Genomic DNA, 140644 nt, shown 5'->3' with positions numbered 1-140644 from the left:
TTACTTTCTGATCCCGATCAAGATCACGGGCCACAGACAAGGCGGCCCCTGAGTCCCAGGTTGCCACCTTACCTGTGTTCCAGGTTTCAAATCATGATCATGGGCAACAGGCAAGGGGGCTCCTGGGACCCAGGGTTCTGCCTGGCCTCAGCTCATCTTTCTGATCAGGATCATGATCCTGAGCCACAGGCAAGATGGCTGATGGTTCCTGGGGTGCCGCCTTGCCTGTGGTCCTGCTTTCAGATCAAGATCATGATCACAATCACTGCTGCAGGCAAGGCAGTTGCTAGGTCCTGGGGTGCCGCTTTGACTGTGGCCTGAGTTTCAAATCATGATCATGGTCCACAGACAAGGCGTCTCCAAGGTCCCGGGGTGCTACCTTGCCTATGGTCCAGCTTCTGATCTCAATCACAGGACGCAGGCAAGGCGGCTACTGGGACACAGGGTGCTGCCTTGCCTGCGGCCTTAATTTCCAATTACTATCACTATCATAATAAGGATCACGCTGCAGGCAAGGCACCTAGTGGGTCCCGGGTTGCCGCCTTGCCTGTGGTCCGGCATTCAAATCACGATCATGGGCCACAGGCAAGGCGGCACCTGGGACACGGGGTCCCACCTTGCCTGTGGTCCGCCTTAACTATCTCAATCAAAGGATGCAGACAAGGCGGCTCCTGTGACCCAGGGTGTTGCCTTGCCTGCGGCCTTACTTTCTGATCATGATCAAAATCCCGGGCCTAGACAAGGCGGCCCATTTGTCCTGGGGTGCCACCTTGCCTGTGGTCCGGCTTTCAAATCACAATCATGGGCCACAGGCAAGGCTACTCCTGGGACCCAGGGTGCTACCTGGCCTTTCGCTCACCTTTCCAATCATGATCATGATCCCGGGCCACAGGCAAGATGGCTGATGGGTCCTTGGGTGCCGTCTTTCCTGTGGTCTGGCTTTCAAATCACGATCATGGGCCACAGGCAAGGCGGCTCCTAGAAACCGGGGTGCCACCTTGCCTATGGTCTGTCTTTCTGATCTCAATCACGGGACGCAGGTGTGGCGGCTCCTGGAACCTAGGGTGCTGCCTTGCCTGCGGCCTTAATTTCCGAATACTATCACGATCAAGATCAAGATCACGGCTTCAGGCAATGCAGCTCCTGGGTCCAGGGGTGCCGCCTTGTCTGTGGTCCGGCTTTCAAATCACGATCATGGGCCACAGGCAAGGCGGCTCCTGGGACCCGAAGTGCTGCCTGGCCTTGCACTCAACTTTCTGATCATGATCATGATCCTGGGCCACAGGCAAGATGGCTGATGATTCCTGGGGTGCCGCCTTGCCTGTGGTCCTGCTTTCAGACCTCAATCACGGACCGCAGGCACAGCGGATATTGGGTCGTTGGATGCTACCATGCCTGAAGCGCGACTTCTAAATCACAATCATGGGCCACAGGCAGGGCCGCTCCTGGGTCCCGTTGTGCCACCGTGCCTGAGGACAGCCCTCTGAACATGATCATGATCACAGGCCCACTTGGGTCCCAGGGTGCCGCCTTGCCTGTGGTCCTGCTTGTAAATCTCGATCAGGATCACGATCACGGCTGCAAGCAAGGCAGCTCCTGGGTCCAGGGGTGCTGCCTTGTCTGTGGTCCGGCTTTCAAATCACGATCATGGGCCACAGGCAAGGCGGCTCCTGGGAACCAGGGTGCTGCCTGGCCTTGGGCTCAGCTTTCTGATCGTGATCATGATCCTGGGCCATAGGCAAGATGGCTGATGATTCCTGCGGTGCCGCCTTGCCTGTGGTCCTGCTTTCAGATCACAATCAGGGGCTGCAGGCAAGGCGGCTCCTGGGTCCTGGGGTGCCACCTTGCCTGTGGTCCACCTTTCAGATCTCAATCACGGGCCGCAGGCAAGAGTGGCTCCTGGGACTTGAGGTGCTGCCTTGACTGCGACCCGGCTTTCAAATCACTATCACGGGCTGCAGGCAACGCAGCTCCTGGGTTCCGGGGTTTTGCCTTGCCTGTGTTCCGGTATTACAATGTCAATCACGGGCCGCATGCACAGCTGTTCCTGGGAGCCGAGATGCCACCGTGACTGCGACCCGCCTTTCAAATCACTATCACAGGCTGCAGGCAAGGCAGCTCCTGGGTTCCGGGGTTTGGCCTGGCCTGTGGTCCGGTATTACAATGTCAATCACGGGCTGCAGGCACAGCGGCTCCAGGATCCTGGGGTGCCCCCTCGCCCGAACCCCGGCTTCTAAATCACAATCATGGGCCACAGGCAAGGCGGCTCCTGGGACCCGGGGTGCTGCCTGGCCTTGGGCCCAGCTTTCTGATCATGATCATGATCCTGGGCCACAGGGAAATGGCTGATGATCCCTGGGGTGCCGCCTTGCCTGTGGTCCTGCTTTCAGATCACAATCATGATCAAGGTAACGATCATGATCACAGCTGCAGGCAAGGCGACTCCTGTGTCCTGGGGTGCCGCCTTGCCAGAAGCCCGGCTTCTAAATCACAATCTTGGGCCATAGGCAAGGTGGCTCCTTGGACCCGGGGTGCTGCCTGGCCTTGGGCTCAGCATTCTTATCGTGATCATGATCCTGGGCTATAGTCAAATGGCTGATGATCCCTGGGGTGCCGCCTTACCTGTGGTCCGGCTTTTAAATCATGATCATGGGCCAAAGGCAAGGAGGCTCCTGGGACCCAGCCTGCTGCTTGGCCTTGGCCTCAGCTCTGATCATGATCATGATCCTGGGCCACGGGCAAGATGGCTGATTGTTCTTGGGGTGCCGCCTTGCCTGTGGTCCTTCTTTCAGATCTCAATCACGGGCCGAAGGCACGGCGGATCCAGGGTCCTTGGATGCCACCATGCCTGAAGCGGGGATTCTAAATCACAATCATGGGCCACAGGCAAGGCCGCTCCTGGATCCCGTTGTGCCGCCGTGCTGGAGACAGCCCTCTGAACATGATCATGATCACGGGTCCACTTGGGTCCCGGGGTGCTGCCTTGTATGTGGTCCGGCTTTCAAATCACGATCATGGGCCACAGGCAAGGCGGTTCCTGGCACCCGGGGTGCTGGCTGGCCTTGGGCTCAGCTTTCTGATCGTGATCACGATCCTGGGCCACAGGCAAATGGCTGATGATTCCTGGGGTGCCGCCTTGCCTGTGGACCTGCTTTCAGATCACAATCATGATCATGTCACGATCATGATCACAGCTGCAGGCAAGGCCACTTCTGGGTCCTGGGGTGCCACCTTGTCTGTGGTCCAGCTTTCAGATCTCAATCAGGAGCTGCAGGCACAGCGGCTCCTGGGTCCCGTTGTGCCTCCATGCCTGAGGACAGCCCTCTGAACATGATCATGATCACGGATCCACTTGGGTCCCGGGGTGCCGCCTTAACTGTGGTCCTGCTTTTAAATCTCGATCAGGATCACGATCACGGCTGCAGGCAAGGCAGCTCCTGGGTCCCGGGGTGCCGCCTTGTCTATGGTCCGACTTTCAAGTCAAGATCATGGGCCACAAGCAAGGCGGCTCCTGAGACCGGGGGTGCTGCCTGGCCTTGGGCTAAGCTTCCTGATCGTGATCATAATCCTGGGCCACAGGCAAGATGGCTGAGGATTCCTGGGTTGCCGCCTGCCTGTGGTCCTTCTTTCAGACATCAATCACGGGCCAAAGGCACACCGGATCCTGGGTCCGTGGATGCCTCCATGCCTGAAGCGTGGCTTCTAAATCACAATCATGGGCCACAGGCAAGGCCGCTCCTGGGTCCCGTTGTGCTGCCGTGCCTGAGTACAGCCCTCTGAACATGATCATGATCACGGGTCACCTTGGGTCCCGGGTGCGAATTGCATGTGGTCCTGCTTTTAAATCTTGATCAGGATCACGATCACAGCTGCAGGCAAGGCAGCTCCTGGGTCCAGGGGTGACGCCTTGTCTGTGGTCCGGCTTTGAAATCACGATCATGGGCCACAGGCAAGGCAGCTCCCGGGACACGGGGTGCTGCATGGCCTTGGGCTCATCTTCCTAATCATGATCATGATCCTCGGCTACAGGCAAGATGGCTGATGATTCCTGGGGTGCCGCCTTGCCTGTGGTCCTGCTTTCAGACCTCAATCACAGGCGGCAGGCACACAGGATCCTGGGTCCGTGGATGCCACCATGCCTGAAGCGTGGCTTCTAAATCACAATCATGGGCCACAGGCAAGGCCGCTCCTGGGTCCCGTTGTGCCGCCGTGCCTGAGGACAGCCCTCTGAACATGATCATGATCATGGGTCCACTTGGGTCCCGGGGTGCAGCCTTGCCTGTGGTCCTGCTTTTAAATGTCGATCAGGATCACGATCACGGCTGCAGGCAAGGCAGCTCCAGGGTCCAGGGGTGCCGCCTTGTCTGTGGTCCGGCTTTGAAATCACGATCATGGGCCACAGGCAAGGCGACTCCTAGAAACCGGGGTGCCACCTTCCCTGTGGTCTGTCCTTCTGATCTCAATCACGGGACGCAGGTGTGGCGACCCCTGGGACCTAGGGTGCTGCCTTGCCTGCGGCCTTAATTTCCGAATACTATCACGATCAGGATCAAGATCACGGCTGCAGGCAAGGCAGATCCTGGGTCCAGTGGTGCCGCCTTGTCTGTGGTCCGGCTTTGAAATCACGATCATGGGCCACAGGCAAGGCGGTTCCGGGGACCTGGGGTGCTGCCTGGCCTTGGGCTAAGCTTCCTGATCGTGATCATGATCCTGGGCCGCAGGCAAGATGGCTGATGATTCCTGGGGTGCCGCCTTGCCTGTGGTCCTCCTTTCAGACCTCAATCACAGGCGGCAGGCACACAGGATCCTGGGTCCGTGGATGTCACCATGCCTGAAGCGCGTCTTCTAAATCACAATCATGGGCCACAGGCAAGGCCGCTCCTGGGTCCCGTGGGCCGCTGTGCCTGAGGACAGCCCTCTGAACATGATCATGATCACGGGTCCACTTGGGTCCCGGGGTGCCGCCTTGCCTGTGGTCCTGCTTTTAAATCTCGATCAGGATCACGATCACCGCTGCAGGCAAGGCAGCTCCAGGGTCCAGGGGTGCCGCCTTGTCTGTGGTCCGGCTTTGAAATCACGATCATGGGCCACAGGCAAGACGGCTCCTAGAAACCGGGGTGCCACCTTCCCTGTGGTCTGTCCTTCTTGTCTCAATCACGGGACGCAGGTGTGGCGACCCCTGGGACCTAGGGTGCTGCCTTGCCTGCGGCCTTAATTTTCGAATACTATCACGATCAGGATCAAGATCACGGCTGCAGGCAAGGCAGCTCCTGGTTCCAGTGGTGCCGCCTTGTCTGTGGTCCGGCTTTGAAATCACGATCATGGGCCACCAGCAAGGCCGCTCCTGGGTCCCGTTGTGCTGCCGTGCCTGAGGACAGCCCTCTGAACATGATCATGATCATGGGTCCACTTGGGTCCCAGGGTGCAGCCTTGCCTGTGGTCCTGCTTTTAAATCTCGATCAGGATCACGATCACGGCTGCAGGCAAGGCAGCTCCATGGTCCAGGGGTGCCGCCTTGTCTGTGGTCCGGCTTTGAAATCACGATCATGGGCCACAGGCAAGGCGGCTCCTAGAAACCGGGGTGCCACCTTCCCTGTGGTCTGTCCTTCTGATCTCAATCACGGGACGCAGGTGTGGCGGCTCCTGGGACCTAGGGTGCTGCCTTGCCTGCGGCCTTAATTTCCGAATACTATCACGATCAGGATCAAGATCAATGCTGCAGGCAAGGCAGCTCCTGGGTCCAGGGGTGCCGCCGTGTCTGTGGTCCGACTTTCAAGTCAAGATCATGGGCCACAAGCAAGGCGGCTCCTGGGACCGGGGGTGCTGCCTGGCCTTGGGCTAAGCTTCCTGATCGTGATCATGATCCTCGGCTACAGGCAAGATGGCTGATGATTCCTGTCGTGCCGCCTTGCCTGTGGTTCTCCTTTCAGACCTCAATCACAGGCATCAGGCACACCGGACCCTGGGTCCTTGGATGCCACCATGCCTGAAGCGCAGCTTCCAAATCACACTCATGGGCCACAGGCAAGGCCGCTCCTGGGTCCCCTTGTGCCGCCGTGCCTGAGGACAGCCCTCTGAACATGATCATGATCACGGGTCCACTTGGGTCCCGGGTTGCAGCCTTGCCTGTGGTCCTGCTTTTAAATCTCGATCAGGATCACGATCACGGCTGCAGGCAAGGCAGCTCCAGGGTCCAGGGGTTCCGCCTTGTCTGTGGTCCAGCTTTGAAATCAGGATCATGGGCCTCAGGGAAGGCTGCTCCTAGAAACCGGGGTGCCACCTTCCCTGTGGTCTGTCCTTCTGATCTCAATCACGGGACGCAGGTGTGGCGGCTCCTGGGACCTAGGGTGCTGCCTTGCCTGCGGCCTTAATTTTCGAATACTATCACGATCAGGATCAAGATCACGGCTGCAGGCAAGGCAGCTCCTGGGTCCAGTGGTGCCGCCTTGTCTGTGGTCCGGCTTTGAAATCACGATCATGGGCCACAGGCAAGGCGGTTCCGGGGACCTGGGGTGCTGCCTGGCCTTGGGCTAAGCTTCCTGATCGTGATCATGATCCTGGGCCGCAGGCAAGATGGCTGATGATTCCTGGGGTGCCGCCTTGCCTGTGGTCCTCCTTTCAGACCTCAATCACAGGCGGCAGGCACACAGGATCCTGGGTCCGTGGATGCCACCATGCCTGAAGCGCGTCTTCTAAATCACAATCATGGGCCACAGGAAAGGCCGCTCCTGTGTCCCGTTGTGCCGCCGTGCCTGAGGACAGCCCTCTGAACATGATCATGATCACGGGTCCACTTGGGTCCCGGGGTGAAGCCTTGCCTGTGGTCCTGCTTTTAAATCTCGATCAGGATCATGATCACGGCTGCAGGCAAGGCAGCCCCAGGGTCCAGGGGTGCCGCCTTGTCTGTGGTCCAGCTTTGAAATCAGGATCATGGGCCTCAGGGAAGGCTGCTCCTAGAAACCGGAGTGCCACCTTCCCTGTGGTCTGTCCTTCTGATCTCAATCACGGGACGCAGGTGTGGCGACCCCTGGGACCTAGGGTGCTGCCTTGCCTGCGGCCTTAATTTCCGAATACTATCACGATCAGGATCAAGATCACGGCTGCAGGCAAGGCAGCTCCTGGGTCCAGTGGTGCCGCCTTGTCTGTGGTCCGGCTTTGAAATCACGATCATGGGCCACAGGCAAGGCTGTTCCGGAGACCTCGGGTGCTGCCTGGCCTTGGGCTAAGCTTCCTGATCATGATCATGATCCTGGGCCACAGGCAAGATGGCTGATGATTCCGGGTATGCCGCCTTGCCTGTGGTCCTGCTTTCAGACCTCAATCACAGGCATCAGGCACACCGGACCCTGGGTCCTTGGATGCCACCATGCCTGAAGCGCAGCTTCCAAATCACACTCATGGGCCACAGGCAAGGCCGCTCCTGGGTCCCCTTGTGCCGCCGTGCCTGAGGACAGCCCTCTGAACATGATCATGATCACGGGTCCACTTGGGTCCCGGGTTGCAGCCTTGCCTGTGGTCCTGCTTTTAAATCTCGATCAGGATCACGATCACGGCTGCAGGCAAGGCAGCTCCAGGGTCCAGGGGTGCCGCCTTGTCTGTGGTCCAGCTTTGAAATCAGGATCATGGGCCTCAGGGAAGGCTGCTCCTAGAAACCGGGGTGCCACCTTCCCTGTGGTCTGTCCTTCTGATCTCAATCACGGGACGCAGGTGTGGCGGCTCCTGGGTCCTAGGGTGCTGCCTTGCCTGCGGCCTTAATTTTCGAATACTATCACGATCAGGATCAAGATCACAGCTGCAGGCAAGGCAGCTCCTGGGTCCAGTGGTGCCGCCTTGTCTGTGGTCCGGCTTTGAAATCACGATCATGGGCCACAGGCAAGGCGGTTCCAGGGACCTGGGGTGCTGCCTGGCCTTGGGCTAAGCTTCCTGATCGTGATCATGATCCTGGGCCGCAAGCAAGATGGCTGGTGATTCCTGGGGTGCCGCCTTGCCTGTGGTCCTCCTTTCAGACCTCAATCACAGGCGGCAGGCACACGGGATCCTGGGTCCGTGGATGCCACCATGCCTGAAGTGCAGCTTCTAAATCACAATCATGGGCCACAGGCAAGGCCAATCCTGGGTCCAGTGGTGCCGCCGTGTCTGTGGTCTGACTTTCAAGTCAAGATCATGGGCCACAAGCAAGGCGGCTCCTTGGACGGGGGGTGCTGCCTGGCCTTGGGCTAAGCTTCCTGATCGTGATCATGATCCTCGGCTACAGGCAAGATGGCTGATGATTCCTGTGGTGCTGCCTTGCCTGTGGTCCTGCTTTCAGACCTCAATCACAGGCGTCAGGCACACCGGATCCTGGGTCCTTGGATGCCACCATGCCAGAAGCGCAGCTTCTAAATCACACTCATGGGCCACAGGCAAGGCCGCTCCTGGGTCCCCTTGTGCCGCCGTGCCTGAGGACAGCCCTCTGAACATGATCATGATCACGGGTCCACTTGGGTCCCGGGTTGCAGCCTTGCCTGTGGTCCTGCTTTAAAAACTCGATCAGGATCACGATCACGGCTGCAAGCAAGGCAGCTCCAGGGTCCAGGGGTGCCGCCTTGTCTGTGGTCCGGCTTTGAAATCAGGATCATGGGCCTCAGGGAAGGCGGCTCCTAGAAACCAGGTTGCCACCTTCCGTGTGGTCTGTCCTTCTGATCTCAATCACGGGACGCAGGTGTGGCGACCCCTGGGACCTAGGGTGCTGCCTTGCCTGCGGCCTTAATTTCCGAATACTATCACGATCAGGATCAAGATCACGGCTGCAGGCAAGGCAGCTCCTGGGTCCAGTGGTGCCGCCTTGTCTGTGGTCCGGCTTTGAAATCACGATCATGGGCCACAGGCAAGGCGGTTCCGGGGACCTGGGGTGCTGCCAGGCCTTGGGCTAAGCTTCCTGATCGTGATCATGATCCTCGGCTACAGGCAAGATGGCTGATGATTCCTGTGGTGCCGCCTTGCCTGTGGTCCTGCTTTCAGACCTCAATCACAGGCGTCAGGCACACCGGATCCTGGGTCCTTGGATGCCACCATGCCTGAAGCGCAGCTTCTAAATCACACTCATGGGCCACAGGCAAGGCCGCTCCTGGGTCCCCTTGTGCCGCCGTGCCTGAGGACAGCCCTCTGAACATGATCATGATCACGGGTCCACTTGGGTCCCGGGTTGCAGCCTTGCCTGTGGTCCTGCTTTAAAAACTCGATCAGGATCACGATCACGGCTGCAAGCAAGGCAGCTCCAGGGTCCAGGGGTGCCGCCTTGTCTGTGGTCCGGCTTTGAAATCAGGATCATGGGCCTCAGGGAAGGCGGCTCCTAGAAACCAGGTTGCCACCTTCCGTGTGGTCTGTCCTTCTGATCTCAATCACGGGACGCAGGTGTGGAGACCCCTGGGACCTAGGGTGCTGCCTTGCCTGCGGCCTTAATTTCCGAATACTATCACGATCAGGATCAAGATCACGGCTGCAGGCAAGGCAGCTCCTGGTTCCAGTGGTGCCACCTTGTCTGTGGTCCGGCTTTGAAATCACGATCATGGGCCACCGGCAAGGCCGCTCCTGGGTCCCGTTGTGCTGCCGTGCCTGAGGACAGCCCTCTGAACATGATCATGATCATGGGTCCACTTGGGTCCCAGGGTGCAGCCTTGCCTGTGGTCCTGCTTTTAAATCTCGATCAGGATCACGATCACGGCTGCAGGCAAGGCAGCTCCAGGGTCCAGGGGTGCCGCCTTGTCTGTGGTCCGGCTTTGAAATCACGATCATGGGCCACAGGCAAGGCGGCTCCTAGAAACCAGGGTGCCACCTTCCCTGTGGTCTGTCCTTCTGATCTCAATCACGGGACGCAGGTGTGGCGGCTCCTGGGACCTAGGGTGCTGCCTTGCCTGCGGCCTTAATTTCCGAATACTATCACGATCAGGATCAAAATCAATGCTGCAGGCAAGGCAGCTCCTGGGTCCAGGGGTGCCGCCGTGTCTGTGGCCCGACTTTCAAGTCAAGATCATGGGCCACAAGCAAGGCGGCTCCTGGGACCGGGGGTGCTGCCTGGCCTTGGGCTAAGCTTCCTGATCATGATCATGATCCTCGGCTACAGGCAAGATGGCTGATGATTCCTGTCGTGCCGCCTTGCCTGTGGTCCTGCTTTCAGACCTCAATCACAGGCGTCAGGCACACCGGATCCTGAGTCCTTGGATGCCACCATGCCTGAAGCGCAGCTTCTAAATCACACTCATGGGCCACAGGCAAGGCCGCTCCTGGGTCCCCTTGTGCCGCCGTGCCTGAGGACAGCCCTCTGAACATGATCATGATCACGGCCCACTTGGGTCCAGGGTTGCAGCCTTGCCTGTGGTCCTGCTTTTAAATCTCGATCAGGATCATGATCACGGCTGCAGGGAAGGCAGCCCCAGGGTCCAGGGGTGCCGCCTTGTCTGTGGTCCAGCTTTGAAATCAGGATCATGGGCCTCAGGGAAGGCTGCTCCTAGAAACCGGAGTGCCACCTTCCCTGTGGTCTGTCCTTCTGATCTCAATCACGGGTCGCAGGTGTGGCGACCCCTGGGACCTAGGGTGCTGCCTTGCCTGCGGCCTTAATTTCCGAATACTATCACGATCAGGATCAAGATCACGGCTGCAGGCAAGGCAGCTCCTGGTTCCAGTGGTGCCGCCTTGTCTGTGGTCCGGCTTTGAAATCACCATCATGGGCCACCGGCAAGGCCGCTCCTGGGTTCCGTTGTGCTGCCGTGCCTGAGGACAGCCCTCTGAACATGATCATGATCATGGGTCCACTTGGGTCCCGGGGTGCAGCCTTGCCTGTGGTCCTGCTTTTAAATCTCGATCAGGATCACGATCACGGCTGCAGGCAAGGCAGCTCCAGGGTCCAGGGGTGCCGCCTTGTCTGTGGTCCGGCTTTGAAATCACGATCATGGGCCACAGGCAAGGCGGCTCCTAGAAACCGGGGTGCCACCTTCCCTGTGGTCTGTCCTTCTGATCTCAATCACGGGACGCAGGTGTGGCGACTCCTGGGACCTAGGGTGCTGCCTTGCCTGCGGCCTTAATTTCCGAATACTATCATGATCAGGATCAAGATCACGGCTGCAGGCAAGGCAGCTCCTGGGTCCAGGGGTGCCGCCGTGTCTGTGGTCCGACTTTCAAGTCAAGATCATGGGCCACAAGCAAGGCGGCTCCTGGGACCGGGGGTGCTGCCTGGCCTTGGGCTAAGCTTCCTGATCGTGATCATGATCCTCGGCTACAGGCAAGATGGCTGATGATTCCTGTCGTGCCGCCTTGCCTGTGGTCCTGCTTTCAGACCTCAATCACAGGCGTCAGGCACACTGGATCCTGAGTCCTTGGATGCCACCATGCCTGAAGCGCAGCTTCTAAATCACACTCATGGGCCACAGGCAAGGCCGCTCCTGGGTCCCCTTGTGCCGCCGTGCCTGAGGACAGCCCTCTGAACATGATCATGATCACGGGTCCACTTGGGTCCAGGGTTGCAGCCTTGCCTGTGGTCCTGCTTTTAAAACTCGATCAGGATCACGATCACGGCTGCAGGCAAGGCAGCTCCAGGGTCCAGGGGTGCCGCCTTGTCTGTGGTCCGGCTTTGAAATCAGGATCATGGGCCTCAGGGAAGGCGGCTCCTAGAAACCAGGTTGCCACCTTCCATGTGGTCTGTCCTTCTGATCTCAATCACGGGACGCAGGTGTGGCGACCCCTGGGACCTAGGGTGCTGCCTTGCCTGCGGCCTTAATTTCCGAATACTATCACGATCAGGATCAAGATCACGGCTGCAGGCAAGGCAGCTCCTGGGTCCAGTGGTGCCGCCTTGTCTGTGGTCCGGCTTTGAAATCACGATCATGGGCCACAGGCAAGGCGGTTCCGGGGACCTGGGGTGCTGCCTGGCCTTGGGCTAAGCTTCCTGATCGTGATCATGATCCTGGGCCACAGGCAAGATGGCTGATGATTCCTGGGGTGCCGCCTTGCCTGTGGTTCTCCTTTCAGACCTCAATCACAGGCGGCAGGCACACAGGATCCTGGGTCCGTGGATGCCACCATGCCTGAAGTGCGTCTTCTAAATCACAATCATGGGCCACAGGCAAGGCCGCTCCTGTGTCCCGTTGTGCCGCCGTGCCTGAGGACAGCCCTCTGAACATGATCATGATCACGGGTCCACTTGGGTCCCGGGGTGAAGCCTTCCTGTGGTCCTGCTTTTAAATCTCGATCAGGATCATGATCACGGCTGCAGGGAGGGCAGCCCCAGGGTCCAGGGGTGCCGCCTTGTCTGTGGTCCAGCTTTGAAATCAGGATCATGGGCCTCAGGGAAGGCTGCTCCTAGAAACCGGAGTGCCACCTTCCCTGTGGTCTGTCCTTCTGATCTCAATCACGGGTCGCAGGTGTGGCGACCCCTGGGACCTAGGGTGCTGCCTTGCCTGCGGCCTTAATTTCCGAATACTATCACGATCAGGATCAAGATCACGGCTGCAGGCAAGGCAGCTCCTGGTTCCAGTGGTGCCGCCTTGTCTGTGGTCCGGCTTTGAAATCACCATCATGGGCCACCGGCAAGGCCGCTCCTGGGTCCCGTTGTGCTGCCGTGCCTGAGGACAGCCCTCTGAACATGATCATGATCATGGGTCCACTTGGGTCCCGGGGTGCAGCCTTGCCTGTGGTCCTGCTTTTAAATCTCGATCAGGATCACGATCACGGCTGCAGGCAAGGCAGCTCCAGGGTCCAGGGGTGCCGCCTTGTCTGTGGTCCAGCTTTGAAATCAGGATCATGGGCCTCAGGGAAGGCTGCTCCTAGAAACCGGGGTGCCACCTTCCCTGTGGTCTGTCATTCTGATCTCAATCACGGGACGCAGGTGTGGCGACTCCTGGGACCTAGGGTGCTGCCTTGCCTGCGGCCTTAATTTCCGAATACTATCACGATCAGGATCAAGATCACGGCTGCAGGCAAGGCAGCTCCTGGGTCCAGGGGTGCCGCCGTGTCTGTGGTCCGACTTTCAAGTCAAGATCATGGGCCACAAGCAAGGCGGCTCCTGGGACCGGGGGTGCTGCCTGGCCTTGGGCTAAGCTTCCTGATCGTGATCATGATCCTCGGCTACAGGCAAGATGGCTGATAATTCCTGTCGTGCCGCCTTGCCTGTGGTCCTGCTTTCAGACCTCAATCACAGGCGTCAGGCACACCGGATCCTGGGTCCTTGGATGCCACCATGCCTGAAGCGCAGCTTCTAAATCACACTCATGGGCCACAGGCAAGGCCGCTCCAGGGTCCCCTTGTGCCGCCGTGCCTGAGGACAGCCCTCTGAACATGATCATGATCACGGGTCCTCTTGGGTCCCGGGTTGCAGCCTTGCCTGTGGTCCTGCTTTTAAAACTCGATCAGGATCACGATCACGGCTGCAGGCAAGGCAGCTCCAGGGTCCAGGGGTGCCGCCTTGTCTGTGGTCCGGCTTTGAAATCAGGATCATGGGCCTCAGGGAAGGCGGCTCCTAGAAACCAGGTTGCCACCTTCCGTGTGGTCTGTCCTTCTGATCTCAATCACGGGACGCAGGTGTGGCGACCCCTGGGACCTAGGGTGCTGCCTTGCCTGCGGCCTTAATTTCCGAATACTATCACGATCAGGATCAAGATCACGGCTGCAGGCAAGGCAGCTCCTGGGTCCAGTGGTGCCGCCTTGTCTGTGGTCCGGCTTTGAAATCATGATCATGGGCCACAGGCAAGGCGGTTCCGGGGACCTGGGGTGCTGCCTGGCCTTGGGCTAAGCTTCCTGATCGTGATCATGATCCTGGGCCACAGGCAAGATGGCTGATGATTCCTGGGGTGCCGCCTTGCCTGTGGTCCTCCTTTCAGACCTCAATCACAGGCGGCAGGCACACAGGATCCTGGGTCCGTGGATGCCACCATGCCTGAAGCGCGTCTTCTAAATCACAATCATGGGCCACAGGCAAGGCCGCTCCTGGGTCGCCTTGTGCCGCCGTGCCTGAGGACAGCCCTCTGAACATGATCATGATCACGGGTCCACTTGGGTCCCGGGGTGAAGCCTTGCCTGTGGTCCTGCTTTTAAATCTCGATCAGGATCATGATCACGGCTGCAGGCAAGGCAGCCCCAGGGTCCAGGGGTGCCGCCTTGTCTGTGGTCCAGCTTTGAAATCAGGATCATGGGCCTCAGGGAAGGCTGCTCCTAGAAACCGGAGTGCCACCTTCCCTGTGGTCTGTCCTTCTGATCTCAATCACGGGACGCAGGTGTGGCGACCCCTGGGACCTAGGGTGCTGCCTTGCCTGCGGCCTTAATTTCCGAATACTATCACGATCAGGATCAAGATCACGGCTGCAGGCAAGGCAGCTCCTGGGTCCAGTGGTGCCGCCTTGTCTGTGGTCCGGCTTTGAAATCACGATCATGGGCCACAGGCAAGGCTGTTCCGGAGACCTCGGGTGCTGCCTGGCCTTGGGCTAAGCTTCCTGATCGTGATCATGATCCTCGGCTACAGGCAAGATGGCTGATGATTCCTGTCGTGCCGCCTTGCCTGTGGTCCTGCTTTCAGACCTCAATCACAGGCGTCAGGCACACCGGATCCTGGGTCCTTGGATGCCACCATGCCTGAAGCGCAGCTTCTAAATCACACTCATGGGCCACAGGCAAGGCCGCTCCTGGGTCCCCTTGTGCCGCCGTGCCTGAGGACAGCCTTCTGAACATGATCATGATCACGGGTCCTCTTGGGTCCCGGGTTGCAGCCTTGCCTGTGGTCCTGCTTTTAAAACTCGATCAGGATCACGATCACGGCTGCAGGCAAGGCAGCTCCAGGGTCCAGGGGTGCCGCCTTGTCTGTGGTCCGGCTTTGAAATCAGGATCATGGGCCTCAGGGAAGGCGGCTCCTAGAAACCAGGTTGCCACCTTCCGTGTGGTCTGTCCTTCTGATCTCAATCACGGGACGCAGGTGTGGCGACCCCTGGGACCTAGGGTGCTGCCTTGCCTGCGGCCTTAATTTCCGAATACTATCACGATCAGGATCAAGATCACGGCTGCAGGCAAGGCAGCTCCTGGGTCCAGTGGTGCCGCCTTGTCTGTGGTCCGGCTTTGAAATCACGATCATGGGCCACAGGCAAGGCGGTTCCGGGGACCTGGGGTGCTGCCTGGCCTTGGGCTAAGCTTCCTGATCGTGATCATGATCCTGGGCCACAGGCAAGATGGCTGATGATTCCTGGGGTGCCGCCTTGCCTGTGGTTCTCCTTTCAGACCTCAATCACAGGCGGCAGGCACACAGGATCCTGGGTCCGTGGATGCCACCATGCCTGAAGCGCGTCTTCTAAATCACAATCATGGGCCACAGGCAAGGCCGCTCCTGGGTCCCCTTGTGCCGCCGTGCCTGAGGACAGCCCTCTGAACATGATCATGATCACGGGTCCACTTGGGTCCTGGGGTGAAGCCTTGCCTGTGGTCCTGCTTTTAAATCTCGATCAGGATCATGATCACGGCTGCAGGCAAGGCAGCCCCAGGGTCCAGGGGTGCCGCCTTGTCTGTGGTCCAGCTTTGAAATCAGGATCATGGGCCTCAGGGAAGGCTGCTCCTAGAAACCGGAGTGCCACCTTCCCTGTGGTCTGTCCTTCTGATCTCAATCACGGGACGCAGGTGTGGCGACCCCTGGGACCTAGGGTGCTGCCTTGCCTGCGGCCTTAATTTCCGAATACTATCACGATCAGGATCAAGATCACGGCTGCAGGCAAGGCAGCTCCTGGGTCCAGTGGTGCCGCCTTGTCTGTGGTCCTGCTTTGAAATCACGATCATGGGCCACAGGCAAGGCTGTTCCGGAGACCTCGGGTGCTGCCTGGCCTTGGGCTAAGCTTCCTGATCATGATCATGATCCTGGGCCACAGGCAAGATGGCTGATGATTCCGGGGTTGCCGCCTTGCCTGTGGTCCTGCTTTCAGACCTCAATCACAGGCATCAGGCACACCGGACCCTGGGTCCTTGGATGCCACCATGCCTGAAGCGCAGCTTCCAAATCACACTCATGGGCCACAGGCAAGGCCGCTCCTGGGTCCCCTTGTGCCGCCGTGCCTGAGGACAGCCCTCTGAACATGATCATGATCACGGGTCCACTTGGGTCCCGGGTTGCAGCCTTGCCTGTGGTCCTGCTTTTAAATCTCGATCAGGATCACGATCACGGCTGCAGGCAAGGCAGCTCCAGGGTCCAGGGGTGCCGCCTTGTCTGTGGTCCAGCTTTGAAATCAGGATCATGGGCCTCAGGGAAGGCTGCTCCTAGAAACCGGGGTGCCACCTTCCCTGTGGTCTGTCCTTCTGATCTCAATCACGGGACGCAGGTGTGGCGGCTCCTGGGACCTAGGGTGCTGCCTTGCCTGCGGCCTTAATTTTCGAATACTATCACGATCAGGATCAAGATCACAGCTGGAGGCAAGGCAGCTCCTGGGTCCAGTGGTGCCGCCTTGTCTGTGGTCCGGCTTTGAAATCACGATCATGGGCCACAGGCAAGGCGGTTCCAGGGACCTGGGGTGCTGCCTGGCCTTGGGCTAAACTTCCTGATCGTGATCATGATCCTGGGCCGCAAGCAAGATGGCTGGTGATTCCTGGGGTGCCGCCTTGCCTGTGGTCCTCCTTTCAGACCTCAATCACAGGCGTCAGGCACACCGGATCCTGAGTCCTTGGATGCCACCATGCCTGAAGCGCAGCTTCTAAATCACACTCATGGGCCACAGGCAAGGCCGCTCCTGGGTCCCCTTGTGCCGCCGTGCCTGAGGACAGCCCTCTGAACATGATCATGATCACGGGTCCACTTGGGTCCAGGGTTGCAGCCTTGCCTGTGGTCCTGCTTTTAAAACTCGATCAGGATCACGATCACGGCTGCAGGCAAGGCAGCTCCAGGGTCCAGGGGTGCCGCCTTGTCTGTGGTCCGGCTTTGAAATCAGGATCATGGGGCTCAGGGAAGGCGGCTCCTAGAAACCAGGTTGCCACCTTCCATGTGTTCTGTCCTTCTGATCTCAATCACGGGACGCAGGTGTGGCGACCCCTGGGACCTAGGGTGCTGCCTTGCCTGCGGCCTTAATTTCCGAATACTATCACGATCAGGATCAAGATCACGGCTGCAGGCAAGGCAGCTCCTGGGTCCAGTGGTGCTGCCTTGTCTGTGGTCCGGCTTTGAAATCACGATCATGGGCCACAGGCAAGGCGGTTCCGGGGACCTGGGGTGCTGCCTGGCCTTGGGCTAAGCTTCCTGATCGTGATCATGATCCTGGGCCACAGGCAAGATGGCTGATGATTCCTGGGGTGCCGCCTTGCCTGTGGTTCTCCTTTCAGACCTCAATCACAGGCGGCAGGCACACAGGATCCTGGGTCCGTGGATGCCACCATGCCTGAAGTGCGTCTTCTAAATCACAATCATGGGCCACAGGCAAGGCCGCTCCTGTGTCCCGTTGTGCCGCCGTGCCTGAGGACAGCCCTCTGAACATGATCATGATCACGGGTCCACTTGGGTCCCGGGGTGAAGCCTTCCTGTGGTCCTGCTTTTAAATCTCGATCAGGATCATGATCACGGCTGCAGGGAAGGCAGCCCCAGGGTCCAGGGGTGCCGCCTTGTCTGTGGTCCAGCTTTGAAATCAGGATCATGGGCCTCAGGGAAGGCTGCTCCTAGAAACCGGAGTGCCACCTTCCCTGTGGTCTGTCCTTCTGATCTCAATCACGGGTCGCAGGTGTGGCGACCCCTGGGACCTAGGGTGCTGCCTTGCCTGGGGCCTTAATTTCCGAATACTATCACGATCAGGATCAAGATCACGGCTGCAGGCAAGGCAGCTCCTGGTTCCAGTGGTGCCGCCTTGTCTGTGGTCCGGCTTTGAAATCACCATCATGGGCCACCGGCAAGGCCGCTCCTGGGTCCCGTTGTGCTGCCGTGCCTGAGGACAGCCCTCTGAACATGATCATGATCATGGGTCCACTTGGGTCCCGGGGTGCAGCCTTGCCTGTGGTCCTGCTTTTAAATCTCGATCAGGATCACGATCACGGCTGCAGGCAAGGCAGCTCCAGGGTCCAGGGGTGCCGCCTTGTCTGTGGTCCGGCTTTGAAATCACGATCATGGGCCACAGGCAAGGCGGCTCCTAGAAACCGGGGTGCCACCTTCCCTGTGGTCTGTCCTTCTGATCTCAATCACGGGACGCAGGTGTGGCGACTCCTGGGACCTAGGGTGCTGCCTTGCCTGCGGCCTTAATTTCCGAATACTATCATGATCAGGATCAAGATCACGGCTGCAGGCAAGGCAGCTCCTGGGTCCAGGGGTGCCGCCGTGTCTGTGGTCCGACTTTCAAGTCAAGATCATGGGCCACAAGCAAGGCGGCTCCTGGGACCGGGGGTGCTGCCTGGCCTTGGGCTAAGCTTCCTGATCGTGATCATGATCCTCGGCTACAGGCAAGATGGCTGATGATTCCTGTCGTGCCGCCTTGCCTGTGGTCCTGCTTTCAGACCTCAATCACAGGCGTCAGGCACACCGGATCCTGAGTCCTTGGATGCCACCATGCCTGAAGCGCAGCTTCTAAATCACACTCATGGGCCACAGGCAAGGCCGCTCCTGGGTCCCCTTGTGCCGCCGTGCCTGAGGACAGCCCTCTGAACATGATCATGATCACGGGTCCACTTGGGTCCAGGGTTGCAGCCTTGCCTGTGGTCCTGCTTTTAAAACTCGATCAGGATCACGATCACGGCTGCAGGCAAGGCAGCTCCAGGGTCCAGGGGTGCCGCCTTGTCTGTGGTCCGGCTTTGAAATCAGGATCATGGGCCTCAGGGAAGGCGGCTCCTAGAAACCAGGTTGCCACCTTCCATGTGGTCTGTCCTTCTGATCTCAATCACGGGACGCAGGTGTGGCGACCCCTGGGACCTAGGGTGCTGCCTTGCCTGCGGCCTTAATTTCCGAATACTATCACGATCAGGATCAAGATCACGGCTGCAGGCAAGGCAGCTCCTGGGTCCAGTGGTGCCGCCTTGTCTGTGGTCCGGCTTTGAAATCACGATCATGGGCCACAGGCAAGGCGGTTCCGGGGACCTGGGGTGCTGCCTGGCCTTGGGCTAAGCTTCCTGATCGTGATCATGATCCTGGGCCACAGGCAAGATGGCTGATGATTCCTGGGGTGCCGCCTTGCCTGTGGTTCTCCTTTCAGACCTCAATCACAGGCGGCAGGCACACAGGATCCTGGGTCCGTGGATGCCACCATGCCTGAAGTGCGTATTCTAAATCACAATCATGGGCCACAGGCAAGGCCGCTCCTGTGTCCCGTTGTGCCGCCGTGCCTGAGGACAGCCCTCTGAACATGATCATGATCACGGGTCCACTTGGGTCCCGGGGTGAAGCCTTGCCTGTGGTCCTGCTTTTAAATCTCGATCAGGATCACGATCACGGCTGCAGGCAAGGCAGCTCCAGGGTCCAGGGGTGCCGCCTTGTCTGTGGTCCAGCTTTGAAATCAGGATCATGGGCCTCAGGGAAGGCTGCTCCTAGAAACCAGAGTGCCACCTTCCCTGTGGTCTGTCCTTCTGATCTCAATCACGGGTCGCAGGTGTGGCGACCCCTGGGACCTAGGGTGCTGCCTTGCCTGCGGCCTTAATTTCCGAATACTATCACGATCAGGATCAAGATCACGGCTGCAGGCAAGGCAGCTCCTGGTTCCAGTGGTGCCGCCTTGTCTGTGGTCCGGCTTTGAAATCACCATCATGGGCCACCGGCAAGGCCGCTCCTGTGTCCCGTTGTGCCGCCGTGCGTGAGGACAGCCCTCTGAACATGATCATGATCACGGGTCCACTTGGGTCCCGGGTTGCAGCCTTGCCTGTGGTCCTGCTTTTAAATCTCGATCAGGATCACGATCACGGCTGCAGGCAAGGCAGCTCCAGGGTCCAGGGGTGCCGCCTTGTCTGTGGTCCAGCTTTGAAATCAGGATCATGGGCCTCAGGGAAGGCTGCTCCTAGAAACCGGGGTGCCACCTTCCCTGTGGTCTGTCCTTCTGATCTCAATCACGGGACGCAGGTGTGGCGGCTCCTGGGACCTATGGTGCTGCCTTGCCTGCGGCCTTAATTTTCGAATACTATCACGATCAGGATCAAGATCACGGCTGCAGGCAAGGCAGCTCCTGGGTCCAGTGGTGCTGCCTTGTCTGTGGTCCGGCTTTGAAAACACGATCATGGGCCACAGGCAAGGCGGTTCCGGGGACCTGGGGTGCTGCCTGGCCTTGGGCTAAGCTTCCTGATCATGATCATGATCCTGGGCCACAGGCAAGATGGCTGATGATTCCTGGGGTGCCGCCTTGCCTGTGGTCCTGCTTTCAGACCTCAATCACAGGCATCAGGCACACCGGACCCTGGGTCCTTGGATGCCACCATGCCTGAAGCGCAGCTTCTAAATCACACTCATGGGCCACAGGCAAGGCCGCTCCTGGGTCCCCTTGTGCCGCCGGGCCTGAGGACAGCCCTCTGAACATGATCATGATCACGGGTCCACTTGGGTCCCGGGTTGCAGCCTTGCCTGTGGTCCTGCTTTTAAATCTCGATCAGGATCACGATCACGGCTGCAGGCAAGGCAGCTCCAGGATCCAGGGGTGCCGCCTTGTCTGTGGTCCAGCTTTGAAATCAGGATCATGGGCCTCAGGGAAGGCTGCTCCTAGAAACCGCGGTGCCACCTTCCGTGTGGTCTGTCCTTCTGATCTCAATCACGGGACGCAGGTGTGGCGCCTCCTGGGACCTAGGGTGCTGCCTTGCCTTTGGCCTTAATTTTCGAATACTATCACGATCAGGATCAAGATCACGGCTGCAGGCAAGGCAGCTCCTGGGTCCAGTGGTGCCGCCTTGTCTGTGGTCCGGCTTTGAAATCACGATCATGGGCCACAGGCAAGGCGGTTCCAGGGACCTGGGGTGCTGCCTGGCCTTGGGCTAAGCTTCCTGATCGTGATCATGATCCTGGGCCGCAGGCAAGATGGCTGGTGATTCCTGGGGTGCCGCCTTGCCTGTGGTCCTCCTTTCAGACCTCAATCACAGGCGGCAGGCACACGGGATCCTGGGTCCGTGGATGCCACCATGCCTGAAGTGCAGCTTCTAAATCACAATCATGGGCCACAGGCAAGGCCAATCCTGGGTCCAGTCGTGCCGCCGTGTCTGTGGTCTGACTTTCAAGTCAAGATCATGGGCCACAAGCAAGGCGGCTCCTTGGACGGGGGTGCTGCCTGGCCTTGGGCTAAGCTTCCTGATCGTGATCATGATACTCGGCTACAGGCAAGATGGCTGATGATTCCTGTGGTGCTGCCTTGCCTGTGGTCCTGCTTTCAGACCTCAATCACAGGCGTCAGGCACACCGGATCCTGGGTCCTTGGATGCCACCATGCCTGAAGCGCAGCTTCTAAATCACACTCATGGGCCACAGGCAAGGCCGCTCCTGGGTCCCCTTGTGCCGCCGTGCCTGAGGACAGCCCTCTGAACATGATCATGATCACGGGTCCACTTGGGTCCCGGGTTGCAGCCTTGCCTGTGGTCCTGCTTTAAAAACTCGATCAGGATCACGATCACGGCTGCAAGCAAGGCAGCTCCAGGGTCCAGGGGTGCCGCCTTGTCTGTGGTCCGGCTTTGAAATCAGGATCATGGGCCTCAGGGAAGGCGGCTCCTAGAAACCAGGTTGCCACCTTCCGTGTGGTCTGTCCTTCTGATCTCAATCACGGGACGCAGGTGTGGCGACCCCTGGGACCTAGGGTGCTGCCTTGCCTGCGGCCTTAATTTCCGAATACTATCACGATCAGGATCAAGATCACGGCTGCAGGCAAGGCAGCTCCTGGGTCCAGTGGTGCCGCCTTGTCTGTGGTCCGGCTTTGAAATCACGATCATGGGCCACAGGCAAGGCGGTTCCGGGGACCTGGGGTGCTGCCAGGCCTTGGGCTAAGCTTCCTGATCGTGATCATGATCCTGGGCCACAGGCAAGATGGCTGATGATTCCTGGGGTGCCGCCTTGCCTGTGGTCCTCCTTTCAGACCTCAATCACAGGCGGCAGGCACACAGGATCCTGGGTCCGTGGATGCCACCATGCCTGAAGCACGTCTTCTAAATCACAATCATGGGCCACAGGCAAGGCCGCTCCTGTGTCCCGTTGTGCCGCCGTGCCTGAGGACAGCCCTCTGAACATGATCATGATCACGGGTCCACTTGGGTCCCGGGGTGAAGCCTTGCCTGTGGTCCTGCTTTTAAATCTCGATCAGGATCATGATCACGGCTGCAGGCAAGGCAGCCTCAGGGTCCAGGGGTGCCGCCTTGTCTGTGGTCCAGCTTTGAAATCAGGATCATGGGCCTCAGGGAAGGCTGCTCCTAGAAACCGGAGTGCCACCTTCCCTGTGGTCTGTCCTTCTGATCTCAATCACGGGACGCAGGTGTGGCGACCCCTGGGACCTAGTGTGCTGCCTTGCCTGCGGCCTTAATTTCCGAATACTATCACGATCAGGATCAAGATCACAGCTGCAGGCAAGGCAGCTCCTGGGTCCAGTGGTGCCGCCTTGTCTGTGGTCCGGCTTTGAAATCACGATCATGGGCCACAGGCAAGGCGGTTCCGGAGACCTCGGGTGCTGCCTGGCCTTGGGCTAAGCTTCCTGATCATGATCATGATCCTGGGCCACAGGCAAGATGGCTGATGATTCCTGGGGTGCCGCCTTGCCTGTGGTCCTGCTTTCAGACCTCAATCTCAGGCTTCAGGCACACCGGACCCTGGGTCCTTGGATGCCACCATGCCTGAAGCGCAGCTTCTAAATCACACTCATGGGCCACAGGCAAGGCTGCTCCTGGGTCCCCTTGTGCCGCCGGGCCTGAGGACAGCCCTCTGAACATGATCATGATCACGGGTCCACTTGGGTCCCGGGTTGCAGCCTTGCCTGTGGTCCTGCTTTTAAATCTCGATCAGGATCACGATCACGGCTGCAGGCAAGGCAGCTCCAGGGTCCAGGGGTGCCGCCTTGTCTGTGGTCCAGCTTTGAAATCAGGATCATGGGCCTCAGGGAAGGCTGCTCCTAGAAACCGGGGTGCCACCTTCCCTGTGGTCTGTCCTTCTGATCTCAATCACGGGACGCAGGTGTGGCGGCTCCTGGGACCTAGGGTGCTGCCTTGCCTGCGGCCTTAATTTTCAAATACTATCACGATTAGGATCAAGATCACGGCTGCAGGCAAGGCAGCTCCTGGGTCCAGTGGTGCCGCCTTGTCTGTGGTCCGGCTTTGAAATCACGATCATGGGCCACAGGCAAGGCGGTTCCGGGGACCTGGAGTGCTGCCTGGCCTTGGGCTAAGCTTCCTGATCGTGATCATGATCCTGGGCCGCAGGCAAGATGGCTGATGATTCCTGGGGTGCCGCCTTGCCTGTGGTCCTCCTTTCAGACCTCAATCACAGGCGGCAGGCACACAGGATCCTGGGTCCGTGGATGCCACCATGCCTGAAGCGCAGCTTCTAAATCACAATCATGGGCCACAGGCAAGGCCGCTCCTGGGTCCCGTGGGCCGCTGCCTGAGGACAGCCCTCTGAACATGATCATGATCATGGGTCCACTTGGGTCCCGGGGTGCAGCCTTGCCTGTGGTCCTGCTTTTAAATCTCGATTAGGATCACGATCACGGCTGCAGGCAAGGCAGCTCCAGGGTCCAGGGGTGCCGCCTTGTCTGTGGTCCGGCTTTGAAATCACGATCATGGGCCACAGGCAAGGCGGCTCCTAGAAACCGGGGTGCCACCTTCCCTGTGGTCTGTCCTTCTGATCTCAATCACGGGACGCAGGTGTGGCGACTCCTGGGACCTAGGGTGCTGCCTTGCCTGCGGCCTTAATTTCCGAATACTATCACGATCAGGATCAAGATCACGGCTGCAGGCAAGGCAGCTCCTTGGTCCAGGGGTGCCGCCCTGTCTGTGGTCCGACTTTCAAGTCAAGATCATGGGCCACAAGCAAGGCGGCTCCTGGGACCAGGGGTGCTGCCTGGCCTTGGGCTAAGCTTCCTGATCGTGATCATGATCCTGGGCCACAGGCAAGATGGCTGATGATTCCGGGGTTGCCGCCTTGCCTGTGGTCCTGCTTTCAGACCTCAATCACAGGCATCAGGCACACCGGACCCTGGGTCCTTGGATGTCACCATGCCTGAAGCGCAGCTTCCAAATCACACTCATGGGCCACAGGCAAGGCCGCTCCTGGGTCCCCTTGTGCCGCCGTGCCTGAGGACAGCCCTCTGAACATGATCATGATCACGGGTCCACTTGGGTCCCGGGTTGCAGCCTTGCCTGTGGTCCTGCTTTTAAATCTCGATCAGGATCACGATCACGGCTGCAGGCAAGGCAGCTCCAGGGTCCAGGGGTGCCGCCTTGTCTGTGGTCCAGCTTTGAAATCAGGATCATGGGCCTCAGGGAAGGCTGCTCCTAGAAACCGGGGTGCCACCTTCCCTGTGGTCTGTCCTTCTGATCTCAATCACGGGACGCAGGTGTGGCGGCTCCTGGGACCTATGGTGCTGCCTTGCCTGCGGCCTTAATTTTCGAATACTATCACGATCAGGATCAAGATCACGGCTGCAGGCAAGGCAGCTCCTGGGTCCAGTGGTGCCGCCTTGTCTGTGGTCCGGCTTTGAACTCACGATCATGTGCCACAGGCAAGGCGGTTCCGGGGACCTGGGGTGCTGCCTGGCCTTGGGCTAAGCTTCCTGATCGTGATCATGATCCTGGGCCACAGGCAAGATGGCTGATGATTCCTGGGGTGCCGCCTTGCCTGTGGTCCTCCTTTCAGACCTCAATCACAGGCGGCAGGCACACAGGATCCTGGGTCCGTGGATGCCACCATGCCTGAAGCGCGTCTTCTAAATCACAATCATGGGCCACAGGCAAGGCCGCTCCTGGGTCCCCTTGTGCCGCCGTGCCTGAGGACAGCCCTCTGAACATGATCATGATCACGGGTCCACTTGGGTCCCGGGGTGAAGCCTTGCCTGTGGTCCTGCTTTTAAATCTCGATCAGGATCACGATCACGGCTGCAGGCAAGGCAGCTCCAGGGTCCAGGGGTGCCGCCTTGTCTGTGGTCCAGCTTTGAAATCAGGATCATGGGCCTCAGGGAAGGCTGCTCCTAGAAACCGGGGTGCCACCTTCCCTGTGGTCTGTCCTTCTGATCTCAATCACGGGACGCAGGTGTGGCGACTCCTGGGACCTAGGGTGCTGCCTTGCCTGCGGCCTTAATTTCCGAATACTATCACGATCAGGATCAAGATCACGGCTGCAGGCAAGGCAGCTCCTGGGTCCAGGGGTGCCGCCGTGTCTGTGGTCCGACTTTCAAGTCAAGATCATGGGCCACAAGCAAGGCGGCTCCTGGGACCGGGGGTGCTGCCTGGCCTTGGGCTAAGCTTCCTGATCGTGATCATGATCCTGGGCCACAGGCAAGATGGCTGATGATTCCTGGGGTGCCGCCTTGCCTGTGGTTCTCCTTTCAGACCTCAATCACAGGCGGCAGGCACACAGGATCCTGGGTCCGTGGATGCCACCATGCCTGAAGTGCGTCTTCTAAATCACAATCATGGGCCACAGGCAAGGCCGCTCCTGTGTCCCGTTGTGCCGCCGTGCCTGAGGACAGCCCTCTGAACATGATCATGATCACGGGTCCACTTGGGTCCCGGGGTGAAGCCTTCCTGTGGTCCTGCTTTTAAATCTCGATCAGGATCATGATCACGGCTGCAGGGAGGGCAGCCCCAGGGTCCAGGGGTGCCGCCTTGTCTGTGGTCCAGCTTTGGAATCAGGATCATGGGCCTCAGGGAAGGCTGCTCCTAGAAACCGGAGTGCCACCTTCCCTGTGGTCTGTCCTTCTGATCTCAATCACGGGTCGCAGGTGTGGCGACCCCTGGGACCTAGGGTGCTGCCTTGCCTGCGGCCTTAATTTCCGAATACTATCACGATCAGGATCAAGATCACGGCTGCAGGCAAGGCAGCTCCTGGTTCCAGTGGTGCCGCCTTGTCTGTGGTCCGGCTTTGAAATCACCATCATGGGCCACCGGCAAGGCCGCTCCTGTGTCCCGTTGTGCCGCCGTGCGTGAGGACAGCCCTCTGAACATGATCATGATCACGGGTCCACTTGGGTCCCGGGTTGCAGCCTTGCCTGTGGTCCTGCTTTTAAATCTCGATCAGGATCACGATCACGGCTGCAGGCAAGGCAGCTCCAGGGTCCAGGGGTGCCGCCTTGTCTGTGGTCCAGCTTTGAAATCAGGATCATGGGCCTCAGGGAAGGCTGCTCCTAGAAACCGGGGTGCCACCTTCCCTGTGGTCTGTCCTTCTGATCTCAATCACGGGACGCAGGTGTGGCGGCTCCTGGGACCTATGGTGCTGCCTTGCCTGCGGCCTTAATTTTCGAATACTATCACGATCAGGATCAAGATCACGGCTGCAGGCAAGGCAGCTCCTGGGTCCAGTGGTGCTGCCTTGTCTGTGGTCCGGCTTTGAAAACACGATCATGGGCCACAGGCAAGGCGGTTCCGGGGACCTGGGGTGCTGCCTGGCCTTGGGCTAAGCTTCCTGATCATGATCATGATCCTGGGCCACAGGCAAGATGGCTGATGATTCCTGGGGTGCTCCTTGCCTGTGGTCCTGCTTTCAGACCTCAATCACAGGCATCAGGCACACCGGACCCTGGGTCCTTGGATGCCACCATGCCTGAAGCGCAGCTTCTAAATCACACTCATGGGCCACAGGCAAGGCCGCTCCTGGGTCCCCTTGTGCCGCCGGGCCTGAGGACAGCCCTCTGAACATGATCATGATCACGGGTCCACTTGGGTCCCGGGTTGCAGCCTTGCCTGTGGTCCTGCTTTTAAATCTCGATCAGGATCACGATCACGGCTGCAGGCAAGGCAGCTCCAGGATCCAGGGGTGCCGCCTTGTCTGTGGTCCAGCTTTGAAATCAGGATCATGGGCCTCAGGGAAGGCTGCTCCTAGAAACCGCGGTGCCACCTTCCGTGTGGTCTGTCCTTCTGATCTCAATCACGGGACGCAGGTGTGGCGCCTCCTGGGACCTAGGGTGCTGCCTTGCCTTTGGCCTTAATTTTCGAATACTATCACGATCAGGATCAACATCACGGCTGCAGGCAAGGCAGCTCCTGGGTCCAGTGGTGCTGCCTTGTCTGTGGTCCGGCTTTGAAATCACGATCATGGGCCACAGGCAAGGCGGTTCCAGGGACCTGGGGTGCTGCCTGGCCTTGGGCTAAGCTTCCTGATCGTGATCATGATCCTGGGCCGCAGGCAAGATGGCTGGTGATTCCTGGGGTGCCGCCTTGCCTGTGGTCCTCCTTTCAGACCTCAATCACAGGCGGCAGGCACACGGGATCCTGGGTCCGTGGATGCCACCATGCCTGAAGTGCAGCTTCTAAATCACAATCATGGGCCACAGGCAAGGCCAATCCTGGGTCCAGTCGTGCCGCCGTGTCTGTGGTCTGACTTTCAAGTCAAGATCATGGGCCACAAGCAAGGCGGCTCCTTGGACGGGGGTGCTGCCTGGCCTTGGGCTAAGCTTCCTGATCGTGATCATGATACTCGGCTACAGGCAAGATGGCTGATGATTCCTGTGGTGCTGCCTTGCCTGTGGTCCTGCTTTCAGACCTCAATCACAGGCGTCAGGCACACCGGATCCTGGGTCCTTGGATGCCACCATGCCTGAAGCGCAGCTTCTAAATCACACTCATGGGCCACAGGCAAGGCCGCTCCTGGGTCCCCTTGTGCCGCCGTGCCTGAGGACAGCCCTCTGAACATGATCATGATCACGGGTCCACTTGGGTCCCGGGTTGCAGCCTTGCCTGTGGTCCTGCTTTAAAAACTCGATCAGGATCACGATCACGGCTGCAAGCAAGGCAGCTCCAGGGTCCAGGGGTGCCGCCTTGTCTGTGGTCCGGCTTTGAAATCAGGATCATGGGCCTCAGGGAAGGCGGCTCCTAGAAACCAGGTTGCCACCTTCCGTGTGGTCTGTCCTTCTGATCTCAATCACGGGACGCAGGTGTGGCGACCCCTGGGACCTAGGGTGCTGCCTTGCCTGCGGCCTTAATTTCCGAATACTATCACGATCAGGATCAAGATCACGGCTGCAGGCAAGGCAGCTCCTGGGTCCAGTGGTGCCGCCTTGTCTGTGGTCCGGCTTTGAAATCACGATCATGGGCCACAGGCAAGGCGGTTCCGGGGACCTGGGGTGCTGCCAGGCCTTGGGCTAAGCTTCCTGATCGTGATCATGATCCTGGGCCACAGGCAAGATGGCTGATGATTCCTGGGGTGCCGCCTTGCCTGTGGTCCTCCTTTCAGACCTCAATCACAGGCGGCAGGCACACAGGATCCTGGGTCCGTGGATGCCACCATGCCTGAAGCACGTCTTCTAAATCACAATCATGGGCCACAGGCAAGGCCGCTCCTGTGTCCCGTTGTGCCGCCGTGCCTGAGGACAGCCCTCTGAACATGATCATGATCACGGGTCCACTTGGGTCCCAGGGTGAAGCCTTGCCTGTGGTCCTGCTTTTAAATCTCGATCAGGATCATGATCACGGCTGCAGGCAAGGCAGCCTCAGGGTCCAGGGGTGCCGCCTTGTCTGTGGTCCAGCTTTGAAATCAGGATCATGGGCCTCAGGGAAGGCTGCTCCTAGAAACCGGAGTGCCACCTTCCCTGTGGTCTGTCCTTCTGATCTCAATCACGGGACGCAGGTGTGGCGACCCCTGGGACCTAGTGTGCTGCCTTGCCTGCGGCCTTAATTTCCGAATACTATCACGATCAGGATCAAGATCACAGCTGCAGGCAAGGCAGCTCCTGGGTCCAGTGGTGCCGCCTTGTCTGTGGTCCGGCTTTGAAATCACGATCATGGGCCACAGGCAAGGCGGTTCCGGAGACCTCGGGTGCTGCCTGGCCTTGGGCTAAGCTTCCTGATCATGATCATGATCCTGGGCCACAGGCAAGATGGCTGATGATTCCTGGGGTGCCGCCTTGCCTGTGGTCCTGCTTTCAGACCTCAATCTCAGGCTTCAGGCACACCGGACCCTGGGTCCTTGGATGCCACCATGCCTGAAGCGCAGCTTCTAAATCACACTCATGGGCCACAGGCAAGGCTGCTCCTGGGTCCCCTTGTGCCGCCGGGCCTGAGGACAGCCCTCTGAACATGATCATGATCACGGGTCCACTTGGGTCCCGGGTTGCAGCCTTGCCTGTGGTCCTGCTTTTAAATCTCGATCAGGATCACGATCACGGCTGCAGGCAAGGCAGCTCCAGGGTCCAGGGGTGCCGCCTTGTCTGTGGTCCAGCTTTGAAATCAGGATCATGGGCCTCAGGGAAGGCTGCTCCTAGAAACCGGGGTGCCACCTTCCCTGTGGTCTGTCCTTCTGATCTCAATCACGGGACGCAGGTGTGGCGGCTCCTGGGACCTAGGGTGCTGCCTTGCCTGCGGCCTTAATTTTCGAATACTATCACGATTAGGATCAAGATCACGGCTGCAGGCAAGGCAGCTCCTGGGTCCAGTGGTGCCGCCTTGTCTGTGGTCCGGCTTTGAAATCACGATCATGGGCCACAGGCAAGGCGGTTCCGGGGACCTGGAGTGCTGCCTGGCCTTGGGCTAAGCTTCCTGATCGTGATCATGATCCTGGGCCGCAGGCAAGATGGCTGATGATTCCTGGGGTGCCGCCTTGCCTGTGGTCCTCCTTTCAGACCTCAATCACAGGCGGCAGGCACACAGGATCCTGGGTCCGTGGATGCCACCATGCCTGAAGCGCAGCTTCTAAATCACAATCATGGGCCACAGGCAAGGCCGCTCCTGGGTCCCGTGGGCCGCTGCCTGAGGACAGCCCTCTGAACATGATCATGATCATGGGTCCACTTGGGTCCCGGGGTGCAGCCTTGCCTGTGGTCCTGCTTTTAAATCTCGATTAGGATCACGATCACGGCTGCAGGCAAGGCAGCTCCAGGGTCCAGGGGTGCCGCCTTGTCTGTGGTCCGGCTTTGAAATCACGATCATGGGCCACAGGCAAGGCGGCTCCTAGAAACCGGGGTGCCACCTTCCCTGTGGTCTGTCCTTCTGATCTCAATCACGGGACGCAGGTGTGGCGACTCCTGGGACCTAGGGTGCTGCCTTGCCTGCGGCCTTAATTTCCGAATACTATCACGATCAGGATCAAGATCACGGCTGCAGGCAAGGCAGCTCCTTGGTCCAGGGGTGCCGCCCTGTCTGTGGTCCGACTTTCAAGTCAAGATCATGGGCCACAAGCAAGGCGGCTCCTGGGACCAGGGGTGCTGCCTGGCCTTGGGCTAAGCTTCCTGATCGTGATCATGATCCTGGGCCACAGGCAAGATGGCTGATGATTCCTGGGGTGCCGCCTTGCCTGTGGTCCTCCTTTCAGACCTCAATCACAGGCGGCAGGCACACAGGATCCTGGGTCCGTGGATGCCACCATGCCTGAAGCGCGTCTTCTAAATCACAATCATGGGCCACAGGCAAGGCCGCTCCTGTGTCCCGTTGTGCCGCCGTGCCTGAGGACAGCCCTCTGAACATGATCATGATCACGGGTCCACTTGGGTCCCGGGTTGCAGCCTTGCCTGTGGTCCTGCTTTTAAATCTCGATCAGGATCACGATCACGGCTGCAGGCAAGGCAGCTCCAGGGTCCAGGGGTGCCGCCTTGTCTGTGGTCCAGCTTTGAAATCAGGATCATGGGCCTCAGGGAAGGCTGCTCCTAGAAACCGGGGTGCCACCTTCCCTGTGGTCTGTCCTTCTGATCTCAATCACGGGACGCAGGTGTGGCGGCTCCTGGGACCTATGGTGCTGCCTTGCCTGCGGCCTTAATTTTCGAATACTATCACGATCAGGATCAAGATCACGGCTGCAGGCAAGGCAGCTCCTGGGTCCAGTGGTGCCGCCTTGTCTGTGGTCCGGCTTTGAAATCACGATCATGGGCCACAGGCAAGGCGGTTCCGGGGACCTGGGGTGCTGCCTGGCCTTGGGCTAAGCTTCCTGATCGTGATCATGATCCTGGGCCGCAGGCAAGATGGCTGATGATTCCTGGGGTGCCGCCTTGCCTGTGGTCCTCCTTTCAGACCTCAATCACAGGCGGCAGGCACACAGGATCCTGGGTCCGTGGATGCCACCATGCCTGAAGCGCAGCTTCTAAATCACAATCATGGGCCACAGGCAAGGCCGCTCCTGGGTCCCGTGGGCCGCTGCCTGAGGACAGCCCTCTGAACATGATCATGATCATGGGTCCACTTGGGTCCCGGGGTGCAGCCTTGCCTGTGGTCCTGCTTTTAAATCTCGATCAGGATCACGATCACGGCTGCAGGCAAGGCAGCTCCAGGGTCCAGGGGTGCCGCCTTGTCTGTGGTCCGGCTTTGAAATCACGATCATGGGCCACAGGCAAGGCGGCTCCTAGAAACCGGGGTGCCACCTTCCCTGTGGTCTGTCCTTCTGATCTCAATCACGGGACGCAGGTGTGGCGACTCCTGGGACCTAGGGTGCTGCCTTGCCTGCGGCCTTAATTTCCGAATACTATCACGATCAGGATCAAGATCACGGCTGCAGGCAAGGCAGCTCCTTGGTCCAGGGGTGCCGCCCTGTCTGTGGTCCGACTTTCAAGTCAAGATCATGGGCCACAAGCAAGGCGGCTCCTGGGACCAGGGGTGCTGCCTGGCCTTGGGCTAAGCTTCCTGATCGTGATCATGATCCTGGGCCACAGGCAAGATGGCTGATGATTCCGGGGTTGCCGCCTTGCCTGTGGTCCTGCTTTCAGACCTCAATCACAGGCATCAGGCACACCGGACCCTGGGTCCTTGGATGTCACCATGCCTGAAGCGCAGCTTCCAAATCACACTCATGGGCCACAGGCAAGGCCGCTCCTGGGTCCCCTTGTGCCGCCGTGCCTGAGGACAGCCCTCTGAACATGATCATGATCACGGGTCCACTTGGGTCCCGGGTTGCAGCCTTGCCTGTGGTCCTGCTTTTAAATCTCGATCAGGATCACGATCACGGCTGCAGGCAAGGCAGCTCCAGGGTCCAGGGGTGCCGCCTTGTCTGTGGTCCAGCTTTGAAATCAGGATCATGGGCCTCAGGGAAGGCTGCTCCTAGAAACCGGGGTGCCACCTTCCCTGTGGTCTGTCCTTCTGATCTCAATCACGGGACGCAGGTGTGGCGGCTCCTGGGACCTAGGGTGCTGCCTTGCCTGCGGCCTTAATTTTCGAATACTATCAAGATCAGGATCAAGATCACGGCTGCAGGCAAGGCAGCTCCTGGGTCCAGTGGTGCCGCCTTGTCTGTGGTCCGGCTTTGAAATCACGATCATGGGCCACAGGCAAGGCGGTTCCCGGGACCTGGGGTGCTGCCTGGCCTTGGGCTAAGCTTCCTGATCGTGATCATGATCCTGGGCCACAGGCAAGATGGCTGATGATTCCTGGGGTGCCGCCTTGCCTGTGGTCCTCCTTTCAGACCTCAATCACAGGCGGCAGGCACACAGGATCCTGGGTCCGTGGATGCCACCATGCCTGAAGCGCGTCTTCTAAATCACAATCATGGGCCACAGGCAAGGCCGCTCCTGTGTCCCGTTGTGCCGCCGTGCCTGAGGACAGCCCTCTGAACATGATCATGATCACGGGTCCACTTGGGTCCCGGGTTGCAGCCTTGCCTGTGGTCCTGCTTTTAAATCTCGATCAGGATCACGATCACGGCTGCAGGCAAGGCAGCTCCAGGGTCCAGGGGTGCCGCCTTGTCTGTGGTCCAGCTTTGAAATCAGGATCATGGGCCTCAGGGAAGGCTGCTCCTAGAAACCGGGGTGCCACCTTCCCTGTGGTCTGTCCTTCTGATCTCAATCACGGGACGCAGGTGTGGCGGCTCCTGGGACCTATGGTGCTGCCTTGCCTGCGGCCTTAATTTTCGAATACTATCACGATCAGGATCAAGATCACGGCTGCAGGCAAGGCAGCTCCTGGGTCCAGTGGTGCCGCCTTGTCTGTGGTCCGGCTTTGAAATCACGATCATGGGCCACAGGCAAGGCGGTTCCGGGGACCTGGGGTGCTGCCTGGCCTTGGGCTAAGCTTCCTGATCGTGATCATGATCCTGGGCCGCAGGCAAGATGGCTGATGATTCCTGGGGTGCCGCCTTGCCTGTGGTCCTCCTTTCAGACCTCAATCACAGGCGGCAGGCACACAGGATCCTGGGTCCGTGGATGCCACCATGCCTGAAGCGCAGCTTCTAAATCACAATCATGGGCCACAGGCAAGGCCGCTCCTGGGTCCCGTGGGCCGCTGTGCCTGAGGACAGCCCTCTGAACATGATCATGATCACCGGTCCACTTGGGTCCCGGGGTGCCGCCTTGCCTGTGGTCCTGCTTTTAAATCTCGATCAGGATCACGATCACGGCTGCAGGCAAGGCAGCTCCAGGGTCCAGGGGTGCCGCCTTGTCTGTGGTCCGGCTTTGAAATCAGGATCATGGGCCTCAGGGAAGGCGGCTCCTAGAAACCAGGTTGCCACCTTCCGTGTGGTCTGTCCTTCTGATCTCAATCACGGGACGCAGGTGTGGCGACCCCTGGGACCTAGGGTGCTGCCTTGCCTGCGGCCTTAATTTCCGAATACTATCACGATCAGGATCAAGATCACGGCTGCAGGCAAGGCAGCTCCTGGGTCCAGTGGTGCTGCCTTGTCTGTGGTCCGGCTTTGAAATCACGATCATGGGCCACAGGCAAGGCGGTTCCGGAGACCTCGGGTGCTGCCTGGCCTTGGGCTAAGCTTCCTGATCATGATCATGATCCTGGGCCACAGGCAAGATGGCTGATGATTCCTGGGGTGCCGCCTTGCCTGTGGTCCTGCTTTCAGACCTCAATCTCAGGCTTCAGGCACACCGGACCCTGGGTCCTTGGATGCCACCATGCCTGAAGCGCAGCTTCTAAATCACACTCATGGGCCACAGGCAAGGCCGCTCCTGGGTCCCCTTGTGCCGCCGGGCCTGAGGACAGCCCTCTGAACATGATCATGATCACGGGTCCACTTGGGTCCCGGGTTGCAGCCTTGCCTGTGGTCCTGCTTTTAAATCTCGATCAGGATCACGATCACGGCTGCAGGCAAGGCAGCTCCAGGGTCCAGGGGTGCCGCCTTGTCTGTGGTCCAGCTTTGAAATCAGGATCATGGGCCTCAGGGAAGGCTGCTCCTAGAAACCGGGGTGCCACCTTCCCTGTGGTCTGTCCTTCTGATCTCAATCACGGGACGCAGGTGTGGCGGCTCCTGGGACCTAGGGTGCTGCCTTGCCTGCGGCCTTAATTTTCGAATACTATCACGATCAGGATCAAGATCACGGCTGCAGGCAAGGCAGCTCCTGGGTCCAGTGGTGCCGCCTTGTCTGTGGTCCGGCTTTGAAATCACGATCATGGGCCACAGGCAAGGCGGTTCCGGGGACCTGGAGTGCTGCCTGGCCTTGGGCTAAGCTTCCTGATCGTGATCATGATCCTGGGCCGCAGGCAAGATGGCTGATGATTCCTGGGGTGCCGCCTTGCCTGTGGTCCTCCTTTCAGACCTCAATCACAGGCGGCAGGCACACAGGATCCTGGGTCCGTGGATGCCACCATGCCTGAAGCGCAGCTTCTAAATCACAATCATGGGCCACAAGCAAGGCCGCTCCTGGGTCCCGTGGGCCGCTGCCTGAGGACAGCCCTCTGAACATGATCATGATCACGGGTCCACTTGGGTCCCGGGGTGCCGCCTTGCCTGTGGTCCTGCTTTTAAATCTCGATCAGGATCACGATCACGGCTGCAGGCAAGGCAGCTCCAGGGTCCAGGGGTGCCGCCTTGTCTGTGGTCCGGCTTTGAAATCACGATCATGGGCCACAGGCAAGGCGGCTCCTAGAAACCGGGGTGCCACCTTCCCTGTGGTCTGTCCTTCTGATCTCAATCACGGGACGCAGGTGTGGCGACTCCTGGGACCTAGGGTGCTGCCTTGCCTGCGGCCTTAATTTCCGAATACTATCACGATCAGGATCAAGATCACGGCTGCAGGCAAGGCAGCTCCTTGGTCCAGGGGTGCCGCCGTGTCTGTGGTCCGACTTTCAAGTCAAGATCATGGGCCACAAGCAAGGCGGCTCCTGGGACCGGGGGTGCTGCCTGGCCTTGGGCTAAGCTTCCTGGTCATGATCATGATCCTGGGCCACAGGCAAGATGGCTGATGATTCCTGGGGTGCCGCCTTGCCTGTGGTCCTGCTTTCAGACCTCAATCACAGGCATCAGGCACACCGGACCCTGGGTCCTTGGATGCCACCATGCCTGAAGCACAGCTTCTAAATCACACTCATGGGCCACAGGCAAGGCCGCTCCTGGGTCCCCTTGTGCCGCCGGGCCTGAGGACAGCCCTCTGAACATGATCATGATCACGGGTCCACTTGGGTCCCGGGTTGCAGCCTTGCCTGTGGTCCTGCTTTTAAATCTCGATCAGGATCACGATCACGGCTGCAGGCAAGGCAGCTCCAGGATCCAGGGGTGCCGCCTTGTCTGTGGTCCAGCTTTGAAATCAGGATCATGGGCCTCAGGGAAGGCTGCTCCTAGAAACCGCGGTGCCACCTTCCCTGTGGTCTGTCCTTCTGATCTCAATCACGGGATGCAGGTGTGGCGCCTCCTGGGACCTAGGGTGCTGCCTTGCCTTCGGCCTTAATTTTCGGATACTATCACGAACAGGATCAAGATCACGGCTGCAGGCAAGGCAGCTCCTGGGTCCAGTGGTGCCGCCTTGTCTGTGGTCCGGCTTTGAAATCACGATCATGGGCCACAGGCAAGGCGGTTCCGGGGACCTGGGGTGCTGCCTGGCCTTGGGCTAAGCTTCCTGATCGTGATCATGATCCTGGGCCGCAGGCAAGATGGCTGGTGATTCCTGGGGTGCCGCCTTGCCTGTGGTCCGCCTTTCAGACCTCAATCGCAGGCGGCAGGCACACAGTATCCTGGGTCCGTGGATGCCACCATGCCTGAAGTGCAGCTTCTAAATCACAATCATGGGCCACAGGCAAGGCCAGTCCTGGGTCCAGTGGTGCCGCCGTGTCTGTGGTCTGACTTTCAAGTCAAGATCATGGGCCACAAGCAAGGCGGCTCCTTGGACCGGGGGTGCTGCCTGGCCTTGGGCTAAGCTTCCTGATCGTGATCATGATCCTCGGCTACAGGCAAGATGGCTGATGATTCCTGTGGTGCCGCCTTGCCTGTGGTCCTGCTTTCAGACCTCAATCACAGGCGTCAGGCACACCGGATCCTGGGTCCTTGGATGCCACCATGCCTGAAGCGCAGCTTCTAAATCACACTCATGGGCCACAGGCAAGGCCGCTCCTGGGTCCCCTTGTGCCGCCGTGCCTGAGGACAGCCCTCTGAACATGATCATGATCACGGGTCCACTTGGGTCCCGGGTTGCAGCCTTGCCTGTGGTCCTGCTTTAAAAACTCGATCAGGATCACGATCACGGCTGCAAGCAAGGCAGCTCCAGGGTCCAGGGGTGCCGCCTTGTCTGTGGTCCGGCTTTGAAATCAGGATCATGGGCCTCAGGGAAGGCGGCTCCTAGAAACCAGGTTGCCACCTTCCGTGTGGTCTGTCCTTCTGATCTCAATCACGGGACGCAGGTGTGGCGACCCCTGGGACCTAGGGTGCTGCCTTGCCTGCGGCCTTAATTTCCGAATACTATCACGATCAGGATCAAGATCACGGCTGCAGGCAAGGCAGCTCCTGGGTCCAGTGTTGCCGCCTTGTCTGTGGTCCGGCTTTGAAATCACGATCATGGGCCACAGGCAAGGCGGTTCCGGGGACCTGGGGTGCTGCCTGGCCTTGGGCTAAGCTTCCTGATCGTGATCATGATCCTGGGCCACAGGCAAGATGGCTGATGATTCCTGGGGTGACGCCTTGCCTGTGGTCCTCCTTTCAGACCTCAATCACAGGTGGAAGGCACACAGGATCCTGGGTCCGTGGATGCCACCATGCCTGAAGCACGTCTTCTAAATCACAATCATGGGCCACAGGCAAGGCCGCTCGTGTGTCCCATGTGCCGCCGTGCCTGAGCACAGCCCTCTGAACATGATCATGATCACGGGTCCACTTGGGTCCCAGGGTGAAGCCTTGCCTGTGGTCCTGCTTTTAAATCTCGATCAGGATCATGATCACGGCTGCAGGCAAGGCAGCCTCAGGGTCCAGGGGTGCCGCCTTGTCTGTGGTCCAGCTTTGAAATCAGGATCATGGGCCTCAGGGAAGGCTGCTCCTAGAAACCGGAGTGCCACCTTCACTGTGGTCTGTCCTTCTGATCTCAATCACGGGACGCAGGTGTGGCGACCCCTGGGAACTAGGGTGCTGCCTTGCCTGCGGCCTTAATTTCCGAATACTATCACGATCAGGATCAAGATCACAGCTGCAGGCAAGGCAGCTCCTGGGTCCAGTGGTGCCGCCTTGTCTGTGGTCCGGCTTTGAAATCACGATCATGGGCCACAGGCAAGGCGGTTCCGGAGACCTTGGGTGCTGCCTGACCTTGGGCTAAGCTTCCTGATCGTGATCATGATCCTGGGCCACAGGCAAGATGGCTGATGATTCCTGGGGTGCCGCCTTGCCTGTGGTCCTGCTTTCAGACCTCAATCACAGGCATCAGGCACACCGGACCCTGGGTCCTTGGATGCCACCATGCCTGAAGCGCAGCTTCTAAATCACACTCATGGGCCACAGGCAAGGCCGCTCCTGGGTCCCCTTGTGCCGCTGGGCCTGAGGACAGCCCTCTGAACATGATCATGATTACGGGTCCACTTGGGTCCCGGGTTGCAGCCTTGCCTGTGGTCCTGCTTTAAAAACTCGATCAGGATCACGATGACGGCTCAGGCAAGGCAGCTCCAGGGTCCAGGGGTGCCGCCTTGTCTGAGGTCCGGCTTTGAAATCAGGATCATGGGCCTCAGGGAAGGCGGCTCCTAGAAACCAGGTTGCCACCTTCCGTGTGGTCTGTCCTTCTGATCTCAATCACGGGACGCAGGTGTGGCGACCCCTGGGACCTAGGGTGCTGCCTTGCCTGCGGCCTTAATTTCCGAATACTATCACGATCAGGATCAAGATCACGGCTGCAGGCAAGGCAGCTCCTGGGTCCAGTGGTGCCGCCTTGTCTGTGGTCCGGCTTTGAAATCACGATCATGGGCCACAGGCAAGGCGGTTCCGGGGACCTGGGGTGCTGCCTGGTCTTGGGCTAAGCTTCCTGATCGTGATCATGATCCTGGGCCACAGGCAAGATGGCTGATGATTCCTGGGGTGCCGCCTTGCCTGTGGTCCTCCTTTCAGACCTCAATCACAGGCGGCAGGCACACAGGATCCTGGGTCCGTGGATGCCACCATGCCTGAAGCGCGTCTTCTAAATCACAATCATGGGCCACAGGCAAGGCCGCTCCTGTGTCCCGTTGTGCCGCCGTGCCTGAGGACAGCCCTCTGAACATGATCATGATCACGGGTCCACTTGGGTGCCAGGGTGAAGCCTTGCCTGTGGTCCTGCTTTTAAATCTCGATCAGGATCATGATCACGGCTGCAGGCAAGGCAGCCCCAGGGTACAGGGGTGCCGCCTAGTCTGTGGTCCAGCTTTGAAATCAGGATCATGGGCCTCAGGGAAGGCTGCTCCTAGAAACCGGAGTGGCACCTTCCCTGTGGTCTGTCCTTCTGATCTCAATCACGGGACGCAGGTGTGGCGACCCCTGGGACCGAGGGTGCTGCCTTGCCTTCGGCCTTAATTTTCGAATACTATCACGACCAGGATCAAGATCACGGCTGCAGGAAAGGCAGATCCTGGGTCCAGGGGTGCCGCCTCGTCTGTGGTCCGGCTTTGAAATCACGATCATGGGCCACCGGCAAGGCGGTTCCGGGGACCTGGGGTGCTGCCTGGCCTTGGGCCAAGCTTCCTGATCGTGATCATGATCCTGGGCCACAGGCAAGATGGCTGATGATTCCTGGGGTGCCGCCTTGCCTGTAGTCCTTCGTTCAGACCTCAATCACAGGCGGCAGGCACACAGGATACTGGGTCCGTGGATGCCACCATGCCTGAAGCGTGGCTTCTAAATCACAATCATGGGCCACAGGCAAGGTGGCTCCTAGAAAAAGGGTGCCACCTTCCGTGTGGTCTGTCCTTCTGATCTCAATCACGGGACGCAGGTGTGGCGACCCCTGGGACCTAGGGTGCTGCCTTGCCTGCGGCCTTAATTTTCGAATACTATCACGACCAGGATCAAGATCACGGCTGCAGGCAAGGCAGCTCCTGGGACCAGGGGTGCCGCCTTGTGTGTGGTCCCGCTTTGAAATAACGATCATGGGCCACAGGCAAGGCGGCTCCTGGGACCCGGGGTTCTGCCTGGCCTTGGGCTCATCTTCCTAATCGTGATCATGATCCTAGGCTACAGGCAAGATGGCTGATGATTCCTGGGGCGCCGCCTTGCCTGTGTTCCTGCTATCAGACCTCAATCACAGGCGGCAGGCACACAGGATCCTGGGTCCGTGGATGCCACCAGGCCTGAAGTGTGGCTTCTAAGTCACAATCATGGGCCACAGGCAAGGCCGCTCCTGGGTCCCCTTGTGCCGCCGTGCCTGAGGACAGCCCTCTGAACATGATCATGATCACGGGTCCACTTGGGTCCCGGGTTGCAGCCTTGCCTGTGGTCCTGCTTTTAAAACTCGATCAGGATCAAGATCACGGCTGCAGGCAAGGCAGCTCCAGGGTCCAGGGGTGCCGCCTTGTCTGTGGTCCGGCTTTGAAATCAGGATCATGGGCCTCAGGGAAGGCTGCTCCTAGAAACCGGGGTGCCACCTTCCCTGTGGTCTGTCCTTCTGATCTCAATCACGGGACGCAGGTGTGGCGGCTCCTGGGACCTAGGGTGCTGCCTTGCCTGCGGCCTTAATTTCCGAATACTATCACGATCAGTGTCAAGATCACGGCTGCAGGCAAGGCAGCTCCTGGGTCCAGTGGTGCCTCCTTGTCTGTGGTCCGGCTTTGAAATCACGATCATGGGCCACAGGCAAGGCGGTTCCGGGGACATGGGGTGCTGCCTGGCCTTGGGCTAAGCTTCCTGATCATGATCATGATCCTGGGCCACAGGCAAGATGGCTGATGATTCCTGGGATGCCACCTTGCCTGTGGTCCTCCTTTCAGACCTCAATCACAGGCGGCAGGCACACAGGATCCTGGGTCCGTGGATGCCACCATGCCTGAAGCGCAGCTTCTAAATCACAATCATGGGCCACAGGCAAGGCCGCTCCTGGGTCCCCTGGGCCGCTGTGCCTGAGGACAGCCCTCTGAACATGATCATGATCACGGGTCCACTTGAGTCCCGGGGTGCCGCCTTGCCTGTGGTCCTGCCTTTAAATCTCGATCAGGATCACGATCACGGCTGCAGGCAAGGCAGCTCCAGGGTCCAGGGGTGCCGCCTTGTCTGTGGTCCGGCTTTGAAATCAGGATCATGGGCCTCAGGGAAGGCGGCTCCTAGAAACCAGGTTGCCACCTTCCGTGTGTTCTGTCCTTCTGATCTCAATCACGGGACGCAGGTGTGGCGACCCCTGGGACCTAGGGTGCTGCCTTGCCTGCGGCCTTAATTTCCGAATACTATCACGATCAGGATCAAGATCACGGCTGCAGGCAAGGCAGCTCCTGGGTCCAGTGGTGCCGCCTTGTCTGTGGTCCGGCTTTGAAATCACGATCATGGGCCACAGGCAAGGCGGTTCTGGGGACCTGGGGTGCTGCCTGGCCTGGGCTAAGCTTCCTGATCGTGGTCATGATCCTGGGCCACAGGCAAGATGGCTGATGATTCCTGGGGTGCCGCCTTGCCTGTGGTCCTCCTTTCAGACCTCAATCACAGGCGGCAGGCACACAGGATCCTGGGTCCGTGGATGCCACCATGCCTGAAGCTTGGCTTCTAAATCACAATCATGGGCCACAGGCAAGGTGGCTCCTAGAAAAAGGGTGCCACCTTCCGTGTGGTCTGTCCTTCTGATCTCAATCACGGGACGCAGGTGTGGCGACCCCTGGGACCTAGGGTGCTGCCTTGCCTGCGGCCTTAATTTTCGAATACTATCACGACCAGGATCAAGATCACGGCTGCAGGCAAGGCAGCTCCTGGGACCAGGGGTGCCGCCTTGTGTGTGGTCCCGCTTTGAAATAACGATCATGGGCCACAGGCAAGGCGGCTCCCGGGACCCGGGGTTCTGCCTGGCCTTGGGCTCATCTTCCTAATCGTGATCATGATCCTGGGCAACAGGCAAGATGGCTGATGATTCCTGGGGCGCCGCCTTGCCTGTGTTCCTGCTATCAGACCTCAATCACAGGCGGCAGGCACACAGGATCCTGGGTCCGTGGATGCCACCAGGCCTGAAGTGTGGCTTCTAAGTCACAATCATGGGCCACAGGCAAGGCCGCTCCTGGGTCCCCTTGTGCCGCCGTGCCTGAGGACAGCCCTCTGAACATGATCATGATCACGGGTCCACTTGGGTCCCGGGTTGCAGCCTTGCCTGTGGTCCTGCTTTTAAAACTCGATCAGGATCACGATCACGGCTGCAGGCAAGGCAGCTCCAGGGTCCAGGGGTGCCGCCTTGTCTGTGGTCCGGCTTTGAAATCAGGATCATGGGCCTCAGGGAAGGCTGCTCCTAGAAACCGGGGTGCCACCTTCCCTGTGGTCTGTCCTTCTGATCTCAATCACGGGACGCAGGTGTGGCGACCCCTGGGACCAAGGGTGCTGCCTTGCCTGCGGCCTTAATTTTCGAATACTATCACGACCAGGATCAAGATCACGGCTGCAGGCAAGGCAGCTCCTGGGTCCAGTGGTGCCGCCTTGTCTGTGGTCCGGCTTTGAAATCACGATCATGGGCCACCGGCAAGGCCGCTCCTGGGTCCCGTTGTGCCGCCGTGCCTGAGGACAGCCCTCTGAACATAATCATGATCATGGGTCCACTTGGGTGCCGGGGTGCAGCCTTGCCTGTGGTCCTGCTTTTAAATCTCGATCAGGATCACGATCACGGCTGCAGGCAAGGCAGCTCCAGGGTCCAGGGGTGCCGCCTTGTCTGTGGTCCGGCTTTGAAATCAGGATCATGGGCCACAGGCAAGGCGGCTCCTAGAAACCGGGGTGCCACCTTCCCTGTGGTCTGTCCTTCTGATCTCAATCACGGGACGCAGGTGTGGCGGCTCCTGGGACCTAGGGTGCTGCCTTGCCTGCGGCCTTAATTTCCGAATACTATCACGATCAGGATCAAGATCACGGCTGCAGGCAAGGCAGCTGCTGGGTCCAGGTTTGCCTCCTTGTCTGTGGTCCGTCTTTGAAATCACGATCATGTGCCATAGTCAAACCGTCTCCGGGGACCTAGGTTGCTGCCTGGCCTTGGGCTAAGCTTCCTGATCGTGATCATGATCCTGGGCCACAGGCAAGATGGCTGATGATTCCTGCGGTGCCACCTTGCCTGTGGTCCTCCTTTCAGACCTCAATCACAGGCGGAAGGCACACAGGATCCTGGGTCCGTGGATGCCACCATGCCTGAAGCGTGGCTTCTAAATCACAATCATGGGCCACAGGCAAGGCCGCTCCAGGGTCCCGTTGTGCTGCCATGCCTGAGGACAGCCCTGTGAACAGGATCATGATCACGGGTCCACTTGGGTCCTGGGGTGCCGCCTTGCATGTGGTCCTGCTTTTAAATCTCTATCATGATCACGATCACGGCTGCAGGCAAGGCAGCTCCTGGGACCAGGGGTGCCGGCTTCTCTGTGGTCCGACTTTCAAGTCAAGATCAAGGGCCACATGCAAGGCGACTCCTGGGACCAGGGGTGCTGCCTGGCCTTGGGCTGAGCTTTCTGATCATGATCATGATCCTGGGCCACAGGCAAGATGGTTGAGGATTCCTGGGGTGCCGCCTTGCCTGTGGTCCTGCTTTCAGACCTCAATCACAGGCAGCAGGCAATCCGGATCCTGGGTCCTTGGATGCCACCATGCCTGAAGCGCAGCTTCTAAATCACAATCATGGGCCACAGGCAAGGCCGCTCCTGTGTCCCCTTGTGCTGCCGTGCCTAAGGACATCCCTCTGAACAGGATCATGATCACGGGTCCACTTGGGTCCTGGGGTGCCGCCTTGCATGTGGTCCTGCTTTTAAATCTCGATCATGATCACGATCACGGCTGCAGGCAAGGCAGCTCCTGGGTCCAGGGGTGCCGCCTTTTCTGTAATCCGGCTTTGAAATCACTCTCATGGGCCACAGGCAAGGCCGCTCCTGGGTCCCGTTGTGCCGCTGTGCCTGAGGACAGCCCTCTGAACATGATCATGATCACGGGTCCACTTGGGTCCCGGGGTGCCGACTTGCCCGTGGTCCTGCTTTCAGATCACAATCATGATCACGATCATGATCACAGCTCCTGGCAAGTCCGCCCCTGGTTCCTGGGGTACCACCTTTCCTGTGGTCCTGCGTTCAGATCTCAATCAGCAGCTGCAGTCAAGGCGGCTACTGGGTTGGGATCCTGCCTTGCCTGAAGCCTGGCTTCTCAATCACAATCTTGGGCCATAGGCAGGATGGCTCCTGGGATCCGAGGTTCCTCCTTGACTGTGGCCTGGCTTTCAAATCACGGTCAGGATCACGGCTGCAGGCAAGGCAGCTCCTGGGTCCTGGGGTTCCGCCTTGTCTGTGGTCCGACTTTCAAGTCAAGATCATAGGCCACAGGGAAGGCGGCTCCTGGGACCCGGGGTGCCTGCATCCCGTCTTTCAGATTACAGTCATCATCATGGGCCACAAGCAAGCTGTCTTCTGTGTCCAGGGGCCCCACTTTTCTTGTGGTCCGACTTGCGGATCTCAATAACGGGACGCAAGTAAGGAGGCACCTGGGACCCAGACTGCTGCCTTGCCTGCAGCCTTAATTTCCGAGTACTATCATGATCACGATCATGATCATGGCTGGAGGCAAGGCACCTCCTGGGTCCAGGGGTACCACCTTGCCTGTGGTCCTGTTTTCAGATCTCAATCATCGGCCGCAGTCACGGCGGATCCTGGGTCCTTGGATGCCACCATGCCTGAAGTGCGGCTTCTAAATCACAATCATGGGCCACAGGCAAGGCCGCTCCTGGGTCCCCTTGTGCCGCCGTGCCTGAGGACAGCCCTCCGAACATGATCATGATCACAGGTCCACTTGGATCCCGGGGTGCAGCCTTGCCTGTGGTCATGCTTTTAAATCTCGATCAGGATCACGATCACTGCTGCAGTCATGGCAGCTCCTGGGTCCAGGGGTGCTGCCTTGTCTGTGGTCCGGCTTTGAAATCACGATCATGGGCTACAGGTAAGGCGGCTCCCGGGACCCGGGGAGCTGCCTGGCCTTGGGCTCATCTTCCTAATCGTGATCATGATCCTCGGCTACAGGCAAGATGGCTGATGATTCCTGGGGTGCCGCCTTGCCTGTGGTCCTGCTTTCAGACCTCAATCACAGGCGGCAGGCACACAGGATCCTGGGTCCGTGGATGCCACCATGCCTGAAGCGTGGCTTCTAAATCACAATCATGGGCCACAGCAAGGCCGCTCCTGGGTCCCCTTGTGCCGCAGTGCCTGAGGACAGCCCTCTGAACATGATCATGATCACGGGTCCACTTGGGTCCCGGGGTGCGCCTTGCATGTGGTCCTGCTTTTAAATCTCGATCGTGATCACGATCACGGTTGCAGGCAAGGCAGCTCCAGGGTCCAGGGGTGCCGCCTTGTCTGTGGTCAGGCTTTGAAATCACGATCATGGGCCACAGGCAAGGCGGCTCCTGGAAACGGGGGTGCAACCTTCCCTGTGGTCTGTCCTTCTGATCTCAATCACGGGACGCAGGTGTGGCGGCTCGTGGGACCTAGGGTGATGCCTTGCCTGCAGCCTTAATTTCCGAATACTATCACGATCAGGATCAAGATCACGGCTGCAGGCAAGGCAGCTGCTGGGTCCAGGGTTGCCGCCTTGTCTGTGGTCCGGCTTTGAAATCACGATCATGGGCCACAGTCAAAGCGTCTCCGGGGACCTAGGTTGCTGCCTGGCCTTGGGCTAAGCTTCCTGATCGTGATCATGATCCTGGGCCACAGGCAAGATGGCTGATGATTCCTGCGGTGCCACCTTGCCTGTGGTCCTCCTTTCAGACCTCAATCACAGGCGGAAGGCACACAGGATCCTGGGTCCGTGGATGCCACCATGCCTGAAGCGCCTTCTAAATCACAATCATGGGCCACAGGCAAGGCCGCTCCTGGGTCACATTGTGCTGCCATGCCTGAAGACAGCCCTCTGAACATGATCATGATCACGGGTCCACTTGGGTCCCGGGGTGCCGCCTTGCATGTGGTCCTGCTTTTAAATCTCGATCAGGATTACAATCACGGCTGCAGGCAAGGCAGCCCCAGGGTCCAGGGGTGCCGCCTTTTCTGTTGTCCGGCTTTGAAATCACGATCATGGGCCACCGGCAAGGCCGCTCCTGGGTCCCCTTTTGCCACAGTGACTGAGGACAGCCCTCTGAACGTGATCATGATCACGGGTCCACTTGGGTCCCGTGGTGCAGCCTTGCATGTCGTCCTCCTTTTAAATCTCGATCAGGATCACGATCAAGGCTGCAGGCAAGGCAGCCCCAGGGTCCAGGGGTGCCGCCTTGTCTGTGGTCCGGCTTTGAAATCACGATCATGGGCCACAGGAAAGGCGGCTCCCGGACCTGGGGTGCTGCCTGGCCTTGGGCTCATCTTCCTAATCGTGATCATGATCCTCGGCTACAGGCAAGATGGCTAATGATTCCTGGGGTGCCGCCTTGCCTGTGGTCCTGCTTTCAGACCTCAATAAAAGGCGTCAGGCACACCGGATCCTGGGTACGTGGATGCCACCGTGCCTGAAGCGCGGCTTCTAAATCACACTCATGGGCCACAGGCAAGGCCGCTCCTGGGTCACGTTGTGCTGCCATGCCTGAGGACAGCCCTCTGAACATGATCATGATCACGGGTCCAGCTGGGTCCCGGGGTGCCGCCTTGCATGTGGTCCTGCTTTTAAATCTGGATCAGGATCATGATCACGGCTGCAGGCAAGGCAGCTCCAGGGTCCAGGGGTTCCTCCTTGTGTGGTCCGTCTTTGAAATCACGATCATGGGCCACAGGCAAGGCAGCTACTAGAAACCGGGGTGCCACCTTCCCTGTGGTCTGTCCTTCTGATCTCAATCACGGGACTCAGGTGTGGCGGCTCCAGGGCCCTAGGGTGCTGCCTCGCCTGCGGCCTTAATTTCGGAATACTATCTCGATCAGGATCAAGATCACGGCTGCAGGCAAGGCAGCTCCTGGTTCCAGGGGTGCCGCCTTGTCTGTAGTCCGGCTTTGAAATCACGATCATGGGTCACAGGCAAGGCGGCTCCCGGGACCCAGGGTGGTGCTTGGCCTTGGGCTCATGTTCCTAATCGTGATCATGATCCTGGGCAACAGGCAAGATGGCTGATGATTCCTGTGGTGCCACCTTGCCTGTGGTCCTCCTTTCAGACCTCAATCACAGGCGGCAGGCACACAGGATCCTGGGTCCATGGATGCCACCATGCCTGAAGCGCGGCTTCTAAATCACAACCATGGGCCACAGGCAAGGCCGCTCCTGGGTCACGTTGTGCTGCCATGCCTGAGGACAGCCCTCTGAACATGATCATGATCACGCGTCCACTTGGGTCCCGGGGTGCCGCCTTGCCTGTGGTCCTGCTTTTAAATCTCGATCAGGATCACGATCTCGGCTGCAGGCAAGGCAGCTCCTGGGTCCAGGGGTGCTGCCTTGTCTGTGGTCTGGCTTTGAAATCACGATCATGGGCCACAGGCAAGGCCGCTCCAGGGTCCCCTTGTGCCACCGTGCCTTACGACAGCCCTCAGAACATGATCATGATCACGGGTCCACTTGGGTCCTGGGGTGCAGCCTTGCCTGTGGTCCTGCTTTTAAATCTCGATCAGGATCACGATCTCGGCTGCAGGCAAGGCAGCTCCTGGGTCCTAGGATGCCACCATGCCTGAAGGGTGGCTTCTAAATCACAAACATGGGCCACAGGCAAGGCCGCTCCTGCTCCCGTTGTGCTGACGTGCCTGAGGACAGCCCTCTGAACATGATCATGATCACGGGTCCACTTGGGTCCCGGGGTGCTGCCTTGCATGTGGTCCTGCTTTTAAATCTCGATCAGGATCACGATCACGGCTGCAGGCAAGGCAGCTCCTCGGTCCAGGGGTGCCGCCTTGTCTGTGGTCTGACTTTCAAGTCAAGATCAAGGGCCACAGGCAAGGCGGCTCCTGGGACTGGCGGTGCTGCCTGGCCTTGGGCTAAGCTTTCTGATCGTGATCATGTTCCTGGGCCACAGGCAAGACGGCAGAGGATTCCTGGGGTGCCGCCTTGCCTGTGGTCCTTCTTTCAGACCTCAATCACGGGCCTCAGGCACTCCGGATCCTGGGTCCTTGGATGCCACCATGAAGAAACGCGGCTTCTCAATCACAATCATAGGCCACAGGCAAGGCCGCTCCTGGGTCCCGTTGTGCCGCTGTGCCTGAGGACAGCCCTCTGAACATGATCAGGATCACGGGTTCAAATGGGTCCCGGTGTGCCGACTTGCCCATGGTCCTGCTTTCAGATTACAATCATGATCACGATCATCTTCACAGCTGCTGGCAAGTCCGCCCCTGGGTCCCGGGGTGCCAACTTGCCTGTGGTCCTGCTTTCAGATCTCAATCAGCAGATGCAGGCAAGGTGGCTCCTGGGTCCTGGGATCCTGTATTGCCTGAAGCCTGGCTTCTCAATCACAATCTTGGGCCATAGGCAGGATGGCTCCTGGGATCCGAGGTGCCGCCTTGACTGTGGCCTGGCTTTCAAATCACGGTCAGGATCACGGCTGCAGGCAAGGCAGCTCCTGGGTCCTGGGGTTCCGCCTTGTCTGTGGTCCGACTTTCAAGTCAAGATCATAGGCCACAGGGAAGGCGGCTCCTGAGACCCGGGGTGCCTGCATCCCGGCTTTCAGATTACAGTCATCATCATGGGCCACGAGCAAGCTGGATTCTGTGTCCAGGGTCCCCACTTTTCTTGTGGTCCGACTTGCGGATCTCAATAACGGGACGCAAGTAAGGAGGCACCTGGGACCCAGACTGCTGCCTTGCCTGCAGCCTTAATTTCCGAGTACTATCATGATCACGATCATGATCATGGCTGCAGGCAAGGCACCTCCTGTGTCCAGGGGTACCACCTTGCCTGTGGTCCTGTTTTCAGATCTCAATCACCGGCCGCAGGCACGGCGGATCCTGGGTCCTTGGATGCCACCATGCCTCTAGTGCGGCTTCTAAATCACAATCATGGGCCACAGGCAAGTCCGCTCCTGGGTCCCCTTGTGCCGCCGTGCCTGAGGAGAGCCCTCTGAACATGATCATGATCCCGGGTCCACTTGGGTCCCGGGGTGCAGCCTTGCCTGTGGTCCTGCTTTTAAATCTCGATCAGGATCACGATCACGGCTGCAGTCAAGGCAGCTCCTGGGTCCAGGAGTGCCGCCTTGTCTGTGGTCCGGCTTTGAAATCACGATAATGGGCCACAGGCAAGGCGGCTCCTGGGACCCGGGGTGCTGCCTGGCCTTGGGCTCAGCTTCCTGATCGTGATCATGATCCTGGGCCACAGGCAAGATGGCTGACGATTCCTGGGGTGCCGCCTTGCCTGTGGTCCTGCTTTCAGATCACAAGCAGGATCAGGATCATGATCACAGCTGCAGGCAAGGCCGCTTCTTGGTCCTGGGGTGCCACCTTGCCTGTGGTCCAGCTTTTAGATCTCAATCAGGGGCTGCAGGCAAGGCAGCTCCTGGGTCCCGGTGTGCCGCCATGTCCGTAGTCCGACCTTCAAGTCAAGATCATTGGCCACAGGCAATGCGGCTCCTGGGACTCGGGGTGCCTGTATCCCGGCTTTCTGATTACAGTCATCATCATGGGCCATAAGCAAGCTGGCTCCTGTGTCCAGGGGCGCCACTTTGCCTGTAGTCCGACTTGTGGATCTCAATCATGGGACGCAGGTAAGGAGGCACCTCGGACCCAGACTGCTGCCTTGCCTAAAGCCTTAATTTCCGAGTACTATCACGATCACGATCATGATCATGGCTGCAGGCCAGGCACCTCCTGGGTCCCGGGGTAAAACCTTGCTTGTGGTCCTGTTTTCAGATCTCAATCACCGGCCGCAGGCACGGAGGATTCTGGGTCCTTGGATGCCACCATGACTGAAGCACGGCTTCTAAATCACAATCATGGGCCACAGGCAAGGCCGCTCCTGGGTCCCATTGTGCCGCCGCGCCTGAGGACAGCACTCTGAACATGATCATGATCATGGGTCCATTTTGGTCCCGCGTGCCGCCTTGCCTGTGGTCCTGCTTTTAAATCTCGATCAGGATCACGATCACGGCTGCAGGCAAGGCAGCTCCTGTGTCCCGGTGTGCCGAATTGCCTGTGGTCCTGCTTTCAGATCACAATCACGATCACGATCATGATCACAGCTGCAGGCAAGGCCGCTCCTGGGTACAGGGGTGCCGCCTTGTCTGTGGTCCAGCTTTCAGATCTCAATCATGGGCTGCAGGCAAGGCGGCTCCTGGTCCTGGTATGCTGCCTTACCTGAAACCTGGCTTCTAAATCACAATCTTGGGCCATAGGCAGGATGGCTCCTGGGATCCGAGGTGCCGCCTTGACTGTGGCCCGGCTTTCAAATCACGGTCAGTATCACTGCTGCAGGCAGGCAGCTCCTGGGTCCCGGCGTGCCGCCTTGTCTGTGTTCCGTCTTTCAAATAATGATCATGGGCCACAGGCAAGGCGGCTCCTGTGACCCAGATCGCTGCCTTGCCTGCAGCCTTAATTTCCGAGTCCTATCACTATCATGATCGTGATCACGGCTGCAGGCAAGACACCTCCTGTTTCCCGGGGTGCCACCTTGCCTGTGGTCCTGCTTTCAGACCTCAATCACGGGCCTCAGGCACTCCGGATCCTGGGTCCTTGGATGCCACCATGAAGAAACGCGGCTTCTCAATCACAATCATAGGCCACAGGCAAGGCCGCTTCTGGGTCCCGTTGTGCCGCTGTGCCTGAGGACAGCCCTCTGAACATGATCAGGATCACGGGTTCAAATGGGTCCCGGTGTGCCGACTTGCCCATGGTCCTGCTTTCAGATTACAATCATGATCACGATCATCTTCACAGCTGCTGGCAAGTCCGCCCCTGGGTCCCGGGGTGCCAACTTGCCTGTGGTCCTGCTTTCAGATCTCAATCAGCAGATGCAGGCAAGGTGGCTCCTGGGTCCTGGGATCCTGTATTGCCTGAAGCCTGGCTTCTCAATCACAATCTTGGGCCATAGGCAGGATGGCTCCTGGGATCCGGGGTGCCGCCTTGACTGTGGCCTGGCTTTCAAATCACGGTCAGGATCACGGCTGCAGGCAAGGCAGCTCCTGGGTCCTGGGGTTCCGCCTTGTCTGTGGTCCGACTTTCAAGTCAAGATCATAGGCCACAGGGAAGGCGGCTCCTGAGACCCGGGGTGCCTGCATCCCGGCTTTCAGATTACAGTCATCATCATGGGCCACGAGCAAGCTGGATTCTGTGTCCAGGGTCCCCACTTTTCTTGTGGTCCGACTTGCGGATCTCAATAACGGGACGCAAGTAAGGAGGCACCTGGGACCCAGACTGCTGCCTTGCCTGCAGCCTTAATTTCCGAGTACTATCATGATCACGATCATGATCATGGCTGCAGGCAAGGCACCTCCTGTGTCCAGGGGTACCACCTTGCCTGTGGTCCTGTTTTCAGACCTCAATCCTCGGCCGCAGGCACGGCGGATCCTGGGTCCTTGGATGCCACCATGCCTCTAGTGCGGCTTCTAAATCACAATCATGGGCCACAGGCAAGGCCGCTCCTGGGTCCCCTTGTGCCGCCGTGCCTGAGGACAGCCCTCTGAACATGATCATGATCCCGGGTCCACTTGGGTCCCGGGGTGCAGCCTTGCCTGTGGTCCTGCTTTTAAATCTCGATCAGGATCACGATCACGGCTGCAGTCAAGGCAGCTCCTGGGTCCAGGAGTGCCGCCTTGTCTGTGGTCCGGCTTTGAAATCACGATAATGGGCCACAGGCAAGGCGGCTCCTGGGACCCGAGGTGCTGCCTGGCCTTGGGCTCAGCTTCCTGATCGTGATCATGATCCTGGGCCACAGGCAAGATGGCTGACGATTCCTGGGGTGCCGCCTTGCCTGTGGTCCTGCTTTCAGATCACAAGCAGGATCAGGATCATGATCACAGCTGCAGGCAAGGCCGCTGCTTGGTCCTGGGGTGCCACCTTGCCTGTGGTCCAGCTTTTAGATCTCAATCAGGGGCTGCAGGCAAGGCAGCTCCTGGGTCCCGGTGTGCCGCCATGTCCGTAGTCCGACCTTCAAGTCAAGATCATTGGCCACAGGCAATGCGGCTCCTGGGTCTCGGGGTGCCTGTATCCCGGCTTTCTGATTACAGTCATCATCATGGGCCATAAGCAAGCTGGCTCCTGTGTCCAGGGGCGCCACTTTGCCTGTAGTCCGACTTGTGGATCTCAATCATGGGACGCAGGTAAGGAGGCACCTCGGACCCAGACTGCTGCCTTGCCTAAAGCCTTAATTTCCGAGTACTATCACGATCACGATCATGATCATGGCTGCAGGCCAGGCACCTCCTGGGTCCCGGGGTGACACCTTGCTTGTGGTCCTGTTTTCAGATCTCAATCACCGGCCGCAGGCACGGAGGATTCTGGGTCCTTGGATGCCACCATGACTGAAGCACGGCTTCTAAATCACAATCATGGGCCACAGGCAAGGCCGCTCCTGGGTCCCGTTGTGCCGCCGCGCCTGAGGACAGCCCTCTGAACATGATCATGATCATGGGTCCATTTTGGTCCCGCGTGCCGCCTTGCCTGTGGTCCTGCTTTTAAATCTCGATCAGGATCACGATCACGGCTGCAGGCAAGGCAGCTCCTGTGTCCCGGTGTGCCGAATTGCCTGTGGTCCTGCTTTCAGATCACAATCACGATCACGATCATGATCACAGCTGCAGGCAAGGCCGCTCCTGGGTACAGGGGTGCCGCCTTGTCTGTGGTCCAGCTTTCAGATCTCAATCATGGGCTGCAGGCAAGGCGGCTCCTGGGTCCTGGTATGCTGCCTTACCTGAAACCTGGCTTCTAAATCACAATCTTGGGCCATAGGCAGGATGGCTCCTGGGATCCGAGGTGCCGCCTTGACTGTGGCCCGGCTTTCAAATCACGGTCAGTATCACTGCTGCAGGCAGGCAGCTCCTGGGTCCCGGCGTGCCGCCTTGTCTGTGGTCCGTCTTTCAAATAATGATCATGGGCCACAGGCAAGGCGGCTCCTGTGACCCAGATCGCTGCCTTGCCTGCAGCCTTAATTTCCGAGTCCTATCACTATCATGATCGTGATCACGGCTGCAGGCAAGACACCTCCTGTTTCCCGGGGTGCCACCTTGCCTGTGGTCCTGCTTTCAGATCTCAATCACGGGCCGCAGGCACAGTGGCTCCTTGGACCCGAGGTGCCGCCTTGACTGCTACCGGGGTTTCAAATCAGTATCACAGGCTGCAGGCAAGGCAGCTCCTGGGTTCCGGGGTTTCGCCTTGCCTGTGGTCCGGTATTCCAATCTCAATCACGGGCAGCAGGCACAGCAGCTCCTTGGTCCTGGGGTGCCCCCTTGCCTGAAGCCCGGCTTCTAAATCTCATTCATGGGCCACAGGCAAGGCGGCTCCTGGGACCCAGGGTGTCACCATGCCTGAGTGCAGGCTTTCAAATCACGATCATGATCAACGTCCAGAGGCAAGGCGGCTCCTGGGACCCGGTGTGCGCCGTGCCTGAGGTCGGCCCTCTGATCATGATCAGGATCACTGGTCCCCTTGTTTCCTGGGATGCCGCCTTGCCTTGGTCCTGCTTTCCGATCTCAATCTCAGGCCGAAGGGCACAGTGGCTCCTGGGTCCTGGTGTGCAACCTTGCCTGAGGCTGGGCTTTCTGATCACGATCATGATCATATGCCACAGGCAATGCGGCTCCTGTGTCCCGGGGTGTCACCGTGCCTGCGGCCGGCCTTCTGATCATGACGTAGATCTCGGGCCGCCTTCAGTCCTGGAGTGCTGCCTTGCCTGTGGTCCTGCTTTCAGATCGCAATCAGGATCAATATCACGGCTGCAGGCAAGGCAGCTCCTTGATCCTGGGCTGCCTTCTTCATGCGGCCCGGCTTTGAAATCATGATCACATGTTGACATGTAAGATAAATTCTCATATTTTCAGTTAACAAAACTTTTCAAATGTATACCACAATATAAAAAATTTAAAATCTCATTTTTTTCATGTGCACTTTAAAAATGAGGCAAAGTAAATTGAAAAAGTACGAAACTATATTTCTCAAAGGGGAATTCAGTGTAGTATGCCCACCTTAATTAGTTACTGAAGTAGCAAACTTAATATATTATGAAGCCTTTTAATCTATCACTGTGGATCTTACAGCACTGTCCACAGTAAGTATGCAGTATATACTAAGATACTAATAAAAAAGTTACAATAAAAGTTCTTACTATTTCCTTACTTTTTAATATAGAGACTGGCTTTAAGCACCTAATCTTTACAAAAAATTTTAATTACTTCAACTATTCCTGCCAACATTCTGATAACTTTAATGAAATATTAAATATACCTATATGCAACCCAGTAAAACCTGGAAAATATTTAAACTCAATCTTAATGACCCTTTTGACTGACATCCTAGCCTAGTGAATATTTTCTACTCACTTCCTTCAACTGTATTATCAACTCTAAACATGTTAAAATTTTTGAAAGGTTATGCTTGAAAAGACTCAAGAAGAAACATCATGGAAGTGTTCCAATTTTTAAAATTCTTCCTTGCTAATGTGCTTTTAGAATTTGCCATTGTAACTGCAGATTTAGGAGAGAAAATGCTGACATCACAGACACATTTTAACTCAAAAAGTCAATAGTGCAACACAGACAGTCCTCTAGGGAAAGCAAGATGTAGATCACAAACAATGAGATTTTACTTTCTAGATACTGGTTGTCTAATTTCTTTAAAACCAATTTCTAGACATGATAGCTAATGGCATGCATTATAGGTAGAGTAAGTCACTTACTCAATGTAAGCCCTTGGAAATACCTGCTAGCAAGGCGGTCCTGGAAAGTAATACAGAACAGCCACCCTTTGTATCCAGCGTCTGTACCACCAGAAATCTACACTTCACTAGTTCATTGTGGCAGTTTTAAGGCCAGTTACACGAGAATTTTCAAAGGCTAAAGAGCACAGACTATATGATTTTTATAATGAGAATAGTTGTTATTTAATTTCTTTGAAAGAGAAACCTTCACCCTGGCTAGATGGCTCAGTGGATTGGAGTGTCTTCCCAGGCACCAAAGGGTCCAGGATTCAGTGACCAGTCAGGGCACATACCCAGGTGCCAGGTTTGATCCCCAGTCCCAGACACTGGATGGGAGGCAACTGGTAGATATTTCTCACATATCCATGTTTCTCTCCCTTTCCCTTTCCTTCTCCCTTCCTTTCCCTCTGACATCAATTAAAAAGAAAGAGAAATCTTCAAAGTCAGAAAAACTGAAATGAAAACTCATAATTAAAATTATTTTAAAGTAATTCATATATGGTAACAATGTCCAAAAGGTTCCGGAGGAAAGGAAACAGCACATAATATATATATTAAAAAAGTAGCCATTTTGCTCTAGGAAGCAATATAAAATATTTAAGGAATTTTCTACTGTAAAATAATCCATTTTCCACATTATTAAAGTAAACATTAAAGCATTTGAAACTATACTAGTATACAGAAATAGGTACTTTAAACTTATTAAGTGAGAGGACCAAAGCTGAAAAGAAAATGTCAAGTGGCAGGTTAACTAGAAATTGTTAAAAATTTAAGAGAGACATTTCCTTTTTATCCAAAATTAAACAAATGTAATAACCTCTAGTAATAAAAATAATCAAAAGGGAAATGAAAAATACTAAGGATCATAAATTAAGCATAGGCTAAGAAAGATCCTCATCAGGTTAAAACCTTTCACTTATTTTTAAGAGGAAATACTAAACTTGCCAGAATAGGGAATATTATATTTCAACAGTCCTTGTTTTGATAGGTGAGATACTCTTTATGTCAATACGCCCCCGCCACCCCTGTCTCACTTAAAAGGAAAGAACTTATCTGGGATTGGAGCAGGAGCAGTGATTCTTCTCCAGTCCTTGCAGAGGAGGCGCTCATCCTGTCACAGCCCTCATTCCTCCTTAAGATAAGATGGCATGGCCACGCTGCACATCAGTAAGGTTAGCACAGCTGCCAGATTTTTTTGTGGCCACCCTGCACAGGTTTTTGTTTTCACAATATCTGGAAATGGCCTACGGGTAAACATGAGATAGAACACAGGTACATTCAAAATAAAGGAGCTGCAGCCTTCACAGAGAAAGCATCACTGATAGCCACACAGTCCCACTTCTTTATATGGATTATACTCATTGCCTCTTCGGAGAGCTGGCGTATACACTGCATGGTCCTTGGGATCCTATTTTATGTTCATCCACGAAGTTAAGTAGTTTAGGGACTCTGGTTAGATTGACAGAGCAAAGGGGAACTTAGAATTTGTTAAAGTTTTTCAAGATGTCAAAGGTGTGACAGTCTTCCTCACAACAGGATCATCTGTTGTCTGTACACTTGGTTCCTTAAATATAATAAATATACAGTTGGGAAATGTTGTTGTTTACTCAGCTATTTACATTCTATCCAATCTTCATTAGCTAGCGTTTACTCTAAGGAAATTTTAATGAGGCAGGCATGTGCTGTATTTTACTGAAACCTCGAAAGGTCTAGTGACTGATGCACCATCAAGGTACTATTTCACTTGCACATTAAGGCAGACGCACTCTAAAGGACTATTAAGTACCACAAAAACTGTCCATTTTTGTTGTAATTTTGTTGTATACTCCCCAGAATTCATAAGCCATAAATATTACTTTGTTGCACATCCTTTACAATTGCCATTAAAAACCCATATACTTTCTACACCCAGTGCTTGAAGTACATATTCTACAATCTAAGTATCAGTCTCTCAGGTTACTTTTTTCTAACAAACTGAAGGTACTGAACTGTGATCTATACAGAAAAGACATGAATTTGCAAACTGAGTTAAGAGTGATAAGTAGAATATGGTTGTAGATATGATTAATGATACAATTGTAGTAAATTATTCATGTATGGTTATAAAATAGAATACAGTTTCAAAAAAAACCATCAAAGTTTAAAATGGATTTAAATTATTCTGAATCGTGGTCACAGAAAAGGTAATTTTTTTTTAAATTTTTTAATTTTTTTTATTTTTCGCTTAAAGTATTACAAAGGGTATTACATAAGTGTCCTTTTTTCCCCCCCGCCCTTGACAAGCCCCTGCCCTCCTTTACCCCCCAGTGTCTTATGTCCATTAGTTATGGTTATATGGGTGCATACAAGTCCTTCGGTTGATCTCTTACTCCCCTCCCAGAAAAGGTAATTTTTATAATGTAGGATTCTTATATACACCATAAAAATACTACTAATATGATGTGAGAGAGTTAATAAGTCTTATTCAATGTGTTAGTTTAAAACAGCTTTTCATTTTCCTAGTCTCTACATAATATGATTTATGCACAGGTACTGGTTTTTGAGTCTGGCAGAAAACCCCACTTTGTGATTCCACAGCCTTACCTCTAGGTTCAGTGCTCTTTCTTTTCGAAGAGGAGTCAATGCAATAGGCAACAATCCATGGTCACTTGCTAAGGACCGAAGGTCAAAATAGTATTGGGCATAGACACTGGTAGAAATATACAGACGAAACCGCAGTAGACATATGTATTGCCTTTCCAACTCATTTCTGGGGAAGAAGGAAAACACAAAACCACCACAGGGCAGTTTTAGTCAACATGGTTCTCTTCAATATTGTCATTCTAAGCTACTAGGTTGGCTCTGAGTTTAGTTTTGAATTAAATAAAGGCTACCCAGCTGAGCTAATACACTAATGTTCAACCAGGCAAACAAGGCTCAACAATTTGTGGTCCCCTTTGAGTTTGGGACAAGGGGAAGGACTTTGAGTTTGGGACAAAGGGAAGGAGGTTATGTCTCTTGTGCACAACAGCTGTTGACTAGGGGCTCAATTATCAGAGTCCCATTAGTGCAGCTGTAGGTTTATTCTTCTTGCTCACTCTCAGGGCTCCACTCTAGTGCTCAGATGAAAGGAATGATGTATGCTGTTTCTTAGCCCTGAAGAACTTGCAGACATTTTACCAGGCTGATAGCAGGAAGGGGATTAGTAAAATAAAGATGTGCCAACAAAAGGACTGGGCACATCACCACAGCAACAAATGGATCCATTCAGAACCACCACTCTTATCTTTGAGGGGAAAACTCTTGGAAAATTATCAGACACCAAAAAACAAACTGAGGAAGAGACAAATCAATGGAAGCATGTACAATGCTCATGGACAGGAAGCATTAACACCTTTAAAATGTCCATACCACCTCAAATAATCTCTTTCAACCAAATTCCTATCAAGATGCCAATGCCATCTTTTACAGAAGTAGAACAACTAATCCAGAGTTTTATACATACCCACAAAAGACCCTGGACAATTCGTCACAGCAGTTGAGAGAAAAACAACAGAGGCTGGAGGTATCACACTACCTGATATCAAACTCCACTACAGGGTTATAGTCATCAAAACAGCATGGTACTAGCATGAAAACAAACATAGATCAATGAAACAAAATTGAAAGCCCAGAAATAACCCCATACCTATATGTTTAATTACTATTTGACAAAAGAGGAGACTTCATTCAACGGTATGAAGACAGTCTATTCAATAAATGATGTTGGGAAAATTGAACAGATACATTCAAACATTGAAGCTAGACCACTTCTTACACCATATACAAGAATAGACTCAAAATGGATTGTTAACCTAAATGTAAGTGTCAAAACCATAAAACACATAGAAGAAAACATAGGCACTAAAATCTGGAATATTTCTCTTAGTGCTTTGCTGATAGATTACCCTGAGCAAGCAAAATAAAAGAAAAAATAAAGGATTGGGACTATATCAAACTAATAGTTTTAGTATAGCAAAAGAAAACAGCAACAAAATAAAAAGACAACCCACTGATGGGAAAACATATGTGACATTGATATATCTAATAGGGGGTTTAATATTCAAAATTTATAAAAAACATATATAACGCAACACCTTATAAAAAACATATACAGCTCAATACCAAAAATACGAACAATCCTAATTAAAAAATGGACAGAGGACCTGAAAAGACACTTATCCAAAGAGAGAATACAGATGGCTGATAGATAGGAAAAGATGCTTAACATCACTGATCATCAGTGATATGCAAATTAAAACCACAATGAGATATCCTCACACCTTTCAGAATGGCTATCATCAACAAACAGCAAGTGCTGACAAGGATGTAGAGAAAAGGGAACCCTCGTGCACTTTTGGTGGCACGGTATATTGGTGCAGACACTGTGGGAAATAGTATGGAAGTTCCTCAAAAATTAAAAATTGAACTGCCTATGACTCAGTGATTCTACCCCTGGTATATATCTGAAGAAAACCAGGCCACTAATTGAGAGGATATATGCACCCTATATTCACTGCAGTATTATTCATAATCCTTAAGCTGTAGAAGCAACTCAAGTACCCATTAACTGATGAGTGGATAAAAAAGTAGTGGAATATTATGACTCATCCATAAAAAAGAATGAATTCCTGCCATTTGGGAGAGAATAGTTGGACCTAGAGGGTATAATGTTAGTGAAATAAGTCAGTCAGGGAAATACAAATAACATATGATTTCACTAAAAAGCAATATAAATGAACAAACAAAACAGAAGCAGACTCAGAGGTAAAGGGAACATTTTGATGGTTGCCAGAGGAGAAGAGGTTTGGGGGCGCTGGGTGAAGAAGGTGAAGAAATTGAGAAGTACAGACTGGCAATTACAATGCAGTTATGGGGATATAAATTACACCATGGGAAAGAGAGTCAATAATACTGCAGTAACTATGCATGGTGTCAGGTCAGTACTAAAAATACTGTGGAAAACACTTCGCAAAGCACATGATTTTCTAACCATTATGCTGTACACCTGAGACTAATATGAAATAACTAGAAGCCCGGTGCACAGATTTGTGTTCACGCACAACCCGGGACCCCTCGGGGGATGTCAGAGAGCCAGTTTCGGCCTGATCCCTGCAGGCCAGGCCAAGGGACCCCACTGGTGCACGAATCTGTGCACTGGGCCTCTAGTATGCATATAAGATCTTTGGTTAATCTCTTCCCGCACTTCCCACTCCCCCATTCTCTCTGAGATTCATCAGTCTGTTCCATGTTCCCATTCCTATGGTTTCACTCCTGCGTTAAGCATCTGCCCAGGTCGCCAGTGCACATCATAACTACTGGCTGGGCAGCCGGTCGCTTAGGTTTTTCTTTATATATAGATATTGAATGTAAAGTCTTATTGAAAATAAATGAAATTTTGAAAACGGGGGAATAAAAGACCTGAACTGGTAGAAAGCGTTAAGAAAGGCATGAAGGTATTTACATTACTGTTGTTTTTGAATCTGAGCTTCTACAAACTTTGCTACCACAGAAATATACCAAATTATCACACAGATTATTACAATAATAACACATGAAGACATACTAATTAATGAGGAGTATGAAATGTCAAAGCAAATATGGATAGAAAAATGTATGTAATTTTAAGCCTAGTTCAGTCCTCTGCACAATGGAACCTTTCAAAATATTTCTTATTTTGTAAACTTTATGGGGGCAAATAAGGTATTCGAAAATGGTTTGAAACTTCATCAAAATCTTGCCAACTCACAAGTTCTTGATTGTAATGCCCCTTAGCAATGAGAAGAAGTGAAAATTCCACATAGCCTCATCGTGCAGATACTTGTAGGTCAGAATAATCGCTCCCAAAACAATGCGTTTCCAGTTAGATGGGCAAATGTCGATTTCAGCATAAGATAAAAGTCTTTCTATGTAAACCTGCAAAGTAGAACACTGGTTTTTGATTCTGGTTCAGTTTAAGTGCTGTGATAAGAACTTTCAGGAATGATAGATTTCATCAGTTTTTGACATGCCTTTTATTCATAGCTTCTAGAGAGACTGCTTGGCCAGCCAAAGCCAGAGGCCAAGAAACAGTTGCAAATCAGACACTTCTACTGCCTACTTTCCCATGTGAATTTCCAGCCTGCACACCAAAGAGTCGCTGGTTCCACTCTTGGCCCCTGTCAGGACTCATGTGGGAGGCAATCAATAGATGTCTCTCTCTCATACTGATGATTCTCTCTCTATTTCTCCTCTCCTCCCCTTTCTTTTCTACTTTCTCTGAAAATCAATGGATAAAATATTCTCTGGTGAGAATAAACAAATTTTTTTTAAAGAGAGTCCCCACAGTGGCTGCTGTGTGGTGCAGCAGGACAGGCAGTGCAAACAGGTGTGTCTGAGGCAGGTCTCTACAACTGTCAGGTATTCCTGGACTTAGTGCCTTTGTAAGAAACACACACGCACACCAAGGATAGACATTTCATATCCCCTAAGCCTCACATCTCCATTCACGATTCTGTGAAATCCATCTCTGTCTTACACAACCTGAAGCTTGGTCAGTTCTGTTGGTTTCAGTTGGTAGCAGAGCTGCCAGTCTCTATCTCCCTGGTTCTCCTCTAAACCTGCCAGATAGCTGGTGAGATCTCATGATTTCTTCACATGTATTACATGTCTATTCTACAAAGAACTGGGTGAAGTTAACAGCTAAGCAAAGATTATAGAGGCAAGCTGTGATTTGCTGTTTCGTCAAAGGGTTCTTTGAAGGAGAATATGTTTACTGTCCGAGGTTATCAGATTGACAGCTCACATTAGCCAAAGGTGTTAAAACCCAACTGTATTTTAGAAAGCAAACGGTTACTGAACATTATGTGCTATTAGTGAAAGTTTGCACCAATCTTCCAAAGCTAAATGCTCCCAGATACCCTAAGAATGAACCTCCTTACAAGGTTCAACTGTCAACTTTCTGGGAATAATTAGAGACATACACAACATTGGAAATCACTCAACTTTCCTTCATCACTTCTACAGATTTAGAATGTGCCATTACTCATTCATTTATACCACTTGCCTTCCTGTGTCAGTGGAATTGAGTTTCTCTTCTCACTGAAACTCTTCCAGCAGTGAAGTCAATCCCATCAAACTTCTGAAGAACACCTCCCACAATTACCTCTTCTTGAACACTTTCCTGTGCCAGAGATTCTCCCCAATATGAATGTATTTATGTGGTACCCATCCCACTCCCCACAATCCCTAGATTGCCTCCTCTCTGTTTGCTCACAGTGAATGCCCTGAAGCTGCTTCTCATCTCCCACTCTCTCCTTCACCCACTGTAGTCTGCCCCTGGCACTGTCACTCGACTGAAACTACTACTGCTAAGGTCATCGGTGCGTGTGCACATACAAGCCAGAGCTCTTCACCCCAGCTCCCCACTCCCCACACATTCCCTAATTTCATGTGGGGCACTGCCATTTGCCTAGGTGCTTGGCCAAAGACGTCCAATTGAGTTGACCTGTTCCAAACTGTTAGCAACTCTTGTTATCGCTGCCTGTCACTGATAGTGAGTCTGCTTCCTAGTCTATTTGTCACTTCTCACCCATGTCAATGTTATTGCCCCTGACTTCTCGGCCTCCACTCAGACTCCCAGCTACCATCATTCTCCCCAAAGCAGCCTGGATAGCTTTTGTAATCAAGAGCACTTCCCCACCCTGCTCAACTCTGCCAAAGTGTTTCCACCAAACAAATAAAAATGTCACTTTCTCCCATGGCCTGCAAGCTGCAAGGCCCAATCAGGTAGCACTTGCCCTTCTAGGTCCACATGACCTACATTCTCTCCCTCATTCCACACTCTGACCACATTGGCCATACCTCACTCTTACTCAAATACCAAGAATAAGTTCCTGTCTCAGAGGCTGGCACTTGTTCCCTCTGCACATAACGCCAGAGCTCCTCATCTTCCTCAGTTCAGTCAGGCCAGGGTCAGATGTCATCTCTTACAGAGGCTCTTCCTGATCACCTCTCTCAAGTAGCAAGCTCCTCCCAGCATGATATCATGTCACCCTGCTGTACCTTCGTGATATTTACTACTACCTGAGATAGTCACCTTTTAACAACACTCAGTTAAAGAAATATTTATCTCTTCCTCACTAGGACAGAAGCTCCACAAAAGCAAACACTTTAATCAACCATGGCTCTCCTCTATCCTTTGCACTTAGATCTGTAAGGACTCAGCTCTGAAGGAGAAATCATCAGGCATAGCTTAGGGTGCTATCAAAAACAGGGAGAAACAATAAAATAGAAGGAAGATAAGCGAGGTTCCAGAAAGAGAGTGAGGTCAAAGCGCTCAATGCTGACAAGAAGTTGCTCATTCCATAAATATCCACTAAATACCTGCTCTTGTTACTCTTCCTGCTTCCATGCACTTTTTATTCACACATTTTCTTGGTATTGGAATAGCTAATACTAATTCCCTGCCAGTAGCTCAGATTCATGCTCGAATTCCACATATTCAAACGTGTGGCCTGGTGCATCAAATGTGTGCATGGAGGAGGGTGTTCCCTCAGCCTAGCCTACACCCTCTCCAATCGGGAACCCCTTGGGGGATGTCCAATTGCCAGATTAGGCCCAATCCCATCGGCCTAAACTGGCAGTCGGACATCTCCCTCACAATCTGGAACTGCTGGCTCCTAACTGCTCACCTGCCTACCTGTCTGATTGCCCCTAACTGCCTCTGCCTGCCTTCCTGCCTGCCTGCCTGCTTGCCTGCCTGCCTAATTGCCCCTAACTGCCTCTGCCTGACTGCCTGATCACCCCTAACTGCCCTCCTCTGCTGGCCAATTTGGTTCTGACTAGTCTCTTTCTATGGCAATCAGCATCAAAAGCTCTGCTTCCTAGGCAGCCATTGCCTCCTCACACTTCACCCAGATTTGGTTCTGACTGGTCAGTTTCTATGCCAGTCAGCGTCTCTGGGTCTATCAACAGAGCCTGCTCAGAAGTGCGGCACTGATGAGCAGCCCCGGTGGAGGCCTGGAGAGAAATAGAGGTGCTGCTGCTGGCCCGGCTTGGAGAGAAAGAGAGAGGCAAGTGTTGATTAACAGCTGCCACACAGGGTATGGATCAGACCCTGCTTCTCTCTTCAGGCCTCTCTCTGGGCCTGGTTTGCAGTCCCCTCAGCAGTCAGTGCTGGGTCATAGTGCCTGCAGCCGCAGCAGTCAGTGCTGGGTCACCACGGCAACCAAGTGCTGACTGCAGAACTGACTTTCGGTTGGCTGAACCTCCGATTATGACGAACTCAGGGTTTTTATATAGTAGGATGATCTCTAGAGATGCCCCTCTGTCTCACAGGTGCATCATCTTAATGTGTTTGAAAAGCACTCACCCTCTTCTACCCCAGATGCTCTCCTTGCTGAGTTCCCTAGCTCTTCAAGTGGGAGCACCACTCCCGCCTTTGATCAGCTGTGCTCAGCACTCCAGAGGGCTGGCAGATACGTGGAATGGCCTGTGTCTAATCCAGTGCCCACTGAGGGGTCTCTATTCAGAAGCACAGGCTGCCTCTCCAAAATTCTGACTGAACACTGACGGAGGAGGCACTGCACTAAGTACTCTTCCCTCAGACCAAGCAGGAGACTTTCCCCTTTAGGATTGTCCGAGGGAGGAGTGATACAATCCCCATTCTTTCTCACTAGAATGGACCACTCATTCCAAATGACACACTCTTTCCACAGGAATCCTGGATGAATGACACAGAGCCCCTTACACAGCTGTAGCTGAGCAGACAACCAGCAAAGCCCTTTCAGGTCCTACTGGCACTAGAATCCTGGAAACATCACAGGCAGGCACAGGAGGACAGCAAGGACAGATGAACACCCATCATCCAAGGAACAGAGAACATTGGGCTCTAGTTCTCAGTCAGGACACACATTACAACTGCCTGGGGAATGCAGCCTGCGACTCAGCTTAGACCTACACTGAACCTGACACTGCCTGGGGCCCAGAAGGTTCTGTTATTGCCCCCATCCTGCCCCATCAGCACACCTTGTATGTATGCCTGTGTGCACTGCATGTGCCTATGTCTCCTGAGGTCTGGAGGGAGAAATTGGAAACCTCTCCCTCCTGCTGCCTTTGATAACAATCGCTTTGTGGTGAAAAAAGCAAGGACATTTTAAATCATAGTGATTATTAAGCTCAAGTGTGTGAACTTTACATCCTTTGATAGGTTTCCCTTAATAAAGTTCTGAAGGAAGAACTATCTTACCAATGTTGTTATGGCATATCCTCCTGTTGCCTTAAAGGCAATGAAGAAAGGTCGAATAAATCTGTAAATTGATTCGGGATCAGGATTATGATGAAAGAATTCCTCAGGAACCTTTTCTTCCTGAAAGAAAGTACCCATTGAAGAAAAATATTAAGTACTTTTGTAACAACCATGTTCCACTTGTGCCCATGTGCCGCTTAAAATAATTTTGATTGGGTGACATGTATTTTAGCCTTTTAAATATAAATAATGGGACCTTAAAAAACAGCGACTGAATATTGACACTCAATAAAGATAAATACAGGCACAACCTCAGAATATGTATATATTCCTTTCGACCTTCCCCTACAATATTCTGTCTAAATGTGAACTATTTTTAGGCTCCAAAGACTTGTTGGTTATCATGTCATACTTCTCTGCAATCAACTTTGAGAATGTAACCATCAGGCTCTAAGGCTGTGCTGTGCATACAGTGCCCTCCAGCCACATATTGTTATAGAGCATATCTGAAGACATTTTAAAATTTTTGTCATTCTAATTAATTCAATATTTAAATAGCTGTTTAATTGTCTTCTAGAGATCCTGACATATCTATTAGGTTTATGTACACATATTCATATTGCTTGATGGTATTGAAAATTTTCTTTTAAAAATATACATTTTTGTTTTTCAGGCATGTTGTCCACTGTAGCTCACTAATTATACAAAGCTGAAACTCAGTTCTTACTGACCTATCTTATATAATAAAAGGGTAATAAGCAAATCGACTGAATGGCGGAATAATTGGTCACTGTGATGCCCACTGACCACCAAGGGGCAGAGCCTCAACACAGGAGCTGACCCCTGGTGGTCAGTGTGCTCCCACAGGCAGAGTGCTGCTCAGCCAGAAGCCAGGCTGATGGCTGGCGAGCACAGTGTCTGTGGCAGGAGCCACTCCCGCCTCCGCGGCAGTGCTAAGGATGTAAGCCATCAGTCAGACATCCCCTAAGGGCTCCTAGACTGCAAAATGCACAGACTGGGCTGAGGGATCCTCCATCCCCAGTACATGAATGTCACCCACCGGGCCTCTAGTTTCTTATATAACATGAGAGGCTCAGTGCACAAAATCTGTGCATGGGTGGGTGGCCCTCAGCCTGTGCCCTCTCACAATCTGGAACCCCTCGCGTAGGGTCCCTAGGCTTGACTGGTGATGAGGCCCTATTGGGGCTTTCCTTCTGCTGGCTACTGGCACCTGGCCATGCCCCCGTTGCTGCCACTGCTTGCCATTGGTGTGGCACTGCCAACCCCTACCCCATCACTTGGCATCTCCCTCTGCGGACAACAGGCGTGGGGTGTGATCATTGGCTGGCCTGGGATTTCCCTCTGCGGGGTGATCATTGGCTGGCCCTGCACACCCACCACCACATTGCTAGCGAGTGGGCTGGGCCTCCCTCTGTGGGTTGATTGATTGCGGGGGCCCCCTGATCAATCACCCTGCAGAGGGTGGCCCTGCCCACACACGACAGTGCTGTCTGTAGAGGTAGCCTGGGTCTTCCTCTTTAGGACAATTAATCGTGGGGCTCTGCCCACCCAGCTGGGGCTCCACAAATGGTCACTGCACAGAGGATGGCCTGGGCCTCCCTCATTGGGGCGATCACGGAGTGCCACCCTACCCCGATCGATCGCCCCGCCAGCCAGAGGCATGTGTCTCCCTCTTTGGGGCCTTTCCTCCCTCTGTAGGGCGATCATGGGGCGATGGCCGGGCCCCCTGACCAATCACATTGCACCCACATTGGCAGGCCTGGCACCAGTGTGTGTCATAGCATGGTCATCCAAAGTTCATCTGGAAGGTCGTTCTGCTGTTTGGTTGTTTGGTTGGTTTGCATAGTACACTTTTATTATTATAAACTAGAGGCCTGGTGCATGGATTTGAGCACAGGTGGGGTCCCACGGCCTGGCCTACGGGGATCAGGCCAAAGCCAGCTCTCCAACATCCCTCGAGGGCTCCGGGACTGTGAAAGGGTGCAGGTCAGGCTGAGGCACCCTTCACCCCAGTACACAAATGTTGTGCACTGGACCTCTAGTTTCTTATATAACACTAGAGGTCTGATGCACAGATTTGTGCACAGGTGGACTCCCCTGGTCTGGCCTGCAGGGATCAGGCTGAAACCGCTCTCCGACATCCCCCAAAGCATCCGGGATTGCAAGAGAGCAGTTCTCGGGTTACACACCCCAGAATTGGCTCCCTCCTTTCTGGTTCGGGGTGCATCACCTGAGAACCACAGCTGCCCAGTCACAGCAACTCAGTAGCATCTGCATTGAGTGTCAGCCCCCTGTTGGTCAGTGCGCGCCATAGCTACCAGTTAGACAGTCGCTTATGCTTTTATATATAGAGATTTCTTTTGTAAAATAATTAGATACAACATGTGGTGGGGAAGAAAACTTAAAGGAAGGTAATGTGAACTCCAAGCTGGAGAAAGTAATTTTTTACTAGTGATTAATTTTGAAGCAAATCAGCATGGAATAAGCACAACTGTCTGAGAGAAAAGGACAACCTCAATACAACTGGCACTTACTGTGACAGGATGGAGTCTCTCATCAAAAACGTCCTTGGATCTATTTGCATCTCTAGAAAACAAGAACGTGATTGAAAAAAAACTAATCCAGGAATTGTCATGTTAGCAACACATCTGCTGGGAATAGAGGGGGGTGGAGGGAGCTTAACCTTCAACAAAGAAAGTCCTTCTACAAATTCTTCTCTTATATCCCCTAGGAATTTTCTGACCTATTTTATTCAGCACATCAAATTCTGTGAAATTTTTTCTAGAATGACCTGCCAGAGCTGCCTTTATAAGCATTGACCCTCCCTAATAGGCAACACTAGGCAACCAAATCGATGGCCAGTCCTCTAACCTCTCATTGGCAGACACAGGAACATTTTACAACACAGTAGTAGTGGGCAATTCTTCATGTGAGAATGAGATTCCTGTTTGTTATTTTTTTCCACTGTTTTCTCTCTTACTAGTTTCCTATATTATATTCTTCTTGATTCTTTACAAAAATCTGAGGTTAAAATTTGCCTTTGTATTTTAAATGTGACCACTCTATTGATTTGAGGGGGAAAAAATGGATTGGCTGACTCCTATACATGGAACTGGAAAACTAGCTATGTGGCCTTACAGTATTGAACCTACAACCTAGGTATGTGTTGCCCTAACTTGGAATCAAACCTGCCAGCTTTTGGTGTACAAGACAATGCTCCAACCAACTGAGTGAGGGAAACCAGTCTTCTGGGGGTTTTTAGGTTTAATATTCCACACTACTACACTCTGCTTATTTACACAGTGGTTCTCCAAGTGTGTTTTGCAGGCTTCAGTGGTTCCACTAGACCATTTCCAGGAGACCCATGAGGCCAAAACTGTTTGTATAGAAATATTAAGGCACTGCCTGCATTTACACTGACATTTGCAATGACTGGATAAGAGCCAAAGTCAGTAAAACTGGTTTCTGAGCAAGAATCAAGGCAGGGGTCCCAATCTGTGCTAGTAGTTATTCTGTTCTTCACTGCCACTTGTTGACAAGAAATATGCTTTACTTAAGCACATCTTTGATAAAGCAGTGACAATGAATAATGTAATTAGAAGTTGAATCTTCTTTTTATACTCTACAGTGGTTCTCAACCTTCTGGCCCTTTAAATACAGTTCCTCATGTTGTGACCCAACCATAAAATTATTTTCGTTGCTACTTCATAACTGTAACGTTGTTACTGTTATGAGTTGTACTGTAAATATCTGATATGCAGGATGGTCTTAAGTGACCCTTGTGAAAGGATCATTCGACCGCCAAAGGGGTCGTGACCCACAGGTTGAGAAATGCTGCAAGGGGAAGTATGCATTAAGCATTTCTGCATACTGAAATGTGGTTGTTAAGGAAAAGCACTTGGAATTAGTTGTGAGATGAATGCCCTACTGTTCTCAGAGAATAATATTTTTATTTGATAATACAAGTGTCGTGCACCCAAGACTGAAAAGTGAGTCTGTCACTTCCAGGAAAATAACTTATACATTTCTTGCCAATTGCACAGTTCCAGCTATCAAGCTCAAAATCAAGATTGGGGAAAACTTGTATCCTTTTTGTAACCTAACAGTTTTTCAATACCTGAAGGTTTTTCTGGGAAGACTGGTGGTTATGTGATGCTACCTAACAAAAGTGAGTTTTGATACTGTAAAAAGAAATGTGAGCTGATACTTGACAAATGACCAATGCACAATGTTATTAGAAAATTACTTACAATTTAAGAGATTCATTTAGCATAGAAGATGTATGCATGGGTACTAATTTAACAGAGACCTTAGTACAAGTTCAAGGATAGGATTTAAAATTCCATTGTAACTAATTTCAGAAGACAGCTTCTGTAGACTTCTGGTATAGTATCGAAGAATATCCAAAATTATCTGAAGGCTTTGAAAATACAAACTTTTCTAGCCATAAAGATACATGAGGCTGGGTCTGCATATTGTTTATTCAAAACAAATTATTGAGATGACTGAGGTAATCACTAAGGATTGAAGACAGGGTGTAAGTGAGAATCAGCTGTCTTCTGTTGAACCAGACATAAAGAGATTTGCAAAATGTAAATAAGTGACACAATTTCCATTCGACCAATTTATTGTGGAAAATGATTCTCTTTTATAAAGAATTTTGTTAACACTATGGCTCGCTATCAGGGGTGTTTCTGCCCCCCAGGAAACATTCGGCCATGGTGGATACAGCTTTTGTTGTCAAAATGGGGCCTGGGAAGATTATGCTACTGGCATCTAGTGAGGAGAGGCCAGGGAAGCTGTAAACACTCTGTAATGCACAAGGCAATCCGCCACAACAAAGCAGTATCCTGCTCAAAATTTCAACAGTGCTATAAAAACCATGTTTCAACATACAAGGAATTCATTTTTAAATTCTCAATTTTAATTTCTAATACAGTAAATACCAATATAAACCACATAAACAAATTTTCTTCAGGATCCTCAATAACTTATGCATTAGGAGTCCTAAGACAAAAACAAATGGTTCATTTCAACAATGTAATAAGAGCACTATAGCTTACTCCAATAATATCCATAGTTAAAATCTAACACTAACTTTATATCTTGTAAGTTTATTAGCTAGAATAACAAGACTGATTTTAAAACTCACCTCTTCTTTATGTGGTAATATATTGCTAGTGCCAGGCTGTGGAGAAAAGAAAAAGTAACAATTGACTTTATGTCAGCTCTGAAGACAGGTTTTAAAAGGGTTGTGGTGGAGGAAGACCATCCCAGCTGCCCAGTGGCCATGAGATCCTCATTCAGAAAGTATCGCCCAAGCACTTTCTGCCTTGTGGTAGTTCTTTGTCAGTTACTAAAATTAGGAAAACCAAAATGCTAAGGAATATGCTGTTAGAAGACATGTTTGGGGTGATTATTATAACATATAAGTTATTACACTCTTGCCCTATCTTTTGCCTTTCTACTCAGAGAACCTTTCATCCTGTACAAGTTAGATCTACTTGTACACATGCTTATATTTAAGCCACAGTAGTTTTTCCACCTGCCCACCTATTTTCCTTCTTCCCCTAAAGTTAAATAAAATGCTCTATACCGAAGAGAATCATTTAAGGTCACTTTTACATAATTGTTAAGAAAATGTAATGGCAAATATAAGAATGCAATGAAGTAAAATTATACACCGTGTAGTATTAAAAACATTTATTTCCAAATTAGTTTAAATAAAATTTTAATGAGTAGATGTAAGTCCTCACATACTGCGTAAGTTCCTATATCCCCATGTTATTCCCAGATGCTGTGTAACATGAAACAAAGGAGTGCTGTAGATCAAGTTATATGCTTTTTCTCTTTGCCCCAAATGTCAGAAATGAAGCTCCAAATAATTGAGGAAAAGCAAATCTGAATTTTATAACTAGGCTATAGAATATTAGCAGTTGTACAAAGGCCTGTATTAGCATCAAAGATGGGCACTTCTATAGTGCTTCAAACAGTTTCATCTTCAAAATGATTTTAAAATCATAGAATTTGAAGCATATAAGCTGAAAGGAACCAATGAACTTGTGATGATATTTAACTCAGCAACCCATTTTACAGAGAAAGTAACCAAGGCTTAAAACTGACTTGCTCAAGGTCCCACCAAGAGTGAGAAGCAGTTCTCCTTCTTCTACCCTCTACCCAGGCAGTGTGGTTCCCAAGCTTGGCTGTGCATTGGGATCATCAGAGGAGTTTTACAAACTGCCTTCTTCCACCTTGAGATGCTCTGATTTAACGGGCATTGGTTAACTTTGGAAGCTTCTCTGGGGTGATGACAAAGTGCAGCAAAGTTTGAGAACACATGAAGTAGAGTTAAAATCAAAATCATCCCAAATGCTTTTCTCCACATAAAAATGCCTTCCATCCCTTCTCAGCTTATCAGAAGGCTTGTGAGAGTGACAGAGTGTGTTAGGGAAGGAGAAATGGAATGCATGTTTTTAGAGACACATTTAGACAAAAATTGTGTAAGTGATTCTAATAAGGCTCACCCATCCCATTGAGAACAATGCACTATTATCCCAGAATAAACTTTTTTTTCAAAACGATTCCTAAAAGCTAATGAGCTCTATTAATATTCTCACTAAACCTTTAATTTACCAATAGTAAATGTACTGAATGATCATTTTCAAAACTTGATAAGAGCAAATGAAAATTTACTGTACTTCCAAAAATTAGACGAATTTGGAGGGAAAAGGCGTAACACCCACTTGTCTAAGTAAGGCTAATCTTCAGAACAACTCTTGAATTATATATTGTAACACCAGAATCATCTAATTCAAAAGAAGCTATGAAATGCAGCCAGAAAGGACTGGTTTTTACTCCCGGATTTAGTGGCCAGACTGAAGAAAAAGACTCAGTGATTGTGAGTTGGGTGCCAAAGCTCAGGACTTTAGAGAGAGACGGGCTCCAGTTTTGCTGAAACTCAATTTGATCTCAACTGTTGTTATGAGAGAAGAAACTTACATTATTATGATTGTGAACTGGCTGTTATCATTAAAGTAGAAGTTACTGAGAATTTAATTAGCCAAAAAGCTGATACAATATAAACAAAATCAAGTTTATAAATAAATTATGTCTTAGGACTGAAAAATAAAATCAGGAATGAGGATTTTAATATTTTCAGGTAGAATTTCCCAAACTGTGTTCTGGAAAGTCAACCCTCTCATCCTGGAGAGACACCAATAATGATCTTTGGAAAGCGCCAATGGGATTCAGGAAGCTCTACATCCAAGTTTTGGTTTTATTTTGCTCTTAAGTAAGCTTGAGAGTTTCATATTAGGGTGTTTTTAAAGTGCATCTCCAATTGTGGACTATGAACTCACAGAATTTAATGAATAGTTTTCATCATCATGACACTGTTATGTTTGCTTAAGCGTAAACCTGACTGTGACTATGTTTCCCAAACTTCACCTCTCTCATGATTTTGCTTTGATTTTGTTATATATGGATCGATATAATGTAGTTTCTTGAAGATGTGTAAATATATATCTATACATATATATATATATATATATATATATATAACTAAATTTAATTCATCTATGAAATGAAAACCTCAGTTGAACAAATTTAACCCTCAAAGAAATTATTTTGAAAAGTTGTTCCTTTAGACTGCTTTGATGCATTTTTCCTGGAAGGAGAGTGCATTTCAATATAGAAATGGTGCAGGAAAAAAGAAAGTAGGATGGGGGAAACCTGACACAATCCAATGAACTGTAATTGCAGATATACTCTGGTGCCAGTAGGGGACAAGCTGTCCCTTCTTCCAAGAGCAGCTTCCAGGGTAGTACACATGGTTTTAGGCCTGTATCTCATGAAGAAATACTTTATTCCAGAAACATTCAGTAAAACACACCTCTCCTTTCATTGTGTTCAACAATGTCTCAGGAACAGTAATGCCTCAAGTAAAGATAAACACTTTGGGGGGGATTTTTTAATGTTAAGTGGGTTTCCCTTCTTCCATCCACTCTAAGATTAAAATGGAAGTGGAAATCAATATATAATTGACACCAGTTTTTTAACCTGAGCACTGAAAAGGACAATAAAATGAAAGTACATATGGGCAGGATAAGGGTTCTGTCCCCTATTTGTACTCACCACTGCAAGGTGATTTTCAAATCAGTCTGAGAAATAGTGCTGTCTACAAATACTGTAGCACACGAGCTGTACTTTTCCCTAAGGTGACCAGGAGACACCTGAATGGGAAGGGGAGCAGAAGAAAATGTCACAATAAGTTAAACCTATAAAAGTGTGTTTTTCCTTGGTTAAAATGTCAGACAATTAAGCATTACAATTGTTCTCATACCCTATGAACTGCTTCAGTGCCATACCATGTGCAGCTCTACAGTAAACACACTGCATGCTCTCACTTCCAACGATGAGAATTGACAAGCGGGTCATAAAATGCTGCCCTTGACATACTACCTATAATCCAACTTCGCAAACACATATGATAAATTCCCTTTATAACAATGTAAAACATTTAAAATAAGATTTTAGTGTTTTTTCCTTGAGAAATGAATCCTGCCAAGATTTCTATTTCTACTAATTATTTTCTACATTAAGACATACTGCCTTCTATAATATTGGAGCAAGAGGTTTTACTGAAGTACATAAAAGCCAATAAAAAATGTTAGTTCAGGAGACAGTGTGACAAAATACATGTATCTGAGGCAGAGGTGTGTGTGTGCTGGGGCTGGCCTGCGGCTCACAAGTTAGGGACCAGAGTTCTCTCTGGGCCTCAGTTTCCTTACCTTGAGAATTAAAAAGTATTGTTTTAAGATTCTTTCACATCCAAAAATAGATCAAACAACTCTGAGATTTTAACTCTCTCCTCATGTTAAAATAAGACTATTATTACATTACTCAAAAGAGAACCTCAGATAATACGGTACTTAACATGATATTACGAATTCTACTAGAGGCCTGGTGCACAAATTTATGCACAGGTAGGGGTTGCTTGGCCTGGCCGCTGATCAGGACTGATTGGGGCCACCTTGCCCAGTCCTGATCCTGGCTGATCAGGGCCGACCAGGCAGGGTGAGGGACTATGGGAGTTTGGCCAGCCGTGGGAGGTTGGCTTTGGGAGCACACTTAACACCAGGGGCAGTTTCTGCATTGAGTGTCGGCTCCCTGGTGGACAGTGGGCATCATAGCGACTGGATGATTGGTTGTAACGGTCTCTTAGGCATATATATATATATATATATATATATATATATATATATATACTAGATCCAATGCACAAATTCATGTATGAGTAGGGTTCCTCATTCAGGGCCAATTGGGGCTGTGGGTGGTTGGCAGGGGGGACAGGCCATGAAAAGTTGGCCAGCCACCCTGATCGGGGCCATTGGGGGCAGCTGACCAGGGGGAGAGGTCATTGGAGGTTCCAATCAGGACCATTGGGGCCAGCTGGAGGGAGGAAACATGGGACGGTGGTCGGCCGGCCTTGGGGAACGGCCATGGAAAGTTGGTTGGTCAGCGGGAGGTGCTGCAAAGGGTTGGCTAGTCACCCAGGGAGAGGGCTTGTGGGAGCTTGCCAGGCCCAGGGGAGAGACTGCGGGAGATTAGCTATGCCATCGGGGCCATCAGGCTGGCTGGCCGGTGCGGGGAGGGTTTGTGGGACGTTGGCTGTGGAAGCACACTGACCACCATGGGGCAGCTCCTGCATTAAGTGTCTGTCCCCTGGTGGTCAGTATGCATCATAGCTACCGGTTGTTTGGTTGCTTAGGCTTTTATATATATAGATTCCCTAAGCTACATGATACTTATCAGGACCCTGCCTCACTCAGATGCTCTCTCTGACTACAAGGCCTTTTTCTTCCACTTTTTCTCAGCAAGGTTAACCCCACTTCCCATCTACCTCCAGGACACTTCTGCCAACAGCCACACGACACAGCTGCTCCTTTCTCTACTCTCACACATCTGAGTTACTACTTGTTACACGGTATCAACTGCTTCCAGGGCATCCCCCTCATAAAAAAGTGACCTTCTCTAGGGAAGACAGGACTTTCACTCCTCTTATACCCCCAACCTGCTGAGCACAGAATCTGGGGCAAGTTAGGAGTGGGACAAGTGCTTGACCAATTACCTAAAATCAATTGCAACTGGAAGGCGAATCCTACTACAGATGTAAATCAGAATTTACCTGCAGTTGTGTCAGAGATATGACAACGATTTTTTGAGATATGCTAGAGAATAAATTATCTTTAAAACACTAGAAATATTCATGTCTTTTACAAGTACCCATTGATTTGTTAAGACCCTAACAATACAGCAATAATCAAATACGGAAAGAGCCCAAACGATGTTACAAAAATCCTCTTAGAGTAAAACCAAAACCCAATTCTAGTCACTGTAAGTAGTTGAAAGTAATAGTAGTATTCTTTAATATGACAGAATACCAACAATTTTAATAAGCTTCATTTTGTTAGTGGCAAAATGGCACCAGAGGTTTGACTTTTGTCGTTGAGTTTTGCTGAGGAAGAATTTAGAGCCAAGAACTTAAATTATAAGAGAAAGTATATTTAGAAAGTCACAGAGGTAGAAGTAAGCCAGTGTTGCTGCGTGGGCTCCACACACAAGTTACAGAGGCAGAAGAAGGGCCCCTGGAACTTAGAAGAAAGAAAGGAAGAATATACACGCCCGGGGGAACAAGAGGGGGAAGGCATGGGCATGCTCCAGGTTGAGAGCACCTGAGAAGAGGGCGGGGAAAACTACATGCATGCTCAAGGGAGAGAGAGCACAGGTGCTGGGTCCTTCATCTTAAGGGCTTTTATCTAAAGGCAGAAATTTTAGGGACGGTCTTAGGGGACCTAAGCTGGGCCTGAAGCTGAAACCAACTGAGGCCTAGATATTACTTGTACTTTGACCAAAACTCTGTCTCTAAGCTCAGCAGACCGGAGGCTTTGTTACTAAGGTTGTTAGAATCAGGCCAGGACTTCTTTTGTCCTCAGGGCTTAATGCTATGGGAGTCAGGATGCAAGGGCATGCATGCAAGTTGTATGAGACTATTCTCTGTGACCATTGTTTCTCTTCAAGGGTGTCCATATGCTGGGGGAGGAAAGGTGAGGGGACCAGAGATATGAAAGTTCAAGGGTTGTAAACTGCATGACCTGTGATATGCTAAGGGAGGAAAGGTCACCCTTGGGTGAGGTCCCACCCTACAATACTTGGTTTCCCAGTTTTGCCCATTGCTAGGCACCAACAGCTTTCTACTTTGGTGACATACTTGGCCTATCATTCCTACTCTGTTCGTGTCTGCCTAACTGCCTACTGTATCAGTTTCCTTGTGTTATTATAAACTAATTCAGATAAGCCTTCTTTCCTCATATTCCTATAAACTAGCTTTCATCATGCTGTCATACTTTCCCACCAGTGTGCCCCTCATATACACAAAAGACAGGAAGGGAGATTATCCGGTTGATATCATTTAAAATACAGAGCATTTAAAAACTGCCAGTATCCAATAATCAGAAATATCTTTATATTATACTAGAGGCCAGATACACAAAATTCATGCAGGAGTAGGCCTTCCTTTCCCTGGCTGCCAGCACCAGCTTCCCTCTGGCACCCGGGACCCAGGCTTCCCTCACAGTCCTGGCTTCATCCGGAAGTTGGTTGTCCGGGAGGATGTGGGGTCAAATTAGCATATTATACCTTTATCATTATAGATATAATATCATTGTGCCTGTTTCCGATGCTTCCCTTTAAAGCCACTGACTCCTCAGTAACCATAGGCTCCAGATGGCATAATTTGAAAACAATCACTATTTGGAGGAACAAATTCTCCTTCAAGCTAGAAATAATTTAACTATAGCTAAAACTCTGATATATTTCTTAAGCCATGCAGTTAACATATTCTTTAATTTTGGGATCTCATTAGACAAATACAGCATAAAATATGAAAACTCAATTCAAATACTTTTTTACTAAATGGAAGGTTTACTACTATACAGCTGCAATATGGCATATAATACACCATAATAAAGTCAATTATGACCAGAAACCTATATAGGGGGAGTAAAAAGAATAAGAAAAAATGCACCAAAATATAGACTAGTTAGTAAAACTTTGGGTGATATTTGCTCCCATTTCCTCTATTTAAAATTTTTTTCCATTATAAATGTACATTGTGTTCTATTTGAAAATAGTGCTAAAACACTGAAAATTTTTAATCAGACATGGGCTCACAGGTCTATGGGGGTTCATTTAGTAAAGCAACACTTTACAGTATAGTACTGTTAGGTCCAATCAAAGCAACACTGAGTACTTCCCCATCAGTCCAGGTCTACTCCCAATTTTTCAAAATTTCCAGTACCAAGTATCTAGTACCCACTATGGTGGCAGAATTAAACCTCATAGCAAATCCTGGGTATACTGGCTGCCAGATGATTATGTTCCTCTCATCTTGCTTGCATATGTAAAACAATTGTTCTTTATGGTTAAAACTTTACTGTTGCTAGCATACAACCTCAATAAACTCCACAGGAAAACATAGAGATAAAAATGCAAATACTAAAATAGAATCAAAGAGCCTAAATGCCAATGATAAGGTAGTCTTTATAGTTATTGCAGTAGGTCACTAAAATACACAAGGCAAAAATCCTACTGTATGTTCACTCATTCAGAACAAATGGTAGAATAGATTGACTTTTACAATCTTTTCAAGAAAGGGAAGCGGATCCTTAGATTTACTTATTTATTATTATCATTGTTTTTTATTGTCTAAAGTTTTACATGTCTACTTTTTCCCCAATTGACTCCCCATGCCATTCCCACCCCTGGTGGGCAAGCCCCCACCGCCCCAGTGTCTGTGTCCATTGGTTATGCTAATATGTATGCATACAAGTCCTTTGGTTTCTCTTCTTAATCCCTCCCCCACTCCCCGCTGCTATTTGTCTCTGGATCTACTTTTGTTTATCAAATTATGTTCATCATTATATCATACATATGAGTGAGATCATATGATATTTATCTTTCTCCAACAGGCTTATTTCGCTTAGCATAATGCTCTCCAGTTCCATCTGTGCTGTTGCAAATGGTAAAAGTTCCTTCTTTTTTATAGCAGCACTAGAGGCACGGTGCATGAAATTTGTGCACTGGGGGTGGTGTCCCTCGGCCCAGATGCACACTCTCCAATCTGGAACCCCTCGCGGATGTCTGACTGCTCGTTTAAGCCCAATCCATACACAATCCATTCACAATCTGGGACTGCTGGCTCCTAACCACTCGCCTGCTAGCCTGCCTGATTGCCCCTAACTGCTTCTGCCTGCTGGCCTGATCGCCCCCAACTGCCCTCCCCTGCCAGCCTGATTGCCCCCAACTGCCCTCCCCTGATGGGCTGATCTTGCCCTCAATGGCCCTCCCGTGCTGGCCTGGTTGCCTCCAACTGCTCTCCCCTGCCAGCCTGATCTCACCCCCAACTGCCCTCCCCTACCAGCCTGATTACCCCTAACTGCATCTGCCTTGGCCCCCACCACCATGGCTTTGTCCAGAAGGAAGTTGGATGTCCAGAAGATGGTGAGTCAACCCATTATAATTCACATATTACCCTTTCATTAGATTATATAGGATAGGATTGCTTTAAGGCGTGGGGGGGGGGAGGCGGGGGGGAAGGGAAGCCTTTTTCAGCAGGAGGAGATGCACTTGGCAGACAAAAATACATAATCACTATATCTTGATTGAGAGCCAGCCCTATGCACTGTACAGCCAAACTGGTCATTAAAAAATTGAACCACTTTCTTACACCTTCCACCAAACAAACTTTGCCCTTAAAACCTCTCCTCAGTCCCCACCTTAAGATCTGCCTTCACAGTTCATCCAGATTAGGTTTTGATTGGTTGGTTTCTATGCCAGTCAGCTTCAAAATCTTTGCCTCCTAGGCAGCCATTGGGTCCAGATTATGTTCTGATTGGTCAGTTTCAATGCCAGTCAGCCTCAAAAGCTCTGCCTCCTAGGCAGCCAATGGCTCTTCTCAGTTCACCCAGATTTGTATGATTGGTCAGTTTCTATGCCAGTCAGCATCTCTGGGCCTATCTCCGGGCCTGATCAGAGAGGTGTGGCTGACCAGCAGTCACCCAGGCTTCTGGCAAGCAGGCTGAACTGCTGACCTCTCAGAGAGAGAGAGATGCAGCTGCTGGTGAGGCCCAGAGAGAGAGAGGCAAGGGCTGATCAGCAGCTGCCATGGAGGCTGTGTATCAGACCCTGCTTCTCTCTCTGGGCCACACAAGCACCTACAGCAGCTGATCAGCCCTGTGTCTCCCGTTTTCTGAGAGGTCAGCAGTTTAGCCCACTCGCCAGTCCCTGCTCACCGGAGCCTGCTGCGTATGAAGTGTGGTGTTCGGTCATCCCTTCAGTTGTTTTGTACATTATGGTCCCTGCCTTTTTATATATATAGACTAGTAGCCCGGTGCAGAAATTCATGCATGGGGGAGGGAGGGGAAGGGAGACTCTCATCCTGATTGGCTGGTGAGGGTAGCGGAGGGGACGGTACCAGAGTTGGCGAAAGTCCTGAGAGCCCCTGGGTGTGGCTTGGCGTGCCTCCTGGGGCTGGTGAAGGTCCCAGGAGCCCACGGCCGTGGCCACCGTCGCCTCCTGGGGCACTTGACACAGGCATATGCAAATTAACCGCCATCCTTGTTGGATATTTTGCATAGTCACTCAGATTGGCTTGTGGGTGAGGCTTGTGGGCGTGGCTCAGGCATAGCAGAGAGATCGTTAATTTGCATGTTTCTCTCTTATTATATAGGATAATGAACTCACAGAAAGAGAAATGAAAAAAAAATCCCATTTATCCATGCACCAAAAAAATTAAGATAACTGGGAATAAATTTAACTAAGGAGGTAAAAGACCTCTACTCAGAAAACTATAGGACATTGAAAAAAGAGATAGAGGAAGAGCTAAACAAATAGAAGAACATATTATGTGCATGGATTGGTAGAATCAACATCATTAAAATGTCCATACTACCCAAAGCAATCTACAGATTCAATGCAATCCCCATTAAAATACCATTTGCACATTTCAAAGATCTATAACATACATTCTTAAAATTTATATGGAATAAAAAAAGACCCTGAATAACCACAGCAATGCTGAGAAAGAAGAACAAAGTTGGAGGGATCACAATACCAGAAATGAAGCTATATCAGCAAGACATGGTTCTCACAACTGCCTGGTACTGGGACAAGAAAAGACATATAGACTAATGGAATAGAACAGAGAACCCAGGGTTCCTCAGATTTAAGTTCAATAGCAAAGGCTAGAAAAATTATCATGCCTAGGAGTCTAGGTGACAACTCAAACCTTACTATCAAGTACCTGTTGAAATCCTGCCTGCTGCCTCATCTTTACATATCCTATATAATAAAAGCCTAGGTAATGTCACACGACATTGTCACAAGATGGCTGTCACAAGATGGAAGTCACGAGGTGGCTGGCAGGGGAGGGCATTTGAAGGTGATGAGGCTGGCAAGGTGGGCATTTGGAGGCAAACAGGCTAGTAGGAGAGGACAGTTAGGGGTGACCAGGCCTGCAGGGGAGGGCAATTGGAGCTGACCAGGCCTGTAGGGCAGTTTGGGGCGATTGGACCAGCAGGGGAGGGCAGTTGGGGGTGATCAGGCTGTAAGGGGAGCAGTTAGGTGTCAATCAGGTCGGCAGGGGAGCAGTTAGGGTGCAATCAGGCTGGCAGGTAGAAGCGGTTAGGGGCAACTAGGAAGGCAGGCAGGGAGGCGGTTAGGATCCAGCAGTCCTGGACTGTGAGAGGGATGTCCGACTGCCGATTTACCCATATTGGAGAGGGTGCAGGCTGGGCTGAGGGACCACCCCACCCCTCCATGCATGAATTTCAAGAACCCGGTGTCTAGTTAAAAAATAAAATGGAACTTTACTGTTTTCTCTCTACTTTTTCACAAGTTGTGGATATTAAGAATTAATAATGACTTCTGAATCACTTAAAATTTCTAACACTTATACGCATTAATGGGAACTGTTCCATCTATGTGGCACAGAAATGGGACAATCTGATGAAATGCAGTTTGAATAGAACTCTTAACCAAGCCTTTAGTAGAAAAATGGAGTATGCTAACTATAGAAGTAACCGAAAATATTCTCTGAATTAATATTTTTAACTGCATTGAATTAAAAATTTAAACTTTGATTTACACTTTAAATATAAGTTCTAAGTTCTAATTTTGAGTTCGAACGTGTAAGATTGAGATTTCTGAATTGACCACAATTCCGGTTCCTTTCCCCTTCCTTTCAGAGATATGTCATTAGAATTAAAGGCATAAAAAAGCTACCCAAAGTATAAGAACAAAACAGAGGAAGCACACTTTACTGTCTAAAGACAGTGACTGGAATAGGGGTAAGAAAGCCAGTTTGTCTTACAGAACCCAAGGCAGGCTTAGAATGCAGACCCCAAATTCTTGCAGTGTAGCCCTGAGAGTTAAAAGTTCCTGCTCGGGGGAGAACCAAGATGGCGGCATAGGTGAATGCCTGTATTTGCTGCCTCACACAACTACATCAAAACTACAACTAAAAGACAAAATGGATATCATCCAGAACCATTGGAAGGCTGGCTGAGTGGAAGTCCGACAACTAGAGGGAATGAGAAAAACACATCTAGACTGGTAGGAGATGCAGAGGTGCGGAAGAGCAGAGGTACGGAGGCATGTGAAATGGGCTGGCAACTGGGTATGCTGTTGTCTTTTTCAATTGGGAGGGAGATACAAACTCCCGAAAGCTCTGAAATCCAGTGCTGGGCCAGAATCTGGGGACCCACACTCATATGAGGAGAACCCAAATTGTCTGGCATCAAGTCGGAACACGAGGGCGGGTTTCTCACAGAGGTGCTTGCAGCGATCATTTTTCCTGAATGAAGCCGTGGGACACAGAGACCCAGGAACCTAATGGGGCAAGGCTGATGGGCAACCATTGCTGTTTGCACCACCCTGTGATTCCCTGAGACCACACTACACCCAATTTATAACCTCACCCAAGCTGTGCACAGAGGCTTTTGCATATGAATGGCCTGACCTTTTGCAACCTAATCTAACAAACTGCAACTGGGTCTAAGAACCCCAGAGCTTCCAAAGAAGGCCTAAGGCTCCTTAGCAGCCTGCACTGCTTCACAGCTGCACTCCATGTGGGAACCTCCAAACCCCAAACAAAGAGGAGGAATCTGCAGATCTCATTGTAGCTCCTGCTGGCTGGCCTCAGGCAGTGGCTGACTTTGCACCTCCTTGGAAATCCAAGAGCCAGTGTACGCAGTGGTCAAAGTGAGATCACACCAGATTAAAACCCCACAGATTCATAAGAGACACATTCAGGGAGCAGACTCAGTGAGCATCAAAGCCTCACTGAAGCAAGTCCTGCCTCATAAGGTTGTCTCCAGCACAACAGTTCTACCATTCTACACTCAACTGGACATCACAGCCGACTGGCCTGGAGGTCAATTCCTTCCATTGATACCAACAACAGTCAAGGCTTCACTACAACAAAACTGTACACAAAGCCCACAAAGGGGTGCACCAAGAGTGTCGACCTCAGGTGAGTGGGGTGCTGAGCCACTGGGCCCTATAGGACACCTGGCACACAAAACCACTCTATCAACACAGGGAAGCAGCCAAAATGCAAAGACAAAGAAACATGTCACAATCAAAGAAATGGAGGAGAGAAAACTACTGGATACAGAGTTCAAAACCATGGTTATAAGGTTACCCAAGAATTAACTAAAAACCTCTGAGAAATTTAGTGAGACCATTAAGGATATGAAACAGGACCAATTAGAAATTAAGCATACACTGACTGAAATAAAGAATAATATAGAGAGATCCAGCAGCACACTAGAGGATCCCAAGAGTCAAGTCAAAGATTTGAAATATGAAGAAGCTAAAAACACCCAACCCATAAAGTAAAAAGCAAAAAGAATAAAAAATATGAAGATAGTGTAAGGAGCCTCTGGGACAACTTGAGATATACCAACATCTGAATTATGGGGTTGCCAGAAGAAGAGAGAGAGCAAGATATTGAAAACCTATTTGAAGAAATAATGACAGAAAACTTCCCCTACCTGGTGAAAGAAATACACTTACAAGTCCAGGATGCTCAGAGAACCCCAAACAAGAGGAATCCAAAGAGGACCACACCAAGACACATCATAATTAAAATGCCAAGAGCAAAAGGCAAAGAGAGAATCTTAAAAGCAACAAGAGAAAAATAGCTGGTTACCTACAAGAGAGTACCCATACAACTGTCAGCTGATTTCTCAACAGAAACTATACAGACCAGAAGGGAGTGGCAAGAAATATTCAAAGTGATGAATAGCAAGAACCTACAACCAAGATTACTCTACCCAGCCAAGCTATCATTTAGCATTGAAGGTCAGATAAAGAGCGTCACAGATAAGAAAAAGCTAAAGGAGTTCATCACCACCAAACCAGTATTATACAAAATGCTGAAGGGTATTCTTTAAGAAGAGGAGGAAGAAGAAAAAGGTAAAGATAAAAATTATGAACAACAAAGTGACAACAAATACATATCTATCAACAAGTTAATCTAAAAATCAAGTCAATAAAAATATAATGAATAGAATAAGCTGGTGAATATAATGGAATCAGGGACATAGAAAGGGAGTGGACTGACAATTCTCAGGGTCAAAGGCGGTGGAGGTGCAGAAAGAGACTGGACCAAAATCGTACACCTATGGATGAGGGCAGTGTGTGGGGGATGGAGGGGTAAGGACAGAGATGGGAACTGGGTGGAAGGTAGCTATGGGAGAAAAAGAGGAACTGTAATAATCTGAAAAATAAAGTTTTATTTTTAAAAAGGTAAATAGTACCTTTACAGTGGACAAATCTGGCAGACAGAATCAGGGGCATAGAAAGGGAGTGGACTGACATTTCTTAGGGGGAAGTAGGTGGGTGGTGCAGGAAGAGACTGGTAAAAATTGAACAGCTATGGAGGAAGAGAATGGGGGAGTAAGGGCATGGGGTGGGGTGGAAACCAGGTAGAGGGGAGCTAACAGGGGAAAGAAGACAAACAACTGTAATAACCTGAACAATAAAGACTTATTTAAACAAAAATAGAAATAATGAAATTCTGGAGTAAATATGAAAAAAAATTATGCTCACACCTTGTGTTTCCAATCATTTATAATAAAGAGGTAATATGCAAATTGACCCTCACACCCTCACATCATCACAAGATGGCCGCCCTACATTGTCACAAGATGGCTACCTGCATGTCATCACAAGATGGCCACTCCCATGTTGTCACAAGATGGTCTATAAGGGAAGGCAGTTGAGGGTGAGATCAGGCTGGCAGGGGAGGGCAGTTGAGGGCAAGATCAGGCTTGCAGGGGTGGGCAGTTGGGGGTGATTGGGCCGGCAAGGGAGCAGTTAGGTGCCAATCAGGCTGGCAGGCAGAAGTGGTTAGGGGGTGATCAGGTTGGCAGGCAGAAGTGGTTAGGGGGTGATCAGGTTGGCAGGAAGAAGTGGTTAGGGGCAATCAGACAGGCAGGCAGGTGAGTGGTTGGGAGCCAGCAGTCCTGGATTGTGATGAGGGGGATGTCCCAGATTGGAGAGGGTGCAGCCGGGATCAGGGACAACCCCCGCCCCCCCTCAGTGCATGAATTTTGTGTACTGGGCCTCTTGTTAGATATAAAAAGTCAGCCAGGAACCACCACACACCTGAAGGAAGCCAACAAGAAAGACAGACCAAAGCAGAATGGTAATCACAAGTGTTGTATAAGTTATGGATAAAAGGAACCATCATTCACTGCTAGTAGGAATATAAACTGTACATCAACTATGGAAAAGTGTATGGAATTACCTCACAAAAACAAGAATAGAATTACCATATGACCTGACAACCCCTCTTTTGGTTATCTACCAGAATAATTGAAAAACATTTATTTGCAAAGATATATGTTCACTGTAGCATTATTCCTGATGGCCAAAACATGAAAATAAAGTGTCCTTCAGTAAATGTTTGGATAAAGAAGATGTGGTGTGCGTGTGTGTGTGTGTGTGTGTGTGTGTGTGTGTGTATGGCTACTACTCAGCCATAAGAAAGGAGGAAGTACTGCCATTTGTCACAACATGGGTATTATATGCTAAATGAAGTCAGACAGAAAAAGTTAAGAAGCATATGATCTCACTCATATGTGGAATATAAAACTAAAACTCAGACATAGACGACAGTATGGTGGTTACCAGAGGGAAGGGGTGTGGTGATAAGTAAAGGGTAAAGGGGACCAAATATATGCTGAGGAAGATTATTTGACTTTAGGTGGTGGACACACAATGCAATGTAGCGATCATGTATCAGAGACATGTACATTTGAAATCTAAATAAGGATTTTAACCAATGTCACCCCAATGAATTTAATTTAAAAAAATCTGAACTCATAAACAAAAAGCAAATTGAAAGCATTTCCTAAAATCTACATGCTAAGAACATCATATTTCTTAGTTATTACTTTCATAGAACAATTTAGAATCTGTGGTATCAGCAAATGAGTTGTCCTATCTATACTAATAAAAGGGTAATATGCTAATTAGACTGGACATCTTCCACACGTCTGTCCTGACAAAGCCGGGGACTTGGCTGGCCTGTAAACTACCCCAGGACCCTTGCCTAGGCCAGCCCCACCCCCAGTGAGGACCCCCTCCCCATCCTGACTGGAGATTAAGTCAGCTTGCAAACCACCCAGGCCCCTCAACCAGGCCGGCTCCGCCCCCAGTGAGGACCCCAACCCCATTGGGGTTGTGGCTGGCCTGTAAACCACCCTCAGCCCCTTGCCCAGGCCATTCCCACCCCCAAGCAGGGACCCCCACCCCAACTGGGGGCATGGTCAGCCTGCAAACTGCCCGGACACCTCACCCAGGCCAGCTCTGCCCCCAGCGGGGACCCCACCCTGATCAGGGGGGGTGGCCAGCCTGAAAATCACTCCAGGCCCCTAAACCAGGCTGGCTCTGCCCCCAACATGGACCCCCACCCTGAGCAGAAGGTGTGGCCTGCATGAAAACCACCCCAGACCCCTCACCCAGGCAGGCTCTGCCCCCAGCAGGGAACACCCACTCTGATTGGGGGCATGGCCTTCCTGCAAACTCTGGTGGCCCCTTGCCCAGGCCATCCCTACCCCCAGAAGGGAGCCCCACTCAGATTGGGGGCAGGGCCAGTTTGCAAACCCCACATCCCCTGCCCCAGGGGCCCTTCCACCCTGCAGGCATCACCAACCTGATCCGGGACCCCCTTCAGGGCAGGCCACCTGGCCTCCACCCATGCACCAGGCCTCTATCCTATATAATCAAAGGGTTATATTGACCCAAATGGCAGAATGACCAGAATGACTGCTGGACCAGTCACTATGAGGTGCACTGAATACCTCTTGTAGTCCCTTCCCCTGGCTGTCAAGCACAGATCACCTGATGGCAAACGGGGTTGGGTGGTAGTGGGGAGCAGGACCGGCTACGGGATGGTGGGGAAAACGGCCCTGATTGCAGGCCAGGCCTAGTGACTGTACCCGTGAATGAATTTCATGCACCGGGCCTCTAGTATAAAATAAAATGGTAGTATAAAAGGAAATAATGTGTGTGAAAAAATACAGAAGCAAAAATAAATAAATAAATAAATAAATAAATAAATAAATAAATAAATCAGTCTTTCTTTGGCCAGTGATGTTCAGTAGTTAGAGCATTGTACTTTGCACCAAAAGGTCTAGGGTTTGGTTCCTACTCAAGGGCAAGTACCTGGGTTTTAGATACATGCCCTTCCCCTGGTTGGGGAGCATTTGAGAGGCAGTCAGTGGATGTATTTCTCACATAGATGTTTCTCTCTCTGTCTCTCTCTCCTCTCCCACTTCCTACCTCCCATCCTTCTACTCTCTCTGAAAAGCAATAGAAAACTATCTTCAGGTCAGGATTAAATTTTTCTCTATATAAAAGCCCAACAAGTGGAACAACTGGACGACTATCCTGTAGCTATGATGCGCACTGACCCAGACCTTGCAGCTGGGGCCCTGACATCCTCAAATCTGGTTCACCTGTACCTCGGAACCAGACAGGAGGGAGGAGGGAGCCCAATTCCTCATGGAATTGGCGGTGCCTTAACCGTGCCTTGTTTGCTGCTGGCAATAAGGGGGTGGGGGGCTGGCTGGCCAACTTCCCAAGGTCCCTCCCTCCTGCAAGCCCCCTCCCCATTGGTCCCAATCACCGAGGGACCCCACCTGAGTAAGACTCTGTACACCAGGCCTCTAGTAAACAAACAAACAAATAAATAAATAAACTTCAGAAAAGCAAAACATTGCATTGGTAAAAGAATGAAATGCTATAAAAAATGACAGGGTATAAGAGAACACTATCAATTAAAAAGTAGATAAACAAAACAGAATTATAAAGTATTGGTGGCCCTAGCCAATTTGGTTCAGTGGATAGAGCATTGGCCTGCGGACTGAAGGGTCCCGGGCTTGATTCTGGTTAAGGGCACATGCCCAGGTTGCGGGCTCAATCCCCAGTAGGGGTCATGCAGAAAGCAGCCAATCAATGATTATCTTTTATCATTGATGTTTCTATTTTTCCATTCCTTTCTGGTATCAATAAAAATGTTTAAAAAAGGAGGTTGGTAAACAAAGTGAAGGAAATCTCCAGGAGCAGAAAAAGACAAAATGAGAAATAAGAGGGGGGAATATTTAGAGATTTATCCAGGAATACTGGTCTAAGAGTTCCAATGTCTGAGTAATGGGAATGTTAGGAAAAAGAAGGAATAAAGAATGTATAAAAGAAACAAAAATATTCCCAGAAAGTAGATAAGACCTGGAGTCTTGATGGCCACAATTAAATGAAGAGGTGCATACCAATACATACCATCAAATTTTAGAATCCCAAGAATAGATAAGCTTCTAAACATTTCCAGAGAAGAAAGGGTGGAGGAAATTACTGAAATTGCAAATATACAATGTATCATACGTTGCCAATATATTTGAGAGCAACACTATAATGAGAAAACAGTAGAAATGTCTTTAGAACTGCAAAAATTAATTTCAACCTAGAATTCTCTGCTTTGTTAAGTAGGAGGCATTTCAGAGGGGCTAGATCTTCAAACAATTTTTGCCCATGTATCCTTTCCCAGCAAAAAGTGCTTCAGTGAAACAACGGAGAATAACAATACGGAGGAAAACATAAACACAGGACAAAGATATTCAACCAGTGTACCACCCAGCACACTGGTGTGTGGCAAGAATGTTTACAAAATGCAATACCTGACTGTTTGGGCAGGGGCACTGACCTTTTCCCTTACATTGTCAAATAACAAAAAGACAACAACCAACACCACAATAGATGCCAAAAGTGAATGAATCACAATTATACTTTTTTTTTAGATTGGTAAGACACATATTTTTTTAGTGTGTCACAAAGTTTAGTCATTAGTTTATGCATGCCATGAGATGAAAAAGGTTGAAAATCGCTGATCTAAGAAATCGGGGATCCAACATAAGAGAGCAGTATGTGAGATCCCAGATGACTTTAAAGAAATATGCTTCAAAGCAGACACAGAGCAGGCCTTCAGAGAACAAGTGCATAGTAGAGGAGGATAACAAAAGGCTAGGGAGATGGCTTCCAATGACAAATGGAACAAATGTGGTCAGTACGTGGAAAATATTTTTGACAGGCCTGTGACAAAAGTCACAGCATGTTCGGGAAAAAAAATAGAAAAGAAGAAGTGAATACACTAAAAAAATTAATTCCACTACATAAAAATGAAAACTTACTAGGTATTATGTTAATGTAGCATAAATGTAGAGTTTTTGCCAACAGTCATCTTTCTCTGCCAAGTTACTAGATTGTTAGATATAAAGCAGTTATTTCTGAAACCAGAGAGACCAGCCTACCTGCTGCCTTTGACTACGTGAGATCATGTTGACGAGGGAGAGGGGTTTGGATTATTCTGATGAAGTGTAGCAGTGCTCAAATTTCAGTAATCCAGGGGGTCCCAAAAATGAATACACATTTTAACAGATGATAACTCAATTTTCACTCCTTTTCAGGTTTAATTGATTCAAAATAATAGGTAAAGTCAGACTATGCTTTGAATAAAGGAAACTTATTCTAAACTCTGACTAGACTCTTTTTAAATGGGGAGATATATAACCGGCAATAGATGACAAATTGAGGGCACACAAATATCGACTAAAATATTAATTCTTGACATTTGCAATTCCACTGCTTAGTTTTGTTAGCAGTGCCTGGACCAGAATGGTCATCAATTTGAAAACAGGTATTCACAAAATTATTCACTCCTGAAGATTCTTTCAAATTTTGAAAATGAACTATCCTATATAATAAAAGCCTAATGTGCAAAACGACCAAACGGTGGAATGACCAGTCGCTATGATGTGCACTGACCAGTGGGGGGCAGGCTCTCAATGCAGGAGCTGCCCCCTGGTGGTCAGTGCACTCCCACAACGGGAGTGCCGCTCGGCGGCTCCCACAGCGGGCCAATCCCCACAGGCCACACCCCCCACCAGGGCCTGAATCACATGCACGGGGCCTCAAGTAAGTTAATAAACACCAACATAATCATGCAGAGTGCGTATACATTTTTTGATCAAAAGAATGAAGGGCATACAAGGAAAAGGCACAGCCAGAGAACTAGAGGGCTCAACGGTAACAAACATTTGCATAGTCATGATAACAGAAACACTGATTCAGATTTACTAACAACCATGATACATGTTGGGAGAACAGAAGGAGGGAAAGAAGACCACACTGGAGGGAGGAAGCTAAGCTGTCAGCTGCTAAAACAACAAGTCAATAGATAACACAAAAATTGCCGTAGCTATGATATGGTTGTTACTTTTGTTAAAAAACAAATGAAAAGTTAAGGCACAAAATTAAGGTAGATCTTTTTATCACAACCATGTTACTGACATTTAACTTAAAGGACAGAACCCCTTAAAAAATGACCATTACTAAGCGAAAACTTTCCTGCATGTGTAAACCTGTTAATTAAGGTAACAGAAGTGATTAAGAAAGTCTTCCAAAACAGGTTCATGCTAATGATACTGGACTCATAATAGATTTTTAACAATTATGGCAGACAATTTTTAATTCAAATTATTAATTTCTTACATAACTTTTTGAGTATGTACTTACATGGTAGAAATAGTTGTTCTTCCTCTTTTGTCCCACTAAGAATACAAAGAATGAACTGATCAATACTGATACAAATGCCACAGAAAAACATAAGTTACTGATTTTCTGAAAGATTATTAATATACAAAACTAGAAGCCCAGTGAAGGAATTCATGCAAGGGTGGAGTCTGGCTGGCCAGGCCCCAATCAAGACAGATGTGGGCGGGCCTGTTGAGAGGAGGAAATGGCAGAAGGTTGGCCAGCCAGCCTGCCCTGACTGGGGCCTGATTAGGGCCAAGCTGGGTGCGGGGAGGGGCCATGGGTGATTGACCAGAAGGCCCGCCCCCAATTGGGGTGGGGGAGGCAGATTGAAGGCGTGGCCAGCTGTGGGGAGGGCCTGGATGTGTGGGGGGCGGTGATCAGGGGCAGAGCTGGCTGTGGGGAGGGGCCACGGGCGATCAGGGTGGTGGTGGGTGATCAGGAGTGGGCTGGCTGGGGATTAGAGCTGCAGGAGGTTGGCTGGCCAGCCCCTTGCCCTGTTGGGGAGGGGGAGCAATCAGGGGCAGGACCATCCTGGGGGAGGAGTTGTGGGCCACAGGGAGTGGTGGGGGCCCAGCAGGGGTGGTGCGGGCCTGGGGTAGGGGCTGCAGGAGGTTGGCCAGCCAGCCCCCCCCACAATCTGGTCAGTTCACTGGCCACAGTGGGTGTCAAAACGACTGGCCTGATCCCACCCATTATGGTGTTCTAGTCGCTGGCTTTTTATATATATAGATAAGACCAAATTTTATTCCATTTCTTTTATAACTTCCAACAAAATTTAAAATTTAAAGCACCTGGCAAGATGAGTCCCATAAGCAGTATCTTAAAACTAAGTTTTATACTTTTGACCTAATGGATATTCTGTTTTAGGTACAAATAAAAGTCTCTCATGTCCAGAAGGAAAGGGCAAAGGGCAAAGCCAGGGGAGAAACTTGGCTAATAAAAAAACTTATCTGTTGTGCCTCTGAGCCACTACTCAGTCGTAGTTTCCAATTCTACACGGATACCCTCTGTACTTGACCCACCAGGATCTAACAGTTGAGGGCTCTAAGAACCAGTTTCTGGCCAGGCACCTGCAAGCATCCTGAACCACTTAGGTAACCACCTAGAATATCTTACTAAGAAATTAAATGCATCTCTACTCAACTGCAAAGTAACCTATCCAATTTAAACTTTAAAATGATGGGGCTAAGCTAAGTAAACAAGTATACAACACACAAAATCATTTTGCTCCAATAAAGATCTGAAGAAAAATAAAAGCTCCAAAGTGGGTCTTGGGCTGAACTCTGTTTCCCACTCTGCCTCCTTTAACGTGGCAGGGGCATCATAGGCATACATTCCTTAGGACTGAGGAGAGGGGCATGGGATATCACTTCCTTTACTCTCTCACCCTGTCTCTACAGCTGAGCAGCCCCTGGCTCTGGAATAAACTGAGAAATGCAGCAATCCTAAGCAAAATGATCAGCTCCAGACAGTCATGCACACATGCCATGAAACGCATGTTAAAACCCCCACTTTGTATTGAGCTGCATGGATGCAAATAAAATGGACCCTTCCCTGCCTGTACTTCTGCTGTCACAATCAACTGAGACTCGATCCTTGTGCCTTTTTAAGCAAGTAAACTCGATTGAACATAACATTAAGGAAATAAGCAGGCAAGCAGAAGCATTAAAGTCCTACAGTTCTGGTTCTTATCCTAAAACAAACAGGACACAGGAAATTGACATAGTTGTAGGTGCTCCTGCTAGGCTTCTGGGAACCACATAGGGCTCTGTTCCTCTGAGGTACTCTGGCAGCATTACATAGGGGAGAGAGTTTGAATAGCTTCAAATTCTAATATGGGACAGGATCCTGTGCTTGAGCACTATGTAAGATCACAAATTCAATCCTCATATGTAAACAACTGAAATGTTTTTTATTTGTTCAAACAAAAACCTGTGACCTAAATCCTATCTTGACTTACCAATCATTTGACATTTCTTCCGGAAAATTGTGCCAGCCACAGGATGGCCAGAAGGGATTAAACCTGAAGGAAGAAGAGAAAAGGCATACAATTTTGCTGAGTAGAAAAATTGGTAATTTAAAAAATAGCTACACATCAACTTATATCACTTCCTGTTGGGAAGACTTTTTTAAAAATATATTTTATTGATTTTTTACAGAGAGTAAGAGAGAGGTAAAGAGAGTTAGAAACATTGATGAGAGAGAAACATCGACCAGCTGCCTCCTGCACATCCCCTCCTGGGGATGTGCCCGCAACCAAGGTACATGCCCTTGACAGGAATTGAACCTGGGACACTTGAATCCGCAGGCCAACACTCTATCCACTGAGGGAAACCGGTTAGGGCATGGGAAGACATTTTAAGTAATGGTAATCAGCCGATTTTAGTAAAGGCAACAATATAAAAATTCTACTCAGAAAATTCAAAATTGCAGAATCTTGCTATACATGTGCAGTAAAACCCGGCTATGTCTTAGACTTTTTTTTCTAACTTGCACCTAAATAATCTATGGATTATTTATGTGTTTCCCCACTTCTACTTATCAATTAGAAATATAGTCAGTCTCTTTCATGCTGATATTACCAGCCCATTTCAGAAACCATGTTAAGAAACAAATTAAACTGTGGCCAATTACTGTCAGGTACCTGCTAATACATCAAATATGCCCAAATCATGAGCTATATTTGGCAAATGTTCTTTACCATTTGGCTAATTCTAACTCCATTCACAAAATGAACTTATTTAGTTAGCTGTGGCTTACTTGGGGCTATTCATCGTGGCACGTTTAAAAGGGTAGTATAAAAGCTCAATGTTTTAATCTACGGGGAAACTTTCACGACAGTGACTTTTTATACTTTCATCAAAGTGATTTTTTTCAATCTTTATTGTTCAAAGTATTACAGATGTCCCCTATTTTCCACAATTGTCCCCTTCTAGCCCACGCCCAGGCCGTCACCCCCCTATTGTCTGTGTCCATGGGTTATGCATATATGTGAAAGTTTTCACTTGCATTCTTTGCTTGATCTAGTCCTACCCACCCACCCACTCCAGCCTTCCCTCTGAGATTCATCAGCTGTTTCATATTTCTATGTCTCTGGATCTATTTTGTTTTTCAGTTTGTTGTTGTTGCTGTTTTAGACATAGATGGAGTGGTAATTGTTGTTGCTGAGTTGTATACAATAATATCAAATGGAAATAATCAAGACTGGAGCAAGTTAAATAGGCTCACTTTGGGGAGAGGTTTTAACATATAGGCTGCATTCTAAGGAGCGCTGTATGCATCAACAAATTGAATTTGGCATATCTATCACCAGCATATCAGCCTCTCCTGTTCAGCAGCTGGTTACACATCCGTTCACATCTCTAAGTCTCAGTTTCTTCATCAGCAATAGAAGAATATACACGGGACTTGTTTGCAGTTAGAAGGACCAAATGGGCTATACATGGGAGTGAGCTGTAAATCTTAAATATATAAATGTCCTATTTTGGTCTCTCATCCAACACTACCCATCTACTAACTGGTTTATAAAACCCCTCAGACAGAGGCTTACCTTACAGCACCAAACAGAGTGAACAGAAAATTTCACAGGTTCTCACTTGTTTTGTGTTTAAAGGTACAATTCATTAAGTCACGTAAGTTGCTCGTTTTTTCATACTATTTTAATATACTGAACAGGGAGTACTTTTCAGTTATAAAGACATAGCAACCATCCAGGTGAACCCCTAGGCTTAATTATTCTAACTTTTAAAGAAATTAAAAGCTAAACTAGAGTTTAAATAGAATAAGAGCTATGATGTGTTTTCTCTATGAAATAATCTCTACCATTTAAATGAAAAAAAAAAGGGGCCAAAGAGGCTTTAACATCTTTGTAAATGTATGTTTCCTACTTCACAAATCACAGTATTCATTAGCTATATTTGTTACCCAGAATTATTTTAAACCAAGTACCATATTTCCACTCTTCTCCCTCTCTCCTCCCACTTCTCCACTCCCCAAACCCATCTTCAGGCATCTGGTCTTCAGAACTTTGACCACAACATTCTTACAGTTAAACAGGAACCTACTGGCAGTACGGGAGACGATGAGGACAAACATCCTTGCCCACAATTTTACATCTTAACTGCCAAGACTTTATGTTACAAACTAAAGTCTACATATGTGTGTTCTCTTTAGAAACTTTTGACCAACACTCTTGTGAACGATCCCCGCTCCTTTAGGACAAACAATGTGACAGGGAAGTCTGTTAGGTCACTGAAGGAAGACTGAGGAAATTTTGTGTCAACGTGGACATATCAAAGTAATCAGAACTCCCTGGGTTCTGCTATAAGTAAAAAAACAAACAAGCAACTATTCTCTGTAGGACTGGCAGTAACATTTCACATGATTGGAGAAATTTTCAGTTCCCTCTCCCACCATTTCCTTCTGTGTTCAAATTATAAGTTGGAAGGAAGAAATTGCTTCTATCCAGGCAACTGAAAACAGCCAATGTAATAACACTATATAGGTTCTGTGTCGGTTATCGATTTCGAGTTTACCTAACAACCCCTAAAATCTTTGCAGCAGAACTGTTCAGAGTATCAACTGTCTTAACAGGTGGAAACAAGGGTATCACTGGGCCCTACCTGATTCCTTCACTAAGAACCAAAAGGCTAGGTAAGGACAGGGAGATGGGATGGAACCTTGGAAGTTGGGATGTTAAAGTTTTCACTGAGAAAAAGGAGAGAATATACCCACAATTCTTCCTGGAGTCCCAGGAGACACTACAGAGAGCCAGGAACAGGAAGGGCCAACTGGAGTGTCTCAGGTTGAATGGGGATGAAAGAAAGAACTGGGTAGTTGGGTACTGAACAGGGAAAGAAACTGGCCAGACATGACGGGGGTGGGGAAATAAAGGTTCGGGATGCCAGAAAGAAGGCAAGGAGGAGTCTGAGGTGGTGCCCATCTAGGGGGTCCTGGGGTTAGCAGAGCCCAGAGGTGTGACTGAGATCAGCGATCCCCTGCCACTCCTTACCTTTGGGCGTTTGCCGGTTACTGAGGCGCAGCACAGGGTGGCATTTGCAGAACAGGAGACCCAAGTCCTCATGTGCCCAGGCAGCTTGAGTCACCTCACAGGCATCAGACTCAGGGTGCGGATTCACCCACTCCAAGCTCTGGCCCACCTTGGGGCTGGCATTGGGCTTCATGCAGCAGCTGAATTTGTTCCCCATGAGGAACCTCTACTAGTGCTGCTGTCACTGCCTTCACTCAACAGTCGCCCTAACCACCCCCCGCCCCGCCCAACCCCCAAAAGGGCAAACCCAGGGGCCCCCGCCGCCCCCGCCCAGCTGTCAGCTGCTGCCGCCTCCACAGAGTTGACTAGTCTGTGAGGACAGCCAGCAGTCTCACGTATTTAAAAGGTGTGCTGATCAGGCAACTGCTGAGAATCACAACCACTGCAAGAAGAGAGCACAGCCAAAGCTCCACCTCCTGCCACAGCTGCTTCTCAACTGAAGGCAGGGCTCCTGGCGGGCCCCAGCCAACCAGAACACATTCTGTGGTCACCTGGTTACGAGGGACCAATCACGGCAGCGTTCCCTCCATGTGCCCACCTGGCAGGGAAGGCAGTGGGTCAGAATGCTGGTCCTCCCTGCCCTGTAGGCCCTCTATCTCCTCTCCCAGCGCACACATGTGGCCCAGCCTTGGGCTCCAAACAGCATTTCCTAAACACACTCAAATGTTGTCAGGAGGGCAGGAAACATGCAAATGCCCTTGGCGATGGCAAAGAAGTGAATACATTTTTCAGTTACTGTACACGTTTTGGAGAAAAACAGAAAAAAATCAAGAAGAAAAAGACGTGTACAGTAATTGCAAAATGTACAGACATTTACAAACCCTTCAATCAAATAGTTGCCCCCCCAAAGGACGAGAGGGAGTGTTTTCCTTTATTAAAAGAATAGGAGAAAAAGGTCACCTCAAAAAATCAGGGAAACAGAGATTATTAATATTCAACAGTATAAGAGATATAAGTCTGGTGGCAAGAATGAGCAAGATATTAACATGTGGAGACCACAGTGGAATGGGAAATGACCTGATGAACTTCAGTTTCTTTTAAATAGCATCTAGTTACATCCTCAGAACCTGGATTTAACTGGATGCTATTAATAATATTATTGTCTAAAGTCCTAGGAATGTCATTAGATAGCATTTTGGATGGCTCTTGGAAGCTTGAGACAACACTGAAGATTATGTTGTAAGCAGTGCCTGCACTTAACGCCAGAGACGCACCCAACAAAACTCAGACTAAAATCGCCAGACATTTAAGGTTTTCCCTCCAGGCCCCAGAAACCTAAGAACAGGTGCTCTTTCTGAGGACTGCGCCCCTCCTCCCGCCCTCCCTTCCCAGGATCAGGAAGGAGAAAGCCTGTGATAGAGGGCATAAGTCTGTCCTTACAGCACCTTCCACTCTCCCACCCCCTTCTAATTTTCTGACAGCGCCCCAAACACTGCTGCCAGATCCCAGGGAGCCAGGGCCTGGTGCTCAGGGTAAGGCGTCCTGTTGCCATAGTTTCTGGGGCTTCTCCTGGACAGGCAGGCTCCATGGATGCAGGTGGACTCAGACCTGGGAAGGAAGAAGCTGCCCCGCCCGCCTTCCATCTCAGCACCTCCACCCAGGAGAGGGGGTGTCCATGGAATCCACTTGTGGGCTGGAGAAAGGGGCACATCCCTGCCACATCCGCATCTGCCAGGCTCCTCCCATTGTGCATAGCACCCCGAAGAGCCTAGCCCAGCAGCAATGCGCCCAGCCAGGATTCAGCAGCTTGGACCCTGCCACCTCCCAGAGACCACGCCCTGCCTCCAGGGCCAGGGTCTGCAGCCTTCCCTGAATTCTGAATCCACAAGGACCAGAAGCCCTGAGCCTAGGACCCCCTTCCCCAGGGAGGACTCAGTGTAACCCTCGCTGGTCTTCCCACAGCACAAGGCAGACTGGGCAGGGGCCCAGCACCCCAGGAAGGCAGGCATGTGATGGCTGGGGGACTGGGCAGCCTCGGGGAGCCTGGCTGCCAGGTGGGGACACAGCTGTGCCTGAGCGGGAAGGCAGGTGAGTGCACACCTGGTGGGCAGGCCCAGCCCCCACAGGGCCCCTGTGCTCTCTGGAGGCTGGAGATGACCATCCCATCTCCTCAGTAAGAACCACGCTCCCATTTCCCTCGGACGGGACTGGAAATCTCCACGTGAGACCTGGACGCCCTGGTTCTCCCTCCGTGTGGGGTTTGACCAGCTTTCCAGCTGACTTTGGCAGACATAATCCTCAAAATTCGCGTTTTCTAGACGCGAATCTTTAGCCAGGAAAATTTGCTGCATCCTGCATGGCCCTTTCCGCTGTTTCCCTTCCCTAACCTCTGACCTGTCCACCAGGTTGGCTCAAGCCCGCCACACCGCGCAAGCCTTTCCCACCCTGGCAGCCAGCCCCCAGAAAGGGCCCAGCGCCTGGACTGCAGTGCTGAGTGGCCCCTCCGCCCTGGGAGCTCCCCAGGCTCAACAGCTTTCTCTACTGTCTCTGGTATGTTGTCCTGAAATGGGTCCTGTGGAAGCGACCTCTGTTCTGCTCTCGATGCCTGGTGGTGTGGGGAAGCCACATGCTCTCTTGACATCAGGGGCACACGCTGTCCACGCTGGGGGCATGCACTTTGACACTGGGAACACGCGCTCTGATGCACAGGGCACGCGTATTGACGCACAGAGCATGTGGTCTGATGCCCTGGGCACTTGCTCTGGACCTCCTGGGCAGGAGCTGTGGGAGTGGAGCGCTTGGGTCAGGGAGGCCTGTGCACGTGGTGACACCCTGTGGTCCCTGTGCTCCCTTTATTCCAGGCGGAAGGCTCCTGGGGGTGGCTGTGACCACCCTGCCCTGCGGGGACCTGCAGGTAAGCAGAGCCCCAGGGGAGCTACCACCACCAGTGTGGGTGAAAGGACGAAGGTCTCACTCCAGGCATCCCTGTGGGTCTCCTTCTCCCATTTGTCAGAAGCCATGGCTCCGTTGCCCCGCAGGAGTGAAGCTGTCTGTCCACAGGTGTGATGTCTGTGCCGGTTGGGTGTTCTGGGGAGGGGAGGCTGGTCCTGCACCACTTGTCTTGGGGGCTGAGGTGGACCTGCTACCGAGTCTGGGGGAGGCCATGGGACCTGCAGCAGCGGGTGCACCAGCTTGGTGGACTTGGGCAAGCAGGGCACCTGGACAGGGGTGTGCCCTGTTCTCTCAGAGGCCGCCTGTCCTTTCCAGCCCCCTGTGTGCAGTCCTGTTCCCTGGAGGAAACTGGATTCCTGCTCCAGGAGATGGGGTGGGGGATAGGAGGGTGGGGGTGGTCGCTCAGGCCTCCCTCCTACTCCAGCTTATCACTCCTGCCCTAGCTTCTCCCACCTGCCCCAGCTTCTCCCTCCTGCCCACAGACCCACCTCTCAGCCTGTTCCCAGCTTCACAGTGCCTCCAGGGGCCCACACAGATACACAGTAGGTCTGTAACTGGGTTAGACCTGCCACCCAGAACCGTCAAGATAGGTTTTCATTAGAACATCCTCACTGCTAGGATAGGCACTGCCCATAACCTGCATATGGCTATTTGCCCTCCTCTTTATCCTGCTGCACTGGGAACTGCAGTGTCACACCCACCCGGGTCCTCACAGGGCCCAGGGTATCACTGTGCTCACTGAGCATGCCTTCACCACACCTGGCCTGGGCCCAGTCAGGGTCCTTACCTGCATGGCCATATCCCCTCTTCCCATCCTGTGTCTGTTTTTTGAAGGTGATTACTTCACTCAAGAGGTCCATTGAAATAATGAGACTGCTTATTCATTCCTATGGAAGAACAGAGCATCTGGCCACCTCACAATCCTTGGTGGGTCAGAGACGGGGTAAATCACAGAACCCTAAATACAGGTGCCAGTGCTGCAAAATGATTGCCTTGCTGGTGCATTCAGAGATCAGGGTCTACAGAGACAGTCCTTCTCTGAATCTCATACTTGTTAAAAAGGATAAAGATTCAGATGACACAATTCAGAAACCATGTACGGCCCGGATAAATCCTCCACTGCACGCTGTTTCTATGGTCACTTCTTTGGGGAAGACCCTACCTTTAACAGCTGCCCAACTTCTCTTCCCGACCTGGAAAAGTCACATGTTCACCTGCCAGAGATGGGAAGCGCTTGGGAGCCATCAAAGGTATTGAAAGCATTGTAGTTCCTGCTTTTCCCCTGCTGGCTGTGTGACCAAAGAGGAGTGCCCAACCTCTCTGAGATGGTTTCTTCCTGCCTACACCAAGCGATTAAACAAAACTTTGTCCTGCCAGTGTCGCTCAGTGGTTGAGCATAGTCCCAGGAACCAGAAGGTTGTCTGTTTGATTCCGGTTGAGGCACATGCCTGGGTTGTGGACACAATCCCCAGTGTGGGGCATGTAGGAGGCAGCTGACCAGTGATGGTCCTCTCTCCTCAATGTTTCTATCTCTCTCCCCTCCTCTATCTCTAAAAATCAAGAAAAACAAAACAAAAACTTATCCCTGGAATCCTGCACATCTCTTTGCTGTTGCCGATTGTGAACAGCCAGCATGTCTCTGGCACTCAGGTATCAAATCTCGAAGATAGGCATGCACAGAATTCTCCGAGGTCAGGGGTCTAAAAGATTCACATAAAACAGCCTGCAGTGAAGGAGCCATCTTCCTGTCAACATGAAAGGTGGGCCATGTTTCTGGAAATTGACTGTGTTAGACTTGGGAAAGTATAATGTACTTAGAATCTTTTGCACATCTTGCTTTTGAGATGTTGCTGCCAAGTTTCCTAATTCGGTTTCCTCTATCATCCGTACTCTCAGACATACACATCTGAGAGAATATATATATGACACATACATACCTTACATTTTCTCACAAAATGCAGCTCAAACCCCCGTGGAAATTCACCATGCATTAGTGCACAGGTTCCAGATAGTAGGCATTTCCTATAAAATGAAGTTGGGGATGGAATTTATTATATTAACTAATCCAATTTCCATGCGATGACGGTGAAAATTCTGTCTGGCAGCCTGGCTGCCTTTGTGGCGGCAGCATTCCTACACCAGGCACATCGTGGCTGCCCCTGCCAAGAGCACTCCCAATTAAGAAGGTGCGGTTGCATGGCAGTGTCACTGTGCTTTGTGCTGCCAGCTGTGGAATGACTGCTTCAAGCTGGGGAACAGCTTTGGCCCTCCTCATGCCTGCTAATGACCTGCATCAGAATGGGCTGCTTTCTTTGTCATTTTACTTAGTTTTCTTAGAGCCAGATTCAAGTTTTGTTCATAAAATCATGACGGTGATAAATGAAGGAGGCCCTATAAACCCTCAGAAGCATATAGATCGTGGGCTAGGAATACAACAGCAGGTTTTGCCAATGGAAGGAAATACGTCAACTTCTAGGTTACAGATTTTTAAACATGTATTTGCTTAATGAAAAGGTGGTACAAGTGTGTGTTGAAAACTCACAGGATATGAAAGTTAAAGGGTACAGCGGAAACCTAAAACCGGTATCCAGCTAACAAAGCTCTGTCTTGGGGCAACTAAGGTTATCGATCCTTATGTGTCCTCTGGCTTATCTTACAGTGAAGGAAAATGGCACTCAGACCAGCAAATGATTAATTGAGCTGCACCACTGGTTACTTGCTGTAATGAGACCACTGGACCAGGACCTGGCCTCCCCCAACCCTAACACATTCGTCCCCATCATCCATGGCTGTCCACAGGCCCCAGGCAAACTAGAGACATTCTTTTCTTAAAACACAAACTACAACATTCATAAAGCAGAAGGCTGAGGAGAACCTTCAGACACAGTTTCACTTGGATGAATGTTCAATGCAGGACACAGGAGATTAGCTCTGAAAGAGGTATATAGGGAATCCATTCCAATGGTCTCAGCTTATAGATGAGGAAGCTGAGGTTCTGACAAGGAAATAAATTTCCAGCACATTAATGCTGACGGGACCCGTTTGCATGAACTCCAAGCAGTGCTTCTGACTTTGCAGAGGCGGTCTCGGTTCTCTCTCCCTTGCCCAATTATCATCTCTTGGTCTGCCTGGCTGCGTCAGGGCATTATAGCTAAGTTGGAATGGAAAATGCAGGAGCTCACTGATTTTCAAAATGGTTTTACCTATAGAAACTTGCGAGGACACTGGCTAGAAGATTTGGCACGGAGTGTCTGGAAACCTTGAACTGAGACTAATGTTCAAAAGCAGTACCTCCCACTTGCTCCTGGAGAAAAGCCTTTCCCGCACGGTAAGTCCTTGATGGTGAGTCCTTGACTGGTCACTACTAAAAGGTGCACCAACTTAGTAATCCACACGTTAAACCTAAATGTTCATGTTAACTAATGTCACCTCAATAAAATTTAATGAAAAAAATAAAGAAAAAGAAAGGAAAAAAAAACAACCAGTGAAACAATAAATAAAAGGTGCACCTTTTATTTATAAAATAAAAGTGGGAAATGGGTTGCTAGGCATTTGGACATCTTTTGTCTTGTTAGTAGAGCAAGTTATGGGCTTTGGAAAAAAATAAAGCAATCATGAATCAAGCTTTGAGAAAAAGCTATGTAGTAACAAGTTTCCTCATATCTTTCTAATTTGGGTTGTATCAAGTGGTTCTCAACCTTTTGGCCCTTTAAATACAGTTCCTCATGTTGTGACCCAACCATAAAATTATTATCGTTGCTACTTCATAACTGCAGTGTTGCTACTATTATGAATCGTAATGTAAATATCTGATATGCAGGATGGTCATAGGCGACCCCTGTGAAGGGTCGTTTGATCACCAATGGGGTCGCGACCTACAGGTTGAGAACCGCTGTATTAGACAGGGTGATTACAGAGAACAAGAGGAAGATTGACAGCAAGATGAAAGTTTGAGTACAGTCACCCTCCTCCCCTGGCCAGGCAAGACGAAGAGCTTCAAAATGTCCCTGCCTGTGCTACCTCTACAGTCCTTTATATTTTAAATCTAACAACCAACTTGGGAGGCAGAAATTCTCACCACTTTCATTCTAAAGGTGATTATAATGAAACTAATGGCCTGGTGCACAAAATTCATGCACATTAATAGGGGATTAATTAGAAGAAATAATTTAATATTTCTATTTGCCCTTCCTCTATAATAGAAGTGTCAGAGATAAAAGAAAATTAGTAAAATGTATATGAAAGTCTTTCTCCTATCAGTGTCTGGGGTACTGTGGGACTGAGTCAAGTCCCCGCCTACCAAAATCACCAGACACCCAGACCCAGACCCAGCCATCCCCACCACCATTGGGTGAGATCAAGACCCAGCCAGCCCCACCTTGGTCAAGCCCCACCATGTGCGGGGTGGGTGCAGCTTCAGGTCCCCTGGCCCAGCACCAGACCAGGGGGCATGGCCTGAGGTCCCTTGGCCTGGCACCAGGGTGGGTGGCATGGCCTGAGGTACCTTGTCATGCCCTGCCTGGTGGGAGGGCACAGCCTCAGGACCCCATAAAGCCCTGCCCGGTGGAGGGTGCAGCCTCAGGTCACCCAGCCAAGGGCAGGGGGAGCAGCCGGAGGTTTCCCAGCCCAGCACCTGGGCAAGGGGTGTACCTTAAGATCCCCTGTCAAGCCCCACTGCATGGGGGGGAGCGACCTCAGGTCCCCTGGCCCAGTGCCAGGGTGGGGGGCGCGGTCTGAGATCCCACACCCCAGCGCCGGGGTGGGGGGGTGCAGCCTGAGGTCCCCCGTCAAGCCCTGCTGGGCAGGGGCTATGGCCTGAGGTCCCCTGGGCTAAGGTGGGGGTCATGGCCTGAGGTTCCCTGTCAAGACCCACTAGGCAGGGGGTGCAGCGTCAGGTCCCCTTCCCTGGACCAGCACCACACAGCCTCAGGTCCCTGCTGTTTGCTCATTAAGGCTTCTTACAGGAACTCAGCCTCTGCTGTGAGGTCAGCCATTTTTTGATAAAGAAACCCCGCCTCCGCTTTGGGCACTGCCATCTTCATGATGGTGTGATGGTCAATTTGCATATTCCCTCTTTATTAGATAGGATGATAACATTGTAAGGTATTGTATCATTCCCTCTCTCATTTTCCTGTGTCTTGGGTATGTCTTGTAATGATCATTGAGGCAATAATTACAATGAGGTATTCTCAGCAGTTCTTGACCCTGGATATTATTTTTGCATCGTTCACTTAGTCAACCAATGCTTATTATGTGCCAGGGTATGTTCTAAGTATAGGTGACTTGAAGGTGAACAAGTGGTCTTCCTGCCTCCAATTTTGCCTGTGTTTATCCTTTCTTTCCAGTGTAGTCAGAGGGAGCCTCCTCTACAAAGTCCAAATCTGATTCCATCACCATACTGACATTAATGTTCAGATTCAGTTCAAAATACTTCAGGCTTTTGGTTTCTGTTAATTTCTTAGCCTTCTTTCTATAACCTTCTCTCTCCACTCTTACACTGTAGTCATACTGAAGTCTCAGTTTTGTCAGCACATCCAACTTTTTTGTTTTGAGCTTCATTTATATAGTTCCTTCTGGTCGGAATACTCTCCACTCCACTTACCTCTCTACTTCCTCCAGACTTTTAGCAGGCAATCTTCCCAAATACCTTCAGCTGTCAAGTTAGATGTCACTGCTCCTGGGTTGCCTTTTCTGTGTTCTTTAAAGCCTACTCTAGTATATGTGTGCAGAGCACACTCTACTTCTCATTTCGTTGCATACATCATAATGTGTTGCATTTGTTTACCTCTCACAGCTCTTTTATAAGTTCTTTGAGATAAAAGACAATTGGGTTTTCAACACCTTGCCTATTCTTAAGATATACTTCTCTTATTTTCAGTTACAGTTTACATTTAATATTATTCTGTACTAGAAGCCCAGTGCACGAATTTGTGCACGGGTGCGGTCCAGCTGGCCAGGCCCCAATTGGGGTGGATCAAGGCTGGGCCTGTGGGGAGGAGGAGAAGGTGGGAGGGTGTCCAGCCGGACCACCCCGATCGGGGCCAGGACACATCGGGGAAGAGGCTGTGGGTGATTGGCTGGTGGGCCCCGCCCCCAATTTGGGTGGGGCTGACAATTGGGGGTGGGGCCAGCAATGAGGTGGGGCTGCAGGAGGTTGGTTGTCTGGCCCTGCCGCTTATTGGGGTAGAGGGTGGCAATCAGGGGCAGGGCCAGCTGGGGAGAGGGGCTGCAGGGTGTGCGGTGTGGTGGGGGCCCATTGTGGGTGGGGCTGGCCAGGGGGAAGGGCTGCAGGAGGTTGGCCACCAGCCCCACCTCCTATTGGGGTGGGGGGGCAATCAGGCACATTGTGAGCCCATTGGGGGGGGGGCTGCCAGGGAGGAAGGGCCACGAGAGTTCCCAGAACGGCCCTTTCGTTGGCCACAGAGGGCGTCATAGTGATCAGTTGTTCCGGTCATTACGGCGTTCTGGTCACTGGGTTTTTATACAGGTATAGATTACTTTCAGATGTACAGCATAGTGGTTAGAAAATCATGTAATTTACAGACTGGTTCCCCCAATATTTCAAGTACCTACATGGCCCTATACATAGTTATTACGATATTGATTAGTCCCTGTGCTATAATTTACATCCCTGTGACTATTCTCTAACTACCAATTTATACTTCTTAGTCCCTTCACCTTTTTCACCCAGTGCCCACAGCTTTCATCTCCTCTGTCAATTGACACTCTGTTGTCTGTATCTGTGAATCTGTTTCTATTTTTTTCCTTATATTGTTCTTTAGATTTCATATGTAAGGGAAATCATACGGTATTTGTCTTTCTTTACCTGACTTATTTCACTAAGCATAATACCCCCTAGGTCTATTCATCCTGTCACAAAAGGTAAGATTTCTTTTTAATGGTCAAGTAGTATTCCATGTGCATATGTACCACAGCTTTTTTTTTTTTTTTTTTTTTTTATCCTCACCCAAGGACATGCTTAGAGAGAAAATGGGAGAGGGAGTGAGCAAGAGAAGGAGGGAGGGAAAGAGAAAGAGCATTGATGTTACAGGGAAACATCAATTTGTTGCCTTCTGTATGTGCTCCTACAAGGGATGGAGCCGACAACCTGGATATGAGCCTTGACCAGGAATCAAATGGGCAACCTTTAAGTGCAAGCGATGGTGCCCAATCATCTGAGCCCCACTGGCCAGGGCCCAACAATTCCATTTTATGGTATACACTAAAAGGACTTGAAATCTGGAACTCAAATGGTTATTGTACACCAAGGCTCATAGAAGCATTATTTACAATAATGTAGAGGCGGAAATAACATAAATGCCTATCAACAGAGGAATGGACAAACAACAGTTATATATAAATACAACAGAATATTATTCATTTTACAAAGGTAATGAAATTCTGATTCATGTTACAGTAGGTGAACCTTGAAAACATGGTAAGTATGAAGTAAGCCAGGGGGAAAAAAGGACAAATATGATTCCATTTATATGGGATATCTACAGTGGACAAATTCAAAGAGATGGAAAGTTGAATAGAGATTACAAGGCACTGGATATAGGGAGAAATGAGAAGTTAGTGTTTAATTTGTGTAGAATATCTGTTAGTTATGATAAAAAGTTCTGGAAATGACAGTGGATGATGGTTACACAATATTGTGACTGTGCTTCATGCCACTGAATTATACATTTAAAAATGGTTAAAATAATACATTTTGTTAGGCATAGTTCACCACAATAATAATAAATTAAATTGAAAAGCAAAACAAAGATAAGAAGGAACCAGGGAAACTAATGAACTAAATAAACTGATGGACAAATTAGATCCAGAGACACAGAAGCATGGAATAGTCTGAGGAATCTGAGGGAAGGTAGGGGTAGGATATGGGTGGGGAGACATTAACCAGGGCAACACATATGTATACATGCATAGCCCTGGGAAACAGACAATAGTGTGATGAAGACCTGCAATGGACATATATAGGGTAGAGATGCTTATTGGGGAAGGGGAGAGATGGGGAGACAGCTGTAATACTTTCAACAATAAAGATAAATTTTTTAAAAAGTAACCAGGGGAACCAGAAATCTTGACTATGACTGAAATAGTACCAAAGGCTCAGTTTATAGGGACTTGTTTTAAAAGAAACAAAGTTGAGCTGTTAAATATCTTTATAAACAAAAAATTGAGGTAATATGTATATAAATTATATGTATGTAATATCAGAATGAATGGGTAATTTTTTTGTCTTTGGAAATGTTTGACATTTTCTAATTAATATTCAGTAGGCATGCAGAATCAAAGTAATTAGGCCTATGTTGCATTGAAAGGAATTAAAGGAAAGTTCTGAGATTATTTTGAGGCTATTTTATATTCTCCACCTGATTATTAGTTTCTCGAGAGTAGGAGCTGCCTTAACTCATGTATGTAGTTCTATTCCTTGCCACTTGGTAAACCCTGATCTGTTTTGAATGAATGATTGTGGGCAGGATTAGCAAGGTTGTTTTTGTTTGGGGCCTAACTGCATTGCAATGTAGGTGTTAGCAGCAATGTCTCCAGTATGGCACTGGAACAAGAAAAATACAATAGGAGCTCAAAGCTATAAAGTTGGGGGTATGGGAGGAATGTAAAGATGTATCCTATACGTTAAAGTTCAAAAAGAGTTTCACACTATTTTATCAGTTTGTATAGAGTACACTAAATTATTCTACAAATATTAGAATACAATATGTGAATTATTTTAATATTAGGTATTAGATAGATCATGTTGGCTCCTTCAGTGGAGACCCCAGTGAGGTCATTAGCTGCTCCCTATTTCAGTGTGCTGTATTTTCTGGATTCTAAATTGTCATGCCTTTGCTCAGCAAGGATCAATCACTATCGATTCATAATGGATAGTGCTTTGTGCCTGCAAAGTTCACCAGCCTGTGCAGTTTAAACTTGCAACTGTGGCCTTCTATAAGATGGTCTAACCAGGCAATTTCGGCATAAAAATGATCACTAAATGAAGTGTGAGACTATAAAAAGCCACAGGTCACATCATTAAATGTATCTGAGATAAGCATCATTATTCTCTGTTCATGTTACTTGGCAATACTATTTATGTTACTTTAATCTAATCCTAAATGTTATTGTAAATTTTTCCTTTTATTCTATTTTTAAATTCTTTATTGTTTAAAGAATTACATAAGTCTCCCTTTCCCCCCATTGACCTCTCCCTGGCCGCCCCCACCCCCAGCATATGCCCTCACATGCCTACTGTTTGTGTCCATTGGTTATGCTCATATGCTTGCATAAAAGTCCTTTGGTTGCTCTCTTACCCCCTCACCCCCTGCCTTCCCTCACAGGTTGGACAGTCTGTTAAATGCTTCTATGACTCTGGTTCCATTTTTGTTCACCAGTTTATGTTCATTATATTCCACAAATGAATGAGATCGTGTGATATTTTTCTTTCTCTGAATATCTTATTTTGCTTAGCATAGTGCTCTCCAGTTCCATCCATGCTGTTGCCAATGGTAAGAATTCCTTCTTTCTTACTGAAGCATAGTATTCCATTGGGTAGATGTACCACAGTTTTCTAATCCACTCATCTGCTGATGGACACTTAGGCTGTTTCCAAATCTTAGCTATGGAAAATTGTGCTGCTATGAGCATAAGGATGCATATAGCCTTTCTGATTATTGTTACTGTTTTCTTGAGACATATTCCTAGAAGTGGGATCACTGGGTCAAATGGGAGTTCCATTTTTAATTTTTTGAGGAAACACCATACTGTGTCCATAGTGGCAGCACCAGTCTGCGTTCCCACCAGCAGTGTAAGAGGGTTCCTTTTACTCCGCATCCTCTCCAGCACTTGTCTTTTCTTGATCTGTTGATGATAGCCATTCTGACAGGTGTGAGATGGTATCTCATTGTTCTTTTGATTTGCATCTCTCAGATGATTACTGACTTTGAGCATCTATATATATACTAGATGCCTGGTGCACAGTACTTTGTGCACTGGAGGGGGCGAGGGGTGTCCCTCGGCCCAACCTGTGCCCTCTCACAGTCTGGGACCCCTCGAGATATAACCACCTGCTGGCTTAGGCCTGCTCCTCTGGTGGCCGATGGCACGCCCAATACCGCAGTGTCTGCCTTGTCTCCCCTGGTCTCAGATGGCAGGCCTGGATCCCGAGCTGGGTATGGTGGCCAGTCAGATTGTGCTGCCTCCTGCTCTGCCCCACACACGACAAGCCCAGATCCCATGCTGGAGGGGGGCGGAGGCTCTGGATTGTGCTGCTGGGGCACTGTTGGCCCTGAATCTGTTTTACTGTACACCCGTGTTTGCGTTTCACACCCTGTAGGACAGCAACTTTGAAGAATGTCCTCTCGAACACCTATATATATCCTATATAATCAAAGAGGAATATGCTAATTAGCCCAGATATACTAATTAGTTAAGACCATTCAGGTGCTTAATAGTCATGACTTGTCAGGCGCAGCCCGGGTGTGTCCCCCAGAGAAAGTGGTCACCATCAGGGGCGCCGCTCAGCCCTGAGACTACCCCGCCATGGGTCACGAAGAGGCAAGCCTCACTTCCTGGCTTAGGCCCGACCCAGGTGGAAGTGGCCATAGGCAGAGGTGGAAGCAGGCACCCTGCATCCGGGCCAGAGGATGCCCAGCTGAAAGAGTCACTGGAGACTCTGGTTAAATTCAATAGTTAAAATCACCATGAACTGTAAGAGCTGACATCCTCAAACACTCAGGACCCTAAATCATACAAATTAATAGGAAACAATTGCATAGTGCTTTGTCCTAATTGTACACACTTTAGCATTGTTTACAAATTATTCTACATCCTTAAAGTAACTTCAGCAGCTGACTGAGGAGAGCAGGTGCTGAGATGTGAAGGGCCCCAGCTCTGCTATCTTGAGTTTGTGGTTCCCAAGGAAAAAGCCAGAAGGGATGATAAACCCTCCTCAAACTCAGCCAGCGCCTATCTAAGCTGTGGCAAGCGGAGGCTTGGTTTAAATCGAGCCTCTCCAGCAGTGAATGACGCCAGCCCTCCCTCGAACAGGCAGGTTCCTGTGGAGTGCAATCTCCAGGTAATACGAGGGGGCCCCAGTTTCGTCCCTGGCGATGTCATGTGCATTAGCTCCATCAGAAGGGAAAGAAGGGAAAAGCCATCATGTGGGGCAGCTCTGGCGAGCAAGTGGAAGGAAACCATATCTGGCAGACAATCCCGTGCTACCCCCCTCAACCAACATGTAAGAAGAATCAAATAAACCAATACAAACACCAGTCCCTGCCCTGGAGAGATCCGGGACTGAGGGACGTCTTGCCCAGACATTGTGTACCTGCTTCCCACCCACTTTATCCAAATGGACAGGTTAAGGGGTTAAGGGGAGGAGGAGGAGCCCTGCAGGAAGGGGATACCCTGGAACTGCACCCCTGCCCTCCATCCAGACCTGATGTCAGGGAGCACAGGGCCTGACCCCACCCCCAGAATATTTGCATATCAGAGACCCTCCAGTATTTCCAGGCACTGGGCATTCTGGCATCTACCCTGCCTTCCGGCCACTGACCCTCACTGTCTCCAGCCCCAGAAACACTCTGTCCTCCACAACTTTCGGTCTTTATAGCCTAAATGCATGGTGGGTTTAGTTGCTTCTCCACAGATTTCATTTGATAAGAACCCAGCGAAGTTGCTTAGCAACTGAGCTGCTCAGACTTCATCAGATACATCGAATGACACACCTTACTTGGCTTTGATAGCAAAGCAATCTTATTCTTTTATTTTTTTAAGTACATTTTTATTGGTTTCAGAGAGGAAGGGAGAGGAAGAGAGATAGAAACATCAGTGATGAGAGAGAATCATTGATCGGCTGCCTCCTGCACGCATCCTACTGGGGATCGAGCCTGCAACCCAGGCATGTGCTCTTGACCAGAATCAAAGCTGGGACCCTTCAGTCCGCAGGCTGAAGGTCTAGCCACTGAGCAAAACCAGCTAGGACAAGCAATCTTATGCTTAAAGGCTTGATTTTTGTCATAAACAAGTGGATTTGAATCATAGCAAACCAATATACATTTTTTAATGAAATGTCTCTTCATTTCTACTAATGCAACTCTGCCTTAAGGGTTAGTTTGTATAATCTATATAAATAAAAGAGTAATATGCTCATTAGACTGGACATCTTCCAGTCATCAATCCGGATGTCCTTCTGCACAAAGCAATGATGGTAGGGGCCGAGGCAGTGGCACACAGGGGTGACCAGGCCGGCAGGGGAGAGCAGTTAGCAGCCAGTGGTCCCAGATTGTGAGAGGGATGTCTTACTGCCAGTTTAGGCCCGATCCCACAGGGGATCTCCTGAAGGGACCTGGATTGGAGAGGGTGCAGGCTGGGCTGAGGGACATTTCCCCCTCTCCCTGTGCATGAATTTCATGCACCAGATCTCTAGTCTATATATAATGCAAAGTGACTGGCCGTCTGTGTGATGATTTGACTAATTTTCTTTCATCTCTGACACCTATAAAGACAGGGAGAATAATAATATTAAAATATTTCTTCTAATTAATATCCTTTCAATGTGCACTAATCCATGCCCTGGGCAATAGTGTTTTCATATTGGCCTTCTGTATGTTCTCTTTTGAAAAGTGTCTATTTAGGTCCTTTGTCCAATTTTTGGATGGGATTGTTTATCTTCCTTTTATGAAGTTGTATGAGTTCCCTATGAATTTTGGAGATTAAATCCTTATCGGAGATAAACTTGGCAATTATGTTTTCCCATGCAGTGGGCTTTCTTGTTCTTCCGTTGATGGATTCTTTTGCTGTGCAGAAGCTTTTTCATTTGATGTAGTACCATTTGTTTATTTTCTCCTTAGTTTCCATTGCCCTTGGAGCTGTATCAGTAAAGATATTTCTATGACTCAGATTCATCACTGTAACGTTTAGGTGGAAGTAAAATAAGGAATTTAGGGACTGCTACTTCTTCCATAGTACCTAGATTTCTACTTTAAATATAATTTGATCATTCCAAAGATATTTGCCAAATATTATTCTAGGTGCATGGGATATGTTGGTAAACAGAAGAGACAAAGGGCTCTGCATTTGTGTAGCTTATATTCTAGTGAGGAGACACAGACAATACTTAATAACCATAATATATAAGGAAATAATATAGATATTAGTAAGTTAAAAGGGCTATAAAAACACTAAGTTTAGTGAAGTACAATTATGATATTATAGAAGTTGGTAAGGCTTGGTCTCATGGAGAAGATGAATTTGAACAAAGGTCTGAAGGAGTTAAGAGGCTCCCTGAGGTAACTCTTCCAAGAAGCTCAAACAGCCAGTGCCAAGGCTGTAAGTCAGGGATATGCCTGGTATATTTGGGGAACACAGAGGCCCATGAGGCTGAAGGTGAGTGAGCAGGAAGAGAGGGAAGTTAAGTGAGCAGGGAGAGAGGAACTGGAGATGTGGCTGGAGGGGTAATAGGAATGTGAAGAGGTGGCAGATCTTATAGGGTCTTGTAGGCCATTTAAAAATCTTTAGCTTTTATTCATAGTGAAATTGAGGGACCACTGTGGGATTCTGAGAAGAGGAGTCAACCTGATCTGCCTGATGTTTAAAAGTCTCACCTCCACTGCTTGAGCATAAATTGACAGGATCAAGGATGAGAGCAAGGAACCAATTAGGAAGCTTTGGGAGTCAGCATATATTTTGAAGGTAGAACCAACAGAATCTCCTGACAGAATGGATGTGCAGTGTGAGGGAATGAGGAGTCAAAGCTTTTGGCCAAAACACCTAAAATGATGGAATTGTCATTAACGTGGGGCTGTTGGGGGAGAGACAACAGAAATTCACTTTTGAATGTGGAGATGATGCATCAACTGGTAGTAAGTATTTGCTTATTATATATAAGGCTAAGGTAGTCAGGCTAAGTTAACTATTTGAGAAGATGCTATTATTATTCACATTTTAAGAAATTGTGACCACAGAACCAGCTTAAACTGGTCCTATGCTGTTTCTAACCAGATTTGAAATATTTAAACCTTGGATACACCACTTATAGGTAAACACCACTCATGAGTGACACTTGTGCACCAGAAACTACTCTCCACCCCCATGGATCCAAAATACCCATATGATTAGAACCTGAACCCCAGAATCCTTTCTGAAGCAAAGTGTCTATTGTCCAGGATGATCTGGTGCTAAAGCCCCTTAAATCTTGCCCCTTGACCAGCGGGACAGATTTGACACTAGCCTCCTGTTTTCTTGGAAGTCAACTTGCAAATAAAAGCTCTTTCTTTTACCTCCTATGTTAATTTTATTCCTAAGACTCTTAATTTTTTTGTTGCAGTGGTAAATGGAATTTTTTGTTTAGTTTCTCTTTCTATTAGTTTATTATTGGTGTATTAAAAAGCCATTGGTGTTTCAGTGTTAATTTTGGATCCTGCTACATTTCCGAATTTATTAAATCCAGTAATTTTTCGATGGAGTCTTTAGGATTTTCTAGTACAATATCATGTCATCTGAGAATAAGGAGTTTTGCTTCCTCCTTTCCAATTTGGATCTCTTTTTTATGACTTCTTGTCTGATCACAGTGGCTAGGACTTCCAGTACTATGCTGAACAAGAGTGGTGAAAGAGGACATCCCTGTATTGTTCCCGTTCCTAGGGGAAATGGTTTTCTTTTTTGCCCATTGAGTATGATGTTGGCAGTAGGTTTTGTCATATATGCCTTTTATTATGATGAGATATGATCCCTCTATTCCTATTTTACTGAGAATTTTTATCAGCAATGGGTGTTGGATTTTGTCAAGTGCTTTTTCTGCATCAATTGATATAATCATAAGTTGATGGAAATTCAGGAGTCAGTGATGAAAAGGAACTATTGGGATTAGGGTGGCAGTTAGAGCAAGATTATGAGCACTTTTTGTCCCTTTTCTAACTACTTATCTTTTTGATTTGCTTTGCACTTAGAATTTAAAAGCATTCCCTAATCTGGTTTATAGTTTCTCCTACTAATATTGAAACTCATGGCACTTGGACCCTATATTGATGCACATACTTTATTAATTATTGGTATTATCCTATTGGGCCTTTGCATTTTTGTTCATCCAGAATATCTGTTTCATATTTTAAATTTGCATTAGACAGAGCTAAAAAGTGCATGCTTAGTTTATTTTGTCTACTTATTGTTATCCCATCCCCTGTACTAGGTGTTATTTTTTTCTCATGTTCGTGAGCCACTATTTCTTTAAATTAATTTTCTGCAGTATAGAGTAATCATGTCTAACAAAAAGGAATTTAAAGCAACATTCATTCCACTCATTTAAAAGCAGTATTGAACTTTTGCTACGCTAGAGTCAGAGTAAGAAGACAAATGATACAGGTTCTTTTCCCTCAAGAGTTGGTGCTTGGTAGAGGAGAAGAGGAAAAGAATATGCAAAAACAAAACTTCCCAATTTGATGAAATAAAAACTACAGGAAGATCGCCATTATTAATTTCCATCCTTTTATAAATGAAATCTTAGCTTTGGTAAACACCATTTGATTTAATTAAGTACATTTTTTCTTTTTTAAAATATATTTTTCTTGATTTCAGAGAGGAAGCGAGAGGGAGAGATAGAAACATCAATGATGAGAGAGAATTATTAATCAGCTGCCTCCTGCATACCCCCCACTGGGGATCGAAGCCAAAACCCGGGCATGTGCCCTCACCGGAATTGAACCCGGGTCACTTCATTCCACAGGCCAACACTCTATCCACTGAGCCAAATCAGCCAGGGCAAATTAAATAAGTACATCTTAAAGACCTACTAGGGGGAGTCCTCGGGGTGAACTAGACAATGTTCCTGTCCTCATGGAGCTGAAAGGGCTGGTAATGTGGATGTAGATTTCCCTGTACACCCAGCCCTTCCCAATTGCAAACTGACAGGGTTCTTGAGAAAACCAAATTGAAGGAATTGAGGATGGCACACACAGGATCATCAAGTTCTCCAGGTTTATGTAGTCTTTTCCAGGTGCATAAACTTCCTCTTTCTAGTATCCCAAATTATTCCTGTAGTGGCTTAAATATTTAATTGAAATGCCAGGAGCTAGTCTCTTGGCTAGGTTTCTAAGTGGAATTCCCCTTATGCTATCCTCTATAAATCAAAATATTGAAGAGTTGCCTGGCTTTGTGTCTTGATGAATAATCATTGGGATAAGACATATTTCTCGGGAAAGGTAATATTGTTTATACTTCCTGCTGGACTTGGCTAATAGTTTCAGTGTTTGCTGAAATTCATACTGATTTCTCTTGAATGGATCTTTTTCTTTTGATGGCCCTCCTTATGTAAAACCATCTTTATTTTCCTTGGAGAGTCTATTGTTAACAAAATGCCTTGTTAATATTAAATATGAGAATGATTTCTATTCCAGTGGGAGGGGAATAACTGCTGGTCCCCTTCCTTTTTTTGGCATCTAAATATTAAGAAAGAGTACAGCATCTGTCCTAGACTTGTAGGCTTCATCTTCAGAAAACTGTAAAACTCCAAACATATTTTTTGACTCCTGGGAATTCAACATGTTCCTTAAAACATTATTTTTATTACAGAAAATACCTTGTCATTTTCTACAAGCATAGATTTTCCTCTTACTGATAAGTTACTCCATTTTTAAACATTTTAATTTAATTCTAAAATATTTCATTATATTAGTTATGTTGTTAGATGATTCAATATTTACTTTCACTTCTTTTTATATGAAATCAAAACAACTATTTGATTCACTCACATGAATGATAATTTGTGAATAAAAGAAAGAAAAGCGGTGTGGCATTGGTTAGAATGTCGGCTTGCACACTGAGGGTCACAGGTTTGGTTTGAGGTCAAGGACGGGTATCTGGGTTGCAGGTTCAATCCTGAGTGCAGGAGGCATCTGATCTCTCTCTCTCTCTCTCTCTCTCTCTCTCTCTCTCTCCTCCACTCTCTCAGGAAATAGATGGAAAAAGTATCCTTGGGTGAGGATTAATAAAAAAAAGGAAAAAAGAAAAAGAAAACACAAACCAAAAAACGCATGATTGTTGTCTTGGCAGTTAGTTCATGTTATCATCTCCTAAACCTGGCTTTTCTTGAAATTGCCACTTTCCCAACAGTACTGATACAAATTGTCCCCAACAATGGGACATAAAGAAGGGACATAAATGAGGGATTTACCCTCCATCCACCCAATAATTCTTGGACACCAAGTCGGGGGTCCTGCAATTTGACACAATTCTGACAGTATCTATCTGAAGATAGTGTCAGGTCTCATAGGTAAGGACTCAGTCCTACAAGACTGCTCCCCCGCCCCCGCCCCCCCCACCCGCCGCCAACACACACACTTCAGATTCTAGTCACAACTTCAGGTTGTCACCTGTGTTTCTAACTGGCGATAAGGTGGAGGTTCCAACCACCTCCTCTTTGGGAATTATTTGCTAGATTGGCTCACAGAACTCAGAGACACATTTTACTTAGTAGATCACTGATTTATTCTAAAAGGGTATAACTCTGGAGCAGCCAAATGGAAGAGAGCTTAGGTAAGTCAAGGGGCAGGGCATGGAGTTTCTACAGCCTCTTCAGGTGACACTGTTCCAGCAACTCCCTGTGTTCACCGGCTCAGAAGCTCTCTTAACGCCCTCCTGGTTTAATGAGCTCTAATCAGGGTCTTCCTCTGTAGTAGTCTGCTTTGGCCTGCACAACAGAAATTGATTCTCTCACAGTTCTAGAAGCTAGAAGTCCACTGAAGGTCTGGTCCACTGAGGCCTCTCCTTTTGGCTTGCAAATGGCTATCCTCTTGCTGCCCCTTCACGTGGTTGTCCCTCTGTGTATGGGAGCTTCTGACCCCCAGTATCTCACTGTATATTCTAATCTCTTCTAATGTGGATGCCTATCATATTGGATTAGGGCCCATCCTAACAGCCTTATTTTAACTTAGTTACCTCTTTTAAGGCCCATCTCCAAATACAGTCACATTCTCAGGTACTGGAGGTTGGGCTTCAACATATGAATTTTGGACTTACGTGAATTTAACAGGTTCCTGGATACAAGTTTAGAATATAATTATCACTTGTGTTTCTATGTGTTAGCAATTAACAAAAAGAAAATGAAATTAAAATGGAATTTATAATAACATGAAAAATGTAAAATATATAGTAATATATCTAAAAGATGGGTGTAATGTCTGCACTGAAAACTACTAAGCATTGCTGAGAGAAATGAATAATACGCCACATTCATGGCTAGAAGACTCAATATTATTGTCAGTTCATTCGAGCAGACAGTGTTAGTTTCTAGTGAAAACTGACAAGCTGAGTCTAAAATTTATATGGAAATGTAAAGAAGCTAGAGTAACCAAGCCAGTCTTTAAAAAGAAGTACATGATGAACACTTTTACCACCAGAAACCAATTTACTGTAAAGTTAGAGTTCTAAGACATGGGACAGTACTGGCATGGGGAAAGTCATGCAGATTGGTGGAAAGGGATAGAGAATCCAGAAAGTGCCCAAACATACAGTTTCATAACTACCCAATTTATGGCAGAATTTCTACTGAAACTCAGAAGGCAAAGGACAATCTTCTGAAAAAAATGATGCTTGATCAAATGGATAGCAATATGGAAAAAATAAAGTATCCCTCTTCCTTACTAAATATTCCAAGTTCAGTTGAGTAGTATTGTATACCTAACTATGACAGGTTAAAAACTAAACTTTAGGACAATAACATAGGATAATATCTTCCTGTTCTTCAAATAATGAATGATTTCTTAAACAGAAAATTGGACTACATAAAATTAAGAACTTTTGTTCACCAAAATAAACCATTTAGATGCCCAAAAGGCAACCAGAGAGTCCTATACAATGTTTACAACTCATATAACTAGTAGTTCAAATATATATACGGCCCCGTGCACAAAATTCACGTAGGGAGGGCGGTTCCCTCAGCCCAACCTGCACCCTTTCTAATCAGGGACCCCTTGGGGAATGTCCGGCAGCCAGGCATCCCTCTTGCAATCTGGGACTGCTGGCTCCTAGCTGCTCACCTGCCTGCCTGCCTGATCAGCCCTAACTGCCCTCCCCTGCCAGCCTGATCTCACCCCCACCTGCCTCTGCATGCCTGGTCACCACTAACTGCCTCTGCCTGCCTCAATGCCTCTAACTGCACTCCCCTGCCAGCCTGATCTCACCTCTAACTGCCTCTGCCTTGGCCCCCACCACCATGGCTTTGACTGGAAGGAAGTCAAATGTCTGTAAGATGGCTGGTGGACCTGATCTAATTAGCATATTACCCTTTTATTAGTAAGGATAGATTATTTAGGATAGGATTGTTTAAATGGGGGGGCCTTTTTCAGCAGGAGGAGATGCTCTTGGTAGACAAACACACATAATCCTTATATCTGGACTGATAGCCAGCCATATGCACTATACTGCCAAAGCGGTCATTAAAAAATTGAACTGCTTTCTTACACTTTACACCAAACAGCTGTTGCCCTTAAAACCCCTTCTCAGCCCCTACCTTAGGTTCTCCCTTTGCAGTTCACCCAGATTAGGTTCTGATTGGTTGGTTTCTATGCCAGTCAGTGTCAAAAGCTCCACCACCTAGGCAGCCATTGGCTCCTGGCACTTCACCCAGATTTGGTTCTGATTGGTCGGTTGTCTGCCAGTCAGCGAATCTGGGCCTATCTCTGGGCCTGATCAAAGAGGCAGAGCTGATCAGCACCCCCTCCCACACTCTTGCAGAGGCCCAGAGAGAAACAGAGGCATGGCTGCTGGCGAAGCCAGGAGAGAAAGAGAGAGGCAATGGCTGATCAACAGCTGCCACTGAGGCTGCAGATCAGACCTTGCCTCTGTCTTGGAGCATCTCTCCAGGCCTGATCTGCAGCCCCCTCAGCAGTCAGTGCTGGGTCACTGATCCGGTACTGGATACAGTCAGTGTTGGGTAGCCACGGCTACCCAGAACTGACTTCCAGTGTTCGGTGTTCAGTGGAGCCTTGGTCATTGTGGCTGTTACGGCTCCTGGCTCTTTATATATATAGATAAGCCTAAGTGAGCTCCGACCATTCGACCGTCCAACCGGTAGCTATGATGCACAATGACCACCAGTGGGCAGACGCTCAACATAGGAGCTGCCAAGCTGCGATGACTTGGCAGCTGCGGTTCTCAGGTGACACACCTAGAACCAGAGCAGATGGAGCCCAATTCAGGGGTATGTCACTGAGACCTGCCCTCTCACAATCTAGGACCTCTCAGGGGATGTCAGAGAGCCAGTTTCGGCCCAATATCCATAGGCCATGTGGAGGGACCCCACCTGTGCACGCATCTGTGCACCAGGCCTCTAGTATATTAATAACTACTACAAACCAGTAAGGAAAATGCACATACATACACAACCTGCTGGCAAATGGGCTTGAGAAGGCAGGCACCTCAAGAAAAGAGTATATCCAATGGTCAATAAACATGTGTTCATCTTATTATTAAGCAGGTAAAGTAATATTAGAAACACAATGTGGTGGCATTGAATATATGTCAAAATGTTCAAAAATTAAATTAAAAATGGTGTCAAATGTTGGTGAGGAAGTGGAGTAATTCTAGCTCTCAGATGCTATTGGTGGGGATGTAAATTCCAACAACCACTTTGGGAAACTGCCAGTATCTTCTAAAGTGAAACATGGACATTCCCTATGACTAGGTGACCATGTCCTGGTTTTCCCTGCACAGTTTTGGCTTGTGCACATTTTCTCAAAATACTTTTTAGGTTAGCATTTGTCCTAGGCTTTTTCATTTTGCAACAAAATTTTAATAGTTGCATTCAAATAAGACAGGAAAGTTCTAGTGGACTTTCTTCTTCCAGCTTCTGCCAGGATTTGCCTAGTAGCATGGGATGTATAAATATGAGAGTTCATACTTTAACACATTGTTAAATCTTAAAGGCAACCAGAGATAACACACTTTCCTTTCACCAACTCTCTCCTGATGCCACATAACTAAAGTTTTTCTTTGATGGACACCATGCAGAGTGCTTTAAAAATAAACGTTCTTCTTTGTCTTGAATTGTAGTAAAAGAAGTTCTTGACAAAAACTTCTGATGGGTGTCCAAGTGGCCCCTTCTGGCCATGTGGTATAATACCAGCCAATTGTGCCGTGGCCCCTACCCATTGTCCTATGAGAAGCGTGAAGCCCATAAACTGCCAGCTGGTGTGATCAGCGGTGAAGTTGAGAAACTATACGTAGGAGTATTTGAAATATGTACAGAAAATAAAAGCTGGGCTGTCCTGTTAAAGAGTGAATCGAGTAGTTTTGTTATCTATTGTAGGGTGTCTATCTACAATTGTTCATTAATCATGCCATTATTTGGTAATGCTTTTTACATTTCACAATAAATTTCCTTAAGAGCAATGAGCTAAAAAAAATTGGAAATGCATATTTAATTAAAACAATTAGGTACTATTTCTGTTTCTCAAGGAAGGTGATGATAAATGAATTATTTTCACAAAATATCTATTGACTGACATCAACTATCCATCACAGGGTGATATCACTGATCACAGAACAAATGGATTGAAGAAATGTCTGCATATATATTAAAGTGGTAGGGATTTTAGAAGGGCTGTAAGTAGCCACAAAAGGTGAGTTTACATGTCACTCCATGAAGCATGACTTTACATTAAGATCAAATGACCATTGCAAATTAATTTTTTTCATTTAAAAATTTCTAATTTTCTTGTGCAAATACAAAACATGAAATGATAGCTGTCGGTGTGTTTAGTCCATTAGCAGAACAAGAACTTTTAATTTATTTTTTGTTAATCCTCACCTGAGGAAATTTTTCCATTGATTTTTTTTATTGAGAGTTGTGGGGGGATGGAAGACAGAGAGAGACATCAATGTGAGAGAGAGGGAGAGAGAAAGAGAGAGAGAGGGGGGAGGGAGACATCAATGTGAGAGAGACACATTTATTTCTTCCCTCTTGCAGGTGCCCCAACCGGGTCGGGGACAGAACTCGCAACTCAGGTACATGCCTTTGACTGGGAATCAAACCTGAAACCCTTTGACACGGAGGCTGATGCTCTAACCACTGAGAAAACCCAGCCAGGGCAGAACAAGAACTTTTAAAACAGTTAAATGATAACAACAGTATAGCAATGTCAGTGATGCCTCAGATGGCTGATTGTTAAGCCTTTTCCAGTACACCCCTCTCTGGCACCCTAAATCCCACTTTATGTGCCACGATTCTGAAGAAAAAGACATCTTAAGACTGTCTTTTTGTAAATAATAATATAGTACAGTAATTTGTAAGCAGCAAAACCAAACCTCATCATTTGAAATACTTCTGTAGCATTGCTGTTACATGTTCTACTTTACTACTTTCATTAGTATTAAAGGATAAAATAAATATGTCAACTGTAAAGCTTTCCTGAGGCATTGTACTTTTACATATTTACTAGAGGCCCAATGCACGAAATTTGTGCAAGAGTAGGCCTTCCTTCCCCTGCTGCCAGCCCCGGCTTCCCTCTGGCACCTGGGACCCGGTCTTCCCTCGAAGTCCTGGCTTCATCTGGAAGGTCATCCAGAAGGACGTCCAGTCTCATTAGCATATTACCCTTTTATTATTATAGATCCTTCACTTCAACCTATGTTTTCTATACCTTGGGACAGGTCCCAAGTTTCTGTGTAAAGCTATCAAGGACTCAGGAGATGGCGATGTTACATTGTCTTTTGATCATTTTTCGGAGCTGTTGCTTTCTAGGACACTCATCAGAAACTTGTCATCTTAGAAGAGGGGTTGAGAGGAAAAACCCAGGTCTCTTAACCTGGTTCTAATTAGATACCAACTGAGATTCTAAGTCTCCTTTTTATTTTCCAAATCCTATAAAAATTTTGTGTCTTATGTAAATAGATATTGTCTAAACATCCATTCCTTAGGCATTTTTCTCTAATACCTCTCATCTGAGATTCTGAATGTATTCTGTTAATATTTCCTCTTCAGGTCTTAAAATCTAGATAAGTAGATGAATCCCCTCACAAATCCTTTATTGTTTTTTTCAGCACTTAAAACAACAAAGTCCAGAGAAGTGATGTTACTCTGAAAATTGAGTTTTGCCTCCCAGAAAACAGCCTTTCAATTTTTAAAATATCGCTAACACTAACAAATAGGATAAAGTCTATCTGATGAGTGAATGAATGAGTGACAATCTGGCTGGCTGCAGGACCTTTCTGCCACCCCCAGGCCTGTCACTGAGGCTGGCTAATAGGAACGTTGTTCAATTTTTACTTTGTCTTATCAAAACTAGGAGCTCAGTGCATGCATTTTTGTACCTTGAAAGGAACTGTAAGCCACGAGGCTGTAGTGGGCACAGAGTCGGGTCTCAGCCCATCCTCTGCGCACCTACCTGGCCCCTCCTGCCATGGACTCTATTCCCCTGTCTGCCAGCAGCCTAGCTCCTGCTGCTACTGCTCCCATGTGCAGACAGCATGGAGCGATTGAGACTGGCGCCCGGCACTGGCAGCAGGTGGGAGTGGTGGCTCTGGCGCTGTCTGTGGGTGTGAACAGGGCTAGTGCCAGCAGTGGGTGTGAATGGTGGCTCTGGTGCCGGCAGCGGGCAGGAGTGGGGCCGTTGCTGGCAGTGGGTGTGAGAGGCGGCTGCTGGCAGTGATCGCCCCTCAGGAGCAGGGGGAGGTAGAGAAGCCCTGAGGGGCGATTGGGGCCAGTAGCCACCACTCACATCCACTGACAGCACCGAGTGATCAGGGCCAGCGCTGGCAAGTGCTGGGCTGGACAGTGGCACATGGGAGCAAAGAATTTTCTGTAACCATCAGAGGCCCGCCCTGATGACAGCAACCAGTGCTCTGCCTTGGTCTGGCGCCCCCGCTCACCTGCTCCACCGTCCCTCTGTGGCCATTGCCCACCATGTTCCACACTCTACCGCCTGCTGGAGACACCGCCATGTTCCGCGCACGTCCCTTGGTAGTCAGCACACGTCATAGTGACCGGCTGTTCAGTTGTTTGGTTGTTCAGCCATTTGGTCTATTTGCATATTAGGGTTTTATATATATACTAGAGGCTGGGTGCACAAAAGTTTGTGCACTCAGGGGGGAGGAGGGGAACACCCCAGCCTGCCCTGTGCTCTCTCACAGTCTGTGACCCCTCGGGACATAACGACCTGCTGGCTTAGGCCTGCTCCCGGGTGGCAGAGGGCAAGCCCAATCCCTAGGTGCAGCTCCTGGTCAGGCTCAAAGCAGGGCCGAATGGGGAGTTTGGGCACCGCCCCCTGTCATGCTCAGAGCAGGGTGGATAGGGAGGTTGGGATGCCAACGTCAGTCACACTCAGGGTAGGGCCAATTGGGGGGTTGGGGCACTGCACCCTGTCAAACTCAAGGCAGGGTCAATGGGAAGGTTGCAGCATCACCCCCTGTTACGCACAGAGCAGGGTAGATCAGGGGGTTGGGGCGCTGCCCCCTGTCAGTCACAGAGCAGGGCCAATCAGGGAGTTGGTGTGCTGCCCCCTGTCACAAACTGAGCAGGGTCAATCAGGGGGTTGGGGAGCACCCCTGGCATGCACAGAGCAGAGCTCATCAGGGGGTTGAGGAGCTCCCCCCTGTCACACACAGAGCAAGGCCGATCAGGGCGTTGAGGAGCTCCCCCCTGTCACTCACAGAGTAGGGCTGATAGGGGAGTTGGGGCACCCCCCTGTCAAACACAGAGCAGGGCAGATGATTGGTTTAGGGTGCTGCATCCTGTCACACTCAGGGCAGGGGCAATGGGGAGGGTATGGCTCTCCCCTGTCACACACAGAGCAGGGCCTGTGGGGTTGGGAGGGTTGGGGTGCTGCACCCTGTCACACACAGAGCAGTGCCTATCAGGGGGTTTGGGTGACGCCACTGTCACACTCAGGGCAGGGCCGATGGGGAGGTTATGGCTCTACCCAGTCACATACAGCTCAGGGCCCATGAGGGGGTAGTTGTGGCACCACACCCTGTCACACACAGAGCAGGGCCCATGGGGGGGTTGGGGCGCTGCACCCTGTCACACACAGAGCAGGGCCCGTGGGGGGGGTGGGCTTGGGGCGCTGCACCCTGTCAAACACAGAGCCACAGGGCAATCAAAGGATTGGGGAGCACTCCCTATCATGCACAGAGCAGTGCTGATCAGGGGGTTGGGGTGCTGCTCCCTGTCAAGCTGATCCTGGTGCTGGGAGCCTCGCGGCTCCGCTGATCCTGGTGCTGGGAGTCATATTACCCTTTTACTATATAGAATAGAGGCATGGTGCATGGGTGAGGGCTGGCTGGTTTGTCCTGAAGGGTATCCTGGATCAGGGTGGGGGTCACCACTGGGGTGCCTGGCCAGTCTGGGTGTGGGGCTGAGGGCCGTTTTCCAGCTGGATGGTGACTGAAGCTCCCAACCGCTCCTTTTTTTCTTTTTCTTTTTTTCTATTCTGTACCAGCTTTAGCTCTGAGGCCTCTGCTGCTGAAAACTTTGATACAATGTTGCAGTCAGGCTGGCTGAAGCCTGGCTGACTGAAAGCCGGTTTCTGGGGTTATATTTAGCTTCTATATTTGCAACATAGTTGCTTAGAGTTGCAGCTGAGAGGCCGGCAAGTCAGGCGGGGGAACGTTGGAGTCCGCAGTCACTGGAGCAAGCAAGCCTCCCTGTTTGCTTCAGTGCATGGCTGCTGGCCGCCATCTTGGCTGACAGTTAATTTGCATAAAGATATGCTGATTAGCTAATGGGAAGGATAGCAGTCATATGCTAAGTAACATGTTTCTCTTTTATTAGTGTAGATATAGATAGATTTCAGGGCTACAAAAAAGTATAGCTAATCTAACCAACATACACACACCTACCACTCATCTGTAGAAAAAAAAGATCACAGGTGCACTTGAACACCATATGCATTATTCCTATTTGCACTCACTGTTCTTACTCCCTAGTATTTCAAGTCCAGTTTTTTCATTCATGTCTTTGTCATCTATCCTACTGACTTTCTTCTTTTGTTGTTCATCCTTACCCAAGAATATTTTTCCCACTGATTTTTAGAGAGAGTGGAAAGGAAGGCAGGGAGGGAAGAGAGGGAGAGAGAAACACTGATGTGAGAAGAGAGATACACCTTTTGGTTACCTCTGCTCATGACTCAACAGGGACCTGGGATCGAACCTGTAACCCAGGTATGTGTCCTTGAACCCTTTGGCGTGCAGGCCCACACTCTAACCACGGAACCACATTGGCCAGCGCCTGGCTGATCTTTTATACTTGCTTTTTTTTCTGTTCAACATTATGTTTTGGAAACTTCCCACATTTATATCTAGTTTATTCATTTTTACGTTTGCACATTGAGTGCATTACCATTCTTCCACTAATGCAGATTTATATCACTTCCAATTTTCCACTATGGACTACACATAGTTGTTTGTGTGAGATATTTCTATAAATCTGTTTACTGCATGCACCTTAGATATTTCATAAAAACGACAAAACATAAAAACAGATATCTATAGTCATGGCAGCCAGTTTATCTTCCCATTGCCTCATTAAATGTAACTTGTGTCTTTCTTATAGGCATTGATAATTTTAAGATATTAAGAAGGCAATAGCCTGAGAATTCAAAAACCTTTCAGTGTGTCATTCAGCCTCTCAGAATTTGAATTTTCTAAACACCAATGAGTGGAACGGTACGGTTGTAGGCATGCACAGATTCCACGTGACTTCAAATCTCTGTGTTTAAGGACTTTGGCTGCTTGTTATCCTCCCAAGACTGTCAACCCACCCCCACTTTTAAAAATAACTTTTTGATATTGAAATTTCAAATGTATACAAAAATAGAGAAAATAGAATAATGAACTTTTATGTTCTTATCATTTAGTTTTAACAATTATTAATTCAGGCCCTCTTGAATCATACATGCCTATTTGCCTACACACTCCCCTCTCCCCCACATTCTTTGAAGCATATCTTGGAATTCTAGGATCTTAATCTGAAAGGTAACAATTTTTTCTTTGTAACAATGGCAATAACATGATTACACAAACACAATTAATACTCAGTCTTTATTAATAAAATAACCAGTAAGAGTACACATTTTCAATATTTTCTCATAACATTTTTATGAACTTTGGTCCCGGGGTTCCGCCTTGCCCATGGCCCGGCTTTCTGATAACGATCACGATCACAATCATGCTCGTGGGCCACAGGAAAGGCAGCTTCTGGGTCAGGGGACACCGCCTTTCCTGAGGCCTGGCTTTCAGACCACGATCACTATCACGACCACAGGCAAGGCGGCTCCAGTGTCCCAGGGTGCTGCCCTGCTTGTGGCCTGGCATTCCAATCTCAATCCCGGGCCGCAGGCAAGGAGGTACCTGGGTCCCGGGGTGCCGCCTTGCCAGGGGCCCAGCTTTCTGATCACGATCACCTTCTCGATCACGAGCTGCAGGCAAGGTGGCTCCTGGGTGCTGAGGTGCTGCCTTGCCTGAGGCCAAGTTTTCCAATCGTGATCACGAACAAGGGCCATAGTCAAGGTGGCTGATGGGTCCTGGGGTGCCACCTAGCAAGCAGTGCTGCTTTCAGCTCACAATCTCAGTAAAGGTCAGGATCACGGCTGCAGGATAGGTAGTTACTGGGTCCAAGGGTGCTGCCTTGCCTGCGGCCATGCTTTCGGATAACGATCACGATCAGGATCTTGATCAAGATCACAATCACAATCACAGGCTTCAGGCAAGGTGGCTTCTGGGTCCTGGGATGCTGCCTAGCTTGCGGCCCAGCTTTCCAATCATTATCATAATCACAGACCACAGGAAGATGGCTGATGGGTGCTGGGGTGCCACCTTGCGTGTGCTTCTGCTTTCAGACAACAATCAGGATCACGATCACAATCACAATCACAGTTGCAGGCAAGGCAGCTACTGGGTCCTGGGGTGCCACCTTGCCTGTGGTCCTGCTTTCCGATCTCAATCACGGGCCACAGACAGGGCGGCACCTTTGTGCCCAGGGGCTGCCTTGCCTGCGGTCCTCCTTTCTGATCTCAATCTTAATCACAAGCCACAGGCAAGGTGGCTCCTTGGTCTGCAGGGCACCCCTTGTCTGCGAACTGGCTTTCAAATCACTATCACGAGCTGCAGGCAAGGCAGCTCATGGGTCCCGGAGTTATGCCTTGCCTGTGATCCGGCATTCCAATCTCAATCACAGGTCGCAGGCACAGCGGCTCCTAGGTCCTGGGGTGCCTCCTTGCCTGAATCCTGCCTTCTAAATCACAATCATGGGACACAGGCAAGGCAGCTCCTGGGACCCGGGGTGCCTGGATGCCTGAGGCCTGGCTTTCACATCACGATCATGATACTGGGGCAGAGGCAAGCGGCTCCTGGGTCCCGCTGTGGCGCCGTGCCTGAGGCCAGCCCTCTGAGCCTGATTACGATCACAGGCTCCCTTGTGTCCCTGGGTGCCCCTTGCCTGTGGTCCTGCTTTTAAATCACGATCACTATATCAATCACGGCTGCAGGCAAGGCAGCTCCTGGGTCTCATTGTGCCGCCTTGTCTGTTGTTCGGCTTTCAAATCACGATCATGGGCCACAGGCAAGGTGGCTCCTCGTACCCAGGGTGCCTGCATCCCGGCTTTCCGATTACAATCATCATCATGGGCCACAGGCAAGCCTGCTCTTGTGTCCGGGGGTGCCACCTTGCATGTGGTCCGGCTTTCAAATCACGATCAAGGCCCACAGGCATGGCGGTTCCTGGGACTCAGGGTGCTGCCAGCCTTCGACTCAGCCTTCTGATCATGATCATAATCACGGGACACAGGCAAGATGGCTGATGGGTCCTGGGGTGCCGCCTTGCCTGTGGCCTGCTTTCAGATCAAGATCAAGATCAAGATCATGGCTGCAGGCAAGGCAGTTTGTATGTCTCGAGGTGCCGCCTTGCCTGCAGCCTGGCTTTCAAATCATGATCACAGTCCTCAGGCAAGGCGGCTCCTGGGTCCCAGTGTTTCCACCTTGGCTGTGGTCTGGCTTTCTTATATCAATCACTTGACACAGGCAAGGTGGCAACTGGGACAGAGGGTGCTGCCTTTCCTGTGGCCTTAAATTCCAATTACTATCACGAACACAATCACGATCAAGGCTGCAGGCAATGCACCTCCTGGGTCCTGGGGTGCTGCCTTGCCTGTAGTCTGGCTTTCAAATCACAAACATGGGCCACAGGCAAGGCGGCTCAAGGAACGCCGGGTGCCACCTTGCATGTGGTCCGGATTTCTGATCTAAATCACCTGATGCAGGAAAGGAGGCTCCTGGGACCCAGGGTGTTGCCTTGCCTGGGGCATTACTTTCCAATCATGATCACAATCATGGGCCCCAGGCAAGGGGACCCCTTTGTCCCAGGATGCCGCCTTGCCTGTGGTCTGGCTTTCAAATCATGATCATGGGCCACAGGCAAGGCGGCTCCTGGGACCCATGGTCCTACCTGGCCTCCGGCTCAGCTTTCTGATCATGATCATAATCACGGGCCACAGGAAAGATGGCTGATGGGTCCTGGGGTGCTGCCATGCCTGTGGTCCCACTTTCAGATCAAGATCACTATCATGATCACTGCTGCATGCAAGGTAGTTCCTAGGTCCTGGGTTGCCACCTTGCTGTGGTCCTGTTTTCAGATCAAGATCAAGATCACGATCATGGCTGCAGGCAAGGCAGCTTGTAGGTCTCTAGGTGCCGCCTTGCCTGCAGCCTGGCTTTCAAATCAAGATCTCAGTCCTCAGGCAAGGCGGCTCCTGGAACCCTGGGTGCCTCCATGCCTGAGGCATGGCTTTCAGATCATGATCATGATAATGGGCCAGAGGCAAGGCGGCTCCTGGCTTCCGGTTTGCCTCCGTGCCTGAGGCCGGCCCTGTGAGCATGATTACAATAACGGGCCCCCTTGGGTCCCTGGGTGCCCGCTTGCCTGTGGTCCTGCTTTTAAATCACAATCACGATCTGGATCAAGGCTGCAGGCAAGGCACCTCCTGGTACCTGTGGTGGCTCCTTGTCTGTGGTCCGGCTTTCAAATCACGATCATGGGCCACAGGAAAGGTGGCTCCTGGTATGCAGGGGGCCTGCATCCCGGCTTTCCGATTACAATCATCATCATGGGCCACAGGCAAGCCTGCTCCTGTCTCACGGGGTGCCACCTTGTCTGTGGTCCTGCTTTCTGATCTCAATCACGGAAAGCAGGCAAGGCGGCTCCTGGGATACAGGGTATTGCCTTGCCTGCGGCCTTACTTTCTGATCAGGATCACAATCACTGGCCGCAGGTAAGGCGGCCCCTTTGTCCGGGGGTACCAACTTGCCTGTGGTCTGGCTTTCAAATCATGATCATGGGCCACAGGCAAGGCGGCTCCAGGGACCCAGGATGCCACCTTACCTGTGGTCCGACTTTCTAATCTCAATCACCTGATGAAGGCAAGACGGCTCCTGGGATCCAGGGTTCTGCCTGGCCTTCGGCTGAGCTTTCTGATCATGATCTTGATCACCGGCCACAGGCAAGATGGCTGATGGGTCCTGGGTTGCCGCCTTGCCTGTGGTCCTGTTTTCAGATCAAGATCAAGATCACGATCATGGCTGTAGGCAAGACAGCTTGTAGGTCTCCAGGTCCCGCCTTACCTGTGGCATGGCTTTAAAAACAAGATCTCAGTCCTCAGGCAAGGCGGCTCCTGGATCCCAGTGTGCAAACTTGGCTGTGGTCCGGCTTTCTGATCTCAATCACAGGACACAGGCAAGGCGGCAGCTGGGACACAAGGTGCTGCCTTACCTGGGGCCTTAATTTCCAATTACTATCACGATCATGGCTGCAGGCAAGGCACCTCCTGGGTCCCGGGTTGTTTCCTTGCCTGTGGTCTTGCTTTCAAATCACCATCATGGGCCACAGGCAAGGCGGCTCCTGGTACCCAGGATGCCTGCATACCAGCTTTCCGATTTCACTCATCATCATGGGCCACAGGCAAGCCTGTTCCTGTGTCACGGGATGCCGCCTTGCCTGTGGCCTGGCTTTCAAATCAAGATCTCAGTCCTCAGGCAAGGTGGCTCCTGGGTCCCAGTGTGCCACCTTGGCTGTGGTCTGGGTTTTTTATCTCAATCCCAGGACCCAGGCAAGGCGTCTCCAGGGACACAGGGTACTGCCTTTCCTGGGGCCTTAATTTCCAATTACTGTCACGATCATGGCTGCAGGAAAGGCACCTCCTGTGTCCCAGGTTGCCGCCTTGCCTGTGGTCCCGCTTTCAAATCATGATCATGGGCCACAGGCAAGGCGGCTCCCGTGACCCGGGGTGCCACCTTGCCTGTGGTCCGGCTTTCCAATCTCAATCATGGGAAGAATGCAAGGCGGCTCCTGGGATCCAGGGTGTTACCTTGCCTGAGGCCTTACATTCTGATCACGATCACAATCACTGGCCGTAGGCAAGGAGGCACCTTTGTCCCTGGATGCCACCTTGCCTATGGTCCTGCTTTCTGATCTCAGTCATGGGCCACAGGCAGGCTGGCACCCTTATGCCCAGGAGCTGCCTTGCCTGCGGTCCTCCTTTCTGATCTTGATCTTAATCAAAAGCCGTAGGCAAGGTGGCTCCTTGGTCTTTGGGGCACCCCTTGTCTGCGACCCGGCTTTCAAATCACTATCAGGGGCTGCAGGCAAGGCAGCTCCTGGGTCCCGGGGTTCCGCCTTGCCTGTGGTCATGCATTCCAATCTCAATCACGGGCTGCAGGCACAGCGGCTCCTGGGTCCTGCGGTGCCCCCTTGGCAGAAGCCCGGCTTCTAAATCATAATCATGGGCCACAGGCAAGACGGCTCCTGGGTCCCGGGGTGCCCCCATGCCTGAGGCCAGGCTTTCAGATCATGATCATTATCATGGGCCAGAGGCAAGGCGGCTCCTGGGTCTCGGTGTGGCGCAGTGCCTGAGGCCGGCCCTCTGAGCATGATCACGATCACCGGCTCCCTTGTGTCCCTGGGTGCCTCCTAGCCTGTGGTCCTGCTTTTAAATCACGATCATGATCTCGATCACAGCTGAAGGCACAGCAGGTCCTGGGTCCCGGGGTGCCGCCTTGTCTGTGGTCCGGCTTTCAAATAACCATCAAGGGCCACAGGCAAGGCGGCTCCTGGTACCCCGGGTGCCACGTTGCCTGTGGTCCGGCTTTCCTATCTCAAACACGGGACGCAGGCAAGGCGGCTCCTGGGAACCAGGGTGTTGCCTTGCCTGAGGCCTTACTTTCCAATCAAGATCATGATCACAGACCCCAGGCAAGGCGGCCCCTTTGTCCCGGGGTGCCACCTTGCCTGTGGTCCGGCTTTCAAATCATGATCATGGGCCGCAGGCAAGGCGGCCCCTGGGACCCAGGGTTCTGCCTGACCTTCAGCTCAGCTTTCTGATCATGATCATGATCATGGGCCACAGGCAAGTTGGCTGGTGGGTCCTGGGGTGCCGCCGTGCCTGTGGTCCTACTTTCAGATCATGATCAAGATCACCATCATGGCAGCAGGCAAGGCACCTCCTGGGTGCAGGGTTGCCACCTTGCCTGTGGTCCGTCATTCAAATCACCATCATGGGCCACAGCCTAGACGGCTCTCGGGACCCGGGGTGCCACCTTGCCTCTTGTTCTGCTTTCCTATCTCAATCTCGGGCCGCAGTTAAGGCGGCACCTTTGTCCCGGGGTGCCACCTACCCTATGGTCCGGCTTTCAAATCACGATCGTGGGCCATAGGCAAGGCGGCTCCTGGGACCCGGATTGCCACCTTGCTGCTGGTCTGGCTTTCCGATCTCAAGCACGGGCCACAGGCAGGGTGGCACCCTCGTGCCCATGAGCTGACTTGCCTGTGGTCCTCCTTTCTGATCTCGATCTTAATCACAATCCACAGGCAATGTGGCTCTTTGGTCTGGGGGCACCCCTTGTCTTCAACCTGGCTTTCAAATCACTATCATGAGCTGCAGGCAAGGCAATCCTGGGTCCCGGGTTTCCACCTTGCCTGTGGTCATGCATTCCAATCTCAATTATGGGCTGCAGGCACCGTGGCTCCTTGTTTGTGGAGTGCCCCCTTGCCTGAAGCCCGACTTCTAAATCACAATCATGGGCCACAGGCAAGGCGGCTCCTGGGAACCATTGTCCTACCTGGCCTCTGGCTCTGCTTTCTGATCATGATTATAATCACGGGCAAGAGGAAAGATGGCTGATGGGTCCTGGGGTGCCGCCTTGCCTGCAGCCTGGCTTTCAAATCAAGATCTCAGTCCTCAGGTAAGGCAGCTCCTGGGAACCGTGTGCACCCATGCCTGAGGCCTGTCTTTCAGATCATGATCATGATAATGTGCTAGAGGCAAGGCGGCTCCTGGGTCCCGGTTTGCCCCTGTGCCTGAGGCAGGGCCTCTGAGCATGATCACGATCACGAGCCCCCTCGGGTCCCTGGGTGCCCACTTGCCTGGGGTCCTGCTTTTAAATCACAATCATGATCTCGATCATGGCTGCAGGCAAGGCACCTCCTGGGACCTGGGTTGCTGCCTTGTCTGTGGTCCGGCTTTCAAATCACGATCATGGGCCACAGGCAAGGCGGCTCCTAGGACCCAGGGTTCTGCCTGACATTCAGCTCAGCTTTCTGATCATGATCATGATCAGGGGCCACAGGCAAGAAGGCTGATGGGTCCTGGGGTGCCGCCGTGCCTGTGGTCCTGCTTTCAGATAAAGATCAAGATCACCATCATGGCTGCAGGCCAGGAACCTCCTGGGACCTGGGGTGCTGCCTTGTCTGTGGTCTGGCTTTCAAATCACGATCATGGGCCACAGGCAAGGTGCCTCCTGGTACCCAGGGGGCCTGCATCCCGGCTTTCAGATTACAATAATCATCATGGGCCAGAGGCAAGCCTGCTCCTGTGTCCCGTGTTGCTGCCTTGCCTGTGGTCTGGCTTTCCTATCTCAATCATGGGACCCAGGCAAGGCAGCAACTTTGTCCCGAGGTGCCACCTTGCCTGTGGTCCCGCTTTCAAATCACAATCATGGGCCACAGGCAAGGAGGCTCCTGGAATCGGGGGTGCCACCTTGCCTCTGGTCCATATTTCCGATCTCAATCATGGGACACAGGCAAGGCAGCTCCTGGGGCCCAGGGTGCTGCCTTTCCTGTGGCATTACTTTCCAATCATGATCACGATCACAATCACGATTAGAGGACACAGGCAAGGCAGACCCTGGGTCCAGGGGTTCCACCTTGCCTGTGGTCCTGCTTTCAGATCAAGTTCACGATCAGGATCACGGCTGCAGGTAAGGCAGTTCCTAGGTCCCGGGGTGCTGCCTTGCCTGCAGCCATGCTTGCGCATCGCGATCACGATCACGATCACAGGCCTCAGGCAAGGTGGCTTCTGGGTCCTGGGTTGCTGCCTAGCTTGCAGCCCAGCTATCCAATCATGATCATAATCACAGGCAACATGCAAGATGGCTGATGGGTCCTGGGGTCCCGCCTTAACTGTGGTTCTGCTTTCACATCACAATCAGGATCACGATCACAATCAAGATCACAGTTGCAGGCAAGGCAGCTCCTGGGTCCCAGGGTGCCACCTTGCCTGTGGTCCTGCTTTAAAATCTCAATCACGGGCCACAGGCAGGGCGGCACCCTTGTGCCTAGGGGCTGCCTTGCCTGCAGTCCTTTCCGATCTCGATCTTAATTAAAGGCACGGGCAAGGTGGCTCCTTGGTCTGCCGGGCACCCCTTGTCTAAGACTTGACTTTCAAATCACTATCAGGGGCTGCAGGCAAGGCAGCTCCTGGGTTCCGGTGTTCTGCCTTGCCAGTGGTCGTGCATTCCAATCTCTATCACGAGCCACAGGCAAGGCAGCAACTTTGTCCGGGGGTGCCACATTGCCTGTGGTCCAGCTTTCCGATCTCAATCGCGGGACACAAGCAAGGCACCTCGTGGGACCCAGGGTGCTGCCTTGCCTGTGGCAGTACATTCCAATCACGATCACGATCACAATCATGATTAGGGGACACAGGCAAGACAGACCCTTGGTCCAGGGGTTCCGCCTTGCCTGGGGTCATGCATTCCAATCTCTATCACGGGCCACAGGCACAGTGGCTCCGAGGTCCTGGGGTGCCCCCTTGCCAGAAGCCCGGCTTCTAAATCACAATCATGGGCCAAAGGCAAGGCGGCTCCTGGGAACTGGGGTGCACCCAAGCCTGAGGCCAGACTTTTATATAAAGATCATGATAATGGGCTAGAGGCAAGGCGGCTCCTGGTTCTCGGTGTGGCGCAGTGCCTGAGGACGGCCCTCTGAGCATGATCACGATCACGGGCTCCCTTGTGTCCCTGGGTGCCCCCTTGCCTGTGGTCCTGCTTTTAAATCACGATCATGATATCGATCACGGCTGCAGGCACGGCAGCACCTTGGTCCCGGTGTGTCGCTTTGCCTGTGGTCTTGCTTTCCTATCTCAATCACGGGATGCAGACAAGGCGGCTCCTGGGACCCAGGGTTTTGCCTTGCCTGAGGCCTTACTTTCTGATCACGATCACAATTACGGGCCACAGGCAAGGAGGCACCTTTGTCCCTGGATGCCACCTTGCCTATGGTCCTGCTTTCTGATCTCAGTCATGGGCCACAGGCAGGCTGGCACCCTTATGCCCAGGAGCTGCCTTGCCTGCGGTCCTCCTTTCTGATCTTGATCTTAATCAAAAGCCACAGGCAAGGTGGCTCCTTGGTCTTTGGGGCACCCCTTGTCTGCGACCCGGCTTTCAAATCACTATCAGGGGCTGCAGGCAAGGCAGCTCCTGGGTCCCGGGGTTCCGCCTTGCCTGTGGTCATGCATTCCAATCTCAATCACGGGCTGCAGGCACAGCGGCTCCTGGGTCCTGGGGTGCCCCCTTGGCAGAAGCCCGGCTTCAAAATCACAATCATGTGCCACAGGCAAGGCGGCTCCTGGGACCCGGGGTGCTCCCATGCCTGAGGCCAGGCTTTCAGATCACGATCATGATCATGGGCCAGAGGCAAGGCGGCTCCTGGGTCTCGGTGTGGCGCAGTGCCTGAGGCCGTCCCTCTGAGCATGATCACTATCAAGGTATCGCTTGTGTCCCTGGGTGCCCCCTTGCCTGTGGTCCTGCTTTTAAATCACGATCATGATCTCGAATATGGCTGCAGGCACGGCAGATCATGGGTCCCGGGGTACCGCCTTGTCTGTGGTCCGGCTTTCAAATAACCATCAAGGGCCACAGGCAAGGCGGCTCCGGAGACCCCGGGTGCACCCTTGCCAGTGGTCCGGCTTTCCTATCTCAACCACAGGACAAAGGCAAGGCGTCTCCTGGGACCCAGGGTGCTACCTTGCCTGAGGCCTTACTTTCCAATCACGATCATGATCACAGGCCACAGGCAAGGTGGCCCCTTTGTCCTGGGCTGCCACCTTGCCTGTGTTCAGGCTTTCAAATCACGATCATGGACCACAGGCAAGGCCGCTCTTGGGACCCAGGGTGCCTGCATCCTGGCTTTCCGACTGCAATCATCATCATGGGCTACAGGCAAGCCTGCTCCTGTGTCCCTCGGTGCCACCTTGCCTGTGGTCCAGCTTTCCCATCTCAATCACTTGATTCAGGCAAGGAGGCTCCTTTGACCCAGGGTGTTGCCTTGCTGCGGCCTTACATTCCAATCAAGATCACGACCACAGGCCCAAGCAAGGCGGCCCATTTGTCCCGGGGTGCCACCTTGCCTGTGGTCCAGCTTTCAAATCACGATCATGGGCCACAGGCAAGGCGGCTCCTGGGACCCAGGGTTCTGCCTGACATTCAGCTCAGCTTTCTGATCAAGATCATGATCAGGGGCCACAGGCAAGAAGGCTGATGGGTCCTGGGGTGCCGCCGTGCCTGTGGTCCTGCTTTCAGATCAAGATCAAGATCACCATCATGGGGGAGAAGCAAGATGGCGGCGATATAGGCAGACGCGTCCCAGGTCTTGTCCCGGAGCAAACGGAGTAAGCAGCTGAAACTAATAACACCCACCCCGAATTGGCAAATTTACTCAGCTGGTGAGACGGTTTGCAGCCGGGAAGGGCAGACCTCCCCTGGAAAGGTTAAAAACCAGGGATCTGGGCAGGAAAGTTTGCCAGACCTGAGCCCAGAGGGTCGGAGGGAGACCGCATGGCAGACAGCCGCATCTCTTGGGACAGACACAGACCCTGACCAGGGTAAGGAGTTCCGCAGGTTTGCTGGCTCCAGGAGATTTGAGATTTGGATTTTGTGATTGCGGTGAACTGAGACTAAAGGGGGCATCCTGAGGAACTGATCAGACCATGCAGTGCCCATAAGAGAGGAGCGTTTCCCAGACCATGCAGTGCTGGTAAGAGAGGAGCGTTTCCCAGACCGCAGATCCAAGCAACAGCAGCCCCCTGATCACCGCAGCCTCCTGATCACCACAGCCTCCTGATCACCACACCCTCTGTCTGTGGAACAGCAGCTGTACGTGAAGCCTCCCCCCACCAGCCAGAAGAGCCAACACAGCTGTGAACAACACCCACCAGAGGAGCTGCTGCCAACTGGAAAGCAGCTGCTACCGCAACCGTCTGAGCAGCAACCACAACCCAAGGAGCCCCTGCCACCCAGGGAGCAGCCACTGAACATCTCAACATCTACATATGTCAGCGAGATCAAACATGGGTAGGCAAAGAAACCCCCAAAGGAAAGAAAAGGAGGACTCGCCAGAAAAGCAGCTAAGTGAGACAGAGATATGCAACATGACGGAAAAAGAATTCAGAATAAGGTTCCTAGAGTACATGCACCAGATGTTCAAGAAGCAAGAAGAAACAGATGAAAAACTCAACTACTTATGCAAGAAGCTAGAAGAAACAGATGAAAAAATCAACAACTTAAGTAAGTCCCAAGAAGAAATGAAGAGTGACATAGCTTCAATAAAAAACTCCATTGAAAGTATCAACAGTAGACTGGGAGAAGCGGAGGACCGAATTAGTGAATTAGAAGACAAGGAAGCAAAACACACTCAAACTGTACGGCAAATGGAGAAAAAAATTAAAAGACAGGAGGAGAGCCTAAGGGAGCTTTGGGACAACATGAAACGAAACAACATACGAATAATAGGGGTGCCAGAACAACAGAAAGATGAACATGGATTAGAAAACCTATTCGAAGAAATAATATCAGAAAACTTCCCTGAGGTGGGGAAGAAAAAAGTCACACAAGCCCAGAGAGTCCCAAACAAGGTGAACCCAAAAAGACCCACACCAAGACACATCATAATTACCATGGCAAATGTTCAGGATAAAGAGAGAATCTTACAGGCTGCAAGAGAGAGACGGAAAGTAACATACAAGGGATCTCCCATTAGATTATCAAATGATTTCTCAACAGAAACACATCAGGCCAGAAAAGAATGGACGGAAATCTACAAAGTGATGCAAAGCAAAGGACTGAATCCAAGAATACCCTATCCAGCAAGGCTATCATTCAAAATTGAAGGGGAAATAAGAAGCTTCACAGACAAAAAAGGGCTAAGGGAGTTTATCACCACCAAGCCAGCCATGCAAGAAATGCTAAAGGGACTGGTGTAAAAAGAAGAAATATCAAGCTCAGAAAGAAAACAGCCACACACACACACACAAAAAGAAATGGCTACAAACAAATACCTTTCAATAATAACTTTAAATGTAAATGGACTAAATGCTCCAACCAAAAGACATCGAGTGGCTGAATGGATAAAAAAACATGACCCATACATCTGCTGTCTACAAGAGACCCACCTCATTAGAAGGGACTCACACAGACTGAAAGTGAAGGGATGGAAAAATATCTTTCACGCAAATGGAAAGGAAAAGAAAGCTGGGGTAGCAATACTTATATCTGACAAAATACATCTCAAAGTGAAGGCCATAACCAGAGATAAGGAAGGCCACTTCATAATACTAAAGGGATCAATACAACAAGAAGATATAACCCTGGTAAACATATATGCACCCAATGCAGGAGCACCCACATACATAAGAAAACTTCTGGAAGATATCAGGGGAGAGATCGACAACAATACAATCATAGTAGGGGACTTTAATACACCACTGACATCACTGGATAAATCCGCTAGACAAAAACTCAGCAAAGAAACAGCAATCCTAAATGACTCACTAGATCAGATGGACTTAATTGACATCTTCAGAACACTTCACCCCACAGCTGCGGAATATACATTCCTCTCAGGTGCTCATGGGACATATTCAAAAATAGACCACATATTGGGTCACAAGCAAAGTCTCCACAAATTCAAGAAGATTGAAATCATAAAAAGCTTCTTCACAGACCACGATGGCAGGCATAATGTTAGAAATAAACTACAATAAAAACAACCCAAAATACTCAAACAATTGGAAGCTGAATAGCATGTTATTAAATATTGATTGGGTTACCGATGACATCAAAGAAGAAATTAAAAACATCCTGGACACTAATGACAATGAAAACACAACAATCCAAAACCTCTGGGACACAATGAAAGCAGTCCTGAGAGGAAAGTTTATAGCTCTACAGGCCTATCTCAAAAAACAAGAAAAAATGGTAGTCAATCATCTAACTCTACAACTCAAAGAATTAGAAAGAGAGCAACAAGAAAACCCCAGAGTGAGCAGAAGGAAGGAGATAATAAAGATTAGAGCAGAAATCAATGAAATAGAGACCAAAAAAACAATACAGAAAATCAATGAAACCAAGAGCTGGTTCTTTGAAAGGATAAACAAGATTGACAAACCCCTAGCCAGGCTCACCAAGAAGCAAAGAGAGAGGTCCCAAATAAACCAAATCAGAAATGATAGAGGCGAAATAACAACAGACCCCACAGAAATACAAATGATTGTTAAACAATACTACGGGCAACTCTACTCCAACAAACTAGACAACCTGGAGGAAATGGACAAATTCCTAGAAAAATACAACATTCCAAAACTCAATCAGGAAGAATCTAAAAACCTCAATAGGCCAATAACTATGGAAGAAATTGAAGCAGTCATCAGAAAGCTTCCAGCAAACAAAAGCCCAGGGCCAGACGGCTTCACAGGGGAGTTCTACCAAACATTCAAGGAAGAACTAAAACCTACCCTCCTCAGACTACTACAAAAAATTCAAGAGGAAGGAACACTTCCAAGCTCATTCTATGAAGCCAGCATCACCCTAATACCAAAACCAGGTAAAGACATCACAATGAAAGAGAATTACAGGCCAATATCCCTCATGAACATAGATGCCAAAATCCTCAACAAAATCTTAGCAAATTGGATCCAGCAGTACATCAGAAGGATCATACACCATGACCAAGTAGGATTTATCCCAGAGATGCAAGGATGGTACAACATCCGTAAATCAATAAATGTGATACATCACATAAACAAATTGAAAGAAAAAAACCACATGGTCATATCAATTGATGCAGAAAAAGCATTCGACAAAATCCAACACCCATTTTTGATAAAAACTCTCAGAAAGGTGGGAATAGAAGGATCATACCTCAACATAATAAAAGCCATATATGACAGGCCCACAGCCAACATCATACTCAATGGACAAAAACTAACACCATTTCCCCTAAGAACAGGAACAAGACAGGGATGCCCACTCTCACCACTCCTGTTCAACATAGTACTGGAAGTATTAGCCATTGCAATTATGCAAGAAGAAGAAATAAAAGGCATCCAAATTGGAAAAGAGGAAGTAAAACTGTCCTTATTTGCAGATGACATGATATTATACATACAAAACCCTAGAGACTCCATCAAAAAGCTACTAGACTTAATACAAGAATTTGGCAATGTAGCAGGATACAAAATTAACCCCAAGAAATCTGAGGCATTTCTATACACCAATAGTGAACTTTCAGAAAGGGAGATCAGAAAAACAATCCCATTTACCATCGCACCAAAAAAATTAAGATACCTAGGAATAAACTTAACTAAAGAGGTTAAAGACCTCTACTCAGAAAACTACAGGACGTTGAAAAAAGAGATAGAGGAAGACATAAACAGATGGAAGAACATACCATGTTCTTGGATTGGTAGAATCAACATCATTAAAATGTCCATACTACCCAAAGCAATCTATACATTCAACGCACTTCCCATTAAAATACCAATGGCCTTCTTCAAAGATCTAGAACAAACTCTCCAAAAATTCATCTGGAATAAAAAAAGACCCTGAATAGCTGCAACGATCCTGAGAAAGAACAAAGTAGGTGGGATCTCAATGCCAGATATCAAGCTGTATTACAAAGCCACTGTTCTCAAAACTGCCTGGTACTGGCACAAGAACAGACATATAGATCAGTGGAATAGAATAGAGAGTCCAGAAATTAGCCCGAACCAATATGCTCAATTAATTTTTGACAAAGGAGGCATGAACATACAATGGAGCCAAGATAGTCTCTTCAATAAATGGTGTTGGGAAAATTGGACAGACATATGCAAGAAAATGAAACTAGACCACCAACTTACACCATACACAAGAATAAACTCAAAATGGATAAAGGACTTAAATGTACGACAGGAAACCATAAAAATTCTAGAAGAATACAAAGGCAACAAAATCTCAGACATATGCCAAAACAATTTCTTCACTGATACAGCTCCTAGGGCAGTTGAAACTAAAGAGAAAATGAACAAATGGGACTAGATCAAAATAAAAAGCTTCTGCACAGCAAAAGAAACAATCAACAAAACAACAAGAAAACCCACCTCGTGGGAAAACATATTTGCCAACGTCATATCTGATAAGGGCTTAATCTCCAAAATTTATAGGGAACTCATACAACTTAACAAAAAGAAGATAAACAATCCAATCAAAAAATGGGCAAAGGATCTAAATAGACACCTTTCAAAAGAGGACATTCAGAAAGCCAAGAGGCATATGAAAACATGCTCAAAGTCACTAATCATCCGAGAGATGCAAATCAAAACAACAATGAGGTACCATCTCACACCTGTCAGAATGGCCATCATCAACAAATCAACAAATGGCAAGTGCTGGAGAGGATGTGGAGAAAAAGGAACCCTCTTACACTGCTGGTGGGAATGCAGACTAGTGCAGCCACTATGGAAGGCAGTATGGAGGTTCCTCAAAAAATTGGAAATGGAACTCCCATTTGACCCTGTGATCCCACTTCTAGGAATATATCCCAAAAAACCAGAAACACCAATCAGAAAGGATATATGCACCCAGATGTTCATAGCAGCACAATTCACCATAGCTAAGATCTGGAAACAGCCTAAGTGCCCATCAGTAGATGAATGGATTAGAAAACTGTGGTACATCTACACGATGGAATACTATGCTGCTGTTAAAAAGAAGGAACTCCTACCATTTGCAACATCATGGATGGAACTGGAGAGCATTATGCTAAGTGAAACAAGCCAGTCAATGAAGGAAAAATACCACATGATCTCACTCATTCATGGATAATAAAGACCATTACAAACTTTTGAACAATAATAGATACAGAGGCAGAGCTGCCTCAAACTGATTGTCAAACTGCAGTGGGAAGGCCAGAGAGAGTTGGGGGGCAGGAGGGAGGGGAGTAAGAGATCAACCAAAGGACTTGTATGCATGCATATAAGCATAACTAATGGACATAAGACACTGGGGTTAAGGGAGGGTAGGGGTTTGTCAAAGGTGGGGGGGAAAAAAGGACACTTATGTAATACCCTTTGTAATACTTTAAGCGAAAAATAAAATAAAAAAAAAAAATAATAAATAAATAAATAAAAAAAAAAAAAAAAAAAAAAGATCACCATCATGGCTGCAGGCCAGGCACCTCCTGGGTCCCAGGATGCCACCTTGCCTGTGGTCTGGCTTTCAAATCACCATCATGAGCCACAGGCAAGGGGCTCCTGGACCCGGGGTGCGACCTTGCCTGTGGTCCGTCTTTCCTATCTCTATCATGGGACGAATGCAAGGCGGCTCCTGGGACCCGGGGTGTTACCTTGCCTGAAGCCTTACATTCTGATCACAATAATAATCACTGGCCGCAGGCAAGGCGGCACCTTTGTCCCGGGGTGCCACCTTGCCTGTCGTCCTGCTTTCTGATCTCAGTCATGGGCACAGGCACTGTGGCACCCTTATGCCCAGGAGCTGACTTGCCTGAGGTCCT

At 50.3% G+C, this 140644-nt stretch overlaps 1 protein-coding gene across 1 annotated transcript; it reads right to left on the bottom strand.

Annotated features, from left to right (window-relative positions):
* Positions 1-55263: 55263 nt before the first annotated feature.
* LOC139016524 (cyclin-Y-like protein 1) lies at positions 55264-121497 on the bottom strand. Its single transcript, XM_070424734.1, has 8 exons — positions 121426-121497; positions 72531-72628; positions 69550-69585; positions 66932-66983; positions 64377-64496; positions 59898-60064; positions 56714-56879; positions 55264-55374 (listed from the first exon to the last, which is right to left on the bottom strand). Exons 1-8 carry the CDS (start codon positions 121495-121497, stop codon positions 55264-55266), a joined length of 822 nt encoding a protein of 273 aa, XP_070280835.1.
* Positions 121498-140644: the final 19147 nt, after the last annotated feature.

This window comes from Myotis yumanensis, unplaced genomic scaffold (genome assembly GCF_028538775.1).
Source record: "Myotis yumanensis isolate MYYU_CA2020_CCGP unplaced genomic scaffold, mMyoYum1.0.hap1 SCAF_1, whole genome shotgun sequence".
Classification (NCBI taxonomy): domain Eukaryota; kingdom Metazoa; phylum Chordata; class Mammalia; order Chiroptera; family Vespertilionidae; genus Myotis; species Myotis yumanensis.
The sequence above is the reverse complement of the archived record's forward strand: the minus strand, read 5'-3'. Positions and strand labels throughout refer to the sequence as shown.

Coding starts and splice junctions, on each gene's coding strand:
- LOC139016524 (XM_070424734.1), bottom strand. CDS start 121,497: ATGGCGGTGTCTCCAGCAGGCGGTAGAGTGTGGAACATGGTGGGCAAT. Junction 64,497..66,931: donor AGAGACTCCATCCTGTCACA/GTAAGTGCCAGT, acceptor ACTTTCTTTCAG/GAAGAAAAGGTTCCTGAGGA. Junction 56,880..59,897: donor GGCATTACAATCAAGAACTT/GTGAGTTGGCAA, acceptor CTTCTTCCCCAG/AAATGAGTTGGAAAGGCAAT.